This window comes from Dipteris shenzhenensis, chromosome 17 (genome assembly GCF_047967505.1).
Source record: "Dipteris shenzhenensis isolate YYH24624 ecotype China chromosome 17, Dip_SZ_1.0, whole genome shotgun sequence".
NCBI lineage: Eukaryota > Viridiplantae > Streptophyta > Polypodiopsida > Gleicheniales > Dipteridaceae > Dipteris > Dipteris shenzhenensis.
The window spans coordinates 40192373-40336551 of record NC_141612.1 but is presented as its reverse complement, the minus strand read 5'-3'; the positions used below and the strand labels follow the sequence as shown (position 1 = coordinate 40336551).

The following is a 144179-nucleotide window of genomic DNA, read 5'->3' as shown; positions in this document are numbered from 1 at the left end:
GCTTCATCTCTTGATGCGGGCATGGTATTTGGTGCAGGCAACATCTTTTGGAGCAACCTATGACAAAGACACTATCCAAATGATGATTCTTAAAACAAACAATATCCAAATAATGAGTCAATCAAATTAATGCAAGGGCTAACCTCATTAAGGCCGAGACACTTGTATCCGACCACCCATACTGTACTTGTAGATTCAAGATTGAGAGACAAGCACGTAGTTTAGACATCCTGGCACCCTCGTACAATTGTGTTGATTGCAACTCTCGCATTTTCACCTTAGACTCTGACATCACGTGTACGTGGGATGTAGTGCCCCTAAAAATGGAATCCATCATGTCGACCATACCCTCGTCGTCATCCGGGAGACTATAGTCTTGTTGAAAGTGAGAAGGTATATGTGTACCCTCATCACCCTCGTCATCCTATCATAAGCTCATTCGTGTAAATAGAAGATCTTCTAATTCCGGGTATACAATAAGATTGCGAACTTAAATAGCTTTGACTTACCGATGATCCATCAACATGTGCAACACCAACGGGGGGTACTGGTTCCGGCTCCTCCCCATACATCCGCAAGTGGCGCATGATAATACGACGTTGATGTCGTACTTCTCGCTTGTAATGAGTGCAATGACAATATAACCTCTCCGTAAGCCACTTCATGCTCCCGGGCATTGGCGCATCATCGGATGAGCTTCCACTCGTCCCTTCCATCTACACTTATAAAACCAAAACATAAGCATGAAGAGGAGATGTACACAATTATGAGCATAGCATGTTTAATTTGAGCTTCTCTTGAGGCTATATAAAAAGAATGATGTCGCTATATAGTAAGGATTGAAACAAAAAATCCTATATAGTAAGGCTATATAGTAAGAGGAGATATTGACAATTATAGGCATAGCATGTTTGAGCTTCACAAGAGGCCACACAAAAAAATAAACAGTAAGCGTCGCTATATAGCGACGCTCTGTTCCGTCGCTATATAGCGACGAAAAAGCGTCGCTATATAGCGACGCTGTGGGTTAAAACCCGAAACGTCAAAACGCACGGCGTTTTGCTCAAACCATTCCTAATCTCTCAAGTAAGCAACCCAAAATCTCCTCCCACCTATTTTCACTGACCTCCCATCTATTCCAAGCAACCTCCTACTCTATTTCCCACTCCTCACCCTTCTCCTACCTCTTGTACACCCTCTCTCTCCTTTTTCCCTCTTTGGTTTCCAGAAAGAAAGTTCTTCAAAAGGTGAGTTTGTTTCAACAATGTAGGTTGTTTGTTTGCTAGCTTTGGTTTTGTGAGTGTTTCTACTTGTATTGCTAAAGTTTTAAACTAGTTTTCATGCTTGATTAGAAAGGATTGAAACAAAAAACGAAATTATTTCAAGAAAGAAAGAAAGAAACTCACCTCTTCTTCCTGTATTTCTCTTCCTTCTCTTTCTCCTTGTCTCCTCAATCTCCTCCTTTCCTTGTCTCCTCAATCTTCTCTTTCCTTGTCTCCTTTCAAGAAGTTGCTTTTGTGATCTCCTCTTTCCACTAACATCTTATTTGAAAAAATGGGTTGTTTTCTCTCTTTTGTAGGGCCAGTCCACTACACCGAGCGGGACATACTCTCTCTTTTGTGGGGCCAGTCCACTACACCGAGCGGGACATACCTTTACAGGTAAGTGCTTCCTCTTCTTTCCATTTAATATTTTTGTTATTTGCATTGGCCTGCAGCTAGCGCCTTAAGCGCTAGCTGCAGTGATGGGCGTAGGAACCCTCTCTTCCCCCTTCTCTTTTTCTCATTTTTCCCCCTTCTCTTTTTTCCCTCTTCTCTTATTCTCTCTTTCCCCCTTCTCTCTTTCGCCCTCTCTCTTTTCCCTTCTCTCTTTCCTTTCCCCCTTATTCTCTATTTCCTTTCCCTCTTATTCTCTTATGCTTATGCTTCTCTCATTCCCCCTTCTCTATTTCCCCCTTCTCTATTTCGCATAAGCTCTTTTTCCGCATGAGCATAAGCTCCTTCTCTATTTCCGCATGAGCATAAGCATGACCTTATGCTTATGCTTAAGCATAAGCATGAGCATAAACTCATGCTTATGCTCATGCATGAGCATGAGCTTATGCGTAAGTTTGCGCATAAGCTTATGCGGAAATACAGAATGAGAGAAGCTTATGCTTCTCTCATTCTCTTTTTCCGCATAACCTCCTTCTCTTTTCCCGCATAAGCTCCTTCTCGATTTCTGCATGATCATAAGCTCCTTCTCTTTTTCCGCATGAGCATAAGCATGAGCTTATGCTCATGCATGAGCATGAGCTTATGCGTAAGTTTCCGCATAAGCTTATGCGAAAATAGAGAATGAGAGAAGCTTATGCTTCTCTCATTCTCTTTTTCCGCATAAGCTCCTTCTCTCTTTCCGCATAAGCTCCTTCTCTTTTCCCGCATAAGCTCCTTCTCTCTTTCCGCATGAGCATAAGCATGTTCTCTTTTTCCGCTCCTTCTCTCTTTCCGCATAAGCTTCTTCTCTATTTCCGCATGAGCATAAGCTCATTCTCTATTTCCGCATGAGCATAAGCATGTTCTCTTTTTCTGCATGAGCATAAGCTCATTCTCTATTTCCGCATGAGCTCCTTCTCTCTTTCCGCATAAGCTCCTTCTCTCTTTCCGCATGAGCATAAGCATGAGCTTATGCTTATGCTTATGCTTAAGCATAAGCATAAGCATAAGCTCATGCTTATGCTCATGCATGAGCATGAGCTTATGCGTAAGTTTCCGCATAAGCTTATGCGGAAATAGAGAATGAGAGAAGCTTATGCTTCTCTCATTCTCTTTTTTTGCATAAGCTCCTTCTCTCTTTCCACATAAGCTCCTTCTCTATTTCCGCATGAGCATAAGCATGAGCTTATGCTTATGCTTATGCTTAAGCATAAGCATAAGCATAAGCTCATGCATGAGCATGAGCTTATGCGCAAGTTTCCGCATAAGCTTATGCGGAAATAGAGAATGCGAGAAGCTTATGCTTCTCTCATTCTCTTTTTCCGCATAAGCTCCTTCTCTTTTTCCGCATAAGCTCCTTCTCTATTTCCGCATGAGCATAAGCTCATTCTCTATTTCCGCATGACCATAAGCATGAGCTTATGCTTATGCTTATGCTTAAGCATAAGCATAAGCATAAGCTCATGCTTATGCTCATGCATGAGCATGAGCTTATGCGCAAGTTTCCGCATAAGCTTATGCGGAAATAGAGAATGAGAGAAGCTTATGCTTCTCTCATTCTCTTTTTCCGCATAAGCTCCTTCTCTTTTTCCGCATAAGCTCCTTCTCTATTTCCGCATGAGCATAAGCTCATTCTCTATTTCCGCATGAGCACCTTCTCTCTTTCCGCATAAGCTCCTTCTCTCTTTCCGCATGAGCTTATGCGCAAGTTTCCGCATAAGCTTATGCGGAAATAGAGAATGAGAGAAGCTTATGCTTCTCTCATTCTCTTTTTCCGCATAAGCTCCTTCTCTATTTCCGCATGAGCATAAGCTCATTCTCTATTTCCGCATGAGCTCCTTCTCTCTTTCCGCATAAGCTCCTTCTCTCTTTCCGCATGAGCATAAGCTCATGCTTATGCTCATGCATGAGCATGAGCTTATGCGTAAGTTTCCGCATAAGCTTATGCAGAAATAGAGAATGCGAGAAGCTTATGCTTCTCTCATTCTCTTTTTCCGCATAAGCTCCTTCTCTCTTTCCACATAAGCTCCTTCTCTATTTCCGCATGAGCATAAGCATAAGCTCATGCTTATGCTCATGCATGAGCATGAGCTTATGCACAAGTTTCCGCATAAGCTTATGCGGAAATAGAGAATGCGAGAAGCTTATGCTTCTCTCATTCTCTTTTTCCGCATAAGCTCCTTCTCTTTTTCCGCATAAGCTCCTTCTCTATTTCCGCATGAGCATAAGCTCATTCTCTATTTCCGCATGACCATAAGCATGAGCTTATGCTTATGCTTATGCTTAAGCATAAGCATAAGCATAAGCTCATGCTTATGCTCATGCATGAGCATGAGCTTATGCGCAAGTTTCCGCATAAGCTTATGCGGAAATAGAGAATGAGAGAAGCTTATGCTTCTCTCATTCTCTTTTTCCGCATAAGCTCCTTCTCTCTTTCCGCATAAGCTCCTTCTCTTTTTCGCATGACCATAAGCATGAGCATATGCTTATGCTTATGCTTAAGCTTAAGCATAAGCATAAGCTCATGCTTATGCTCATGCATGAGCATGAGCTTATGCGCAAGTTTCCGCATAAGCTTATGCGAAAATAGAGAATGCGAGAAGCTTATGCTTCTCTCCTTCTCTTTTTCCACATAAGCTCCTTCTCTTTTTCCGCATAAGCTCCTTCTCTTTTTCCACATAAGCTCCTTCTCTATTTCCGCATGAGCATAAGCTCCTTCTCTTTTTCCGCATGAGCTCCTTCTCTCTTTCCGCATAAGCTCCTTCTCTATATCCGCATGAGCATAAGCATGAGCTTATGCTTATGCTTATGCTTAAGCATAAGCATAAGCATAAGCTCATGCTTATGCTCATGCATGAGCATGAGCTTATGCGTAAGTTTCCGCATATGCGTGAGCATATGCGGAAATAGAGAATGAGAGTTACTTATGCTTCTCTCATTCTCTATTTCCGCATATGCGGAAACATGAGCATAAGCTCATGCTCACCCATGAGCATAAGCATAAGCTCATGCGGAAAAAGAGAAGGAGCTTATGCGGAAATAGAGAATGAGTTTCCGCATAAGCTCCTTCTCTTTTTTTGCATAAGCTCCTTCTCTTTCTCTTTTGCGTGAGCATATGCGGAAATAGAGAATGAGAGAAGCTTATGCTTCTCTCATTCTCTATTTCCGCATATGCCAAAACATGAGCATAAGCTCATGCTCACCCATGAGCATAAGCATAAGCTCATGCGGAAAAAGAGAAGGAGCTTATGCGGAAATAGAGAATGAGTTTCCGCATAAGCTCTTTCTCTTTTTCCGCATAAGCTCTTTCTCTTTCTCTTTTGCGTGAGCATATGCGGAAACATGAGCATAAGCTCATGCTCACCCATGAGCATAAGCAGAAGCTCATGCGGAAAAAGAGAAGGATCTTATGCGGAAATAGAGAATGAGTTTCCGCATAAGCTCCTTCTCTTTTTCCGCATAAGCTCCTGCTCTTTCTCTTTTGCGTGAGCATATGCGGAAATAGAGAATGAGAGAAGCTTATGCTTCTCTCATTCTCTATTTCCGCATATGCCGAAACATGAGCATAAGCTCATGCTCACCCATGAGCATAAGCATAAAGCTCATGCGGAAAAAGAGAAGGAGCTTATGCGGAAATAGAGAATGAGTTTCCGCATAAGCTCTTTCTCTTTTTCCGCATAAGCTCTTTCTCTTTCTCTTTTGCGTGAGCATATGCCGAAATAGAGAATGAGAGAAGCTTATGCTTCTCTCATTCTCTATTTCCGCATATGCGGAAACATGAGCATAAGCTCATGCTCACCCATGAGCATAAGCATAAGCTCATGCGGAAAAAGAGAAGGAGCTTATGCGGAAATAGAGAATGAGTTTCCGCATAAGCTCCTTCTCTTTTTCCGCATAAGCTCCTGCTCTTTCTCTTTTGCGTGAGCATATGCGGAAATAGAGAATAAGAGAAGCTTATGCTTCTCTCATTATCTATTTCCGCATATGCCGAAACATGAGCATAAGCTCATGCTCACCCATGAGCATAAGCATAAGCTCATGCGGAAAAAGAGAAGGAGCTTATGCGGATATGCTCACGCAAAAGAGAAAGAGAAAGAGCTTATGCGGAAAAAGAGAAAGAGCTTATGCGGAAATAGAGAATGAGTTTCCGCATAAGCTCTTTCTCTTTTTCCGCATAAGCTCTTTCTCTTTCTCTTTTGCGTGAGCATATGCGGAAATAGAGAATGAGAGAAGCTTATGCTTCTCTCATTCTCTATTTCCGCATATGTAGAAACATGAGCATAAGCTCATGCTCACCCATGAGCATAAGCATAAGCTCATGCAGAAAAAGAGAAGGAGCTTATGCAGAAATAGAGAATGAGAGAAGCTTATGCTTCTCTCCTTCTCTTTTTCTGCATAAGCTCCTTCTCTTTTTCCGCATGAGCATAAGCATGCGGAAACTCATTCTCTATTTTATGCATAAGCTCCTTCTCTATTTCCGATGCCTATGCTTAAGCATAAGCTCAAGCTTATGCTCATGCATGTGCATGAGCTTATGCTTAAGTTTCCGCATAAGCTCATGCTTATGTGTGAGCTTATGCGGAAATAGAGAATGAGAGAAGCATAAGCTCATTCTCTATTTCTGCATAAGCTCATTCTCTATTTCCCACTCTATTTCCCCCTTCTCTCATTTCCCCCTTCTCTCTTTCTCTATTTTCCCTCATCTCTTTCCCCTTATCTATTTCCCCCTTCTCTCATTCTCTATTTCCTCATTCTCATTCTTTTCTTTCCTTTACATCTTCTTTCCCTCTTATCTTTCCCTCTTCTTTCCCTCTTTCCTTTCCCTCTTCTTTCCTTTCCCTCTTCTTTCTTCTTGCCTATGCCTATGCCTATGAGAATGCTCATGTTTGTTTTTTGTTTTCTGTTTTCGTGTTTGTGTCTATGTTAGACATGGGATTACATCGCTCATCGGACGAGTACGGACAGCCTCGCAGGAGGAGAGCTCACGATCTATATGCTCCAGAGGACTTTGATTCCTCTCAGGCAACTACCTGGTCCGACTCCTCTCGGTCCTAGCACTGTGACTACCCTTGGTCCGACCCCTCTTCCACGTAGCACTGCGACTACCCCTCAGGGGACTCCTTTGCTAGCCGCGCATGGCTTTGTCGGGACTCCCGACGAGTTTGTAGCGCAGATGAGCGATGAGGAGGCAGCGAGATTCTTCTCTCTGCTCTCTCAGAGGACCTCCGCAATTCCTTCCCCTACACCGACGGGTGGACGTACTGCCCAACCATCCCCTCGCGCCCCTTCGACCGCGGGATCATCACCTGCGCATGCCTCCCGCAAGGGAAGGAAGAGTAGGATGGGCGGCTCATGTTGTGCTGACTCAGGAGATGTAGACGAGTCAGCACACTCATGCTCCTTTAGGTCTCCACTTGGTCCGGAGACACAGTATCAGTCAGGTCCCTTTCCCTCTCCGCATCCCACAGCTACTCCTTGATCCGGATCCTCGATCCGGAAGCGGTTGCGTAGCTTCCACTCCTTCAGACTCTGCTACCGTCAGTCCCCCTTACTCATCAGGGGATCTCTCCTATCAAATCACATCTGCCGAAGAGATAATATAAGACAAAAAGGGCAAAGCAGTGATGGCCGCCATGAGGCAGTTGATGAGTCATCACTTCAAGAGCGGCATAAATATCGATTGGCAGTATCAAGATGTCCAAAAGAAGCAGGCGGTGATCGATGAGTTAAAACAAAGATATTCTAATCCGCCAAATGTGGAGTTTAATAACAATTATATGCTCGAGCGCATGGGTTTGGTCCTAAAGCATCGCAGATCAACCATGCGTACTTCCATTACAAAGGGGTTGGCTAAACCCAGCTGGGCAGACAAAGCTGATTGGAAGTACTTCAAGAAGCAACATAGGGACCATCCCGAAATGTTCGAGGGTCAGAGGAGGGCTGCGAAGAGACGGCTGGATGTCGTAGGTACTTCGCACTTTGGTGCAGGCGGACGGTATGCGTTCGAGGCAACCGTGGCCCAGTCTACTTCTTTCCATTTAATGTATTGTTCTATTTGTTTTACTTACATATTACATGCACTTTAGCTAACTCTAACTCTCGTAAATTGGATCCACAGCAAGCTGCGATGGGTCATCTTCCTACGGATGCAGAGGCGCGGCACGCATTTCGGATAGGAACAAAGCCATGGTTCATTGAGCAAGAGGCAATGGGAGCGACAGTCGATTGGGCTGAGGTGGCTGCTCGCACGGTATAAGTTTACTCCTACTTGTAATCTCACTTTTTAATTTAAGTTCCAATCTAATTTTTGATTTATATGGTTCACTCTTAGGGTCAAAGCTCAAGCGTCCCATCATCAGAGACGAGCGATCAACAGGGGCAAGGATCGGACGCAGGTGCCGAGGACGAGGGAGAAGACGCAGGTGTCGGGGACGAGGGAGAAGACGCAGGTGCCGAGGACCAAGGAACAGGCCAACAAGACGATTCGGATTCGGATTCGGATTAGTAGTGGTAGTAGCATTTTGTATATCCGCTCGTTAGAGCAATTTTGTATCGCCCTTTCACAGGGTAATTTTGTTACAAACACAGTTGTATATGTATATGCATTTCTTCCTCATCGTTCACAAGAACAATTTTGTATCACCCTGCAAGCAAGGGAAATTTTGTTATAAAAAACTTTCTTTTGTAATTACAAAAAAAAAAAAGGATTAGTGGGGCTAAACAGGGCCAAAAGGAAGCCCTGTTTAGCCCCACTAACCCTTTTTTTTTACTTCTATTAATCGTCGCTATATAGCGACGTTTACTAGTGTCGCTATATAGCGACGATTAACAGAGTCGCTATATAGCGACGTTTTCATCGTCGCTATATAGCGACGTTTGCATCGTCGCTATATAGCGATGATGAAAACGTCGCTATATAGCGACGGTTTATAGCGACGCTCCTTTTTCGACGATTTTAACGACTTTTATAGCGACCTTTGCGCCCGTGAAAAAAAAAATTTTTAATGTAAAAAGCGTCGGTATTTCCGTCGGAAAATGGCCTATGCCTTGTAGTGTTCTTCCAGACATTTGAAGTGGTCCTGTTTGGTTGAATGGATGCACAAATCATCCAAGAACACCTGTAAAAACTTATTCAAGAATGACTTGAAAGCTGTGAACATGACTCGCTGGAATGTGGCTGGGGCGTTACAAAGGCCGAATGGCATGACTCTATATGCAAAAATACCCCATTCTGCAGCAAATGCTGTTTTTGATTGGTCTTGAGGAGCAATTTGCACTTGGTTATAGCCACAAAGGTTTCAATAGCGATGTCTTGTCAAGTGTGGATGAGTTCATGCATATTAATAAACCTGGTGTCAATTTGTATTGATGGGGAAAAGAATCTACAGGCAGCAATTGTAAATGGGTGAAGGAGGGTGACAAAATCTCTATAAAAGGAGCCCTCCTCTCCCTTGTTCATCATCTCTTCCACCATTAGGCCCCATGTTGTTGTAGCTCTAGTCTCCTTAATCCTCTTCCATGAGCCTTCTCTCCCTCTTGTAGATATTCTCTTGTGTAGACCCTTAAGTCCATCTCTCTCTAGTTCATTCTCTCTCTATGAGTAGTCTTGGAGATTCTGCTCCCTCTTGTACATATGAAACCTCTTCTTCTCCCTTGTGTTTATAGTATTTTGAGTTGCATTAGAGTGGAGTCTCACTCTATTGGTAATGAAGGTCACTTCATGTTCTCTCTCTTGAGTGTCTCTTCCCTTTTTTCCATTGCTTTCTCTTCCAAAGTGCTCAGAAGTGTTGTCTATTCTACTACTCATTGCGCATAGATGGTTTATCTATTTCCCAAGCCACAAAGGGGGCTCTTTTTTCCATCCTAGGTGACCTCTATGGGACTTGGATCGCTGATGAATTCTAAGCATGGAGGTAGTATTCTCCCAAGTCGGCACCAGTAGAAGGAATACGTGTTTTTCATGACAGTTTGACCCCCTGTCAGTATTTTGCTCGTAACTTTTTGTTCGGTGGTCTGATTTGGACGAAACTTATATCAACATGAAGCTCTCTTCAAGGAGCATTGTGTTATGTCTTTAGTTGGATGTCAAACCAAAAATCTGTGACTCTCTGTGTGTGATTGTTTCTTTTTTTAGATAGTTTTTACCCCTGTTCCGTAAAGTGCCCATATCTTTTTGACTGCTTCTCTGTTTTTTATGAAACTTATGTTCGAGCGAAGCCCATTTCAAGATGCATCTCAATATGTGTTTGAATATTTGATTCATGTCTCTGCTGAAAGTTATGGGTCTCTGTGTCTTATGATATTTTGGAGAGTGTTTTGAGGTAATTGTAAAGGTATCTACTATGAAGGAGGTGCTATGTTTCCTCGGAACCTACTATCTGATCCAATCAGCCCCTTCAAACTCCTCGACATATATTAGTTCATGTCATGTTGAGCCTCTGCTGATCCTTTCCTTCTCCCTATGCTTGAGTACAACATCACTTGGGATGTTACCATTTTCATTCTCATCTAAGGGAGGATAGTATGGTGTGGTCTCTTGGTATAAAATCCTCTTTTTAATGTCCCCTTCCTAGTGATGAATATCTCTATCACTCAGTTTGAAAGTAGTAGGAAGTGAAGAGGTGCATGAAGTTTATTACCCCCAACTTCATGTCACAGATGGTATCAAGTGTTTCCTTGTCCATGAGTATGAGTTCCTAAATGTGTTAGAGGAAGCACATTCTAGGATAGCAAGTGGTCATGTTTACGGTGAAATCACTACCACAAGGTATAACACGTAGGCCTCTGGTGGCCTGCCCTTTTTATGGATGTGGTTGAATTTGTTAAATGTTGTGACCCCTATCAAAGTAGTGCAACTATAATGTAACAAAAGGACTATATTCCCCTTATTATTTTGCTTACCAATCAACCTTTTGAGAAATGCAAGGTATTGATTTTATTAATCCTATAAGTTCATGGGCCAAAGGTACACAAGTTTCATATATTATTGGCACAAGTAACTAGTTTACCAAATGGGCCAAAGCTAAAGTGACACGAACGGCTGATGCTAGAAAAATCAATAAATTCTTGTATGATAATGTTATATCCCACTTTGGGTGTCTTCTATAAATTGTTAGTGATTGTCGCAAGACTCACTTCATTAATGATACATAAAATCCTCATGATGAGTGAGTTCTTGATCATCCATAGGAGATCCATGCTTTACTATCCCAGAGTGAATGGCCAAGCCAAGTGCTCAAAAAAAATTCTATGCAAAACTATAATGTGCAAAGTGGAGGCCACTAGGAATGATTGGGAACATAAGCTCATCGTAACACTATGGGTCTACCATATAGTGTATAAAGTTGCATAAAATTGCACCCATTTAGACTTGCCTTTAGGACAGAGGTGGTGACGCACATGGTATTTCTACTATTGAGTCTAAGGATTGTAGTCAAAGAAAGGCTAATAGAGGAAGCACTATCAAAAAGCCTTATTGAGGTTCACCACCATCCTTCGCCCAAGAAATACGAGAGCTACAAGTACAAGATGCTATCCTCTATGCCCAACGTCACTTCAATCGAAAAGGATGCCCAGAGAATGGTAAAGTAGCAACCACAACTCTGGTCACCCCAAGAAATTCTCCCCCAAACCCATCCACTACTAGAAGAAAGCTGCACCGCTCGCCCGTGCCCTTGTCTCATCCACTGCCACACATGCCAACAGTTTGATCTACACCACCCGCTTGGGCAACCAAGGCAAGAAAGTTGCCTGGGTCCAAAAATCAACAATGCAAACCCTGAAAGCATTGAAGTCAAGACACTTACATGCATTCATCACTTTTTAAGTCTAGGCGAGTCCAAAGGTTAGGCATATCCTTACTAGGTACATGCATTAGTCCCTCACATTGCTCATTTTTTGTCCTAATGCATGTCACACCCTAGCGCAGAGACTAACACAATATTTCTCTTATGTTCATTGCCATCCTCATGGGATACCTTCCGTATAGCTGTCAGTAACTCTGCGCTTGGTGGAGTACTGAAATTTGATTATGTTGTGGGTAGCTTGTTGGCCGAGGAGATTAGACGAAAGTCTATGGATGGCAACAAGCAGGATGCAGCCTTAAATGTGCAAAGGGGCAGATCACAGTTCAGGGGGAAGTCCCAAGAAAGAGGGAAGTCTCGTAGCAAATCCAGGGCACGGGAAGTCTATGGATGGCAACAAGCAGGATGCAGCCTTAAATGTGCAAAGGGGCAGATCACAGTTCAAGGGGAAGTCCCAAGAAAGAGGGAAGTCTCGTAGCAAATCCAGGGCACGGAACATTGAGTGTTACCATTGTGGCAAGAAGGGCCATATGAAAAAGGATTGCTACAAGCTAAAAAGAGAGCAAAAGGATAAGAAAAAGAATGCAAATTGGGGTGCAAATCAAAAGGAAGAGAGTCCAAGGGAGGACAAAGGAAAAGTGAAGATCAAGGAGATCAATGCAGTCACACATGATAGTGACAATGACGTTCTCTTCATGTCTAGTTTATCTGCAGAGTTGCTTACCACTTCAGATGATGCATATTCCCAGGATTGGATTTTGGATTCTGGTGCTTGATTCCATGTTACTCCCCATAGGGAATGGTTCTCCACTTATGACAGTGGAAAGACAGGTTGTGTGCATCTTGGAAATGACTATGCATGTGACATAGTGGGAGTAGGTGACATAAAGTTTTCTTTTGCAAATGGGTCTGCATTTGTTTTGAAACATGTGAGACATGTGCCTAAGCTGACCAAGAGTCTTATTTCAGTGGGTCAGCTAGATGATGCTGGTTTTCACACCACTTTTGGCTTTCAGAGTTGGAAAATTCAGAAGGGCTCTATGCTTTTGGCCAGGGGTGCCAAGTGTGGGACTTTGTATCCCTTACATGTATCAGGGGTGTTTGATCATGTTGTTGCAATAACCGAGTAGCCAAGCACTTCTTTATGGCATTGCCGGTTGGGCCATATGAGCCAAAATGGGATGAAACTCTTATGCCGTTTGGGTTATGTACCGCATTTAAGTTTCTCTAATTTTGACTTTTGTGAGCACTATCTCTATGGGAGCAGACTAAATCAGCCCATAAAAGAAGGGGAAAGAAAGATTTTGAAAAGCTTGATTTGGTGCATTCAGACATATGTGGTCCCATGCCTACACGGTCGTGAGGCGGGGCTGAATACTATGTGACATTCATTGATGATGCAACTAGGAAAGTGCGGGCTTATGCTATAGCTCAGAAGAGTGATGTGTTCCAGGTATTTCAAAAATCGTTGGCCTTGGTTGAGAATCAGTCAGGTAGAACACTTAAATGCCTACGGACTAACAATGGTGGAGAGTATCTCTCTCATGACTTTTAGCATTTCTGTGATACACGTGGGATTAAGAGGGAGCTCACATCCCCTCGTACTCCAGAGCAAAATCCTGTTGCAGAAAAGATGAACCGTACCATTCAATAAAGGTTGCAATGCATGCTTTCCAATGCAAGTCTTTCTGGTGGTTTTTGGGCTGAGGCAATGAAGGCTGCAGTGCATGTGATCAATAGATCACCTAGTAAGAGTTTGGATGGTGGTATTCCTGAAGAGGCATGGAGTGGCAAGAAGCCCTCTTACTCTCATTTGCGTATATTTGGGTGTGAGGCATATGCACATGTGCCAAAAGAGCTTCGAAAGAAGCTAGATCCTAAGTCTAGGAAATGCATCTTTGTGGGTTATGGTGAAAGTGGAGAGATGGGCTATCGTCTCTGGGATCCAGAAGCAAAGAAGATCATACGCAGCCATGATGTGGTCTTTAATGAGAAGAAGATGCATAAGGCACCCATGAGAGATGTGGAAATGAGGAGAATCACTTTCCAGGATGTGAATCCACCTGCATATGTTGATAGACAGCAAGCTGTCCATGCACCAAATATGCAAGAAATGGTACCACCAAGTACTCCCACAGGTATACAATCAAGGGTAGATGATGGATCATCTATTGGTGGAAATGATGAGCCAAATGTGGCTGATATGCAAATGGGACAGCAAGCTGAAATGCCCTTGAGAAGATCATCTAGAGTGTCTAGACCGCCTCATAGGTTTGTTCCAGGGGTAGACTATGTGATTCTTACTGATTGCGGGGAGCCTTCTTGCTATGGAGAGGCTATGATGCATGAGGATCAATGCAAGTGGGAGTATGCTATGCAATCAGAGATGAGTTCACTTATGAAGAATAAGACTTGGGACTTGGTTTCTTTGCCACATGGAAAGAAAGCATTGCCATCTAAATGGGTCTACAAGATGAAGGTCACAGGTGATGATATGCCTAGGTACAAGGCCCATTTGGTCGCGAAAGGGTTCAAGCAAGAAAAGGGTGTGGACTTTGATGAGATATTCTCTCTGGTTGTGAAGATGACCACACTTAGATGCATGCTTGGACTAGTGGCGTCAGAGGATATGGAGCTTATGCAAATGGATGTCAAGACAGCTTTCTTGCATGGGGATTTGCATGAGGAAATTTACATGGTGCAGCCGGAAGGCTTTGAAGAAAAGGGCAAAGAGAATTCAGTTTGCAAGCTGAAGAAGAGTCTCTATGGTCTTAAGCAAGCACCTAGATAATGGTATCAGAAGTTTGATGCTTTCATTTGGTCCCAGGGCTTTAGAAGGAGTGAAATTGATCACTGCCTCTACACTAAAAGGGCTAAGGATAATAGCCTGATAATCCTGGCACTATATGTGGATGATATGCTATTGACTAGCAAGAATACTTATGAGCTAGATGCATTAAAGGCCAAGTTGCATGAGGCCTTTGATATGAAGGATTTGGGACTTGCAGGTCATATTCTTGGTATGCGCATCACGCGTGATCGGAGTAGGAAACTCCTTTGGCTTTCACAGAAGGAGTATGTTACAAAAGTATTGCAGCGTTTCAATATGGAGGGGGGGAAGGCATTGAGTACTCCATTGCCTCCATATGTGAAACTGAGTCATACAGATAGTCCCAAATCATATGAGGAGAGGGCCATGATGGCCAAGGTTCCTTATGCATCAGCAGTTGGGAGTCTTATGTATGCTATGATAGCTACTAGACCACACATTGCATTTGCAGTAGTGGGAGTTGTTAGCCGGTATATGGCTAATCCAGGAAAGAGGCATTGGGAGGTAGTTAAGTGCATCATGATGTACATGAAGGGTACCAAGGAGATGTGCATTTGCTTTGGTAAAGGAGACATGCTTGTACTTGGGTACACAGATTTAGACTATGCAGGGCATGTGGATAGTAGGAAATCCACTTCTGGTTATGTGTTCACCTTTGCAAGTGGTGTAGTGTCGTGGATGTCTCGCGCACAGAAGTGTGTTGCTTTGTCTACCACAGAGGCTGAGTATGTTGCAGCCACAGAGGGTTGCAAGGAGGCTATATGGCTTGATCGGCTAGTGGTAGATTTGGGAATTCATATAGGTGTACCGACATTGCATAGTGATTCCATGAGTGCTATTCAGCTAGCACGGAATCCGGTCTTTCATGCAAAGACCAAACACATTGAGATCAGGTACCATTTCATCAGGGAGGTACTTGAGGACAAGCGCATAGAGCTTGTCAAGGTTCATACAGATGATAACCCTGCAAATATGCTGACGAAGAGTCTACCTAGTCAGCGGTTTGAGTATTGTCGTGTATTGATGGGCATTGGATAGTATGCTCACTGGTTGTTCTCCCTTAAAGGCACATTGTCCTTTAAGTGGGAGGTTGTGGGGGTTAAAGGTCACTGTGCCTTTACCTCGGTTATGTACATTACTCAAACACATATATAAATGAATGAAAAAGAAGATTAGGGTGGTTTTGCACCAACCAAAACTTGTGTGGCTCTCTCTCTCTCTCTCTCTCTCTCTCTCTCCTTCTTCCGTTCTTGCTTCTGTTGAGAGCACTCTCACAACCACTGTCCAATAAAATCATCTACTTGTTGATTGAGTAAGCTCTTAAATTCTAGACTTCTATAGGATTTGGAAGCAGCACACATTTGATCCTTTGATCTTTAAAAGAATAACCTTTCCTGCTAACTCCATTCTCATCGAGAGCCTCGTGAATTCAGTTTACATCAACTTGGTTGTTTTCCACGAACTGTTGCACAACATTGCATTTAATGGTTTTAAACTTCTTTTCCTCAATCATCCCTTTCGCAATAGTAGTTGAAAATAGACCTTGCATTTGTTTTAAGGGAATAGCATTCAGATCAACATTTTACTTTTGGTGCTCCAAAACTTTCCAATCGGATGCATAAATAAGAGTTAACATAGGAAGATTTAACATAGCCACATTGCAAATAGCAAACACTTAAAAAAATCTTATCGTGCTTCTTGAACTCGATGCTTGCGCCCTCCACTTCCTACTTTCAATTCTACAACGTTGTGAAGTTTTCTTATTATAAGCCTATCTCCCAATGGGGTTGCTTTCTATCTTGCTTTACGTAACTTCTCTCTCATCTTTGTATGTTCTTAAATTTAATTCCGCAACTGCTCTTTGGATCTGGAGCTTCTGACTATCTGCTACATTTTTGTGTTCACCTCTTGCTCGTATAAAGACTTATACATGAGAGTGCTCTCAATGGAATCGGAACGGAAGAGGGAGAGAGAGAAACAGAGAGCCACACAAGTTTTTGGTGGGTGCAGAACACCCTAATCTTCTTTTTCATTCATTTATGTATGTGTTTGAGTATTGTACATAACCAAGGTAAAGGCACAGTGACCTTTAACCCCCACAAACTCCCACTTAAAGGACAATGTGCCTTTAAGGGAGAACAACCAGTGAGCACACTATATAATGCCCATCAATACATGACAATACTCAAACTGCTGACTAGGTAGACTCTTCGTCAGCATATCTGCAAGGTTATCATTTATATGAACCTTGACAAGCTCTATGCACTTGTCCTCAAGTACCTCCCTGATGAAATGGTACCTGACCTCAATGTGTTTAGTCTTTGCATGAAAGACCGGATTCCGTGCTAGCTGAATAGCACTCATGGAATCACTATGCAATGTCGGCACACCTATATGAATCCCCAAATCTCCCACTAGCCGATCAAGCCATATAGCCTCCTTGCAACCCTCTATAGCTGCAACATACTCAGCCTCTATGGTAGACAAAGCAATGCACTTTTGTGCGAGAGAAATCCACACCACTACACCACCTGCAAAGATGAACACATAACCAGAAGTGGATCTCCTACTATCCACATGCCCTACATAGTCTGAATCTATGTACCCAAGTACATGCACCCTTCATGTACCTCATGATGCACTTAACTGCCTCCCAATGCCTCTTTCCTGGATTAGCCATATACCGGCTAACAACTCCCACTGCAAATGCAATGTCTGGTCTAGTAGCTATCATAGCATACATAAGACTCCCAACCGCTGATGCATAAGGAACCTTGGCCATCATGGCCCTCTCCTCATCTGATTTGGGACTATCTGTATGACTTAGTTTCACATATGGAGGCAATGGAGTACTCATTGCCTTCCCCCCCTCCATATTGAAATGCTGCAATACTTTTGTAACATACTCCTTCTATGAAAGCCAAAGGAGTTTCCTACTCTGATCACGCATGATGCGCATACCAAGAATATGACCTGCAAGTCCCAAATCCTTCATATCAAAGGCCTCATGCAACTTGGCCTTTAATCTCGGGGGGGTCACTCATCATATGTAACCCTATCACGTGAGTTCAATAGAAGGATTTTTTTAATTTCCAAAATTAACATAAATAAATATACATAAGGGACTATTTAAAATAGTTTTGAAAAAAATTTACAGATTTGTATAGAAAAGGGGTACATTTTATTAATGAAAAATTTACAGATAAGGGATTTTAGAAATAGGCCTTGAACGCACGTGATATAGAGGGTTTATACATAGTGACCCCCCCAAGCCTTTAATGCATCTAGCTCATAAGTATTCTTGCTAGCCGATAGCATATCATACACATATAGTGCCAAGAGTATCAGGCTATTATCCTTAGCCCTTTTAGTGTAGAGGCAGTGATTAATTTCACTCCTTCTAAATCCCTGGGACCGAATGAAAGCATCAAACTTCTGATACCATTCTCTAGGAGCTTTCTTAAGACCATAGAGACTCTTCTTCAGCTTGGAGTCTTTGCCCTTTTCTTCAAAGCCTTTCGGTTGCACCATGTAAATTTCATCATGCAGATCCCCATGCAAGAAAGCTGTCTTGACATCCATCTGCATAAGCTCCATATCCTCTACTGCCACTAGTCAAGGCATGCATCTAAGTGTGGTCATCTTCACAACCGGAGAGAATATCTCATCAAAGTCCACACCCTTCTCTTGCTTGAACCCTTTAGCGATCAAACATGCCTTGTACCTAGGCACATCATCACCTGTGACCTTCATCTTGTAGACCCATTTACATGGTAATGCTTTCTTTCCATGTGGCAAAGAAACCAAGTCCTAAGTCTTATTCTTCATAAGTGAACTCATCTCTGATTGCATATAGCATACTCCCACTTGCGTTGATCCTCGCGCATCATAGCCTCTCTATAGCAAGAAGGCTCCCCGCAATCAGTAAGCATCACATAGTCTAGCCCTAGAACAAACCTATCATTCGGTCTAGACACTCTAGATTATCTTCTCAAGGACATTTCAGCTTGCTGTACCACCTGCATATCAGCCACATTTGGCTCATCATTTCCACCAATAGATGATCCATCACCTACCCTTGATTGTATACCTGTGGGAGTACTTGGTGGTACCATTTCTTGCACATTTGGTGCATGGACAGCTTGCTGTCTATCAACATATGCAGGTGGATTCACATCCTGGAAAGTGGTTCTCCTCATTTCCATATCCCTCATGGGTGCCTTATGCATCTTCTTCTCATTGAAGGCTACATCATGGCTGCATATGATCTTCTTTGCTTCTGGATCCTAGAGACAATAGTTCATCTCTCCACTTTCACCATAACCCAAAAAGATGCATTTCCTAGACTTAGGATCTAGCTTCTTTCGAAGCTCTCTTAGCACGTGTGCATATGCCTCACACCCAAATATACGCAAATGAGAGTAAGAGGGCTTCTTGCCACTCTATGCCTCTTCAGGAATACCACCATCCAAAGTTTTACTAGGTGATCTATTGATCACGTGCACTATAGTCTTCATTGCCTCAGCCCAAAAACCACTAGAAAGACTTGCATTGGAAAGCATGCATTGCAACCTTTCTTGAATGGTACGGTTCATCTTTTCTGCAATTGGATTTTTCTCTGAAGTACAAGGGGATGTGAGCTCCCTCTTAATCCCACGTGTTTCACAGAAATGCTAAAAGTCATGAGAGAGATACTCTCCACCATTGTTAGTCCGTAGGCATTTAAGTGTTCTACCTGACTGATTCTCAACCAAGGCCAACCAATTTTGAAATACCTGGAACACATCACTCTTCTGAGCTATAGCACAAGCCCACACTTTCCTAGTTGCATCATCAATGAATGTCACATAGTATTCAGCCCCGCCTCACGACCGTGTAGGCATGGGACCACATACGTCTGAATGCACCAAATCAAGCTTTTCAAAATCTTTCTTTCCCCTTCTTTTATGGGCTGATTTAGTCTGCTCCCATAGAGACAGTGCTCACAAAAGTCAAAATTAGAGAAACTTAAATGCGGTACATAACTCAAACGGCATAAGAGTTTCATCCCATTTTGGCTCATATGGCCCAACCGGCAATGCCATAAAGAAGTGCTTGGCTGCTCGGTTATTGCAACAACATGATCAAACACCCCTGATACATGTAAGGGATACAAAGTCCCACACTTGGCACCCTTGGCCAAAAGCATAGAGCCCTTCTGAATTTTCCAACTCTGAAAGCCAAAAGTGGTGTGAAAACCAGCATCATCTAGCTGACCCACTGAAATAGGACTCTTGGTCAACTTAGGAACATGTCTCACATGTTTCAAAACAAATGCAGACCCATTTGCAAAAGAAAACTTTATGTCACCTACTCCCACTATGTCACATGCATAGTCATTTCCAAGATGCACATAACCTATCTTTCCACTGTCATAAGTGGAGAACCATTCCCTATGGGGAGTAACATGGAATGAAGAGCGAGAATCCAAAATCCAATCCTCAGAATATGCATCATCTGAAATGGTAAGCAACTCTGCAGATAAACTAGACATGAAGAGAATGTTATTGTCACTATCATGTGTGACTGCATTGATCTATTCGATCTTCACTTTTCCTTTGTCCTCCCTTAGAGTCTCTTCCTTCTAATTTACACCCCAATTTGCATTCTTTTTCTTATCCTTTTGCTCTCTTTTAAGCTTGTAGCAACCTTTTTTCATGTGGCCCTTCTTGCCACAATAGTGACAATGTTCCGTGATCTGGACTTGCTACGAGACTTTCCTCTTTCTTGAAACTTCCCCCTGGACTGTGATCTGCCCCTTTGCACATTTAAGGCTGCATCCTGCTTGTTGCCTTCCATTGACGTTCGTCTAATCTCCTCGACCAACAAGCTACCAACCACATCATCAAAGTTCAATACTCCACCAGGTGCAGAGTTACTAATAGCAGTACGGAAAGTATCTCATCAGGCATGGTAATGAGCATAAGAGAAATATTGCCCTCATTTTCGCATCGAAATTCAACTTTTAAGCTTGAAGCTAACTGAAAATGATATTAAATTCATTCAAGTGCAAAGCTATAGATACTCCCTCCTTCATGTGCAGCACAAATAATCTCTTCATGAGATAGACTTTGTTTGAGGCAGTCTCTTTCTCATATGTAGCACATAGCTTTTTCCGTAAAGCTTCTGTAGTCTTTTCAGTGACTACTGTGAAATAAACTGTCTCGCCATGATGAAGTCTAATGGTAGACTTTGCCAATGCATCCAACTCATTCCATTCATCTATGGACATAGCTACAGGCTTAGCTGCAATCCCTTGCAAGGGTTTTATCTGCTTCTTTTGAATAAGCACATACCTTATCTGTTCTTTCCACAAAGAAAAGTTTGTCCCATCAAGCTTTTTAATGCTGAAAAACTCCTTTTCAGACATGGAAGAGGATGCCATGATGCAAATAAAGAAAAATCCCAAATGCTAGTTGCCTGCAAAAGGGAATCACACCAAATACCAAGTGCACCCAAATGTGTATGCCATAACAGAGTGAAATATCACCAAAACTCAAAGCTCAAAGCATTAAAAGATACAACTGACTCATGTGCATGTACTATGCATCCATATGAGCAAATCTGGCCCAAAAAGAAAATGCCAACTGCAATGGCAATCCAAAATGCCAATAAGTGCCAAATGGCTTAAGCATAAACACTGTCCATGGGCATATGCATCAACAATATCTCATCCAAGAGAGCATAACACTATCAGTGCATCAACTCCAATGTGTCAAAGCTGTCCCTCAAGATACAATAGCATCCATGTGCAAAGCATCCATAAAAATAGCATCCCACAAGGAAATCTAGGCCTATCAGCGCATCCAATAAGGATCGAAATGCATCCAACTGGCCTATAAAGCATCCACTGCAACTCAATGCACACCAGAATGAGTGCACATGGCTCAAACTGCAACCAGAGTGATCTGCATAAGGTATGCTCAAGAAATCATGGTCTCACGGCAATGACCGCTAGTGAAAATAGAACCTGAGATGCCTCAAAACATGGGTGCCATTGCATAGTCGGACTCAGCAAGACAATCTGCAAATATCTCTCTTCTGCTGGAACTCCAAAATCCCAACCAATGAGTGAGAAATGGGAATCAACACTTATCCACTACCATGTGGCATAAATCTAAGGTTTCAAAACCTTAGAATGAAAAATGCATAACAGAGAGACGAAATCAAATACACAGAGATCTATAACTCTGAAAATACTCCACCGAATCGTGCAAGAACTGATAGATAGGGGTTTTTAGGCATCCGAAATGCAATGGGACAAAAAGTTTTGGAAACCATGGTCCAATCACTGGGTCTAACACACGGACTGAAAAACGTTTTTGGAAACTGATCTATTTGTAAACTCCACTAGAGTGCGAATGATGAGAACATAGAAGTTTTAGGACCTCCTGAGTCCACCGAAACTGACAGATCTGCAAACGGTTGCTCCAAACTTGAGTTCCAACACCCGGGCAGAAAAATGTTGAAATTGACACAATGAGTCAAAAATCCAACGAAATGATCCCAAATTCAAGAATGAAGGTGTTTCCAAGCTCGTGAAGTGAAATGCTTTGAACAGATCAAATGCTACATCACACTCACTGGGAAAGGAAGTTACATGACTTTGGATTCCATATACTATCTTCTAATTGAGTATGCACCCTATACCCACCGCTACTCGGCTGATGGTCAATTTGCTCGGATCAATATAGAAAGTGAGATTTTGGTGTACATCATTGCTTTCCAAACATTGCCCATGATTACCAAAGCACATAATTTTTTGCAAGCCCACATATACAAGAATTAAGTGAGATGAGGAGAATGAGACAATATGTAAAATAGTTTTGCCAATATCAATTATGGGGCTACGGTTCAATCTCATCCTCAATGAGATCAACCCTTGCCAAACTATCTACTTCAAAATCCAAACAAGTGTTTAGATCTACAAATACATTCAACCCACTACTACTTGTGCCACTCATGTGCTCATCGAAATCAGCATCTCAAATGGTAGGCTCATCCTCACGGGTAATGGCCTCAATATCTGTATCTCCTATCTCATGATCATCCTCCTCTCTCGTATCACGATCATCATCACGTCCATGGCCATGATCATCCTCCATACGCTCCATATTAGTAAATGTACTATACATCACTTTGGAACGTGGCATAATAGGTATGACATGCCACCATCTATTATTATCCACCATTGGTTGATAGACAACCTAATTCAAACACATGTTAGATGGGCCCGTATTTTCTCAGGTTAGATGCACACGTAGACACGATAATTTACACGCAAATAGACGAGCTTTTAGATGTGCATTTAGACGCGCCCGTAATTCCTCTACTCAAGCAATGCCTATAGACGCGCCCGCTATTTTGCACATCTACCAAGCACTTCTATAGTTGCTTTGTGTTGTTGTGATACATGGCAACACCTGGCAAGAAGCATTGGGAAGCTGTGAAAGGTATCATGAGATATCTTAAGGGCACAATGCATGTGTGCATTTGCTTTGGGAAGAAAGACTTGGTTCTTCATGGGTTCACAGATTCAGATTTTACAGAATGTGTAGACCAAAGAAAGTCTACTACAAGATATGTTTTCACCTTAGGTGGTGGTGCTATTTCATGGATCTCTCGGTTACAGAAATGCATTGCTTTATCTACCACAGAGGCATCATATGTTGCAGACACAGAGGCATGCAAAGAATCCATATGGTTATCTCGTCTAGTGGGAGATATTGGTTTATCAAAAGAGGTTCCTATTTGGCATTGTGATAGTCAGAGTGCTAGTCAGCTAGCATGTAATCCTGTGTTTCATGCCAAAATGAAACACATCGAGGTGAAATATTATTTTATCAGAGAGGTGCTTGAGGATAAGCGTATTCAACTTGTTAAAGTGCACACTGATGACAATCCTGTAGATCTTTTAACCAAGAGTCTTAACGCGCAACACTTTGCACATTGCAGAGTACAGATGGGTGTTGGTTGAGTTTCTCATGATTGAGATTCTCTTGTATTTTGTGTATATGTTTTCTATGTACACTTCTTCCTCTTTTTGGGCACATTGCCTTTAAGTGGGAGATTGTTGGGGATAAAGGCATAATGTGCTATCCCTTGTATAAGTGGTACTTATAATGCCACATCATCACCTTATCTATTCTTTGTATAAAATGCAATAAGGGAAGTCACATCTTAGACTTTCGCTTCCCACAAACTTGTGTTCTCTCTTTTGCTCTCTCACGTTTCTCCATCTCCCTCTTGCTTTTGCTCCTTGCTCCCATCATAGAGGACATTGATTCCACTCAGCCGACTCCTCAGGGGCCTACCCCTATAACTACCCATGGGCTGACTCCTCTTGTGCCTAGCACTATGACTACCCCTCAAGGAACTACTTTGCTATCATCCCATGGCTTTGAGGGGAGTCCTGACAAGTTTGTCAGACGGATGAGTGATGCGGAGGCAGCGAGATTCTTCTCTTTGCTATCCGAAAGGACCTCAGATATTCCCTCTCCTACACCCCTCAGGGGTAGATCAGGACCATCGACGACTGGACCTACTCAATAGCCATCCCCTCTAGCCCCTTTGACCGAGGGATCATCACCTGGGCATACCCATCATAAGGGAAGGAAGAGTAGGAAGGGTTGAGGCTGTTGTGGTAACTTGGGGATGTAGACGAGTCAACACACTCACATCCCTACAGGTCTCCCCTTGGTCATGAGACCCAGTATTAGTCAAGTCCCTTGCCGTCTCCCACTCCCACTCCCTCTGCTACTCCTCACTTCATAAGTGCTCATAGTACCACCCCTCACTCTAGCTCTGCTACTACCATTCCCACTCCCCCTTTCTTGCCTGAGGACCTGTACTATGAAGTCACTAGGGGTGGAGAGATAATAGAAAATAAAAAGGGCTCAGAAGTGCTGGGGCCACTATGAGGCGGTTGATGAGCCACCGCTTCAAGAACGGCATAAATATTGACTGGTGGTACCAAGATGACAAAAATAAGAAGACAGTCATTGAGGAATTGAAAATACAATACCCTAACCCCCCAAATTGGGAGTTCAACGACAATTACATGCGAGAGCGTATGTGTGTTGTCTTGAAGCATCGTAGGTCAACCTTGCGAACTTCCATCGCAAAGGGGAAGACTAAACCCAGTTGGGTAGATAACGCTGCTTGAATTTTTGAAGGAGTACAAAGACCAACCCCAAACATTTGATAGTCAGAGAAGGGCTACAAGGAGATGGTTGGACACCATAGGTACTTCACACCTCAATAGTGGTGAAACGACCATGTTCGAGGCATGGGTGGTAAGTCTACTTCTTCTCATTTAATTTATTGTTCTATTTATTTTATTACATATTGCATGCACTTTATCTAACTTGTGTAATTTGGGTCCACAACAACCTGCGCGACTTGTCACCTTCCCACAAACAAAGAGACAAGACGTGTTTTCCGCATAGGAGCAAAATCATGGTTTATTGAGATGGAGGTGTAGGGAGAGATAGTCGATTGGGCTGAGGTGGCTGCTCGCTCAATATAAGTCTACTCCTACTTGTAATCTCACTTTTTAAATTGTTTTATTCTCTAAGTTGCAATCTAATTTCTAGTTAATATGATTTCACTCTTAGGGTGCAAGCTTGAACATCCCATCAATGAAGTCGAGCGGTGATGACGAGGAGACAAGCTGTCTTGAGGGATTTGGCTTAGATGGCTTCGATGAGGGCCAGGGATCAGGCGTAGCTCACGAGTCACACCATGACGACGATGATGATTCGGACAAGTAGTAGTATTAGTAGTAGCTTGTATATACTTCGGCATGTATATGCTTTTGTATGTCAGCTCAAGTTTGAGAGTGAGAAGAAGGAAGGAGGAAGGAGAGAAGGAGGAGGAGTGGGAGAAGGATGGGGAGAAGGAGGGAGTGGAGGAGGACGAGGAGTGGGGAGGAGGGAGCGAAGGAGAAAGCGAGAATAGCAAGAGGATTGTGGGAGGAGAAAGCAGGTCACGACATGAAGGAGAAAGCGGGAGCAAGAAGGAGAAAGCAAGTTAATTAAGCAATAGAGTAGCTTAATTGGCGGGAGTGTAGATAAGTTAATAGGCGAATGCGAGGGGGAGTGTAAATTAATTAATAGATAGGGAGTGTAAATGCAAATAGGGGCCCCTAATGTTCCCAAAATTAAAATTCTTATATTACTTGAGAAGTGGGAGTGTGAGTGGGGTAAAAAGGCCTTCTCCACTACCATCGACTTTTGAGCTAATTCTCGAACCTTCCCAATGGAGATGCCGGAAGGGTTACATTCCGTATAAGAACCACAGATGGCCATGATCTCGAGCATAAATTTGTGTTCCAGTCATGAAATGGTGAGGTAGTTGCAGGTAGAGATGGCGAGTATGAATGAATGATCAGTAGACACCAGTGGTTTTGGATGAGGGTGCTGGGGAGCTAGGAGCGTAGGCTGGAGAGGGAGTGACGGGGGTGGAGGAGCTGGCGGGAGCATAGTGAAAGAGCTGATCAAAGATGGAAGGAGAAGAAGACGTGGGAGGAGGAGGAGTTACAGTGGCTATGGCGGTGCTTTTATCAGTTGCTACTTTTTCACGATGGTTTCTTTGATGCAGCCATTGCTTGGCGATAGAAACTTGAGCAGTAGCAACCTGGGCTTGTGTTGCAAAACGTGTAATTGCTGGATCTACAGAAAACAACCATAAATGGAGCGGGTGCACAGCCAGGGACGGCACTGAGAGCCCACAAAAGGCATAGTGCTACGAGATGTTGGGAGCACGAAGGGGAGAGGCTGGCAGGAGGCTAGAGGGCGAAGGGCAAAGGTGAGTTCATTTTCTTAGGTGGGAGGAGCAACTCGAAAGCATCATGCAAATTTTCTTTGCAAAAGTAATGGATCCGAGTTCAAAATGATCATAAGGCTGGTAGGTACGAATTTTAAAAGTAGTAGTATGTATAGGTAGGGAGTGTAGATGAGAATGAGAGACCTGATATGCCTTGACATTGAAGAATGTAAAAGGGGGTTCATGAGGTGAACGAAAAAATTTGTATTGTTAATGAATCGAAGCCTTTAAAGCTCACGTCCGCCATAGCTAGTCAGCCATACCTGTCCAGGCATTGCTCTTCCTTGTATCACAATTCAATCATGACGAAGCCTCCCTCCTCCTCGTCCTTCCCCGAAACCATCTGCAACCTCGGCCCTCATCACTACCCCATCCCCTTCCCTCCTCCTCCTCCTCCTCCCCCCTTGCTTCGCCACCCGCACAACCTCTTCCTCCCTCCCTTCCCCCTCACCAACAGCCTTTCCACCACCTCCTCCCGTCGCAAAATCCAGATCCGTCGCATCGAGAACACCCCCAGCCGCCAAGTCACTTTCTCCAAGCGCCGTCGCGGTTTGCTCAAAAAAGCCCACGAACTCTCGGTTCTCTGCGACGCGGACGTTGCCCTCATCATCTTTTCGACTACTGGGAGAATTTACGAGTTTGCGAGCTCCAGGTATGAGGACATTTTTTCTCGCATCTTGTTGTTCCGTTAAGAATGAAAGGTCTTTGATAATTCGTGGAAACTTTAGATTACTTGAAAGATCGTAGCCCTTGAAGCTTATCCTCATGAAATCCGGAACTTTGAGCAGTTAACCCTGTGTATCTAGTCTCCTCATGGTGGCCACCTGCAAGTAGTCATTTTGAAGCTTCATCTGACAGTCAGATCCCTTAAATAATTGTACTGATACTTGGATAAGAAGCAACAGCGGCCCCATTTGCGTAGCGTGTCAGACTACCTGAGCCGCCTCTGCCTTTATACGAATAGATTATGAACGTATGAGCGTTGAGAACTCTTCTCGTGTAAAGATAAGCTCGGTGATCCCTGGAAAATATCTCAGAGCGAGGTGAGGAGCACAGTACATGTGATCAAGCAGCGCAGCTTTCCTCATCGCGAGAACTGTTCTTTCCCATAATTCACTACAACGAAAGTTGATGGCGATGCCTAGCATTACATTCAGAAATATAGTATAGTTTTCAGAGTACTGGAGAGAGCAGATTTTCGTAATTAAGCATTCTAATCACACATTCTTGCTAACAAAACAATGCGTATGGGCTCTTAATTGGTAACAAGTTTCCCTTGTGACTTGCCATTATGTACACCAGTCCCATGGTGATCTTTTGGGGCTAGGGCTATCCTTGCCCCATGGTTACTAAGCAAGTGAAGTAATTGCTCATTGAGTGTGGGCAACATTTGTTTCCTCTATGTATCATCGTATTAGGCACACCATTGAATTGCACTAACATCATGATTGTATGCTTCCATATAGACCTCTGAAGAGTGTTAGGCAATAGAAAGCAATGTGTGGAACTTGCTTTTCAATACTTGAGTCCAAGTTAATAATGGGCTTATTAGGTGATGGGATAGATGGTTCGCGTCCTAAAGTGGAAATTCTCTTTTTATTACAGTAGGATATTGGACTCTTTTTGGATGACCCCACATTACCCAAATGCTATGGAAAACTAATCTCACCCCTCACTTTTCCAATGGTGTTTCACCAAAGATGGGGTTGAAGGACCCTACGGGGACCAAATGTGGTAGAATGTTGAGCCACATCATCACCTTCAAGTATAAGAAAGGCTACTAAGGTAAGAACTTTTAAAGCATCTTATTAAAAAAAACATTAAGAGGTTTGAGTCCTTATCCATATAGCATGGGGCTCTAAAATTAGTATTGCAGTGACCGTAGAAATAATAAACATGCTGACAAAATGATGTAGCTTGGACTATCAAGAAATGGATGTATCTCAAGTTTAATAAGAACCTAGAACCTTGCATGCCCTAAAGGGTAGTCAAGCCTTTTGGCGGTGAGCCAATAGGAGGAATTCAAGAGAAGAAGGGTAGTTAAATATAAAGTCAAGAATGTACTATGATGAGCATTGGGATTTAGGGTTCTTCTCATCGGCATGAGGAGTGTGGTCATATGACAAGATCAACGTCCTTGCTCTATATTTATTCATGAGAAACAATAGATATCATGCAAACCTAATAGTGCACAAATCTCATCTAGTAAGAGACTCCTACATTATCTTGCCAAATAATCTCTATCTAATGTATGAACCAATATATCATTTATTAGTCTTAAAAGCATCACCTTGCATGTTCTTCAGATCAAACTAGGATTAGTACATAAGCATTATTTAGGATAGCACAAAGCTTAAAAGAGCTTTTTGATACTATGGTGCACAATGTAGTTGCTTCTTTTTACCAAGCAATTAGTGTAAGGATTAACTCATGGATCACAACTCTGTTAGCAATCATGGTAGAAATTGTTTAATTTGTGAATAAGTTGGGTATCTTGAATCAACATAAGTGTGATAGGTGAATTATTGGGTTATACGAAATGAGCCATCACGTGGGGAATAGGCCTTTGTATTTCCCAAAGGTGTGCAAAAGAATCGTGAGAAGGAAACACAAGACTAATGGTGTCATCACGTAGAGGACCATATTTTGATCGGTAGATGCATATTTACGTGTGAGTTATACTTGGCTTACAACCTTGCTCGGGGGGGTCACTCATCATATGTAACCCTATCACGTGAGTTCAACAGAAGGATATTTTTTATTCCTAAAATTTACAGAAATAAACATACATAAGGGAGTATTTAAAATAGTTTTGGAAAAAATTTACAGATTTGTATAGAAAAGGGGTACATTTTATTAATGAAAAAATTTACAGATAAGGGATTTTAAATATAGGCCTTGAACGCACGTGATATAGAGGGTTTATACATAGTGACCCCCCCGAGCAACCTTGAGATCCATTGCATGTGCATTTAGGGTATCAAACTATGGTCTACCACTTGTTGTATAATAAAATGGAAAAGTCAATTTCATGCTATTTTGTAACTTTTACAAATAATTTTATGGGGAGAGCCTTGAGTATCCTAAAGTGGCGTGTGGTTTCATAATCATTACATCTCTTTGTTTGGTTCCTTTCTTGTAGTGGCACCATGTGGAGGGCTCTATCGGTCCTAATTTAGGTCCTTGTAAGGACAAATATGACTAAATATTGTGGGATGGTTGAATATGTCCATGGAATTGAATAGTTTATTTACAAAGTTGTGAAACTATCAGCATGCATGTTTGGAATTGACTTATTTAGTCCATTATTACAAGGCATAGTCATGGCAAATAACATGAAGCAATGAGGATGTGGAGTTTTTGAAATTTATGTACTCATGTAGTTGTGTTATATCAATGTTGACCGATACAAAAAATTGGCCTATGTGTTTGCTAGTGGGATTCCGCGAAGGAATTTCAGAATTGTGTATTCTAGTGGATGTAGCAAAGGCTTGCAGCACCCACGAAGAAGTTGGGCTCGCACTATCGTATCTATTAGGGGAGCGTTGGCTCGCACTCCCCGGCAAGTTGAACGGTTGAATCATGTTGGCACACCATCGACTTTCCCTCGGCACTATTCCATGGGTTTGATTCCGGGATAGCCTTAAACTGCCATGAATATCCCCAACTTTAATAACCAACACCACAAGACATGCCTGGAAACAGAAGAATGATTACAGAGCAAATGGTGACAGTGTTAGCAGAAGTATTTACTGGTTCTCTAGGGAAATATGTTAGTTTAACAGAAACCACTAAGCTAAGGGGTTTCAAATGATTCTTCTTGGGAAATTGGATAATCTCCCACGCAACATTGATGAACCCAACACAAGGGATTGTAGAGCCAGTGAGGATTCGAGTTCTTAGGAAGAGCCATATGAGGCCTACAGCCCATGCACGAAAAATAATTAGGGTGACAATTGAGATATAATACAATGAAATTAAGTTATGTGGTGGATACAAGCATAGATTGATGCATAAATGACACGTGGTTAAGAGACTTGGGATCAATTTAATAAGCATATACAATCTATCCAGTAGTACATATAAAAATAGTGTGACTTTGGTTGGCATGTGTTGGAGGGATGCTACCTTAGTATGGGATATCTAATATTCTAAAATTTGTCTTGGATTCCGAGTGTTTGGCTATAGTAATACTACAAAATATATTATCTCCACACATTAACAATTATGGTGCCAAAACTACCAAAGAGTAGTGATTTCCAAATTCATGCAAGATCTTAAAATTTTAGTTGCAATCTACCATTCTACCAATTTAAATTGAATTATTTTCTTGCACCATCATTATGCAAGAAGCTACTTACTATATTGTGACATGATTTACGGTTTCGTATATTTGCAATGATAAGGTAAAAGTCCATAAAAGAAGAAACTTAGCCCATTCTTTTCAAATGTACCTCATTCTTTAAAAGGAGACACAAGGGTTTTCCATGCATGATGGCTATCCTTAATACATAGTTCGTGGAAGCAATTTGGAAGTTTCCAAAATCGCTTCCTATCTCAAGGACACCTCTCTCAAAGTTTGGATCATGTGATTCCTTTTTATTCTTTTTTATTTTTTATGAATATTCATGAAGTAGTGTATATGGATCATGCCATGTGGGAATCCCTTGGTGCACCACTAGAAAAACTTGGATAAAGTTAGCTTTTTCAAGGGGTAAAAACTTGCATAAAGTTAGCTTTTTCAAGGGGTAATATTTCACCCCTACTCACATATGGGTCCTACATTCTTTTGCCTTTATAAGAATTTAAAGTTTTGAATTGGAAACCCCTTCTATACGTATGAGTTTGCAAGATTGAAAACCCTTATGTCGAAAGCATATTTTTTAGTTATTTTTAGGTGCATTACTCGGCATGGGAATGGGATGCCTCCGTTGACTGCAAGGGCCCATAAACTATAATAACTAATTTGTACCAAATACGACCTTGAACATATCTTCTCCATTAATGTGCATTCTCCATGTGCACAGGAGGCTTAGCGATAAAGCTGCCTCCCTTATTTTCCTAGGTGATGGGTGCTGGGAACAAGGCATTTTTCATACATAATATTAAAATGAAATTGTGTCGACTTCACAAGCAGTTGTAGCTTGAATTAAGAGATTTTGGACTACTTTTTGATTAGCCTTCTCCTTGAGTGCTAGCCAGCTTCGTTGTGGCTGAGTCTACCCTTCACCTTCGAGGTGTCGATTGAAACTCAGTACAAATACTTTGTATAAATGGATGCTCAAGTATGTGTGGGTGTGTGGATTTGTATGTGCGAGCATATTTTTGTACTATGGTCTACATCTAGTCTACATCCAGTGTTGGACGTTGATGACGTTAGTGGGGATGTCATTGTAGCTAGTCCCTGCTATGCATGATGGAGTTTATGGTTTTCAATATTATGAGTGACTATCATGAGATTGAAACGACACTATGATGTGTTTTTTAGAGTACGAAAAATTCAATAAATCACACAAAATAAAAAGAACTAAATTCCAATTAGAACTTGGCATAAAAGTGACTCCAAAGTGAGGAGGAAACTCCTTCAAAATAGGAGTACAAGTAATAGTATCCTATCATCCTTTCTTTAAAGCTTTGAAATATCAATCTCAAGTGCAATTACAATACATAAAATACATCCATTTTTATAAACTTGTTGTTTCAATTATTAGCATTTTATAGTAGTCTTGATATATTAGCGAAATTGATTTACTGTAGTCATTTTCCCATTAAGCTTATATTTACAATACAATTTACAAAGAAACCACAAGTTGTGGAATAATAAGTGGCTATATTAGCAATATGAAACACCCTTATAGATCACTGCCTCACAAGTGAACCTCCACATGTAGAGGATAACGAGGAAGGGTGATCGATCCTTTTAGGACTTGTTGGTGAAATGAAATGATGGTCATATATGGGCTGAGATTGGTCCTATCTGCATGGTACTAAAGGATCTTGATTACTTTGTAAGAACCGAATTGACTCACGGACTTTATTTGAATAGAGGAAGCATGAAATCAATGGTGTTTCTTGTAAGTTGATGTGATACTAACGGGATCATGAAGAAAATATTAAAGACATTAAAGATATGACCGACCTTAACCTGTCTCGTTACTTATTGATATCTTGTAGGCGAAAGGTAGCACATTTATCTCATTGGAGAAAAATTGCTTAGATATATAGAACTGGTTGTAAATGGAGGATTTTAAGATGTTAGTCACTCTGATAGCGAAGCTGAGCGTCAACGATATTAATCTATTGGTATACTTGATTCATTATCGATAACTAGTTGGGATTCTACTATATTTGGTGAATATCCAATCTAACATTGCATTCGTTGTCAGATTACTCTATTAGTTTCCACCTTAACGAAAGGAGACACACGAAAAGGTCTCTTTGTACGCTTCCAATTTCTGAAAGGTGCCACCAAATATGAAATCACTTATTAAAGTACAAAAGGCTCACAAGTATTGTGTTTGAAATTGGGCCAGTGACATAGACACTCGGCCATCCACTTCTAAATATTTCTTCGTGTAATAAGTTTGGGCCATTTCATGGCCTCAACAAGAATCAAGCTAGTTGTCTTTGTCTTCGATGAAAGCAAAGTACTAATCAATATGCTAGATATCATGTGAGTTAATTTGTGGTTAGATCCTAGAAGACAAATAGGTTTCCAAAGTAATAAAGTTATGGAAATCCATTAAAACAACTAGAGTTGCATAGTGATCATAAAGAACCTATGTCCCATGCAAGGATGCAATACATCAAGGTTCAATGCCACCTCATGAATGAGTTGATTGGGGATAGGTTCGTAGTCTACTATCTGAAGAAAAAAACTATCTCTGATAGCTTCACTAAAGCTCTATCTAGAGATCAAATGGAGCATCTACTGTAACGCATGGGCATAGGATCATATTGAGTCATTGAAAAGGGGTGCTAGAGATTACTACCTCACATGTGAACTTCTAAATAAGAAGGATAACAAAATAGATGATAAATCCATTCGTTTTTCTTAGTAAAGCCAAATGATAAAGTTCGTATTTGGCCTTCCCACGAGTTTGCCACATCCAAACCTTGAAAAAGCCTCATTTTCCCATTTTACTTAGTCTTCATCTAAGCTTGGGATTGAAAGTTATGGCCTTGTTCTTGAAGGTACAGTTCAGTCCAAAATCAAGGAAGGATCTAAAAGGGAACCAAGATCTAAGATGTGGTTTAGTCAAGCTAGATCCTTCAGGCAAGATCTGGGAATCTAAAAAGTCACGAGTGCCCGAGTTCCAAAGTTTTATAGTCAACCGGTTTTGGAGCGGTTCTAAGATCCAATAAGTTATTTTAAGATTTTAGAGTATGGCATCATATGAAGATTATACTCACTCTTCTTGCCAAACTCAAACTACGAAAGGTATTCAATATTCTTAGGGAAGACAAATTATGAAGACATATTTATAATTCTTACTAAAGGAAAAGTACACATAATTCCTAGAAAGTTGGGTTTTGAAAAAGTAGGCATCTCAGATTGGATCTTTATGATAAGTAGATCTATAGACTGCTTAGAATGAGTTTTAGAAGATTTGGACCTGGATAATAGGTACCTTGATGATAAAATTTATGAGGAATCATGGCATTGATTCAAGGGTTGACTCATTGGTTGCAAATAGGAGAAATCACTTTGTGATTGCCATGAGATTTTGGGTTGATACTCAAGGGGGTCACTATGTATAAACCCTCTATACCATGTGCATTCAAGGCCTATTTCTAAAATCCCTTATCTGTAAATTTTTCATTAATAAAATGTAACCCTTTTCTATACAAATCTGTAAATTTTTCCCAAAACTATTTTAAATAGTCCCTTATGTATATTTATTTCTGTAAATTTTAGAAATAAAAAATATCCTTCTGTTGAACCCACGTGATAGGGTTACATATGATGAGTGACTCCCATGAGGGTCAATATGAGCATCATTTGTAAGATTTCTTTATAAATAAAGATTGAAAGCATGATTGGAGGTCAATGATATTGATCAATATAGCATTTATTAGGATTCTTGTTGATGTTGTTGAAAGCTTCTAGTATGAGAAGAGATGTAGTAGCATGTAAGGAGCCACAAGTGCGTTGTCCAAAAGCCAAAGCTTAGCAATGTATCATAATTGCAAGCCTAGGTCGAGAGGCAAGGAATAGGTTAGCGGTGAAACATAATCGCAAGTGAATGTCCATAGCCAAGGTATTAAGCCAAGCTTAGGACATATCTCATTAGTATGTAATGTTAAGTGAGAACGCAAGATCCCACTAAATCTCTTTGAGAAGGCATGCAAGGTCTACACTATTCCTTCGTAGTTACAACCGAAGTTCTTTTATATGCTTTGGTAGGGTCGATAGGATTGAAGCTCTTTAATATAATCAAGGAATGAAGTGGTGTGATTTTCGATTTTTAATTCCCATCATTTTGTCCATTTTGATACCAAGCTTGAAGAGACGCTTTCTAGGTTAAAGTCTCCTTAGTGAATAGTTTTCTATTGTGTAGTTGGGGCAACGTTTGGATCATTTTTTTCAAACATGGTACCTAAGCATATTGTGTTTTCTAGAATATCCATGGGTGATTTTAAAGAAATCTTAATAATTTGGAATGGATACACATAATTTCAAGACCCTAAGACATGTGAACAAATGCAATGAGCTAGCTAAATAAGTGAAAGCTATCGAATAACCAAAGAGAAGTGATAAAAGAATCAAATGTGGACACAAACAAAATAAAAGATAATTTCTAGTCAATGAAGATATACTCCAAAGACTTAAGCAATCAAGTCCATAAACTATTTCGAAGTTTCATAAATGCTTGGGAATACATTGACCTTAAGAATATAGGAACTATCAAAATCTATGATTGGGATGAAGATAAATATGTTTTGGACAAAAAATGATTATTTGGTACCAAGCACTTTTCAAAAGTGCTAACGGTAAATGTGAGTTGATGCTTAAACCTATGAAAGATCTTATATGAGTGTAACAAAAAAGAAACTAAACAATAACATTCATACAAAATATGGACTAAGTTTTAATCTAATCATTGATGGCTACACAAGGAAAAAATATATGTATGCGCCATGTGCAGTGAAGATGAACAAGTAAGAAGGTGGTTGTAACTAAGGTTTTCTGATAGGCCTTGTATTAATTTTAGCTGCTAAATTATCATTAATTTCTTGAGTGGGTGGTTTCCCATTCTTGACCAAGACCCCACAAAACCCTAAATACTCCTTCCTAGGAAACCGAAAAACCAACAAGGATTAGACCAACAACTAAAGGTTGAGTAAAGGTTACTGTAATTTTTTTAATGTTCAAAAGGTTGAGTAAAGGTGATATAAAGATATGAACAATAATGTGCAACATCAACTAGTATCTTTTAGAACTTCTTCTTCATCTCTCGGCTTGAAACTCCCACATAGCGACCACCTCATCCTCAAAAATCTCAATCAATTAGTAACTATAACACAATCAATCCTCTTGCCATGGCCTACAGATATCCTCAGTTTTTGCTCAAAACGAGTGTAAAAGTTTCCAAAGTGATAGAACAAGTCAAGACGTTCACAGTAACTTGTCCGCTTCTCCTGTCAACCGCAAACATATATTGAACAAATGCAGTGGTATAAAAGTAAGAAACAATTATAGTGCACTACTAGTGGGTCACAATATTGACAATGGCTATAGAAAGCAATGCGATGTCATTATATAAGTCTTCCTTGGGGATGATTCAAAGATGACAACATGAATACAACGGGCTAAAGATGGAAGATCAAGAATACAACAAGCTATTTATTAAAGAGTCATCGTTGCAAGGACATAACTATTTTTCCAACAAACTAGAAGTTGTGAAGGACACAGCCAAAGGGGATTCACATATGCACAACCAAAACAGTTGCTCCTAGGAAAGGTGAATTAGAAAACGGTACAAGGTCAAACTAGAGTACACACGGCATGGATTGAAGAAGTTGTTTACTACCATGCACAAGAGGTGTCTACTAGAGAAGCTCAGAGATATCTGTTTAATAACACACCAACACATAGAATGTGAAGTTAGGCGGGAACAATGAAGAAGGGCTAACCAAATCTAGCAAGCAATGCACGTTAAAAGCACTAACAACTATAAGAATAAATAGGAGTGCACAATGGGAAGGGTCCCCTCCCAAGAAGAGAACACTCCAAGGAAGGACGTAGAAGTAGGGGCACATAATCAACATATCCAAAAATGAGTAGCAAACTTGGTCAATACAAAATGTTGCGATGAATATTCATTATAGGATTTGGAATAGCACTCAATGTTTTTAGCGAGGCTTTTAAAAATTTTGTATTGGTTGAATTTGAAATTATGGACATGAGTGTAATTCCATTAGTAATGTCCATTACCTAGGTTGTCATTGATGGTTGTGTTGCATTTCATCTCGTCCACCTAGACTTTTTCCTATCTACTGATGATTTCCAAGATCCATACACCATTCCACCACAACTATTGAGGGGTGGTAAGGGACATTAGGCTTAATCACATATGTATGGGCATGATGACTGATTGGTGTGGGGTATCTTACTTCTAGGCTACATTGCTAGCAAATATTTGGAGGTTTTACAGTGCTCGAAGTGTATAAGATGATGTTAGGGTATGTATAAGAGTATGTCTATGTATAGGAGTAGATCAAGAGTAATGATATAGGGTATCTATAAGAGTTTGTCTATGAGTAAAGCTTTCCATGGGATGATGGGCAATTATCACTGTAGCAACTAGAGAAACCTTGTGTGTCCATGTCTCTTGATTGTACACTTGGAAGCATAAGATGCCTTTGTATTCTCCTACTAGTAGTATTTAACCTCGCTATAATAGTTGCAATATTAGTGAGATATAATTTATCCTACTTAAGTGTGGTGGTTTGAAGATATGTTAGCTCTCTTTGATCGACCATCACAAGTACTTGATTGAGTTCTGCAAGGGTATCGTATTCATATGCAATAAATAGTCAATCTTTTGTGTGTGCTCTTGTGTAGTCAACCTTTTGAATCATATAATCAATCCTTCTCTTTAATGTTAATGATGCAACGTATGTTTTTTCCATGCATTATTATGTTGGCCCAAATGCAAGATTCACACATGGTTTCAAAGTAGGATTTTGGCTCTAGAAATGCATACAAGCCTCTAGCTGCATGAAGCTTACTTTTTGAGACTTAATGGTTTCTTAAAGATGTTGGAAAGCAAGATACTTGTATTCAACATGGGGTCTTGGAATGTGATCAAAGTAGACACAAAAATTTGTGGGGATCTTTGATGAATTTGGCCATGGCATTGTCTACACACACCAAGCTTGATTAATAAAATATGATGTTGCATTACTATACTACAAGGCTTTGCTTAAGGAAACATGCACCAATTATGTTAATAGGCTAATGATTACATTTGTTAGCAACATAGTTAGTAGTGAATAAGCCGCTAAATTATATAGCATAACCCCTCCAATCGACCTAGAAATATGTAATTATACAATGTAGGTTCAAATGGAGGGGTTTTTCAATTCAAAAAAATTAGATAGATTTATAAAATGGTATTTACATATGGGGTTTTTTAATTGAACTTTGGAAAAACTCTGTAAGTTTGTATACAAAAGGGGTTTTTTTATTTAAGAAAAATTCACAAGTAAAGGGTTTTTAAAATATCCCTTGAATGCACATTGTATCTAGGGTTTTGTAATAGTGCACCCCTTGGGCTCCAATCAACAGTTTCAACTACACAACTATGAGTCTATAAAAAAAAGTAACCAGCCCATCTAATATAATTATCCATTCTTTTGCAAGTCTCTATGCATATTTTCATTCCAATTACTACTCAACTATGATCCTATTAGAAAATACAGCCAATTAATATAGTTATTTGTTCTTTTGCAAGCTATGTATTATTTCATTCCAATCGTGTGATCATCATTGTATATTTAACATGGCACAATCTCCTCTCATTTCATATGTCCACCCGAATGTAGAATCTACACATGGTATCAGAGAGGGATTTTGTCCTAGAAATGCACGAAGCCTATGGCTGTATGAAGATTATCTTTGAGAGTTTAATTTTCCCTTGAAGACATCACAAAGTAATATACATGCATTTAATGGCATAATACATGCTAAGACTATGCAAGGTCTTGGGATGTAATACATGGAGACATAGGAAGGTGAGGGAATCTATGACAAGTTTCACTATGGTGCTATCTACACATACTAGGCTTGATCAACAAACTCTAATGCTACATTATTGTACTTATTTCTCCGATTAAGGAGGCATGTTGAAATTCCATTACTAATTAGTCATCGCAATTTATCCTAAATTAATGTCATGTGACATGAATGAAGTGACACTAGGTCTCTCCGACTCCTCTCCGATCAACCATTGTAGCTACTTCATTGAGTTCTCTAAGTGTATCACCTTCATTTTTAATTTCTTTTTTTCACACACACTAGGTCCACCTAAATGGAAACTTCACACCATGAGGGCATTAATGGAAGAATAAAAATAGAAATACAAAATAGGTATTTTTTTGGGGGGGATAATAGCATATAAAAGGTACTCAACTTAGTCTACGACCTGAATCAATGGACACCAAAGTGAGCGTAAAATAAGCTTAGTGCTACAATGACCACGTCTAGCTCAATAAAATCACCTTGACCTAGCTTGTAGGCCGAGATCATATATGTGGAGGCTTTAACTCCAAGCCTCACTCTCTCCTACCTGGCATATGAAAAGCAACAATCTCCGAAGTGGTGTAGTGCCTAAAATGTCTTGATAGTGGTTCAATCTTCACTAAATTTGCCTTTCTTATAGCAAATGATGTTGACTCTATCCCTAAAGGCAGTGTGTTATTGGTTCCCTTTTACCTTTTCTAATGACCAAGTGAGCTTTAGATGTGTGACTTGGGAAACTAACATGGATATCTATTGATTGATGGTGGAAGGTGCAGCTAATAAAAGTTGATGGAATGAAAGAAAAATGTTTATCTTATTTTCTCATGAAAACTTATGGAGCCCATTTTCTTCTGTAAATACCTTTTCCATGTTGTGTGCAACTTCATGGTCTCCAAGGTGGTGGTTTCCTCAATATTACTTTGTTACATTCATAATGGATGTGATATAGGCATCTTTTTGATAAAATTTAAAGTATAAAATGTTTTATTATTGCTTTATAGATGAGGTAAATATCGTTGTACATGCCGAAGGTCAATATTTATACGTGCAGTAAGGTTTGTCTTTGTCTTAGTAAATTGAATGCTTAATTCCAAAAAGGTGCATTATACATAGATGTAAAAATCAATATCATACATGAGACTAGCACCATGCATAGCCACTAGGCATAGCAGAAGTGCCCCAAAATAGCTTGATCATATTGGTTTAATCATGAATAAAGTGGCTGTTGTGGCTAGATTATTGTAGGCAAGTGATATTGACCTTGTCCCAAAAGGCATTTTGGTATTAGTTTCCTTTTACTTTGGTTCATGACCAAGTGAGCTTTAACATTTTTAACTTGGGAGGCTATTGTTTAATTATGGAAAGTATGGCTAATAGAAATAAAGGGAATGCCAAATGTATGGGGTGATTGTAATTTGATGCAAGGGAAAAAGTTTACCTTATCTTCTCATGAAACCTTGAGAGATTTATTTTATATCATTCTATATTGTCCCTTCTATAAATGTTCTTTCCACATGGTAGGAAACTTGATGGCAGCCTCCAAGGTGGTATGTTCCTTAATATTACTCTATTATCTTCATCTTGATGGTGGTCTCCTCATTATTACTATATTATGTTCACGTAGGAAAGTTTGTAGGCATCCTTGTTGAGATTTGTAGTATAAAACCTTTTATTATTTCTTCATAGATAATGTTGAAAGTTGGTGTTAATGGTGAAGATCAATATTTTTACACGGAACAAGGTTTATCTTTATTCAAACAAAATGGGTGTTCTATTCTAAAGATGTGGATTTGACTTGACACGTGTTTGGCTTTCATTGGAAACCAAGAAACCAAGGCCAGATCATTGATTTACAACTACTCAATTTTATCTAGTCTTCTCTCAATAAAACGTATATTCAAATATTCACATGTATAATTATTGCTTTGATGGCAAACGACCTCAATTACCAAGATGAATTGGTGGAATGGACTTTGCTATAGGTACGAAAGCCTAATACACAAAGCTATCATGCTCTTTAAAATTTTATCTATTTCATTACAAAAGAGATCTTACATCTCAAAGCTTTACACACACACACACACACACACACACACACACATACACACATGCACGCACACATTTTTTTTGGGTGAAACTATGAACATCATATTATGAAACAATCATTTTACAAAATGGCAAGACTCAAGAAAAGACACACACACACACACACACACACACACACACACATGACTCTGCAAAAAAGGTTTTAGTCATTTAATACTTCCTTACGACAATTTCATTATTAGAAAATTCTGTTACAAGACCTTGTGTCTTGTCTTTCTACCATGCTAGGGCTTGGCTTTGGCATTGTTATTGGTTAAACAACTTTAATACCATTGCTTTGCACTCAGCTTTTATTGGCTCATTAAATCTCTAAGCTATTTTTGGTGGGCTCAAATTTCATCCTTGACTTTATGCTATCCATGTCCTTATAGCTTGATTTTCCATGTCTTTCTTGGTAAATCTATCATTGGTCTTGTTACTCCATGGGGAAAGTGGGGGCTTTTCACATCCAACCAATAGCTCCTTATTCCCTTTAAGCTCAACTATTTTTCATTTCATAACTTTTTAGGTTGTTTGCTTGTCTAAGATCAGTCATTCTGTTGATCATACTGTTATAATTCTATTTTCTACACCTATTATCGTAACTTTTTTTGTTTTGTAATTCTAGTTCTAATTACACTCGTGTTCTCCTTTGAGCTGAACGTTATCGTGAGAAGAATTGGCTCTGCCATTTTCTATCGTTACTACTTTGCTTATTTATTTATTGCACCTCCACTATCTTGTTTGATTGGATGATTTTTCCTCCTTTTTTTGGAAATCCCAAATCAAATTAATTAATAGATTCATATCCTTTGGTGTTTGGTCTGAGCTTCATTGTGTCTTGGATGCTTCAAATTATTTTTAGCAATATTGCAATTGTCCTATTATAAAAATCATGAGTATCCTCACCTTGCGGAACTAGTTGGATCCTTGTTTGATTTGCAGCTCGTCTATCTCTTGGTATGTCTTATCGAACACTTTGGTTAGCGATCTCAAAGGTGAGAATTTTCTTATACCTCTTTGCTTTGATAAAACCTCAATGTCCTTTTCTTCGTTCACTTGCACTTTTATGTGCTTCCAATCAAGCTTTTAGACAAATTTATTCTTTCACTTTTGCATCAAAATTTGCTTGCAAATTGGTGTTTTGTTCTAGTCTTTGCTTTCACTTTTTGTTGTGTATCCATGTATACAAAATGATAAGTTTCTTCTTCTTGAAGCTTCTGAGTAGAAGTTAAATGTACCTTTCAATTAAGGGATTCATATAGTAATTGGTTGTCTCTCAATAGAAAATTATGAGCCATTGCTTCTTTGGTCATCTTCCATATAAATGACTTTATATATTTAATATATCAATGCATTCTTAACTATGGCAGTGACCCGGCCAGGGGGGGGCTATATGTAAAAACCTCATATAGCAGGTGTGATCAAGGGGTATTAATAAAAACCCCTACCTAAGGATTTTATAACCTATATATACCCTTTCTATAAATTTTGAGATGATTAAACTATCACTTATGTATGAAAATCTCGGGGGGGTCACTATGTATAAACCCTCTATATCACGTGCGTTCAAGGCCTATATTTAAAATCCCTTATCTATAAATTTTTTCATTAATAAAATGTACCCCTTTTCTATACAAATCTGTAAATTTTTTCCAAAACTATTTTAAATAGTCCCTTATGTATATTTATTTATGTAAATTTTAGGAATAAAAAATATCCTTCTTTTGAACTCATGTGATAGGGTTACATATGATGAGTGACCCCCCCGAGATGAAAATATTCACTTTTCAAATTGAAAACCCCTTATGTATGTATATTTTCAGTAACTCCATAAAAATATAAGATCCCTTCTATTCATCACACGTGCTTTTCTTAGTGACCCCTCTCGGGGGAAGCCATCCATCTCGTGTGTGCTAGGTTGTCATGGATTAGTGTGAGAAGCCCCTTACATAGACCACCTATGGTTTACTCAATATCCATGTCTAAATTCTATTTAAATTTTTTGCTATTCATGGCTCTCATCCCAAGATGACAGGGATGAAGGGGTAAGTTTTGGTACTTGCTTAGGATTTTGGTTATTAATAATACAATTTAGTAATTATATGACCACGGATGTTATCTTTTATTTTTACAAATCCGTACTTTATTTAGATACTAGTGATATAACAACTCTTGTTGTTAGATAAATTAGTAGCAATTATTATAACAAAAAGGGATCCATTTCAATACTATTTTTTATGCTCTCACATGTTTCCAAGGAAAAAAAGTATTGGGGCTTTGGTTTCCATTGGTATCGTTGTGAAAAATATAATATCATTATTATTGTTAAAATATATATCAAAAAAGCGTAAAAATAATAGTCAGTAGCTCAAAAAGCATAATGATGTGATGCATGTACTATTTTTTTGGTAGATTGGGACCTACAAGGTCCCAATTGCCCCGAGTTTTGAGAATGGTAAATTACTTACATTCTTTATACAATATGTAGGAACTTCTGAATGGATTCATTTGGAATATCTTTTGAAAAACTCTCAAAATATTATAATTTTCTTGCTACTATATTGGACCCCTAGCTTTTTAAAAAGCCCCCAAATTTTTGAAATTATTACACATGCAATGTGCCTAGTTTGGGAAGGAATCATCCTTGTCATCATGATCATACATCCGTCTTTTCTTGCTCCAGTTCTTCCTCTTCTTAACTAAACTCTTTGTCTTCTTGCTATATTTGCTTCTTATTATCAAAGTAGGCTTGGATCAAACCTCTATCTTGAGTCTCTCTATGCTTGTCACTTAAATATGTATCCTCTTGCATCTCTTGTGTATCACTAATACGAGCTTAGTATTTGGATTTAGAACTATAAGTAAGGTTAAAGATTAAGATTCATGCTTTTGAGTACTTAGATCGATGAAAAGGTCTCTAGTATTATTGCACCTCTTCTCCATCCCATAGAAGAGCTCAACCATATCATTTTTTTATGCATAGCCATCCTCTGGAGCAGTTATCAAGTTGCTTCATTGGAACCAAAGTAACATGCTCAAAGAATGTGCCATACTTTTGAAAATTTGATTGCACTAATGTCTTTTACTATATGTTGATGTTTGATTCTTTTTCAGCTCTGTCTTATATGCCTTTCAACTATTAGAGTTAGACATTGAAGGGTTTTGGTCCATCGATTTTGGTTGTCTCCCAAATGGTCTCCTTTCTATGTTTAATTGTTTACATTATTTATTTAAAATTTAGTTACGACTAAAGGTCTTAGACTAGGGCACATGGAATTCGTTCCTCAACTAAGGTTTAAATATACACTTTTTATCTAGTACTTTATGCTTGCGAAAGGTAAGCATCTCTTCTTTAAATTTGGTTGTGAAGAGGGGGCACATGTGATTAAAGACCTCTTTCTACTTCTTATTCTATACCTTAAAATTGAACTTATGATGTAGGATTTTGGATGGGACTCACTGGCAGATGAAGCATGATACCACATCTTTTGCAGCCATGCCTCTCACATCACCCTACATAACATCACCTCACGACCTATCACTTAGTGAGGATGAGCTGTAGGCTTAGGGTGTCATGCAACGCCTCTTTATTCCCATCAATTACATCATAATTGAGAGAGATCCCTCCTCATTTTCTTGTTACTATTATTAATATAGCTGTTAGAGGGACTTTTACAGTCCTAAGGCAATTTGGCTCTACCTCCTCTAAAGGGTCTCTTGAAGCCCTTAATCGACTTGAATCCATCTAAAAATATCATTTATCTAAATATATATGCTAAGAAAAAATGGGATACATAATTAATGAAAAGCAAGACCTAAGCTCGATACTTCAAATATGGATAGTGTGAGGAGGGGGGGGGGGTGCGAGAGAGAGAGAGAGAGAGAGATGAAATTTTAATTAGGTGAAAAGGAATGAAAAAGATGATAGGTAGAGGGGAAAGAAACTCGGGAAGGAGGGAAAAGAAAAACAGAAGAGAAAAGAAAGAAAGGAAAATAAAGAGGAGGAAAAGGGGAGAGGGAGAGGAAGAGGAGACATCTAATTCAAGAGGGGGATAGGAGAAGGGAGGGAAGCAAGAAAGGAGGGGGACAGAGGAATGGGGAGGAAAAAGGGAGGTAGGGAGTAAGAGGGAGAGGAGGCATTTATAGGGGAAAAGAGGGAGGGATAGAGGGAAACTTAATAGAGAGGTAAAAAGGGACTCAAAATCAAAGGTGGAGAGTGAAAATTTAACCAAGGAGGGAAAATTAAAGGGAGCATAACAGAGAGGATAAATTTAGAGCGGGAAATGGATTAAGAGGAGGACGGAAAAAACTATGAGCGGAAAAGAGCAAGAGGAAAATTGAGAGAGAGAGAGAGAAGGGGAAAGGGAAAAGGAATGTCTGTTCAGAGTAGAAAAGGGGGGATCATAATATTTTCCTTGAAGCTGCAAGAACTCGTATTACGTCTCTAGCACTCTCGATGAACTTACGTATTGCCATTTCACACTATTACTTTGTTAAGACCAGAATACTAGGGATCACTAGTAGATGGCTGTCAATTAGTTTCCACTATCACTGCCATTAGCATAGTCTGGTGCCACGACTTTAAGCTGCATCTCCTTCTCTCTTCTATAATACTGCACTATCTCATGATGGTAGTTGTATTGAGTCCTCTGCAGAGTGCAACATCCTTGTGGAGTTGAAAGAATCATGAAAGCCTCCGTGACGTCAGTGAGGATGCCATAGTAGCTAGTCCTTGCTATGCGTAATGGAGTTTATGGTTTTCAATATTGTGAATGACTATCGTGAGGTTGAAACTACATTATGTTGTGTTTCTAGAGAATGAGTTTGGGAATGTTCCTGGATTTATCTAGCTATATGCTTCTGCCATATTAGCAGACATACAAATTTCACCTTGTGAAGTTTTCATCCAAGTTGCGGCCTACTGGTATTGCGATAATTCTTTCTATCTTAAATGGTGCATTGCCCTATCAACTAGATTTAGACGCTCATTTGGGAGAGAATAAAATGAAATCATTTAAACTTCACAAGTAGTTGTAGCTTGAATGAAGAGATTTTGGACGACTTCTTGATTAGCTTTCTCCTTTAGTGCTAGCCTTCGTCATGGCTGAGTCTGCCCTTCACCTCTGGAGTGCCAACAAAAATTCAGTAAGAAGACTTTGTATGCATGGATGCTCTAGTATGTGTGGATGTGTGGATTTGTATGTGTGAGAGCATATTTTTATACTATGGTCTACACCACACTATTTGGCGTTGATGATGTCAGTGGTGGGGATGTCATAGTAGGTAGCCCCTACTATGCGTGATCGAGTTTATGGTTTTAAATCTTATGAATGACTATTGTGAGATTGAAACTACACTATGTTATTTTTAGAGAATGAGTTTGGAAATGTTTTTGGATTCATCTAGGTACATGCTTCTACCGTATTAGCGGACATGCAAATTTCACCTTGTGAAGTTTTCGTGCAAGTTGCGGCCTATTGGTATTGCGATAATTCTTTCTATTTTAAATGGTGTGTTTCCCTATCAACTAGATTTAGATGCTCGTTTGGGAAAGACTAAAATAAAAAAGTTTAGACTTCACAAGCAGTTGTAGCTTGAATGAAGAGATTTTGGACTACTTTTTGACTAGCCTTCTCCTTTAGTACTAGCCTTCATTATGACTGATGAGTCTGCCCTTTGAAAGACAATTTGATGTAATGGGGTGTACCTAGAGGTACAAGGTTTGTGTGAGTTTGTGTGTCACCACATGGTGGTTAGTATGACCAGGTTAGGTGATAGAAGGTTCTAGTAGGTGTGATTAAGAGATACTGGGAGAAATTTGTGGATCTAGATGCTCTATTGAGCTCACATATGATGTCATACATGGAGTGTAACCAGTGCCTATATATTGGCCATCTCTCATATGAATAAACATGCTTTTTCTTCATCTTGTGTCCACACCATGTTTCCATTGATTCTCCAACATGTGGTATCAGAACCACCCTAGCTCCCTAGCAGCCTAGATTCCTTATTCCAAGATGATTCCATCATCTTCTCCAACCTTTCTCATTTTTGTCCCTTCTAGAAAATTTTTATGTGAGCTTGTTCTCCATCTATATGCCACCATTGCCCAAGCCCTTTGAGCTAGAGTTTCCTCTAGGATGGACGACCTTTCGGCTCCAGCCAATTAAAAGTTTATCGTCATTACTGCCCGTGTTACCACATTTACTTACCATCGATCTTTTTGAAAATGCGATGTCTGGCCTACATATCTTTCTAATTGCTTCTAACTAGAGCTGGAGGACGTCAAGAGGAACAACATATCCGAAGATGGACTTATTTGGTTGAGTGAGCACAGAGAAATTAATATTTTCATTGATGAAATTCCTCAGCTTGGCATGGACGACCTATCAAGGAATTTCATCAACCCTCTATTGTGTGAGTAGTAATATATATAAGCTTTAATTTGGTTTGACAAGCCCCTTATTTGGATCTATGGTTAGGGAGATATGAGTGCTCCAAGTTTGGAGCTTTTTTCCAACAGATTTTGAGAGATTTTGGAGTTTATGCTATTAGAGTTGTAACATTTGATGCTTATGAAAGTTTGGCATTTTGAAAAACTTTAGTATGGAAATATTTATACTTTTTCTTTGAGTTTCATATGTCATTTTGAAGTGGTATATGCTCTTTGCATATGAGCATTGTCTTGATAATATCCTTTATCATTGTACAAGAGTAGACATTGTCCTTGCAGTGACAAGTGGTAAGACCCTCTTCTCCATGAATATTTACCTTGAGTCACAACATGAACAAATGAACAAGAAGATTGGGCATTCTAGGGAAATTATGAAGAATCACAAGAAGAAAGATTGCTTGATGATCTACAAATTTGATGAAATTTAAGAAGGAAAAGTGAAGAAGAGCTACACCAAGAACCTCTCCAATGACAATGCACCTCACACTATGGTAGCTTGGAAGAGGAGTAAAAGAACAAGATATTTCATCAAGGGGGGATTGTTCCCCATATCAAAAATTTGGGTTCAACATCCTAGGGTACTCTGCCCTTGCTATATGCATAAAATGAATGAAATAAGTGTTTTGTGTATGTCAAATAATGGTACTCTGCCATGGATAGTCCATCCTTAAATGATTGTTAGTCTTATATGAGATATTTCCTTGTCAAACCTATGGGAATTTCTCATGCATAGTCATTGTCCATTCTTCTAGTTGTAAACCAAGAGTCTTAGGAGTGAGTCACAAGTTGGGGCCATGTGTGTTGCCACATGATGGTGGGCAAGCCATGAAGCATACCATGTACTATTGATGAGGGATGAGGTCATCAATTTATGGGAGGGAATGAAGGACAAATTGATGTAATGGGGTATACCTAGGGGTACAAGGTTTGTGTGAGTTTGTGTGTCACCACATGGTGGTTAGTGTGACCGGGTTAGGTGGTAGAAGGTTCTAGTAGGTGTGATTCAGAGATATTGGGAGAAATTTTTGGATCTAGATGCTCTACTGAGCTCACATATGATGTCATACATGGAGTGGAACCAGTGTCTATATATTGGCCATCTCTCATATGAATGAACATGCTTTTTCTTAATCTTGTGTCCACACCAGGTTTCCATTTATGCTCCAACACCCTTCACCTCCGAAATGCCAATAGAAACTCAATACGAAGACTTTGTATAAGTGGATGCTCTAGTATGTGTGGATGTGTGGATTTGTATGTGTGAGAGCATATTTTTATACTATGGTCTACACCCACTATTGGGCACTGGTGACATCAGTGGGGATGTCATAGTAGATAGTCCCTTCATGCGTGATGGAGTTTATGGTTTTCAAACTGCACTATGTTGTGTTTTTAGAGAATAAGTTTGGGAATGTTCCTGGATTTATCTAGGTTTATTGATGCTAACAATGGCAATTATCTTGATATTATATAATTTTTAAAACAAAATTTAAAATTGATGGAATTCATAGCTTAATGGAGAGGATATATGGACTCTAATACTCGAGTGTTCTTGCCATAATATTAATCCCATAAATATCATGTCCTTTGCAGACTTCCTATCCAACTTGATACGGTCACTCAACACATTTGAAAAGTCTAATAAAGTAAGGATTGTTGCGATAGACATTTCTTTAAAAAGGAGCAAATTAGAGGAGCAAACGGATCCTAATGCTTATGTAGTAAGGAGTCCATCCCATGAAGTATGAGAGCCATGCTTGGTTGTTTCTTGGCTTGAGGATTAAAGTTTTGGCCAAACAAATGAAAAATTGGGTCCTTTTCTACAAAACGTGTCAAAAAAGACCTTTCATGGGCTCAAATTAGAGGATAAAGTAGATTTTTAAATTTCCTTACCACAAGATCCATCTCATCACTTATAATGGTCTTTCTAATTATAACCTTTTGAATTATAATTCTCAATTGTTGCTCAACTTGAGGCCTTTTTCTAATGGCATTTTGTACTCATTTCCCAATTCAAGAACCTTTATCTCCATCTTAGTAAATTAAGTGAAAACCGCCTCTAAAATACATAAAAAATGAAGCCCATATACATATATTTCTATACATAGAGAACAAATGTAAGAGGAGTGAGGCGAACAAATGCAAGAGGAGTGAGGTATTGGGTTATATAGTGACATGACTAATGGCTAACTGGGGACTAAATGGTCATTATTTTCCTTATTGCATGCTCCTTACATTGTGCGATAAGTTGTTTGTTAAAATTTTAATCTGTAAGTTTGGATATATTCTAGTTTTAAGAAGGTATATTTTCCTGTCACTTTAGTGGACTTACAATTTCTATAAGGATTTTTTTTCAAGTGGTGGCCATCTACTGTGCTTCAATGATTTATCTTTTGATGGTGTGTATGCCTTAGCAGCTACATTATAAGTCTTGTTCTATTTTTAAAAAATTTAACTTGTAAGATTGGATATATTCTAGTCATATGAAAGTTAGTTTATATGTTTGTTGATGCTTGAGTAAAAAATGTTACTTTGTTGTTTTCTATATCTAAAATAGTATTAATGAGTTTTCTATATAGTGTTTGAAATTCAAATGATGATTATTTTAGATTTTTTAATATCATGATGGCGTTTGGCATATGGGATTTGTGCATGCATACCTCTAATGGGCATTATTTTCCTTATTGCATGCTCCTTACATTGTGCGATAAGTTGTTTGTTAGAATTTTAATTTGTAAGTTTGGATATATTCTAGTTTTATAAAGGTATATTTTCCTGTCACTTTAGTGGCCTTACAAGTTCTATAAGGATTTTTTTCCAAGTGGTAGCCATCTACTGTGCTTCAGTGATTTATCTTTTGAGGGTGTGTATGCCTTAGCAGCTACATTATACTTGTTCTATTTTTAAAAAATTTAACTTGTAAGATTGGATATATTCTAGTCATATGAAAGTTAGCTTTTATGTTTGTTGATGCTTGAGTAAAAAATGTTACTTTGTTGTTTTCTATATCTAAAATAGTATCAATGAGTTTTCTATATAGTATTCGAAATTCAAATGACGATTATTTTAGATTGTTCTGTATCGGGATGGTGTTTGGCATATGGGATTTGTGCATGCATACCTCTATGTTTGGAAGGTTCATAAACATTCATAAAGATTGCCTAGCTTAAATATAAGATCATCGCCTCAATCATCCATATTTAAATATAAAAACACACACACACACACACACACACACACATGCACACATGAATGCACATACACGCATGTACGCATTGGAACATGTAGAGGGGCTAGAATCCCCATTATCCTTGCACATGAGATGTGGCAATGTCAAAGGTGTTAATCACACACATAAGTGGGGAGATTATATTACAAGGCATATAATGCTAATAATCGGAGAGGCCTCATATACGCATGCGACTGAGGACCTTCACAATTGTTGCTAGGTACTCATAATGATGGCACATGGCTATGATATATACTCGGCATGTTTCTAAGATGGTATGATAGCAAGCATGTAGCTATGTGCCGTTGCTCGAGCAACAGGTTGGATATACCCCCAACCTGTTGCTCGAGCAATAGGTTGGGGGTATACCCAACCTTGCGTCTAAATACGCGTCTAATTCCCAGTGTAAACGTGCTAATAAATGCGGTAATACACACGCAAATAGATGCATTGATAAACGCAATGTTAGACGGGCCCGTATTTTCTCAGTGTAGATGCGTAAATAGATGTGTTAATACACGCGCAAATAGACGAGCTATTAGACGCGCTATTGGACGCGCCCATGATTTCTTTATTCAAGCAATCCCTATAGACACGCCTACTATTTTGCGCATCTATCAAGCGTGTCTATAGTTGCTTTGTGTTGTTGTGTTGGATATATCCCCCAACCTGTTGCTTGAGCAACAGGTTGGGGGATATATCCAACCTGTTGCACAAATCAAGAATTTTCCTTATTTGTGCAACAATTTGATATACAATTGGGGAATATATCCAACCTATTGCATAACTCAATAATTTTCTTGATTTTCTCCCACAGACAAAATGCATCCACCTAAGGTTTGAGGAAAGGTTTGGATCCAACCTCCTTGGTGCAGGTCAGAAAGAGTATTGAAAAATGATAAGATGGATAAAATTTCCTTCATCCTTGCACTGACTATAGCAAAACAATTACCTTAATCCCACATAGAAGCACTAAATAAAATTGGACTCCAAGGCATATAATGCCCAAGCATAGGGGAGGCCTTATATGCTTGTGGATGCTTGTTGGGGAATGACCTTTCCAAAGGTGGCTAGATGGTGGGTTGACAGCCTAACATGCAGCTGTTTTGATTGATTGGCTAAGTGGTATAACAATGGAATGTGGACTTGCACACAGGCTTGTGCACATGTTCATGCATGCACATACAAACATGATGTGAAAATCTCCTTAAGCCAATTTGATAAGAAAATGCTCTCAACGTAAAGAAATCATCCCATTATACTCTTGATGTACCTCTAATAATCTTGGATCTCAGTCATAATCACAATCACAATCACTAAACCATAATCACAATATAATTAGATTCTAATTCTCTCATGCACAAATCTCTTGCTACGCCCCTTGCAAGTCTATTGAAATTTAGTTTTGGATGCCCATATTGAGTTGTCATGACATATGTATGTGGAAATTGCAAGGAGAGCTTTTTCAAAATCGGTGTCTCTTTTAATACAAAATTTTACTATTTCAAAATAGGCTACTTTTTATAAAAAAGCCAAGCTTGCTTTTTTTGGAAGTCTCTTAAAAAGAAAAAAGATTTCCATCCCTTTTGAAATCCCATAACTTGGAGTCAAACTTACAAGAGTCTCAACGAATGACTTTGCACTAGATTTTTGTGCTCTACAAATCTTGTCCTCATGTTTTAGCAAAATTCATTAATATGAATCTAAAAAATATGTCACAATTCTTAGAATTAGAAAATCCATACCAAAAAAGCACCAAAAAATGGCATGTGACAGCTACTCTACAGATACCACTGTAACCTTACTCTGATACCACTGTAGGGTAGTTACCACATGGCAGCCTACCATTGGATACACTGAGTACAAGGGGGTCCCATGCCCTCGCCTCCTAGCCACGCATTGCCTCCTTCATCCCCGAGCAAAAGGTCGATGGGACTAAAGGAGGGTCCATCTATTAGCTTATATATACCAAGGATCATGTATTTATCCCATGCTAATGGGATTGCTTCCCTTATAATCCATCCATGTGTGAACCGTGCATCAAGTGCCTCATTAACCTAGCACCCATGAGGGGGTTTGGACCACACATTGGCCTTTATTTCCAAACCCCCCCCCCATGGTCCAAACACTATGAGTAAGCAAGTATTCAGATGCCTCACATTTGACCCCCCTACACAAGGTCATCCCATCACACATGGAATGCAAGGACCCTTAAAAATCTGGCGATTGACAAGCTTGCAACACATGCGGATTGCACATGCCATCACCCCTGTGTTAGTTGCCTTGAAAATTGTGTCGAATACCACCGCTTATTTTGAACACATGTCTGGACAGAGAGCGACAACCGCCCACCACTTGTAGAAAAAGCCCAACATGGGTCGTCACTCCCATGTGTGCAAAGTTATTGTTCAGTTGTCGCACCAAAACTTTTTTTAATCATTAAGTATACACAGTTGTGTGTCGTTGCCACAATCCATAGGCCATGCACCTGCTTTGATACCACTGTAGGGTAGTTGTCACATGGCAGCGTCTTTCAGCCTCGAGCAAAAGGCCGGTCAGTAGACTGAAGGAGGGTCCATCTATTAGCTTAAAAATACCAAGGATCATGTATTCATCCCATGCTTATGGGATTTCTTCCCTTATAATCTGTCCATGTGTCAACCGTGCATCAAGTGCCTCATTAGCCTAGCATCCCACGAGGGGGTTTGGACCATACATTGGCCTTTATTTTCAATATAAAAACATGAATGAGCCTAAGTAAGGTGCACTATCTTACCATTTGGATCTTGGTTGGCTATCTTGAGAAATGTGCTAAAGAAGACTCTCCTATAGTTTTTTCCATCACAATCAACCTCACAAGCTTGTTTTGAAGCATGGGTACACAAATTATCTAAAGAAGAGCTATTTTAAAATTGGAATCTCTTTTATTGTGGTAATTTTTTTTTCAAAATAGTCTGTTACTTGCAACATATAAAGCTGATGTTTTCCTATTAGTAGTCCTTTTTTTTAAATTTTTATTAGAGATTCTTGCTGCCTTAAAAAATGCTTAACTCCTAAATGGAGTCAAATTCTCATAAAATAATGGTTCAAAAAGCAAGGCCACGTCTATTAAGAAAAATTCACTCTTTTGGGCCTCAAAATTTTGTCATAATCCTCGAAAGTGAGTTCTATGCCGAAAAAAGTAATCCAAAATCTCGTTTTAAATATTTGCATCCTTCAAACAATATATTCATGAAAAAATCAAAAAATCAAATTTGCAACCTCCAAGAGATCAATGACCCTCCCAAATAGACATTTTGCTAAGAAGTGAGGTCTTCATATGCATAGCTACCTTGAAGTATGTCTAGAAAGTATACTTTCAATCACAAAATATGAAAAATTAATTTAAAAACCTACGAACACACACACACATGCACACACACACATGCACACACACGCATGCGTGTACACGTGCGTACCCACGCTTATGTACATATGGGGCATGCATACACATGCATGCACTCCCAGATGGATGCACTCACACATGCATATACTCACGCATGCATTCATGCACGTGTGTGCACCCGCACACACAAACATGTATTGTGTTTTGGGGGGGTTGTTTCCCTAAGCATACTCACACGGATACATGCATATACATATATTCTAATATGTGTCATTTAAAACAAAACATAGTAATATGTGGTAATGTAGTGTCTATATCAAATAATATAAATTATATTATACTTTCAAATATATATATAGAAAAGTAAATATAAATATAAGAATGCATGTTTGTGCACACATGTGTGTGTGTGTGTGTGAGTCAATAGTGTTGGTGCTACATGAGGAGGTTGTAGATGGCGTAAAAGTGGAGCCTAGAGGGTAAAGGAGAGGAGTGGGGATTTCATTAACATTTTCACATTTATGTTAATGTGTCATTTATAAACATCATATTTAATCCTAAATAGTGCATACTGCCATGGTATCAATAATAAAAAAGGAAAACCAATGAACTGGATAATATTACTCCCAATAGTGGACTATTACCAATGGTAATAGGCCTATTATTGATTATAAAAGACATGATATTTATAGAATTAGTGGACCTATTACTATTGGTTCCATATTATCAACAATAATAAACTTATTACTAATAATAATCGGCCTATTATAGATGGTATTAGGCCTACTACCTGTGATAAAAAGCCTATTATTGGAGGTAGTAGGTCTATTTCCAGAGGTAATATATGGCCACTATCAACAATAAAATTCTTTTTTTTATATACAAAATGCTTGTTAAAGCTATAAGTGCTTTTCTTTCAGCAAGATTGTAGTCTATTTAGCAATTGTTTCTTCTAAGAGAGGAAGAGAGTGTTCAATGTTCTTGTGGAAGTGTTTTAGTTCTACAACACAAGCAAATGTAGTGATTGTGAACATAGAGTTATGGGCTAGGTTACCAACATTTTTTTCTTTAAAGGTTAGATTGGTTTCTTTTGGCAAGATTGTGGTCTATAGCTCGTGTGTAGCATGGGTTAAGATGGAGCATAATTGAATTGCAAGAATCTAGGAGAGTATGATTGAAAGAGAGACAGTGTTCATTCTGGTTGACTACTCTATTTATATTGCATGTTGATATAAGGGTTCGCCACAACTACAAGCCGATAATGGGTGTAAGCATGATTGAGTGGAGCAAAAAGCAGTGTCCATGGACACTGCTATGAGGGACTAATTTAGGGTGCCCAAAGCATAGGTGGATAAATATATTGTGCTTTTAATCCTTCTTATATTTAAAAAGCAATAGAAGCACTATTCTTTTTGCCAATGGAATTTCTAAAAGCAATATTAGGGGTGATTTTTTACTACTAGCAAAGCAGTAAAAGCATACCAACCAATCATGCTTAAAGCCTAATGTTGTGCTTGCAAAAATGGCCAACTTCTCTTATATCTTGCATGTTGGACTAATGGCCAACTACCGCATCTTGCATGTTAGGATAAGGCTTTATCATAACTACAAGGCAATAAATGTGATTATGAACATGGAGTGATGGGTGAGGTGATGCAACGGTCTATGCTATGGATCTGATATTTATGGTGAGCTCTATGAGTAAGGTAGTAACAATATCTTGAGAGGTTGGACTGTAACTTTTGTATGGTCATTATGATTGTGTGTGTGTGTGTGTGTGAACGTCCGTGTGTTCATGTGCATGCACATGTGCCTATGTGCATCTCCATCTACCTTGTAACTTCAGCTTGTGCAAGTTACTCACATGTACCACATAGAAACTTGTTCTTTTTCAAAATGTCGCATTTAGTCAATCAGTATATCATATTGAACCATCATGTAAAATGTTGAACATTTCACAAATTTAGACATTATATTCATGCAACTGTGCAATGCTTAGCTGCATGTCATGTTTGAATATTGCAAAGATCCAAAATGTGTAATGTTTATTTGAATGTTTCTTTGTATGATACATGGATTGTACTACAATTGAATTATATAATATATAAAAATGCATGAATAATATATTATGCCTCACTGAATAATGTGTTATGCCTCATTGAATGATTTATGATACAAATGAGCAAATTTCAATCTTGGTGTGTTTTGTGGAATGATAGATAGACATGAATGCTTTTATACATAGTTATCAATCATAGAGAAATCAATTGATTCATAAGGTAATGTCTATAGACTATATTCTTTAAGCCATTTTGCTTGCATTTTACATTTCATACAATAGTGGCCATCTAGATATAGTCCATAAGCCCCAACCATATATATTCACATGTTGTGGAGAATTAAACATTTGGATACTATATTAGACACCCAAAAGCTTATGCAACTCATTAACACCCTCAAGGATTAGTAGCAGCACTTTTATGACTAGCGGTAAAAATTGGCCTACTACTAGTGGCAGTAAGCCTATTACCAGCGACAATCCATATTCTATTGGTGGTAATTAGCCTATTATTAGTGGTAGGGCCACAGCTACTCGTGGTAGTTGGATCATTATTGGTGGTAACCGATCTGCTTTCAGGTAATTATAATCAAAAGGTTTTCATGCATGATTGTGTTCATCATTATGTGAGGATTCTCAAATCATGAAAAAGGGGCACGTGATTACATGAATATTAAATCCATGGAGAGGAGCAAGAGAGTTGAGGGTGTTGGTTGTGGTGTGAGGTGTGCCAAATGTGATAGTAGAAGTGAGTTATGCGAAGGAGGACGAAGAGTGGATGTGTAGAGTAGGGAAAAGGTTTAAAAGAATGTTGTAGAGGAAGGGAAGAGGGGGAAGGAGGTGATGGCTATAAAACGTATAATACGCCACATTGTGTCAATAGATAAAGCTGACATGATTATATACTAGGTAGGGTGGACAGTTTGGCATGAGATGGTGTAGACCTAATAAAATAAATAAAAAATTGAAATTTGAAATGAACACAAAAATGTTGGTGCTTTGGGTGTCCGTTCTTGTTTTATGAGTGAAATAGAGATGCTTTACAAACCCCATCTTTTATGACATTTGTATAGTATGATTGCATAAAGGTGCTCACATACTCAAACCATATATTGTATCTACACTTAGTGCTTTAAGGATTCCATATTTGTAGAAAATGAGCAACCTTAAATGACAACACTAGTACAACTATATGGCTGTATGAGACTCAGATAACACTAGGTGACCTTGCTAGCTTTTTGGTCTGCTAGTCTTTTACAATGAGTGGACCTTGTGAGCCCATATTAAAGGCTGTCCAATTCCACATTGGTTAAAGTTTTGATATGAAAATGCATTAATTTTATTCCAAGATCACTAATGTCACATCAACTCGTATAAATTTTGTAACATGAACTTTGACATTTGGATCGGAGCTAAAAATGTATTGGATTTAAAATATAATGTGCGTTTTAACATATGGATCGTAACAAAAGTACTTTTATTTAAAATTTCAATGTCTTCATTGTGTCATATAGTTGTATCTCTTGTATTAATGAATCTCAAGAATCCGACATACATTAGTCTACTCAAAATCCTTCTGCACACATCATTTTTGTAACTTTAATTTCTTAACAAAGCCATATGAGGTAAGATGAGTTTGTGCCTTTATCTTTAGAAGAGAGAGAGAGAGAGAGAGAGAGAGAGAGAGAGAGAGAGAGAGAGAGAGAGAGATTCCATATCTAATCTATGATGTGTTTTGCCCATAGCATGAGAAAGACAATTGAAAGATATCAAAGGGTTGGACTAGGACTTCAAGATAATGGAATTGCAACACAGGACCATGAGGTAAGCATAACTCATATTTTGAAGGTTTTAATTTAAAATAGAGATTACATATGCAGTGGTATTTGTGTTTCTATTTTTGCTAGACAACACAAATTTGATTGTACTATAGACAAAGACTAGAAGAGCTATACATAGCTTATATTGTGGTGAGCATTTATCTGTGCAATTAGAGTGGAAACAAAAAGTTACACATTTTTCTTTGAAACAATATACCTAGATTATACATAAAGTGAAATATGTTATGTGAATTAGACTCTCATATATGCATTTTAATTGTCAATGTAGGAATCAAGACAACTTCTAGGCCAAGTCTACTACCAAGATCATCTTCATTAAAGCATATACAACCAATGATGCTTCATCTAGAACTCACCACCCAACCATAGAGTAATTCCCTCACCCGTGAGCATCAAGAGTTATAGGAAAGATACACAGCCCAATCCTATGTCACTATACCTTTGTATCCCATGAGGGACATATCTACCTAGCTTGTCAGGTACAACCTTGCCTCTTAGGAATCATTCTCTCGGCATTGATCAAGTCTCCTATACAAAGATTCCTATGCCAATATATAGACATAGTCTATAGCCATAATTAGCATACACATCCCAAATTCTTCTAGGCCTCCATCCAACTCATCCTACATCCACTAAGGTCTCCCTTGACCCATATGTGACTCACTAGCTAGCTTGAGTTATTCTTTCTAAATTCATGTGTTCATATCCTTAGAAATAAAGTTAGAAAAGCTTTTTTTTAAGTCAACAACCCTCTCTTATGTTAAATCTTTATCTTGTCTATCTGCTTTGTAACTTTTAATTTATTTTCATCTTTTATCTAGAACCTTTTCTAATTCATGTAGAACATAAGGCAAATCCTCCAACTCTATTCGTTTCTAGGAGATACTCTCTAGACTATTATCTTCTAATTTCTCCTTGAGTCTCACATGGAAAATTGGATAAACCTTGATGCGTGATATTGGAAGGGAGGTCCTAATTATAATCTGCACCATTGATTACCTATGCAAAATCTTTGGATGGTTCCAATTCCTAAAAGTCTTAGAATTTTTCAAATTCTAAGATCATGGTTATGAGTACTTTTTATGGAATCTTTACCTTGTACTAACAATTCTTGCATATATGACAATAAATCTTTAGCTATTTTTTATATTCAGATTCTTAAGGCCTAATGCAATCAATGATCTAGGATGGTGTTCATACATAGGCATATATGGACTAGAACTTATAGCCGAACGCTTAGTATTATCATAGGTGAATTCCATCATTGGAAGATACCTCTCCTAGTATGATGATTTTTGAGAGACATGCTCTAAACATGTCCTCCATAGCTTGATTCATCCTCTATTTGCCCATTAGATTGAGAATGACCAGCCAAGCTAACGTAGGGGACGAGCATTTTTTGAGCGAAATCTTCCGAGCATCCGAGCGAAGGAAAAAAAAAGCTTCCAACTATGCAAAAATATGACAAAATTGGATAAAAAGAAAACATAGTTTCACTTAGAAATATGAAAAGTATTATAGGAATGCCTTTTTTATACACAAATATTTATGTGAATCTTTGGGAATGGTGAGAACATAATGGGATGGCTTTTGAAGAAACCCACATGTAGAGTAGACTTCTCTATGAAAATTCCCTTATGATTCTTCTTACAACTTTTTACTTAATAGGGGGTGACATTGAGAAACCTCTCTCAACCTATCTTCATGAAAGGGTTTCTCCAAACAAAACTCATTGAAGCAAGCCATCAAGGTAGTTTCGCCAGCGAAACCCCTTTAAACAAGATCTTTCGAGGTAGTTTCGCTGGCGAAACTACCTTGGACAGCACTTTTAAAAGTGACATAACTTTCACATCCAATGTCCAAATATAGTCATTCAGCCACTCAAATTGATCGGAAAACCCCATTTGAGCACATCTATGGGGTTATATTTTGGAAAACCTTGCATATATAGTATTAAATATTACATGTATTTTATGAAAGTGATATATAAGCCCAAGTTAATACTTATTTATAGTAATTCAAACTTCTGTAGAAACATGTCCATAAATATCTTGTTATTAATACTATAAAAAACACTTGAAAGATATTGCCATATGATATAAATGTGTTTAATAAGTAATTATTTATGTATAATATTATTATATTGAGAGTTATTATGAGGGACGTTTCTTAAATGAATTATTTTTCAATACTATTTTAAGGTAATAACAAGGGTACAAAGGGATGTCTATGAATAAGAAGATTTATGTTATGTAAAAATAAATGAGTGACTAGTCTGTATAATTTTATTATAAAGGGATCTAGTTCTAATGAAAATAAAAGTGTAAAAACCATGTTTCCTAAAGAAATACTATTTTTAAAATCTCTTAAAAAATACGCTCGTATAAACCTGCTCATAGGTTTTTGCTCGTAAAATTGACGCATCCGCTAACGTAATTTTTGATTTCTTGAAAATTGCTTGTTAAAAGTGTCTAATAAACTTTGAGTCTCGAGCATTGACTATGTGAGAAGGCAGACCATAGAGTTTAACACTAGTTTTGTAGAAGAACAGAAAAATAACCTAGGATAATTTTATGTCCTATTATTCTAAGGCATTGATATGGGTATCAAGGGTTTTGATTATTGACCATAATAGCTTATGTGCTGAAATTTTTTTTAAATCGTTATGGATTGAAACTCAATTTCACTTTTATGAACAATAAAAAGTGGCAGGATGCCTCCTAGGCCATTTCTATTCGACGACACCTAGTTAAGCCTTGCTCTTTGGAGGACGTGCCTATCTCCCGATATAGACTAGTGCATGCTGATGTGGAAGATACTGGCTGGCTGCTTGGCAGATCTGGAGGGCTAGATGCATAGAGGCCATTCATGGATCTCAGGTCCACCCTTCTCATACCTTGGCCAGTATTTGGGCTGATACCATTCACACTCTAATGGCCAGTTGGGCGAGTATGCAAAGGTCCTCCAGGGCAGCCTCTTCTAGGAGGGTTATATCCCTTATGGAATGGAGGGGCACCCTTTCACAACAAGACAAAGCACCCATAGACGCGCACACAGACGCGTTTCATGAACTAAATAAAAACTTACGGGCGCGTCTATTTGTGCGTCAGGAGACCCGCATCTAATTGCGCGTCTATATATCAGACTTATGCGCGTATAGACGCGCACATACACGCGTAAATAGACGCGCTTATAAACGTATTCATAGACGCACGTATAGACGCAAGTCGAACAGACAGAGGCGAATATAAACGCATTTTTAAACGCACTGATAGACGCGCCCTTTTTTTTATTATAAATTTTACAGAATACTGTGTATGTTGTGTGTGCTATATAGTTACAAGAATCCCATATCCACATTCTGTAATTCAATTCTTACAGCTAACCGCATTTTAATTACAATTCCAAATAAAATATTACAACTCCAAAACGTAATAAAATTGAAAGCTCAAAAAGTGCTTGTATATACATATAGCACGAAGCTAAGCCATGTCATGTGGCTCCAAGTATAAAAAATAAGGAAGCTAAGCCATGTCATGTGGCTTCAAGTACAAAAAATAAGAGGAGTCTATATACAAGAGGCACGAAGCCAAGCCAATGGCTTTAAGTACAAAAAAGAATAGTAAGCACTGCTTCTACGACTAATCCTCGCTGCCTTCCACGCTCCCTTCTGCGCTCCCTTCTGCACCTCCTTCCTCGTCTTCCTCGTCGTCTTGTGCAGGGGCTTGTAAATAAGGGACAACATATATCAATGTATGAAAAATCAAATCTTTACTTATAATTTTGGCATTATTTAATTACTTTCAAATACCTGGGGGCCTGTCCAGTAGCTCGGGTATACTGCTCCTCAGTAATCAACCCGTCATCATAGAAGTGCCTCCATGTATCTCCTCTGCGATGGTGGCGGTGGTAGGCTGTCTCCACTGGAGTAGGGTATCTGCCCACGATCTCAAGCTGCATGACCGCGATACACTTTGTGGAGGGATTAGTACAAAGAAACAACCAACCTCCTAATAAACTACATAAGCAATATAATTTGAGATCGATACTTACAAATTGGGCCTCCCATGATTCAACACCCCCTGCTCCAAAATGCGCGCTCCAATATTCCTCCATCTGGATCCTCCGTGCCTCCACGTGCTGCAGACTGGGCTCCTCCCTCGCTGACTTCATTGCCTTCTTCCACTCACGCTTCTGAGCGGTGTGGGGCGGGCCCCTTGGAGGTTGACCTGCCTCAAGTCTGGCAAGCTCTGCTAGTGCCTGCCTCTTAAGGAAAGATCTTTTATTGCTAAGTATCGTAACAATCTTTGACTTTTCCTATTTATATGTGAACTGGCGATTGGGGGGGTTAGGATACCTAGAGCGAACAGTAGCGAGGGTCTCATCAGCCAACCTCTTTGGGTGGTCTTTAGAGTAGATAAAGCAATCTCTGTAATTGTTAGCAATTACAGAGCACATGAAGGCCATGATGTCCTTCCCCCGCACATCCATCAAGATGCCTCCTGTCTGAGTGATGTCATAATAAATCGTACCATCACCTAGAGACGTCTAAATCATCTGAATCATCATCCTCCTCACCGCCACATGGCCCAAAGCACTGTGCCATGCATCCGCCATCGCTCTTCCTGCTATTATGCCTGCCACCCTGTCGTGACGAGCTCGTACGCTGGGGACTGCACGGGACTACGCTGACCACTCGTAGCTGGAGAACCGAGTCTCGACGGTTGGGGAGTACGTCGATGGCTCGCCGAGGCAGAAGGACCTCCTGACGGCATGGGGGAAGGGGCATAAGACGGGATGGCAGAAGAGACATAAGACGGCATGGGGGAAGGGGCATAAGACGGTACGGGGGAAGGGGCATAAGACGGCTGTGCGGACTCCGCTGGGGTGATCTCAGGCGGTGTGGGGTGGCTCGGAGTCTGTAGTGCCGACTCCTGGGGAGTGTTAAGGGTACCCGTCATGTACCCGTATAACTCCGCAGGATTACTTTGGGAGCTGAGAAAAAAGGGGAAAAAAAAGGAAAAAAAAAAAAAAGAGACTCTGTCAGAGCACGTCTATAGACCCGTCTAATCTTCACGTCTATAAATGCATCTAACAGAGCGTTTAACAATTCAAGTAAAAGCGCGTCTAACAATCCGTTCATCAATCCGTCTAACAGTGCGTTAACAAGCGCATCTACCAGCGCGTCTAACAGTCCATCCAAACATCCGTCTAACAGTGCGTCTAAAAGCGCGTCTAACAATTCGTTTAAAACTCCTTTTAATAGAGCGTCTGTGTGAGCGTCTACATACGCGTCTGTGTGTATCTGTAACAAGCCAGACGCGCATATAGACACGCCTATAGACGTGCGTTTAGATGCGTCCTCAGATGCCTCTATACACGCGCTCCGACAATCGAGAATACTAAAAAGACGAAAAGGACGTTTCGTCCGACAAAAGAACGTGTCGCTCATATCTAGATGCTGCGTTTCGTGGATGCGAGAAAGTACAAAACTAGAAAGAGCAAGCAAGAACAACTTCAAAAGGACTTACTTGGAAAAAGGTATGGAAGGATCTTTCTTTTCCAAACTTGTTTCTTCTCCTTGTTCGTACTCCTCCTCTTCTTTAGGCTTGGAAGCAAGTGTAGGTACGGTCCCTTTGTCTTGAGTGAAAGCTTGGAACTGTGTATGGGAGGCTCTCTCTTAAGCTTCGAATCTATAGAACTGCTAATAAAGAAGGAAGAAAGCCGCTCGCAAAGTTTAAGTAGTCAAAAGAAAAGCAAAGCGAGCGGTGCGTCGAAAAGCAGGTTTAAAAGTCGCGTCTATTAGCGCGTCTATAGTCGCGTCTGAATACACAGAGTAGATGCGTCTATAGTCGCGTCTATTAGCGCGTCTACAGGCGCGTTTAAATACACAGAGTAGACGTGCGTTTAAACGTGCAATTAGACGCGACATTAGCCGCGATGATATACGTGGCGATAGACGCAACACAGAGTTTTTAAGTTAAGCATTTGAAGAAGAGCAAATTTAGTGGGTTGTTTGTTTGTAGAATGTCTCCATCTTCAACAAGCAGCTCCAGTGAGGATGAATCCCTCCGTATCCACCATCGCGAAATGTGGTTGGAGCAAAAAATCAAATCTCTGTGTGATCGATGTCGAGGAAACATGTATCGTGCACGCAGGATTACGCTCAATCATATCTCAAAGTATGGAGAATGGGATGTGACCGTAAACAGGGTAAGGGTTTGTAAGTTAAGATTGATTGAGATACCTATGGGTGTTCATATGTTTGAGTTATAATGATCCCATTTTAATTTGATACAGGATGTAGTGCCACACCCGCACATGTTACCCTATGCCCGTCGTGAGAAGGCGAAGTGTTGGCGATATGAGGTGGGATCTTCAGAAGGGATCGTTACGGATGCATGGAGTGATGGTGATAGTAGCCCTCCACCATTACCTCATGAAGCCGTGGAGGAGGAGGTGTTTGATGATATGGTGTGGGATTTATATGTCCATCAAGGGAGGGATAATAGCATGGAGCAGGATGATCTTTTTACCGCAGCATCGACTCCACTGTTTGAGGGGTGCACATTCTCTGTTCTACGTGCCTCCCTTGAGTTACTAAACTTGCAAACCATCTATGGATGGAGCAATGCAAGTTTGAATGCATTACTCAAGTAAGCTTTAAAGTCGATTTTGCAAACATGGTGAATTATGCTAGTGGGTCAATTACTCGAATGCTTTTCCTCATTTATGGTCTTCACGTGCAGGCTATTGTGTAAAATACTTCCAAGGGAGAATAAATTACCGACCTCAAGAGATATGGCAAGGCAACATGTGACCTCTCTGGGAGGATTAGATTACAAGCACATCCATGCATGTGTCAACGATTGCGTTTTGTTTCGTGGACTACATAAGGATGCAAGAGAGTGTCCTACTTGTGGAGAGGCAAGATATAGAGCAGATCTCAAAACCTTGGACGTGCCTCGTAAGGTATTGCGACATTTTTCCATAATCCCTCGCATCCAACATATGTTCAAGTGCAAATCTATTGCAGAGCTCATGTCATGGCATTCCTCCCATCGATCAACCGATGGCAAGTGGAGAACTCCCGCGGACTCTCCTGCGTGGAAGCATATTGAAGACACATGGCCAAGCTTCAAGGAAGAACCTAGGAGCTTGAGACTTGGATTGGGTATGGACGGTGTGAACCCATTTAGTCTCAAAAGCACGTCTTACAGTGTATGGCCAGTGGTATTGGTGAATTACAATCTTCCACCCTCTATGGCTATTAAGAAAGGACATGTCATGCTATCCCTTCTAATTCCAGGGAAACATAAAGTCAAAAACCCTGATGTTTATTTGGAGCCTTTGATTGATGAGCTAGAGATACTTTGGAGAGGTATCGAGGTGCATGATGTGAGCAGGCCTCCCTCGTCACGAGACTTCAACTGCAAAGCAGTCTTGATGTGGACGATGCATGACTTCCCAGGCTATGGCGAGTATTCAGGTAAGCATTGCATTTTTTAATTATGAATAGGCAAGGACGTGGCACCCTAAACCCACCTTCCACTCTTAATTGCATCTATTGTTTCAGGTCTCACTACATCGGGTTACCATGCATGTCTTGTTTGTGGTCCTTCGCTAGTTGCCTCACAGGCAGACGCATTGAATAAGGTCATCTATGAGAATCACCATCGATTTCTCCCACCTGATCATCCTAGATATGTTGCCCCTTGGAATGAATTCCTCCCACAATCACTCACTGCGGGAGATTGGATGAGAATTTGGGACGGTTCCACGACTCCTCCACCACTTGGCATGAGCCGGTAAGGATTTGTAACTATTAGCTGGAAGTAAAGATTGGCTATATTGGTTGAAAGTGAAGATTGCATGCTAACACTTTATTTTGTTTGGATACTCTATCTTTTATCATTTACCATATTGGTCCCACCTCAAGATCAATCACCTGCTCGATCCCATGCATATCTTCAAGAATGTGGCATCTACCATTTGGGAGCATTTGAATGGGACACGAGATTCGGCAGACATAAGGGAGGATCTACGTACCACAGGGAGGATGCGTGAAGCTTGGCCTCAAGAGAGACCAAATGGGCATGTTTTTTTACCTCGTGCACCGTGGATGTTATCAAAGCTAGAGATGGCGACGGTGAAGCGCGCTATTACTACAATTTGTACTCCCACTGGATGCATGAGGTGTTTGAAGGGAGCCTTTACAAAGAGCAAGAAAAGAGGTGTAGAGCAATTATATGGCTTGAAATCTCATGATTGGCATAAGATGCTCCAAGTAAGTATTTTATATGCATAATATCTTTTTCCTTTCAAATTTGTGAGTGAATAGCTATAAGCAACTAATTAACCACCTCCTCGCGGGTTCAGTTCATACTACCTACTAGCATTTCACATAGTACATCAAAGGACGTGAAAGATTGTATTTACAAGATGGGCGAGCTTGTGAGGTATGTGAGCTCAAAGGAAATAAATCCCACCACGCTTGAGAATGCTCGAGTTATATCAGTGGAGGCGGTTTGTTTAGTGGAGGAGACATTTCCACGTTCTATTCTCACAAGTCAACTACATCTCATAGTACGTTTGGTGGATGAGATTGTTATATGCAGTACTATACATGCACGATGGTTGTTCTTCCTCGAGCGCTTCATGAAGACGTTGAAGGGCTTCGTGAGACAAAATGCAAGACCCGAAGGTAGCATGGCCGAGGGTTGGTTGGTACAAGAGTCACTTGTATATATTTCTGAGTTTCTTGTTGATGTGGATAGCTCTCTCCTACGACTATGGAGAGATGATGAAGACCTAAGGATGACCTCTATTGTGCCTCAAGGAAAAGGACGCAACAAAGTAATAGACACGGAGTTGCGTAATAGTATCAACCTCTTTTGCATGCTTAATAGTGATGTGATGAAAAGATGGGTGACAAGATACGAGGATGCAAAGGCAAGAAGACAAGAAGAAAGGGCCCTCTTTCGTACACACCACGGATCTCGTGTGCCATACCCTCAGCGTCTAAGAGCACTTCCAAAGGATATTCATGTGGATTGGCTACTTGATGAAATGGAGAAAGCAGATCAGAAAGACGAGGGGATGCATATCACAATGGAAGAATGGGAGTATGCTAGAGGGGATGCATGAGCAAGATCGGTATATAGAATGTTATGCATAAGTTAGGAGGTTTTTATAATTTAGATTGCTTATTTAATTGATTTTTTCTTGGTGTAGTGCACTATGTTCAATGCTATATGGTGTGAGGGCAAGCATTTTCGAACACAACGGATTGATGATAAGAGAAACACACAAGATTGCGGCGTCATTGCTAGCTTTGAGGGAGCCAATGGAGCCATGGATGATTATTGTGGCATAATCCAAGATATCATTATGCTTGACTTTCGACGCTTCTTTGTGTATGTTTTGGATGTAAAGTGGTTTAAGGACGTGGTGGAAAGAGGCCCTAATGCAACAATCAAACGCCATGCAAGTGGCTTTGTAACTATTGACTCGACAAAGTTTTGGCAAAGTAGGAAGGACACACTAATACTACCGCAACAATGTGAATAGGTACTGTGCACACACATAAAAATACTCGCTTTTAAATATTTGATGCAAGAAAAGTAACATGATTGTATTTGTGTTTGAATTAGGTTGTCTATCAACCAATGGTGGATAATAATAGGTGGTGGCATGTCATACCTATTATGCCACGTTTCAAAGTGATGTATAGTACATTTACTAATATGGAGCGTATGGAGGATGATCATGGCCATGGACGTGATGATGATCGTGATACAAGAGAGGAGGATGATCATGAGATAGGAGATATAGATATTGAGGCCGGCATTACCCGTGAGGACGAGCCTACCATTGGAGATCTTGATTTCGATGAGCACATGAGTGGCACAAGTAGTAGTGGGTTAAATGTATTTGTAGATCTAAACACTTGTTTGGATTTTGAAGTAGATAGTTTGGCAAGGGTTGATCTCATTGGGGATGAGATTGAACCGTAGCCCCACAATTGATATTGGTAAAACTATTTTACATGTTGTCTCATTCTCCTCATTTCCCTTAATTCTTGTATATGTGGGCTTGCAAAAAATTATGTGCTTTGGTAATCATGGGCAATGTTTGGAAAGCAATGATGTACACCAAAATCTCACTTTCTGTATTCTCTGGAGCGCGTCTATTTACGCGTCTAAATGCGCGTCTGATTCTCAGTGTAAACACGCAAATAAACGCGCAAATACACGCGCAAATAGACGCGCTAATAAACGGGATGTTAGACGGGCCCGTATTTTCTCAAGTCTAACGCGCAAATAAACGCGGTGATTCACACGTAAATAGACGAGCGTTTAGCCGCGCCTATAGACGCGTCCGTAATTTCTCTACTAGAGCAACGCCTATAGACGCGCCCGCTATTTTGCGCGTCTACCAAGCGCGTCTATAGTTGCTTTGTGTTGTTGTGTTTTTTTCTCACAGCCTACCTCAATCTTGGTTTCTCTTCAGCTCTTTTTGAGTTTTGCTTACTCTTCTAGAGTGTTTTTTCTCATGTCCAGCATGATCTATTTCCGTATTGAGCTTGCTCTCGCGGGTTTTTTTCATACTTAATAGAAGTCTCTTTCATGGAAAAAGGAAGTTTTACTCGAGCAAATCATAGGTCCTTTGTATACTGCACTAGTGTTGTCGATATTCATATAAGATCTTTAAATCTTAAAAGCAATTTTCTTGTAAATATTTACTAGAAGCAAAGATCTTCTAGATGTAATGCTGAAGCTGATTTGATAGAGCTTCATGTCCTAGGATCGTTGTGAGTTTTACTCTCTCTCTTCAAAACACACACACGTGCACACACACAGAAGGATTTTGAATGCATGCATGTATGCACATAGACAACTACCTTTGCTTGCAATGAAGTTTCTAGGATGTTGTGGTAGAATAACATTATGTAAGTTCTTTTTGGTTTCATTCAATAATGCATTTATGACTATAAATTATGATTACGGAATACAATGTATCTTTGTATCATGTGAGGGTCTATACTATTGTCCCATGTGTTTCTTGCTGTGAGGCTAGTTTTAAAATTCTCTCTCTCTCTCTCTCTCTCTCTCTCACACACACACACACACATACACACACGATGGATGCACATGCGCATGCATATACATGCTTCCATGGATAAACTGGAGACATTATTCCGAAGCCATACTTCCTTGAAGCAAGAATGGAAGAATAAGAAGTGGTGGCATTTGTTGAAGCCGCCATATAAATCACCAGAGGGGTACAGGGTGGAATGGAACCTGGCTTATCCTCAGTTTTAGCACTTTTAGTTGTGTTCATTCGATAGTATCTAAACTTGAATTTCCACAACACGAAATTCAATCGCCACTGTTAACTCTATTCCAACTTCTGTCCTATGATCCAATTCGTCAAATCGAAAAGGGAGGTTTTTCGAGTTACTCTTATTCCTTTTTTCTTATCAAGACTCAATTCTTCCTCCTCATTATTCCTGGTGATTCGTAGCCAGTTCAATACTAGGACCTCAAGAAAGCGTACACTTTTCAAGGAATCTTTGATAGTACCAAAGGATGCCTCCAATAGTACCAAATGATTTCTTTAAAAACACACGAAGGTGTCAAAAATATGCATTCTCAACTGGACGCTGATCTGGGTCGAACCATCTCATTGATAAGAGATCTAAAGCTCTCGGAAACACGTCAAAATGTGTTAGCACGTTTTTTTGCAACGGGTAGCTTTGAAGTATGACATTGAGAACACCTTGTAAGATTAGCCGCAATTATGAAATAAAAACAACACCCTGTCTGAACTATGATCAAATTAAAGAGAGGACGACCTATGCCGTATTCCATTGTTTGAAGGAAAATATTATTGATGTTCTTATGTCCTTGAATTAACAATCTGTCACCCATATCTTTAACATGCATTGTAATTACTATTGCATGTCTTAACATCAATGTCTCTTTCAAATGAAGTTAAATCCAGGCCCTGGTAAGTCTCTTTAACTACTCTTGGTTTTGCAGTACTGGAGACGTGAGGCTGCCAGAATGAAGGAGCAGCTGGCTTTCATGCAAAGCAGAGAAAGGTAGGTGCTGAGGTTTTTTCATTCTTGTTCAATATGTATTACCTTCATGTTGTATTACTTAAATTAGCAATGCTGCAGACACTTGAAGGGCGAAAGTCTCGGAGGATTGCTAGTGGAGGACTTAGAGAAGCTGGAAATCCAATTGAGCACAGGACTAGACCGAGTTCGGGCAAGGAAGGTAGAGCTCCAGTTCGCAAATTTGTACGAAGCATCCAAACTTTAGAAAATCTTACAGCATCTCTATCATTCATGTCAAACTGCTGGCTAGACTACACGAGTTTCTTAAAAGGGTGGGTGATTCTTAAAAGGATGGGTGATTCCACTCGATTGCAAACGACAATCTACACGGCATCTTTTGATTTCTTTGTCACTTGTTTGAACCCGTTGGTGGTGATTTCTTCAGGAACATCTGCTGTTTCAAGCAAATGAGATGCTGAGAGCTAAGGTACGGCATTAATCTACTGTGGGTGGCATTTGACTTTCGAGCTTGAGAAGCGTTTTTGTTTTCTAAAGATGAATTTTCTGGATGAGCTTTAAGATTTCAGACATACATTCGATGCAAGGAAGCACTGTAATGGCAGTAAGCTGTGAAGATGCGCATGACACGACCCTTCAGCTTGGGTCTAATTTCGTAGGTTTATCTCATTCCCCTCCTCTTTTGCTGCTTTACTTTGGGTGGCTTTGGTCTTTCTTAATTCCACTCTCCAAGTTTGATACCTTCACCTGCTTGTCTCTTAGGTTAAAGCTCCCAGTCTGCAATAGCTGATTGTTCTCATCTGTGGCAATTGCCTCTCTAGCTACTCAAACAGCCTTGAGTAGGGAGATGGAAAATACCCTTCTGTTGAAAATAAAGCACAGAAGTGTTGATTCTTTTTCAATGGAAAGATTGAAAATTGCCTCCATAGCTACTTAAACAGCTTTGAGTAGGGAGATGAAAAAACCCCTTCTGTTGTAAATAAAGCACAGAACTGTCTCTTCTTTTTCAATAGAAAGATTTGGGTGGACTATGGCTATGATCCGTATTGAAATTACAAATCTTTATCAGTACTTATCCACGATGGTTTTGTGGTGGATGCACAACATTGATGTTATTTTGAAGGTCAATTTCTTAGACGTCCTTTCCCCCTTACCTGCCCCACATGCACACATACACCTGGCATTAAAGCTTATAATAAATTTGGGTATGGCATTAAAGCTTATAATAAATTTGGGTATCTAGAAAACTTTCAAAAAGTGCTTACACATTATGCAGTGCTTTGTCGGCGATTGAATTGTTTGAAAGAGGTACTAGTAGATAAAGAGTTTGTATCTCTTTTCTAGGTAGCATAGATCTTCATTGGGAATTGCTAGCATGCTGTGCGATTCTTTGTTACATAGGAATAGCACTTTAGACATTCATTAAAGCATTTGTTAATAGCAAAATGTGAGTGAAAAAATAATCATAGTACCAACATCCCTTCAACAAATTCCTTATTACTTCATTTATGCTCATATTATCCTTACATGGTATGTTACATAAATGTTAATATTTTGTAAGAAGGCTATACTACATGGTGGTAACACACCTTAATTACATTTATTTTAAGTTTACAAGTTACAAAAACACATGAAAATACATTAATATGTACATCTATATTTTGAAAATGTTTAGATTGAAAATTTATGATATAGTTTCATTTTGAAAATGTTTACGAGGGCTCAGTTTTGATAGTGTAATGAGTCTATATTGTTTAGAAATTTACAACTTCACTATTGCCATGGCCATGATTCAAAGATTGAGATTTTTTATTTTTTGCGTAGAAAATTCACAAGCCCAAATTCCAATACAAGATTTGCTAACTTGGCTTAACCTGACGTAGACTAGCCTAACCTAACCTAACTCGATGATTCAAAGATTGAGATTTTTTATTTTTTGCGTAGAAAATTCACAAGCCCAAATTCCAATACAAGATTTGCTAACTTGGCTTAACTTGACGTAGACTAGCCTAACTCGATGTAACCTAGCCTTGGACAATTCTTGAATTAACATGAGGCATTTTTGGAGTTTGGAAACTACAAGTACAAAAACACACATTACTTATTGTGAGCTGACTCTTTAGTCTTTTCTTACATCCTCTTGGCTCACACTTTGATAGACTCTAAAATAGTTTTGACTCTTTAGTCTTTTCTTACATCCTCTTGGAGATGCTCACACTTTGATAGACTCTAAAATAGTTTTATATTCGTGTACATGCACTGTGAGTACGACACGATCACCATGCTAGTATGCAAACGAGGAGTATATCTATAAATTATTATATGGGTTGTGACTACATCCACTTAATAAAATGATAACTTGCCATCTTGTGTCAATTGTACATCCTCTATCAATTGTGTCAATTTTTTGTCACTACCATGCAATTGCCATGTTTACACGGGTCGTCCTACACATTCAGTCATTCCCTTGGAAACATGAATGAGAAAATGTGTTGGTGGACATTCCTTTTCCCATGTGCATAGATACACATTGTTCAACAGGTGTAGTTAGTAGCCATGTGAGGTTGTACATGCAAGAAAGTGCACGATGGGAAAGAACGATGATAAAAATTTAATATCAATAGCGACCAAAGTGACTACTTTGGCATTGTTACTAGGGAGATTGGCATTTAAGAAGTGAATGTAGCTCATGTAAAGGGAAAAAACCCAAAGCAAACCTTGATTGATAACTACTAGCATTTAAGGAGAGTTAAAAATGCTTTCAAACTTAGCCATGCTTGCTTATATTCTCGCATTGTTTAGCCATAATCTTATTAACATATACTCTTGTTAGGATATTTGTTTTAATTAATTATTTTAGGCCAAGATGTGGGCATACAATCAAAGAGCTTAGAATTTTGAGCACTTCCCAACAAAGAAGGTTGGTATCCCCCCCCCCTCCAAAAAAAAGAAAAGAAAAGAGTTATCCTCGATTCAATCCTTATCAAACCCATAAAAAGATGTTGGTTCATCCTCTATAGCTTGAGGCCAAGTTGGGTCCTCTTCGAACATCTTGTGTTGCAGTAGAGACTTCCTTAACCGTGCCATTCGCAACGCTCTCATCCACCTTATCCGGGGTGGGAGGGGGCCTTGTTGCTCCCTTTGGCACTTGATGATTGGGGTGAATGGCGTCCATATTCTTAAGAGTCTTAAGTCGTTGCTCAAATCTTTCTTGGAAATCCTAGACTAACCATTGTGTCTCAACCAGGCATTACTTCTCGGTGGTCGGGTTGGGGTATTCATTTTGGCCCATTAGGCTTGGATCTCGTCTTTACAGTTGTCTCGCTGGTCTTACCACTTACCTCGAACCATGGTTCGGTGGGTTTCCTATTTGGTCGGCCAGGTCTTGTTGATGCCAAGGTGGATATTATTGCGCTCTCTGCCTTTTTGAATAATAACTCATTCTGAACCATGGATGATTTTTTCAAATTAGTTTCGTTGAGAAGCTAAACTTTAATGTTGGTATCGAAAGTTTGTATGCCCTAATAAAAGCAAACATTTGAAATATTTGCCAAGATTTGAAACTTTTATGCAAAAAAATTCAAACTTTCACAAAATTTTATATTTTTCACTTCAAAATTCAAAAGAAAATATATATAATCATAAGGCATTCTACCAATATGAAGAAACTAAAAAAACAAGCTCGATAAACTTTCACCAAGATTTTATATTAATATAGAAGCATAGCTTTGATAAAAACATCCATGGTCTGAACCTTCCCCCACTTTAATTCCAAACCTGCCCTTAGACTAGGAGATGGCCATCCTTTACCTATTGGCTTGCTTAGAGAGCTCCCTACTCATGGCTTTGGCCTGGGCCCTCATAATCACGTGCAATGATACTGAGGATACTTTGCCCCTTTCAATACTTAATAAGTTAATACTGGCTTTTTGGTCAGCATCCAGCCTAGGAGTCCTTCTCATAGGGTGATCTTTCTAGAGATGATCCACCCCACAACCTGAGCACCATGGAGTATTCAAATTGGTGGCCGTCGGCCCCTGTATGGGTTGATCATCCTTGTATGGGTAGTCCCTAAGCAAGTGAGGCCCTTGACATTTATAATAGGCTTTAGCCTAGTTAGCAATGGTTTTGTATGGACACTCACTAGCGTGGTGCAGACCCCTGTAAGTATAACATTGCATGGCTGGCCTATGATTTATGGCATTCGTGTCCCTAGCTCGCTGCATTGTAGTAGTTGTTTGATACAATGGAATGTATTGGTCGTCTTGCATCACATAATGACTAATCTGACTGGTTTAATATATAGGACTCTCGTAGGGAGATGACTCAAGTGCTGGTAAGATGTAGTCAAGGTCCTCCTACTCGCTTGGTGGCTCCTCAATGATTACTTGGTTTATGGGAGTGATTTGGGGAGGTGGGGGTTGTGGTCCTAGAATTGGTGGCAACAATGGAAAATTTTGAGCTCACATTGGTACTGGGGAGCTCCTTGTAAGGTTAACTGGCCTTGATTATAAAGATTAGGTGGTGCCATTAAGGACAGTGGTTGCCCTCGTTAGTACATGGGTGGGGGCATTGGCTTAGGGTAACAGCATTGTGAAGTTTCATTATTTTCCCACTTAGCACAGTGAGCATAGTATGGTGACGGCCTTGCTCTTAGGCAAGGTCACTCATTTTTCGGATGGTTTCCTATGCACATCCCGCACCACACATTGTCTCGTCGTGGAAGCAAGTTCAGATTACTCGAGCCTTCCACATCCCACCCTTGAGCATGGCAAAAAACACTTTATGGATGGAAATGGTAGTTTCTGTTGTTCCTACACCAAAACCGCATTTACCTCCATCCAAACTGGCCTATATTCCACTAACAACACCTCGAGATAAGCTAGAAGCATTGTGCAATGGGTAGATTAATAGAAAGCTTGTGCATTCTGGAAGCATACCTTGAACTCCTCCGCAACAATTTTGAACTAGTCGGAGTAGGGACCCAAATACTCAATCAAAGTTGAGGCATCGAGTGGGGAAACTCTTGGTTATAGTGCATGATAGATCGATGCTCGGTATTATATGTTGCATACTAATTAGCTTTCTTGATCTTCACCTTCTTTTTAAACTGGTCTTCAACCCAATAATAGAAAGAGAGGTCCACTAGTAGATATTCTAAGGGGATGACTCAGGCTAGCAGTTCAGACATCACCAAGAACCAGGTTGGGACCCTTCCCAGTTGAGCACCTGCTTGGTGTTCTCTGGCTCATCCAGCATCAATATGGCACGAGTAATCCATGCTTTTTGAGTGCAATATGCCCAGGTGGTTCTTGGAGTTGGGGTGCCCCCAGTATTTGATCTGGAGGTACGAGTAGTCCTAGCCTGATTGGGCACTATAGAAGGGGTACTCGAGGTTAATCCTCCCTAACCTACATAGTCATCCTCATTGTTGGAGTCTCCTCTTGGCCTCTTGTTGTTGGGATGCTCATCACGTGGCACCCAGAATATCCTCTCATGTGTGAATCCAGTCTTCATAGTCCTAGTTCAGTTGTCAAAGCTCCACGATCGTAGTTTAGAGCCATGTAATCTTGGTAGAAGTGCCTGTCAGTGCTTGGGTGGCCCGTGGTCTCACTCCCTAAGCTGCTCAATTCTTTGCCTAGCCTCGATGAGTAGATATTTTAACTACAATGCCAGCCTACTCTACCTTCTACTATTCATGGCTCTCAGTCAAATCCTAAAATAGCACCCTCAACTCATCATGTTCCATCTGTAGGCGGGTCAAGGCAGCCGGTTGAGCGGGTGGCATACTCCCTTTATGCAATGCACACATATTGGGGAGGTACCCAATACCTAGCTAGATTGATAAAGAGTGCCCAAGGCACCACTGGCTTCATGCAAAATTTGGGGCTGAGTCTTAACATAATGGTCCACTAAGGGAAGGGAGTCGTGCATAAAAAATAAGTCAAGTTGATGCCCTAGCACTCAGGATTACCTAACAGAGGAAAGACAAGTTTTGTGGCCACAATTCATCAACCCATCTGTGGGTTGATCTTCAGGTTAAGGAAGCTGGGTGCTTATGGGCTCCTCGCCAAAAGACATGGGTGGATGTTAGAGGTGGACACGGATGCTTGGCCAAGGGAGATCGAACCAGTTTTACAAGAGAAACATGGGTGGGATTAGAGATTTTAGTTCTAATAATGGGGTCGATGAAATTTGTAGTGGTAGCAATACCTATACTAGTAGTTACCATTTGATATGCCCCATTGTCAATAAGAATAATAATAGTATCAATACTAAAGCTTGGGACAAAACAAAAAGGCTCTAAAACTAGAGGGACATGTTCAACGATGATAGTAGAGGACTCGTAGAGGAAGGATGGCCAGCGAAAAGAGGTGTGGTGGGATTGGCAAAGACTGTGACTTGAAGATAATAGCATTGACATTGGCAAAGTCAGAAGTGGATATGGTTGTCTTATCAGCCTCTCTATAGCAAGCATCTCCTAGCTCTTTAGGCCAGTCTGATGCACAATGGTAGACCTCTTCACACACTTGGATTACACACTGGTTACTTGACTCTTTCGACTTCTACACCCATAGTAACTCCGAGTCCTTTCGCTGGGGGTCCTCTTCATCCTGGTCTTTGTGCTCTATACATCTTCGTGCCTCTATCATGTCCTGGCAAAGCAAACCTACATCATGAGCTTGACAAGTACCTTAAAGGAGCAGGAAAAAAAATAGCTAGGGAGATTAATATTCACCATCTCTACCGACTCCAATGTAATACACCCACCACCAAAGCATGTCCTCCTTATAGCTATTTTCCTCCTCCTTCTCCGAGTCTATTTCTGCGAGGATGCCATCCAACATCGTTTTCAAATAGAAAAAACTCATTCCAAAGTTATTTGGGTATGCCATATATTCGTTGTAGGTGGATCGGCAGCAGGTGGATCGGGGTATAGAGTTTGGATTGGTGTATGGAGTTTTGGGGCTAGATTTCATAATGGGCTCTTACTTGTGTCTGCACTGCACTTAAATAGGGAGAGAGTCCATTGAGCCCGACCTTCTCAATCTTTAGTCTCATGTTAGTTTTGCAATCAAAATATTTGAGTTCATTGAGCCTGAACTTCTCATTCTTCAGTCTCAAAGGGCACTCTCTCTATATAAGAGGCCTATCATGTATTGTTGAGTAGAAGAAATGCACATTCACTCAAGATTCTGTTTATGAGTCCAAGCTAATCTATCTTGGAACCTAATTGACTTGAGGTACATGTCATGAGCACTCTCTTCATCATGTCTCCACATAGGTTCCATCCACCTTAGAACGCTCCATCGATCCTGAGGCACGCATGTTTTCTCATGGTATTAGAGCTTAGGTCTAGTCTCCTAGTAGATTTGTTGTAGGCACACCTTCTAGATTAGTTTTAGAGAGATTTTTGCAATATTGCCTTACAAGTTTGTGAGTTCAAGATAGAGAGAGAGAGACCTTGTGACATATAAGTGAGAGTTACAACAAACTACACATGACACTCCTTTCCCTTCTTTAATCCTATTGAATGAATTTGGTTCTAATAAAAACCAAGCTAACCTTTGAAGTTTACCAATGATTGCATCAAGATCAAAGAGAGAGATAGACATAGAAAATGCTCATCAATAAACTATAGAATCCTCTTACTACTCACCCTTGTGTTCTGAAGTTTAAATATCAATATACAGCTCTAGCCATGCCATATGGCTTTAAAGATTACATCCATGTTTTTGTGGATCCATAAAAACAAATGTGTCTAGTGTAATCAAGGATATCCACCACAAGGAGAGATGTGGATTAGAGGATCCCATGATTTTTCAGAGAGAATGAGTACATCTCATGTCGTGCAACTTGGTCCAAGATTTTTCAGAGAGAATGAGTACATCTCATGTGGATTAGAGGATCCCATGAATGAGTACATCTCATGTCGTGCAACTTGGTCCAAGATTTTGTCTGTAAATGGAATTGGAAATGGATCAGTCACCGTTTGCGCATCAATAATTTGATAATCAACACAAACTTAGAGCTTGCCATTTTTCTTTGGTAACACAATTATTGGAGATATGCCAATTACTCCAATCAATGGCATAAATAAACCCTATCTAAATCAACTTCTCCAGTTTAACTTTGACCTATTTGGAATAGTTTGAATTCATTCGGTACCGTTGTTGTCGAATGGGATTGGCATCTTGACCTAGGGGTATCAAGTACTAACAGAGCACTCCATGTAGGTCTATATAACTCCATGCAAACACATCCATATATTGTAGAAATAAATCCTTAACTGCTTGGACCTTATCACTGAGTAGCTTTGCACTTACAATCACTATCCAAGGATTTTCCTTCCTAGATCTGGGCTCTTGTGTTGGTTCTAGGATTAATGCTCTAAACCAAGTCAAGTAACAATGAATAGCTACTTGGCAAGTTCTATTTCACCAACTACATCCTCAATGAAGTTTCTTGGATAGGATTTGAATTAGTGTAAAATTTGAATCTTAGCGTCACCCATTTGGATAGTCATCAAATCAAAACCCCAATTGTGCAACCCAACAAGATTGGGTACATTTTTTCTTCCTAATAGGCTTACTGTGTAATGAATTCCACCAATTGTCATAGCTACATCTTATAGCATATCTTTTGGCTCAACTAGTTGTTGATCTACCATCCGAATTATTAATGGTGATGGTTTTAAGTGCTTAAACTTGAGCTAGCTGCTGGCAACAACCTCCAAAATTATGTTAATTCCAGATCCTCCATCTATAATGACACTAGAGACACTTTGATTATGAATCTTCATTGAGATGACTTGGTACTAGTCATCTACCCCTGGGGTATCAATAACTTGGCTGTTTTGTATGTAGCTTGGAGTTACTACAAAAAAAACTCATGGTAGCATAGGGTAGTCTCAATAGCTGGACTGAATTCCATGTCATAGAAAATTTCCCAAGTAAGGACTTGTCATTTGGTGGCGTGCTAAGTTGGTTGATCAAGGGCGACATCCTTAAGAAAAAATCTTGTATAGGCTCGCCTTCCTTCTATTTGAGCTCCCTAAATTTAGTGCAGACATCTTCTTTGTTGATTTCCTATCTAAAGCACTTTAAAAAGGCTCCAATCATATGCTTCCAGTCCAAAAAATAACCAATTGGAAACTAATTATACCACCTCTAAGCAATTTTTACCAAGGTGTAGGGGAATTAATTCATATACTCTTCCTTAGACTGTACCGTTAATGAAATATACTTAAAAGAAACTTAGTCAGTGACTATACGGATCTTCTTCATTTGTTCCCTGGTAGCTCTAAAGTTTTACCTCAATTGGTGTAGTCACCTTGGGCTTTATGACCACTAGCTCTGGATCTGGATCTAATTCCTTAGGAGGCTCTTCATTTTTCTTGTACTATTGATAAGGTGGACCTTCATGTTGAGTATGAACCTGTCCATAGAGAGGTGGAAACAAATATTTGGTTTGAACTCTATTGTATCTGGAGCTTGATCTTTTTTTAGAAGTGGTTTTTTGGCTCTACTTTGGATGTAGGCGTGTTTAAACTCATTCCAGGGAGGTAAGGGGGGGGTAGCACCCCCCCTAGGATTGTTGGTTCTAAGGGTGGTGGGCAACATCCATTAGGACCCCCTTACTGGGGGTTTAGGGGCAGTGTCCCAAAAGCTAAAATACATGAAAATTGGTCCATGAGTTGTGTGGTCAAAATTGTAAGATAAGGATGTAGCCCACACTGTATGAACCACATAAATTGGTGTCTCTTCTCCTCTTCCATTCTGTGTGAACCACGTATATTGGTATCTATGTCTGTCTTCCATTCTGTGCATTTTCTGCATTGTGTATTTTATGCATTTGACTTCTCACATTGTTGCTCCATTATCATGTTGCTCCTCACAATTGGTATCTGTATGAAAAACCATCAACTTCTAACGAGGCTTATTCTAGATCTTGCTACCCTTTGTGGCCTTGGTGTAGGTATTCCTCCCTCCTAGCTACCTAAGTAGAAAAATTTGAATTCGTGATTCAAAAAATACAGGAAAATCAGATGACTGATTCGATAGGCGAATAAATAGGGCAAAAGAACATTGACCCATGACATTTTTTTCATAAATTGACCCGTCATCCAAATGTATTCGTATGAATAAGTATTCTGACAAATACTTTTATTAGTATGAATAAACACGTATTAGTTTGAATAGGTTATTCTATTCTTCTATTTAAGCTAGGTGCATACCATTTTTGTGTATCTCATGCTTGGTTCTCTAGTGGGCCAGTAGAAGAGATCAAAGAAGGAAGGAAGACCCTCTAAGGTTGCAAAAGCAATCTGGAAGGTTTGAATCAAAATGGATTTGGTTTTGTATGTGGGAGTTCAAGGGTGTCTTTGATGAGTGCCTAAGATTTCTTTTGTGAGTTTGTTTACTTGTTAAGGGCCTTAGGTCTCCTATATTAGTTGGGATTATGGGCCCCTTTGAATTTTTGTTGTGGGTTTGCTTGTCTTATTTTGGTGTTTGTTGTTTTAGTCTTTTTACACTACAAGGCATAGGCCATTTTCCGACGGAAATACCGACGCTTTTTACATTAAAATTTTTTTTTTTTTCACGGGCGCAAAGGTCGCTATAAAAGTCGTTAAAATCGTCGAAAAAGGAGCGTCGCTATAAACCATTGCTATATAGCGACGCTGTTAATCGTCGCTATATAGCGACGTTTGTCATTGTCGCTATATAGCGACACTATTAATCGTCACTATATAGCGACACTGGTAAACGTCGCTATATAGCGACGATTAACAGAAGTTAAAAAAAAGGGTTAGTGGGGCTAAACAGGGCTTCCTTTTGGCCCTGTTTAGCCCCACTAATTCTTTTTTTTTTTTTGTAATTACAAAAGAAAGTTTTTTATAACAAAATTTCCCTTGCTTGCAGGGTGATACAAAATTGTTCTTGTGAACGACGAGGAAGAAATGCATATACATATACAACTGTGTTTGTAACAAAATTACCCTGTGAAAGGGCGATACAAAATTGCTCAAACGAGCGGATATACAAAATGCTACTACCACTACTCATCCAAATCCGAATCCGAATCGTCTTGTTGGCCTGTTCCTTGGTCCTCGACACCTGCGTCTTCTCCCTCGTCCCCGACACCTGCGTCTTCTCCCTCGTCCTCGGCACCTGCGTCCGATCCTTGCCCCTGTTGATCGCTCGTCTCTGATGATGGGACGCTTGAGCTTTGACCCTAAGAGTGAGCCATATAAATCAAAAATTAGATTGGAACTTAAATTAAAAAGTGAGATTACAAGTAGGAGTAAACTTATACCGTGCGAGCAGCCACCTCAGCCCAATCGACTGTCGCTCCCATTGCCTCTTGCTCAATGAACCACGGCTTTGTTCCTATCCAAAATGCACGCCGCGTCTCTGCATCCGTAGGAAGACGACCCATCGCAGCTTGCTGTGGATCCAATTTATGAGAGTTAGAGTTAGCTAAAGTGCATGTAATATGTAAGTAAAACAAATAGAACAATACATTAAATGGGAAGAAGTAGACTTACCACGGTTGCCTCGAACACATACCGTCCGCCTGCACCAAAGTGCGAAGTACCTACGATGTCTAGCCGTCTCTTCACTGTAAAGAATGAGGGAGAGAGATAGGAGACTCAAGTTCAGCTTTCTTCACAACACACAAAAGAGAGAGGACACAAGGTTGGAGGGTGAAGCCTTTCTTCACTTTTGCACACAACCAACAATACAATAGAAGAGGGAAATACCCTATATGTCAAAACCTAGAATCCGTGGTTCATATGTGAACCCAAACCAAAAACATACGTGGTAGTCTAACTACACCACGAGTACAACTAACATAGGCGGTGACATAAATGATAGTCATCCAGGAGATATGTCGGGGATAGAGCTTGATATCTCAACACTCCCCCTCAAGCTCAAATCCATCTCACGTACACCAAGCAAGCTCCTAAATCTGCGAAGCTTCTCGGTACCCAATGCCTTCGTAAAGATATCAGCCACCTGCTCCTCAGTGCTGACATAGACAAGATCAATCTCACCAGCTAGAACCTTCTCTCTCACAAAGTGATAATGCACCTCAATGTGCTTCGTTCTAGCATGATAAACTGGGTTATTAGCAAGCATGATGCTGCTAATGTTGTCACAATGAATGACAACTGCTGCATGAACTGACTGTCCCATATCTGCAAGTAGCTTCCGTAACCAAGCTACCTCACATGCAGCCATTGCTGCACCCCTGTACTCAGCCTCTGTGCTCGACAAGGCAACTGTTGGCTGCTTCTTGCTGCTCCAACTGATGGCACCACTTCCAAGGGAAAACATAAAACCACTAGTAGATCTCCTGTCTGAGACACTACCAGCCCAGTCAGCATCTGTGTATCCATGTACCTGTAATGCACACCCAGCTTCATAAAACAGTCCATAATGCAATGTGGACTTCACATACCGCAGTATGCGCCTAGCCGCATCCAAATGTGGCTTCCTCGGTGCCTGCATAAACTGACTCACCAGCCCCACAGCATAGCTCAAATCTGGTCTGGTTATAGTCATGTAAATCAAGCTACCTACTATGCGCCTGTACATAGTAATATCTTCAAGAAGCTCACCTGACTCTGCATTGAGCTTCACATTCTGCTCCAATGGAACAGAGATAGGCTTACAGCCTGTCATCCCATATTTGGACAGCATGTCCAAACCGTATTGCCTTTGCAACAGCCATATCCCACTCGGGGATCTAATAACCTCAATGCCCAAGAAGTAACGCAGCTCTCCCAAATCCTTCATCTCAAATTTCTGCTTCAACAGCAGCTTCACTTCATTAATGTCTGCATCACTATCACCTGTAATAATCAAGTCATCAACATAGATGACTATAAGCACAATCCCTCTGTTTGTCCTTTTCACATAAAGTGAAAAATCTGAATTGGAAATCTGAAATCCAATAGTGACAAGATATTGCCCTATCTTGTCTGACCATGCCCTCGGCGCCTGTTTTAAGCCATACAAGGCTTTGCGCAACCTGCATACAAAATCGGGGTGTGCTTTATCCTCATAACCTTCTGGCTGTATCATATAAACCTCTTCCTGCAAGTCACCATGCAAGAAGGCATTTTTCACATCCATCTGATGCAAAGACCATCCCTTTGCAGCAGCCATAGCAATTACTGCTCTCACGGTTGCCATCCTTGCAACTGGGCTGAAAGTTTCCTCATAGTCAATTCCATATGTCTGTGCAAAGCCTTTGGCAACCAATCTTGCCTTGTACCTGCTAACAGACCCATCAGCATTGTGCTTTACTTTGTAAACCCACTTGCAGCCAATAGCCTTCTTATCATGAGGCAAAGGCATCAAATCCCAAGTGTGGTTTGCATCCAAGGCAGCCATCTCTTCATCCATAGCTGCTTCCCAATTTTTATGCCCTGCTGCATCCTCAAAACATGTGGGCTCTGGCTCCTCTAGAACCTTGACCATATAAGCATAGTGATGTGCTGTATACCCATCATATCTCAGCCTGTCAACTGGATACTTAATACGAGTGGACCTCCGTACAACTGGATCAGTTGCAGGAGTCTTTAAATCATGCCTGCTTTTCCTTGCACCAGGTGTAACGACAGAAGGAATCCCAAGTTCCTCATCAAGGCTCATTTCAGAGCCACTTGACTCTCCATCAACATGAGAGCTACCAGCAGACACATCAAACACTGGAGCATGGTCCACTTTTTCTTTTCCCTTATGTGATACCTGCACAACACTATCAGGACTGCCATGTGACAATTCACTAGATCTCAATCTCCCTGTCCATGCATTAGATCCACTAGTAGAGGACTCTCTGGGTCCACTCAAGGCTTGAGATTGCTGCTCTGCATTTATTGCAGCATTCCCATTTCCTGCATCTGCATCTCCTACCATAACAGTTGGTGCATACCAGCTGCTCATTTCATCAAAAACAACATCTCTGCTCACTTGCATTTTGCGGGTGGAAGGGTTATAACAGCGATACCCTTTCTGGTGTTGAGCATATCCAATAAAGATGCATTTTTCTGCCTTTGGATCCAGCTTTGTTCTCTTCTCATCAGGAACATGAACATAAGCTATGCAACCAAATACCTTCAAGTGAGAAATATCTGGTTTTTGACCTGTATACATTTCTTCAGGCGTCATGCCATGGACAGCTGCAGTGGGGGTTCTGTTCATAATATAAACAGCAGTTGCTACTGCTTCAGCCCAAAAATAATCAGGCATGTTTTTCTCATTTAGGATCGCCCGTCCTACTTCTGCAATATGCCTGTTCTTCCTTTCTGCAACCCCATTCTGCTGAGGGGTAGACCTGCATGAGTGCTTCCTTTGAATTCCTTGTTCTTTCAGATATTCACAAAATTCTTCTGAAAAGTACTCTCCCCCTCCATCAGATCTTAGCACTTTAATATGCACACCTTTCTCTTTTTCAACCATGGCCTTAAAAGCCTTGAAATGGCTGAACACTTCACTTTTGTGCTTCATAAAATAAATCCACACCTTCCTAGTGTAGTCATCAATAAACATCACATAATAATGGCATCCACCAATAGAAGCAGCTTTGGTTGTCCAAACATCTGAATGGATCACTTCCAAAGGTCTTCTGCTCACCTTAGCATTTTTGGGAAATGCATGTCTGGCCTGCTTACCCATTTGGCATGCTTCACATACCTTTTGCATTCCCTCAACTCTGAATTTAGGCAAACCTGCAACAATGTTTTTCGTTTGCATAGATTTCAGCCTTTGTATATTCACGTGCCCAATGCGCTTGTGCCATATCTCAATATCTGCAATGACACCTCTCCCATGCGCAAACATAGCAGCTTTCACCTCAGGCATATCAACATCCAAGGTGAACATTCTTCCATTTTTGTTGCCTTTCGCAACCAAGCGGCATTTATTTTTCAAGTCCTCAACAAAGCATCCATCAGGATTAAATCTAACCTGCAGACCTTGCTCAACCATCTGGCCAACTGAAACCAGGTTCTTAGTGATTTTCTCGGGGGGGTCACTCATCATATGTAACCCTATCACGTGAGTTCAACAGAAGGATTTTTTTAATTTCCAAAATTTACAGAAATAAATATACATAAGGGACTATGTAAAATAGTTTTGAAAAAAATTTACAGATTTGTATAGAAAAGGGGTACATTTTATTAATGAAAAATTTACAGATAAGGGATTTTAGAAATAGGCCTTGAACGCACGTGATATAGAGGGTTTATACATAGTGACCCCCCCGAGGTGATTTTTGGAACATGAAGTACATCTGCCAAGTACTTTGTTTTGCCATCCTGCATAGCCAATGGCACTTTACCAACCTGCATAATTGGGTGCGTAGTATCATCACCTGTTTCAACATAACCTGGCTTATCCAAATTTCTGACATCATGAAACCACTCACCATGACTGGTCATGTGGTTAGAGGCACCTGAATCAACATACCAAACATCATTGCAAGCTGCAGCATCTCCTGACATGGAGTTAACCATATGCTGCATCACAAAAAGGTGCTCATTTCTGTCGTCACCATGCCCACTTGATGATGCATAGTTGCTTTGCTGCAACTTTCCACTTTTGATGTCATTCTGCTTTTTATAGCATGTATTCTCCTTGTGTCCAGGCTTTCCACAATAATAGCATTCTATGCTGCTATTTACTTGCTGGTTCCTTTGCCATGAGCCACGGCCTCTTTGGCTCCCCCTGCCTCTAGAACTACCACGTCCTCCTCCATAGGACTGGTTTTCCTGTTGTTGTTGTTGGTTTTGATTTCCTGCACGGCCACCAGAACGGCCTCTTCCTCTACCCCTGCCTCTACCTGTATTCGAGTAGAAAGCAGTCTCTTGAGAAGTTGAGGTGGCTGAACCACCATTCCTTTGCTCTTCACTCAGCAAGAGAGCAATAAGTTCCTGAAAATCAGGAAATGTTTCACGGACTCCAATGGATGTCCGAAACTGTGCATAATCTTTCCCAAGACCATTCAAGGTCACGGACACTAAGTCCTCATCATCAACAAGTGCTCCAATGGAGGCAAGAGAATCTGCAAGGCCTTTCACCTTCAAGGAATACTCATTTATATTCAGATTTTTCCTTTGCACATTGTGCAACTCCTGCTTTAGCTGCATCTTTCGTGCTTTGGTATTTGTGCTATACAGCTTCACCAATGTATCCCATGCCTCCTTAGGCGTCTCTAGATCCTGTATATGCACAATCATAGAATCTGAAATGCTAACGGACAGCCAATACAGGCATTTTCTGGCTTTTTCATGCCATTCTTTAAAGGCCTTCAATTCAGCAGGAGTGGGAGCAGCACCCAAAACTGGTTCTGCAGTTTCACCACTGATGTAATCCCAAACTCCCTTTCCCATAAAGAAGTTTGTCATCCTGAACTTCCATGCTTGGAAGTTGTTCTTGTCAAGCTTCTCACTGACAATGGTAGACAGATTCTCAGACATTTTACAAATCACGAATTGCAACAGCAACCTGTAAACACAGCAAATGCCTCAGAAGGGCAAATAGCAAAACTTCTGCAAAGAGCCTCACAGGGGCAGATCTGCAACACTGACGAAAGTGGTATTTCACCACACAGTCACTTCCTCGTGACGATTTTGCATCAACAGGCAACAGGCATGAATCTGCAACTCCCAATATCTCTGCACATAGGCATACGATGCAATTTCTGTGGCACCTTTCCACCGACTAGCCGCGCGGTGGTCGCACAGCAAAAACAAGGTCTTTTCCTGAGTGCCTGCGAAGAACTTCCGCCTTCAAAACGGGCCCCGAAACGGCCCCGAAACACCGCGAAGGGCCTCTCAATCTGAAGCAGTGCACTCCTGCACTTCTGGCTGTGCTACCTGCAGAGATTTGCTCCCAAACTCGAAATAGGAAAGCTACACTGGTCCTCTTACCAGGACACCACAAACTTGGCTAGCTTTCTTGAGCTCCTTACCACGAACAAGGCTCTGATACCATGTAAAGAATGAGGGAGAGAGATAGGAGACTCAAGTTCAGCTTTCTTCACAACACACAAAAGAGAGAGGACACAAGGTTGGAGGGTGAAGCCTTTCTTCACTTTTGCACACAACCAACAATACAATAGAAGAGGGAAATACCCTATATGTCAAAACCTAGAATCCGTGGTTCATATGTGAACCCAAACCAAAAACATACGTGGTAGTCTAACTACACCACGAGTACAACTAACATAGGCGGTGACATAAATGATAGTCATCCAGGAGATATGTCAGGGATAGAGCTTGATATCTCAACATTCACAGCCCTCCTCTGACCCTCGAACATTTCGGGATGGTCCCTATGTTGCTTCTTGAAGTACTTCCAATCAGCTTTGTCTGCCCAGCTGGGTTTAGCCAACCCCTTTGTAATTGAAGTACGCAAGGTTGATCTGCGATGCTTTAGGACCAAACCCATGTGCTTGATTATATAATTGTTATTAAACTCCACATTTGGCGGATTAGGATATCTTTGTTTTAACTCATCGATCACTGCCTGCTTCTTTTGGGCATCTTGATACCGCCAATCGATATTTATGCCGCTCTTGAAGTGATGACTCATCAACCTCCTCATGATGGCCATCACTGCTTTGCCCTATTTGTCTTCTATTATCTCTCCGGCAAATGTGATTTGATAGGAGAGATCCCTTGATGAGTAAGGGGGATTGACGGTAGCAGAGTCTAAAGGAGTGGAAGCTGCGCGACCGCTTCTGGATCGAGGAGTAGCTGTGGGAGTAGGAGAGGGAAAGGGACCTGACTGATACTGTGTCTCCGGACCAAGTGGAGACCTAAAGGAGCATGAGTGTGCTGACTCGTCTACATCTCCTGAGTCAGCACAACATGAGCTGCCCATCCTACTCTTCCTTCCCTTGCGGGAGGCATGCGCAGGTGATGATCCCGCGGTCGAAGGGGCGCGAGGGGATGGCTGGGCAGTACGTCCACTCGTCGGTGTAGGGGAAGGAATTGCGGAGGTCCTCTGAGAGAGCAGAGAGAAAAATCTCGCTACCTCCTCATCGCTCATCTGCGCTACAAACTCGTCAGGAGTCCCGACAAAGCCATGCGCGGCTAGCAAAGGAGTCCCCTGAGGGGTAGTCGCAGTGCTACGTGGAAGAGGGGTCGGACCAGGGGTAGTCACAGTACTAGGACCGAGAGGAGTCGAACCAGGGGTAGTCCTCGGGGTAGTCGCCTGAGAGGAATCAAAGTCCTCTGGAGCATATAGATCGTGAGCTCTCCTCCTGCGAGGCTGTCCGTACTCATCGGATGAGCGACGTGATCCCATGTCTACCATAGATACAAACACGAAAACAGAAAACAAAAAACAAACATGAGCATTCTCATAGGCATAGGCATAGGCAAGAAGAAAGAAGAGGGAAAGGAAAGAAGAGGGAAAGGAAAGAGGGAAAGAAGAGGGAAAGATAAGAGGGAAAGAAGATGTAAAGGAAAGAAAAGAATGAGAATGAGGAAATAGAGAATGAGAGAAGGGGGAAACAGAGAAGGGGAAAGAGATGAGGGAAAATAGAGAAGGAGAGAAGGGGGAAATGAGAGAAGGGGGAAATAGAATGGGAAATAGAGAATGAGCTTATGCAGAAATAGAGAATGAGCTTATGCTTCTCTCATTCTCTATTTCCGCATAAGCTCACGCATAAGAGAAGGGGGAAAGAGAGAATAAGAGAAGAGGGAAAAAAGAGAAGGGGGAAAAATGAGAAAAAGAGAAGGGGGAAGACGGAAAGAGAGATAGGGGAAGAGAGGGTTCCTACGCCCATCACTGCAGCTAGCGCTTAAGGCGCTAGCTGCAGGCCAATGCAAATAACAAAAATATTAAATGGAAAGAAGAGGAAGCACTTACCTGTAAAAGTATGTCCCGCTCGGTGTAGTGGACTGGCCCCACAAAAGAGAGAGTATGTCCCGCTCGGTGTAGTGGACTGGCCCTACAAAAGAGAGAAAACAACCCATTTTTTCAAATAAGATGTTAGTGGAAAAAGGAGATCACAAAAGCAACTTCTTGAAAGGAGACAAGGAAAGAGAAGATTGAGGAGACAAGGAAAGGATGAGATTCAGGAGACAAGGAGAAAGAGAAGGAAAGAAATACAGGAAGAAGAGGTGAGTTTTCTTTCTTTCTTTCTTGAAATTTCGTTTTTTGTTTCAATCCTTTCAAATCAAGCATGAAAACTAGTTTACAACTTTAGCAATACAAGTAGAAACACTCACAAAACCAAAGCTAACAAACAAACAACCTACATTGTTGAAACAAACTCACCTCTTGAAGAACTTTCTTTCTGGAAACCAAAGAGGGAAAAAGGAGAGAGAGGGAGTACAAGAGGTAGGAGAAGGGTGAGGAGTGGGAAATAGAGTGGGAGGTTGCTTGGAATAGATGGGAGGTCGTTGAAAATAGGTGGGAGGAGATTTTGGGTTGCTTACTTGAGAGATTAGGAATGGCTTGAGCAAAACGCCGCGTGTTTCGCGGTGTTTCGGGTTTTAACCCACAGCGTCGCTATATAGCGACGCTGTTTCATCGCTATATAGCGACGTTTTTAATTTAAAGCGTCGCTATATAGCGACGTTTTAAATTAAAAACGTCGCTATATAGCGACGGAATAGAGCGTCGCTATATAGCGACGCTTACTGTTTATTTTTTTGTATGGCCTCTTGTGAAGCTCAAACATGCTATGCTTATAATTGTCAATATCTCCTCTTACTATATAGCCTTACTATATAGGATTTTTTGTTTCAATCCTTACTATATAGCGACGTCATTCTTTTTATATGGCCTCAAGAGAAGCTCAAATTAAACATGCTATGCTCATAATTGTCAATATCTCCTCTTCATGCTTATGTTGTGGTTTTATAAGTGTAGATGGAAGGGACGAGTGGAAGCTCATCCGATGATGCGCCAACGCCCGGGAGCACGAAGTGGCTTACAGAGAGGTTATATTGTCATTGCACTCATTGCAAGCGAGAAGTATGACATCAACATCGTATTATCATGCGCCACTTGCGGATGTATGGGGAGGAGTCGGAACCAGTACCCCCCGTTGGTGTTGCACATGTTGATGGATCATCGGTAAGTCAAAGCTATTTAAGTTCGCAATCTTATTGTATACCCGGAAATAGAAGATCTTCTATTTACACGAATGAGCTTATGACAGGATGAGGAGGGTGACGAGGGTACACATATACCTTCTCACTTTCAACAAGACTATAGTCTCCCGGATGACGACGAGGGTATGGTCGACATGATGGATTCCATTTTTAGGGGCACTACATCCCACGTACACGTGATGTCAGAGTCTGAGGTGAAAATGCGAGAGTTGCAATCAACACGATTGTACGAGGGTGCTAGGATGTCTAAACTACGTGCTTGTCTCTCAATCTTGAATCTACAAGTACAGTATGGGTGGTCGGATACAAGTGTCTCGGCCTTAATGAGGTTAGCCCTTGCATTAATTTGACTCATTATTTGGATATTGTTTGTTTTGAGAATCATCATTTGGATAGTGTCTTTGTCATAGGTTGCTCCAAAAGATGTTGCCTGCACCAAATACCATGCCCGCATCAAGAGATGAAGCAAAGAAGATGCTAACAATGGTGGGTATGGATTATGATACCATCCATGCTTGCCATAATGATTGTATTCTCTTTCGTCGTGAGCATGGAGATTTGGCTAGTTGTCCAAAGTGTGGGGAACAACGATATAGAGATGACTTGCAGGGTGAGAGGATACCGGTAAAGGTCTTAAGACACTTTCCCATCATTGCAAGAATACAACACATGTTTCGATGCAAATCCATAGCGGAGTTGATGATATGGCATGCATCTCATCGGTCCACTGATCACACATTGAGGATTCCCGTAGATTGTGCAGCTTGGAAGCACATAGATAATCAGTGGCCGGACTTTGCGAGAGAGCCACGCAACTTACATATTGGGTTAGCCATGGACAGCGTGAATCCTTTCGGGTTACGCTCGACATCTTGGTCGACATGGCCCATAGTCGTGGCGAATTACAATATCCCACCATGGCTAACAATAAAAAAGGGACACCTCATGCTTGCACTACTTGTGCCAGGAAAGTACAAGGCAAAAAACATGGACGTGTACATGGCACCTTTGATAGAGGAGTTACAGATATTATGGGGAGGAGTGCAGGTCTTTGATATTTCCAGAGCTCCTAGGCATACCAATGATATTTTGGTCAGGGGTATCTTGATGTGGACCATGCATGACTACCCAGGATATGGAGAGTGCGCAGGTACCTGGTTATGTCTTTACATGTACAATGAGGGATTATGCTTTTTTTACTCTCTTTTGCACGCATGTCTTGTACTAACATATTCATGCACGCGTGCAGGACTTGTTACAAGTGGGTACCATGCTTGTCCTGTTTGTGGACTCGCTCTGAAATCGCTTGCACGCTACTCCAAACATATGAGGAAAAATGTTTATGAAGGTCATGCTCGATACCTTCCGCTCGACCATCTCGCACGTGGAGGTCAGCTTGATCCACCACCATCATATTTGAAAGCAAGTGATTGGATTCAAGCTTGGAGGGAGAATGGAGAGGAACCTCCTCCTGGTATGAAGAGGCTATCGATCTTTCACGAGCTTCCTTATTGGGGTCAGTTACAAATCAATCATCTCTTGGATCCCATGCATATCTTTAAGAATGTGGGGGCTACCATTTGGGCACACTTGGTTGGTTCCAAGGACTCGAGAGGAGTGCGAGAAGACTTGCGTGCTATGAATAGGATGTCTCATTTGTGGCCCCAAGTGCATGCTTCAGGAAAAGTTGTCCTCCCGAAAGCAACGTGGATCCTCTCTACGAGGGAGGAGGCAGCGATCAAGGCAGACATTGCCTCTTTTCAAACACCGACAGGGTACATGCGTTGCTTGAAAGGAGCATTTTCAAAGGACAATAAGCTTAGTGGCCTCAAGTCCCATGATTGGCACAAGGTCTTACAGGTATTCTAAGTAGAATTAGTGTACTGATAATAGTGATGCATTAGCGGAATTATTATTATGTTATATTGTTGACATGATTTCATTGTTGCTTTGATAGTTCATCCTTCCAATTACAATAAAAGGGTGCTTACAAGAAGATGTTAGAAATGCTATATTCAAGATATGTGCTATTGTGAGGTATGCTTACTATCAATTCGCATTATGTATTTTCTTCATGGACATGTGAAATAGGTGGATATCTCAAATATCTTACATATGCATGGACATGTGAAATAGGTGGATATCTCAAAAAGAGATCTCTATATCGAGCATCGAGAAGGCTAGGGTGGAATCCATCAAAGCCGTATGCTTGCTTGAGAAGCACTTTCCCTCAAGCATTATGACAACTCAAGTCCACTTGCTTGTGCACATAGTTGATGAGGTGGCTATAGCAGGTACCGTTCATAATCGATGGATGTTTTTTCTCGAGCGGTTTATGAAAACTTTAAAGGGGTTTGTAAGACAAAGAGCAAGACCAGAAGCAAGCATGGTAGAGGGATGGCTTGTGCAAGAGTCATTAGTATATATCACAGAGTTTCTTGCATCCACGGATCCTGATATGCCACAAGCTTGGCACAACAAGGATGATGATCGCATCATTGGCGAGGTCCCCCAAGGAAAAGGGATTGAAAGAAAGATGAGCGAAGAGAAAATGGAGAAATTCAATAAGTTTTGTATCCTCAATAGCCCTGAGATGCAGAAGTGGATTGAGAGATATGAAGTGGCCAAAGCAGAAAGAATAAATGCAAGGACGAGATTCAGAGTAATGTACAGGCGATCACAACCATATCCACGAGATCTGGCTCTTCTCCCTACTCACATGTCACTTGATTGGCTACAACTAGCTGTACGTAAAGCCGAACATGATGGAGAGACAATAAACGAGCGCGAGCGGGAGTTATCATCTGGATGTATGGTGCATGTAAGTTTCTTATCTCTTGACGTAATTAAGTAATTATTTGTGGCAATATATGCTATAAAATAGGTGCATCTTCATTGTTTTAATGATGCTCTTTTACAGTACAAAAAGTACAGTGCATTATGGTCATATGGACGACATTTTTGCGTGGAACGCATCGATTCAAAGAGAGTCACGTATGATTGTGGAGTCATGGCTAACTTCACACAAGATAGCTGAGCAAGTGCTTCGGATACCAATCTTCTCTCCTCACAGTAGTTGGATTATTGTGGGACCATACGCGACATCTATGAAATTGATTTCAGACGATTTACTATTTTCATTCTTGATGTAAAATGGTTTAGAACTACTTACAACGGTCCCCATGCGACAGTGAGAAAAGGTAGTAGCGGTCTCTTTGCAATAGACTCCACCAAACATTGGACCGATGAAAGTGATACTTTTGTTCTTCCCGAGCACTGTGAGCAGGTGCATACTAATGATTTAATTAGTCGAAGCTTTCGTTTTTTAAGTCCATTGATATATATATAATTGACGACATTTGGCACGTGATTTTTCATCTTCAATATAGGTGGTTTTTCATCCGGATCGTTCTGATCCAAGATGGTGGTACGTGATCCAAGTTGCACCACGAAATAAGAAGATTTTTGAAGATCGAGATGTGGATATGGAGATGCCACTACCAATGCCGGATCCAATTGATGAATCTAGCGAAGAAGATGTAGATCACCATATGAGGCAAGAGGAAGATGCGCATAATGACATCGCACGGGAGGAGGATGGAGATCATGATATTGACGAGGAAGACAACAATCATCAAGATCAATCACCACACTTAAGCTTTATTGAAGAAGATGATCAAATACTTTTAGGTGAACGTACGATACTAGAGTACGATGATGATATAGGAGATCAACTCGGTATAGAGTTGGAGATAGACTTGCTTGGCGCCTTAGACTTGGCTCAAGATGAAACAGTTGATGTAAATGCTCTTATTTGATTTTTCTCATCTCAAACTTGGACATGAATATATGAGCTTCAAAGGCTTGATGTACATGCTCTCATTTTTTAATTCTCTATGAGCTCAAACATGTATGAAAATTTAAAAAATTTTGTCATTGGAAAAAAATAATTTTTAAGGCCTTTAAAAAAAAAAAAACCTCTCTGTAAAACGTCGCTATAATATTTTGTCTCAGTGTCGCTATATAGCGACTTTTACTAACGTCGCTATATAGCGACTTTTAGCAAAAGTCGCTATATAGCGACGATTTACGAAACCCCATTTTTATACCGACGATTAATGCTAAGCGGGCGCTAATCGTCGGTACGTAAATGTCGCAATAGGATGCGTGTGTAGTAGTGTTACTTGGTGAGAGTGTCAAGGGTTTTCCTTTGAAAGTGAATTATAATTGTTAATCCTTTGTTTGAATTAACTTTGTTACTTCTTTGTTTGAATTAATTAAAATTTTTAGCATTCTTATAATTTCCTTTTGAATGAATATTGAATATTCTTTCAAATAGAATGTGAATGAATGATTTCCATTTACATTCACTCATTCTTACACTTTCTTTTGAAAGAATACTTTATATTTGTTTAGGAGAATCTGAATGCATGATTTGTGCTTACATTAACTCATTCTTACACTTTCTTTTGAAAGAATACTTTATATTCTTTCAAAGAATGTGAATGAATGATTTGCACTTACATTCACTCATCCTTACACTTTCTTTTAAAAGAATACTTTATATTCTTTCAGAGAATGTGAATGAATGGTTTCCATTTACATTCAATAATTCTTACACTTTCTTTTGAAAGAATACTTTACATTCTTTTAGGAGAATGTGAATGAATTATTTTCACTTACATTCACTCATTCTTACACTTCCTTTTGAATGAATATTGAATATTCTTTCAATAGAATGTTAATGAATGATTTCCATTTACATTCACGCATTCTTACACTTTCTTTTGAAAGAATACTTTATATTCTTTTAGGAGAATGTGCATGAAAGATTTGAATTTACACTCACTTATTCTTACACTTTCTTTTGAATGAATATTTAATATTCTTTCATTAGAATGTGAATGAATAATTCATATTTTACATTCACTCATTTTTACACTTTCTTTTAAAGGAATACGTTATATTCTTTTAGGAGAATGTTAATGAATGCTTTGCATTTACAATCACTTATTCTTACACATTCTTTTGAATTACAATCACTTATTCGGTGTGCACATTCCTCTCCAGAATAGAGGCGAGGATGCGCATCTGCACGTCGGCAGCATTGTGGGTGAGGTTCTCAATGAGGTCCAGAGTTTCCTGTGTTTGTCATTCTGGCAGATGAAGGAGGAGGGCAGAATGGGAGGCATGATGGGAGCAAAGAAGGCTAGCGAGCAATGGGATGGGAAATCCAGGAGGAGGCGATTGTGGAGCGAGCTAGAGATGCACGAAATGGAGGCTGGGCTGATGAGGAGGAAGGAGAAGATCGGCCGATGGGCGTTGAGAGTAGGCGTGTTGAGAGCACGGGTGACAAGTTATGGCACTCCTCACACGTTGCCTTGCGGGACCTCGTGACCAAATTCCAAACTTTGTTATCGGCACTCAGCAAATCGGCTGAGCTGGCAAGAGCAACAGGGGGGGATTGGCCCTTGCTGAGTGCCCCCCTTGACCGCGACAAGTCAGGCCATGGCCTGCAACTACCCTCATTCGTTGTCTTTGGAAGGCCGATTTGTCAAACTCTTCTTCCATGATTTCTTATCACATACAATTCGGAATATTTCAATACAAAATTTACCAACCTCTGATATATCATTTGAAACAAGGTAAAAGAGCTGCAAATAGAAATAGTTGTGTTCATTGTCATTAACAATTTCAAACTAAGCTAGTCCCTATCTTCTACAAAGATGTTGAATAATACAAGATGCCTTGTATTATTCAAGATCTCTCTAGAAGATAGGGACTAGCTCGATTGGAAAATCTCATTTTCTTTGGTTTTAGTCAGGAACCTCTTCCTCCATATGTGTCCTTGTATTATTTCAAGATCTCTGTGTATTTGTTGGAAAATGAAACACCATCTTTTTTACTTGTTCTTCTCATCTCCAACCCATATTCATCCAACAATCGACTTTTATGTAGTGATTCATAAAGACAAAAACGAAAAAGGAGACGGTGATCGGTTTGGTTGAACGTGTTGGGAAAAAGAATGACAATGATCATGTGTTCACTGATCCCTCCCTCCCTCTCTCACTCCTCATCATTTGCAGCTCCCTTTATCCATCCCTCATAGTTCACTCCTGCCCTCCCTCCCTCACATCAACCAAGTGAACACACTAAAAAGAACTAAAACCACAAGATAAGACCTAACTGGACTGATAAGGACTAACCATGGGTATGAACCATGGTCTGGACTACTACTGAGTCAGACTACTAACACACCAATCATAGTGCTGATAGGCTAGCATGATATATGAGATTACTTGCCAAGTGGACACTACTCTTGCGTGTGCTAAAGGAATACATTACAATAAATATTTCATTGAAAGCAATAAATGTTCATCCAAACACACTTTTAAGAATACAAGATTGTAGATACATCCATTCAATGACAAGTACAATAGTATTTATCTTTCATCCATTCATTCACATTCTCTTAAAAGAATGTCTTTTTCCTTCTAGTATGCAATAGACTATGTGTTAGAGGCTGCTTGCCCTCCTGGTGTTCTTCCTCATACCTGGGTGTTCCTGCTTCCGCTACGCTATCTTCTTTGACACAACATTGACGGTCTCATTAGCCAACCTTTTTGGATACTCTTTGTATGGAATAAAGCAATCTCTATAGTTGTTAGCAAATACAGACTGCATGAAGGCCATGATGTCTAAAGTTGTGTGTGGCAAGATTTGGTTACATGTGATGGGATACAAAAAGTGCATGCCTCGATCTCTTTCTTGCAGAGTAAACATTGTGTAGGACACAAATTTACAAATTATGGGGGGTGCTACTCGCATCAACAAGCAACATTTTTTAGGGATTGGCAATGATGTTGAAGCTTGCATGTGCCCTCTGTTTAATGTTATTCCTTTGTGCAAATCATATTTAGAAAAGTGAAAAGAATGGTTAAACCAACTCTGATAAGGAATGTAGGAAGTTATAATGTTGGCATTGAGGTCAACAAGACAATTGAAGGAGAAGAGATGGAAGAGACATCAAATGTAAGAGACACCTCAGCACGTAATGGGAATGCACATTTGCAAACAAACAGATCACAGGCGATTCCTCAGCAGGTAATGGGAGTGTAGATTTACAAACAAATGGATTGCATGTTAGTTTTGATGCAATAAATCCCAGTCAAGTAAGAAAAACAAAAAGACTCTGAAGAGATCAATCATTAATAGAGGATGGGTTTCTTTGAAAAGAAGTGCACGAAGAGCACTCGAGATGGATGGAAGCATTTGTAAAAAATGGCATACTATTCAATGTCATGAGAGACGAGACGCTCCGTGATGCCTTGAAGTCATGTGCTAGATCTTGATTTGTTATGCCAGAATATAAAAAAGCGAGAACATATCATCTTGCTAGACATAAAAATATTGTGGTAGATTGTCTAAAGAAAAAAATATTGAATTGTATTTCTAAATACGTGTGCACTCTTAATTTTGATGGATGGACTAGTAAGTAGGCCAGACCATTGATAAATGTAATGTGCATTACTACCAAGGGAGCAATGTTCTTGGAGAGTATTGACACCTCTCTAAAAGAAAACATTGTAGCATATATTTTTAAAATGTATGAAAGAGCAATTCGTAGAATTGGTGGCATTGAGAATGTTACTGCATTGCTACCAAATAATGCATCAAACTACAAGACTGTGGGTGAGATGATAACGGCAAAGTATCCCACGATTACATGGGTGCCTTGTGGTGCTCATACTCTAAACTTGTTGTTGAAATATATTGGACAATTTCCATTTGTGCAACCAGTGCTCAATACTTACATGCAGTATTTAGAGCACACTTAGTGAAGGCGCTATGAAAATTTTATCAAACCAGATTTGCCACATCTTTTCTTGTGCTTGCCCTATTGTTGGAAGTGTGTTAGGATTTAATCAAGACTGTTGTTGATAGATGATGGATGAACTGGCTTGAGAAGAAGTGCCAATACACAATGCCAGGTAATAGATGTGCACATCTTCTACAATCATCTACATTTTGGAGAAATGTAGAAAAAAGCAAAGAAGGTGTTGAGCCATTTGTGCTGAAGATGGTTGACACGGATTCCTTTCTTATGGGTAAAGTATATTGGAAGATGGCCAAAGCAATATGGAAAGTTATAGAATCTATGTGCTTTGTAGCTAAGGAAAAGCAACAGATCTCTCTTTTGCCTGATAAGAGATGGAAGCAAATGCACACCCCTTTGCATGGAGCTGTTTTTGCAGTACATCCACAATACCAAATGCATGCTCAATTACAAAATCTAGAAGTCATTAATAATTTTCAGGAGATTTGTTGAAACTTGCTTCCAAGTGAGCAAGGCGAGTTGGCCTATCAACAACGAATGAAGTATACAAATTGTGAAGGTTCTTTTAGCAATCCTTGGAATCTTTTTATGGTACTCTTTGTTGCTCTTGGGGTAGCAATGTCAAGTTTTCTCTATGTTACCTAAGTGCAATGAATGGTTGTCGCTATCCATCTTGCCCATGGGTGGAGGCTAACAAGCTTGGTAGTTGGGTAGAGGTTCAAGTTCTAGTAACTCATTTTCTTTAGGTTACTTGAGTGTGATGAATGGTTGTCACTATCTAGATTGCTTGCGGATGTGGTGGAGTACTCAACTCCTTTGTGAGGAAAAAGGAAATGGTGCCCACATCTGTTGAGGTGACATAGGGTAGAGAATTGATCTCCATGGGGAATCAAGATATATGCACAACTCCTTCCAATTCTCCATATCATAGAACACATCTAGGTGGCTAATGCTCATATGTAACCTAATATTCTTTTCATGTTCCCTTATACTACACATTTTGAATTTTTATGCCACTAGTTGAGTGGTACCCTACAAACAAGTTGTAGGAGGGGTCCAAATTAAGTGAGACTCCATGAGGGTGGTGGCTAGCAATTTCTCAAGCTATCCAATTAGGTTGGAGAAATAGTTTGATAGGGATGTCTTGGTGGGATTGGGCAATGTGGCAATATTAGATTATACTAGTCTAGCACTTGGTACCTATAGAACACAAACTCGACCATTGGGAGGTTTCCCAATAAATTAAGGTCGACACTTGATTAGAGCTTTCTCAATGCCCTTGGGAGCCTATGGCCGCATTAGGTCCCTTAGAGTCCTAACAATGACAATGGAGTTTGGTGGGATGCTCATCATTGGGAAGGAAAAGAGGTTAGCACAGACTCTAGATAAGAAGAATGTAATTTCCATATTCTTTTATCCTCCAAATGTCTCATTTTAATTCTCCTTGGTCCACTTGCTGAGTGGTCCCCTACATACAAATTGCAAATAAAATTTAAATTGAGTGAGATTCCATGAGGATGTTGGCTAGCAATTTCTCAAGCTATCGGAGTAGCTTGGTGAAGTAGTTTGATAGGGATGTCTTAGTAGGCTTGGGCAATGTGAAAACATTAGATTGGATGGTCTACCACTCATCCTTGTACTTGGACCTCTTCCATTGTGAAATGGAGCATTTTTTGTTAAAATATTTAGCCATTTTGTCATATAAGATGATGTTGGGCAAGGGGGTTGACTTGATTTTAAGTGCATCAATCCTTTGGTTTGGGATGCTATGGTGCAATTGGGTGTAGTATGTACTTGCTTTGTGCCAAATATTCAAAATTTATTGTGCTTGGATTTCTTTGTGTTGGATCTTAGAGAGGGGCAATACTTTGGGTAGGGACATTCTCAACTAGTGGGAGTCTCTATACCTCCCGTGTTAGTTTTCAAATTAGTTTTATAGGTCGTAGAGATCCTCTTCTAGCTCAGTCTCATCATTCTTAATCTTTCCCTCATACTACTTAGCTTTGATATCATTGAAGTAGGCTATCTGCGAGGGCACCAATGTTGAGGGATGTAGTTCAACACGTTCACTTATTAATTGGACTCTGTGGTGATGTCCTTCCAAATTTATTGCATTAGGACACTTCCTCTCAAAGAATTAACATAAGTCATGGATGTCTTTTGTAAGTTATTTTGATGTCACACTGAGCTAGAGCTCAGTTGGGGACTTGACATCACTTACTACTCAACTATCTATTGGGGATATATATATATATATATATATATATTGTTGGGGTGGATCTTGTCCAATTTTTAATTTGAATCATGGGTAGGGTGTCTTTACAGAAGTGCTATTGTCTTTAGAGGTCTCTTGCTATTGAATTCAAGGTGGATTTTGGTTCTTTAGTGCTTGCTCCACTTGAGGCTGCTTACCCGTGACCAATCTATCTCGTGCTCAATTGGGCTATCCTTTCTACTCCCATCTTCTTGGAACTCCTTGTCTTTTAGGCTAAAGGCTAGGTGGATGAATATGGAATGGGGACAAGTGGCTAATGTACCTATTGGTCCACAAGCTTTTATTGTATGATCCAAAGCTGTGTGCCAAGATTAGAGTGAGTTTAGCACTTTGCACACTCTTTGATCCGTGTCAAAAAGTTGAACTAAAAGTGTATCACTTAATCAACAATGCATCCATATCTTGCAATAATTTTATTGGTCATAAGGACCATTGCTCTTCTTTAATGGAGAATGGATAGATTGCCTCATTCAACATGCAGTTTAGGACAATAAATGATTTTCAAGATGGAATAAATGATTGCATTGGCTACAAGAGGGGTAGGATGCTTATTCTCTATGTAGGGAAGTTGAAACACTTCCTCGACAAAACCCTTTCTTGGCAACACTTTCCTGTTTTGAATGATAATGGAAGGGTATTTCTTATCATAGAGATATGAATCAATGCCTCACAAAATAATTGCATTGGGCTAGGAGAGTGGTAGGATGCTTCTTCTCTATGTCAGGAATTTGAAACACTTCCTCAACAAAATCCTTGGTCAAAATAACTTTTCTCTTTTGAATGAGGATGGAGGGGTAATTTGTTATCATAGAGATATAAATGAAGACACTATTCAAAATTTTGGACTTTTTCTCTTCATTTGAACTCTTTTTTTGAGCAAATTTCCTCCACTCAATATCACTTGGTGAACTTTGAAATAGGGTTTTTTGGAGCAATAAATGGGTCACTTTGAGAGAAATATAGCCTAGTAAAGCTAAAAATTCCCCAAAGTTGTAAGTGGTGAGCTCCACTCAATACATTATTATGGGTAAATTTTCAACAAAATGGTCACCTCCACTCAAATATAGGCTAACAGGTGGTGTATAGATACTGTTAGATATCAATGCTCCACTCTCGTGTAACTACGCGGGAACCAGATAACTCTACTTGTAAGCCCCCAATATGAGGAGAAGGCATTTGAGTAGCTCGGTTATTTGGTAGGTCCTGCTTTGGACACCAGATGGGAGCCATGTGTGGCCTGATGGCTGAACGGCTTCAGATAGAGTTGGCACACCGCCAACTAGGCTATATGCAAGTGCGGGAAGGCATCCCTTGACTAGCCGCACTGAGGGTAGATGGAGCATTTCCCGAGGCAGCCACTCTCGGGTTGCGGGGCCCGTTTGGAGCCTCAGATGATCCCGGATGGCTCTGGGCCGAACGGACTCCGTAGGTTAGTTGCTATGTTTTGCGCACTAGTTCTATTGTATGGTCAGTGGCCTATTTCGGGACCGACCCCCAGTCGATCGTTTTGGGCGGACTGGGTCGGTCACCCAATTGAGCCTAACTGACTACGACTGGTGGCTATATAAGAGCAAGCCCGTGAAGCCCATTTCATCACTGGCTACAGCAACCCTGATTCCTTAGCATCCAGCCTCCGTCTTCTACTATTTCCAGCACGCCATCGAAGCTTCTTTCACAGGAGCGCACGGTTGGGAGGTAGCGCCATCTATTGTATCAGTTCTACAGTAATCTAATTTTTTATTCTCCATACTATCTTGTTTTCTCTCTTGCGTACGAGATCGTGTTATCTGTTGAGCACAGACGTTGTATTATTTTCTTACAGATACACCATTTGATTGGAAAGAGTTTGTTGAATTCCACACATAGGTGGTGTATAGATACACCATTTGATGCATAAAATATTGTGGATGTACATAGGTTCTATGCCACATAATATATACCATTTGTTTGAAACAAGGCATACAATATGTTATCCTATGCCATGTTTCCAATTGCGGGGAGCCAAAGGTTAGGAGGTGAAGGGGGAGAGGCTATGAAAGAGGGGGAGGGAGGGAGTAGGGGGGAGGGGAGAAGGAGGGGGGGAGGACGGGAGGGAGGGACAGGAGGAAAAGGCAGTGGAGCAGGGGAGGAGGGGAGGGGGGAAGGAGGAGGGCAAGGGGGGAAAGGGGGGGGAGGTTGTGGATGGAGGGAGAGGGGCTGGAGGAGGGGGGAGGAGCGGAGGACAGGAGGGGGGCAGGGGGAATCTCTTCCCCCCCCCCCCAAACCTATTGCATACACAACACGTTGGGAGAAGGGGGGGACACTTTTTGTAGAAATCAAGAAAATTTGATGATTTGTGCAATAGGTTGGATGCACCCCGTACCTTTTGCACATGCAACAAGTTGGGGGTGCACACAACTTGTTGCGCAAATCACTGAAATTTATTAATTTATGCAATCGGTTTATATGCACTCGTAACCTATTGCACATGCAACAAGTTGGTGGGGGTTCACACAACTTATTGCACAAATTGGAATCTAGGATTTAGGATATATAGTCTATAGTTTAGGGTTTAAGGTTTAAGGCCTAGGTTCTATATTTTAGGGTCTAGGATGTAGGAGCAAGCATCTAGGGTCACAAGTCTTGGGTTTAGGGTTTAGAATTTAGGGTTTGGTATTTAGGGCTTATAGGTTAGTGTATAAGGTTAAGAGTTTAGATTATGGAATCTACTCTAATGTCTAAGGTTTAAAATTTAGGTTAAGAGTTTAGATTCTAGAATCTACTCTAGTGTCTAGGGTTTAAAATTTAGGGTCTAAGATTTAGGGTTTAGGGTCTAGGATCTAGGGTTTAGGGTTTAGGGTTTAGGGCTTAAGATTTATAAGTTAGTGTATAAGGCTAATTTTTTAGAGTTTAAAATCTAGGGTTTAGGGTCTAAGGTCTAGGGTTTAGGGCCTAGGATCCATAATTCAGGGTTTAGGGTTTATATGTTTGTGTATAAAGTTAAGAGTCTAGAATCTAGGGTCTAGAGTCTAGGGTCTAGGGTTTAGGGTTTAGGGTTTAGGGCATAGATTAGTGTATAAGGTTAAGAGTCTAGAGTCTAGAATCTAGGGTTTAAGTTTTGGGTTTAGAGCCTAAGGTCTAGGATTTAGGGTTTAGGGCCTAGGACCTAGGGTCTAGGATTTAGGGTTCAAGGTTTAGGGCTTATAGGTTAGTGTATAAGGTTAAGAGTTTAGAGTCTAGGGTCTACGGTCTAGGGTCTAGAGTCTAGGTTTTAGGTTCTAGGGTTTAAGGTCTAGCGTCTAGGGTCTAGGGTCTAAAGTATAGGGCCTAGGGTATAGGGTGTAGGCCTAAGGTTTAGGACCTTGGGCATAGGGTTTAGTGAAACATTTGTAAAATGCCTTCCAAAATATATAATTGATATTTGATGGGGAGGACACTTTGCACAAGCCTTAAACCATCACACATAAGTATTGAAAAATATGCATCATACATAAGTGTTAAAAAATATGCATCAGTGGGACTTTGGCCTATACACTTGTCTCTGATATGTATGACACTTTGCACAAGTCTTAAACTAAGTGAATTTAAGGCCTTTGCAAAGTGTCATACATATCAGGGACAAGCGTGTAGGCCAAAATCCCACTGATGCATTTTTTTCAACACTTATGTATGATGCATATTTTTCAATACTTATGTGTGATGCATGATAAGAAACAAGGAAATATGCATTTCAGACCATGCAAATGATATCTGATCGATATGATACTTTACACAGGCCTTAAGCTAAGTGAGTTTAGAGATTTTGCAAAGGATCATAACCATTAGAGCCAAGCATATACGCTAGAAGCACAATGAAGCATATTTTTCAACACCCAAGTATGATGCATGGTAAGAAACAAGGACTCAATAAAATGCATTCCAAACCGTGCAAATGATATTTGATGGTTATGATACTTTGTAAAGGATTTAAAATGACTTATTTTAAGGTATAAACAAAGTATCACAGCCATTGAAGAGAAACACATAGGCTAGAAGCACACCGATGTAACATTTTCAATTCTCATGCATGATGCATGATACGAAACAAGAAAATACTATGTAAATGATATTTAATGGAATGATACTTTGTACAGGCCTTAAACTAAAAAACTCAAAGACCTCTACAAAGTATCATACCCATCAGAGATACATAAGACAAAAGCACACCAATATGTATTTTCTAAAACCGAGCTTGCGAATTCATTCACTAATTTCTAAATTTAAAGTTTTTGATTTTGTACATACTCCTTAGTTTATAATTCACTAATATTCTTCAATTATTTATGAAAGATTTTTTCATTCTCATTTTTTTAATTATTAAAAAAATACATATTATATTATTAATTTTCAAATAACTTAAGTTATAATTTATTATAATTTACATGTTTTTAAACATTGGTATCTTGAAAAGTTTCCAAAAGTGCAAACCAAACCAATCTTCTTCACAAGGTTGTGACTGTAATAAAATTAAAATTACTTTTTAGAATAAAATAGACCTAAATTATAATATTAAAAAAATCAATATATTAAACAAAACAAATTTACTTTTTCATTAAATATAATTTCATAAATATTTAAAACTAAATGTAAATATAAATAGCGGAGTCGGCAGTCCTTGATAAGACTCCTTCATTGCTGTGTTTAGCAATCTCTAACAGACAAGTCTTCTTAGGAATAAGGGCCTCACTAGTAAGATCACGAGAACCATAGGTGATGATCGCTCATCTATCTTGTTACCTTTGAGCCATGGTCATCCTAACATGATGGGATACCCTCCTTAATTCTCCATCTTCAACATTATAAATCTTATGGTGAAGTAGGATCCACTCATCTTTATGCAAATATCTCTTAACTCACCCACGGTATGACCACAACCTGTGATTTGCCTTCTGTCTTTTTAATGGCAAGGGTTTCAAGCGCCTCAACTTGAGCCTCTTTTGAACTTCATCGAAAATGAGGTTGACACTTCAGTTGCCATTGACTAGATTCAAATCCTTCACCATGTGGTATTGGACCTTAACATCATCACAGACACTTATTCGTCCAAAACTGCCATTAAATCAATTTGATGTTTGATGCCAGGGCTATGGCTATAGGGTTATTGCTCCATCACCAAACTTTGGGAAACATTTTGTTCAATGGGGACTGAGTTACATTAGCTAGCCTATTAGAAATCACATCTATCTCACAAAACTTCTCCTAGGCTATGCTGATTTGCACTTGCTCCACCATCCTTCCAACCTCTTCAACTGTAGCCTTGCGGTCCCTCTTATGTATTCATTCCACTCCACGTCTTGACTCATCAATTTCAACTACCTTCCTGCTAGTTGTGATGACTCATCAACTAAATATGCCTATTGTGATGTTCTCTTAGGCTTAAGAAGTGGAACTAGGCCAATGCTTGAGTGCTCTTTCCGCTCTCTATCTGTTGAGGTATAAGTAAATAGATTGATTTCTTGCATTGGAAGAGCTCATTGAGCCTCACTTTCTCCTATGTGTGTTGTGGAATCACAATTGTTTGTCGATGCTACTCCAACACAAGTTCACTTTTTTGGGCATATGAAATCGGGTCTTAGCATGGGAAGGTGACACAAAAAGCACTGTCCAAGACATTTGCTGCTTTTAGTGATACACCTATTTCAAACCTTAAAAAATTATTGCAATTATAAAATGTGCTTTTTGACTCTTCCAATATTGTAAGTTCATTAAAGAACATTGATATTTAAAAAAATTCGTATATTAAGATACATAATTTGTGCTATAAGTAATGTGCTATGTGCTTTTGTAAAGCACAAAAAGCATGTCACCTAACCATGCTTAGATCCAATCATAATCGCTTGTTGGTATTGCTTTGGAAAAATCTCAAGTTTGAGCACTGTGCTAGAGTGCTATTTCATTCCATTGGCAAAGACCGACAATCTCCGAACTAAAGGGAAATCTAAAATGGAGGGTTGCTCCAATCTCACAGATATCGAGCAAGAGGCCAACAAGTCACTTGCCTGACCAACTTCTATTATAGAACATTTCTGAAAATATATAAGCTTTAAGTTCAAAAAGATTTTTTCTCCCTAGAGTGTTTGGTTGCTTTATGTATAATCACAAATTATTTAAGGGTTTAATGTGAATGAAAAACGAAATTTAACATTAGAAATGAAAGTATACCATGTCTATTCTAAAAATTTCAAGTATAAACATTTTTCAAAATATAGTTGTCCATATTGTCCTATTTTCGTGTGCTTTTTTTTGAACGTGTAAACTTATCAAAATAAAATTAATTAAGCCTTGCCAATATCATGTACTATGGTCTTCTTACAAAAACATAAAATTTATGTGACATACCATGTAAGAGGTCGAATTAAATTCAAACTAGGAATCTAATAATAAGAATAAATATGTTAAAGGACAATCGAAGTTGTTACAATGGTATTATTTATTTATTTTTTAGGGCAAAGTTAGTATTATTTTTTGCCTGCCCTCAATGGGTAGGCCATAGTAAACACAGGGCGGATCTACAAAACGAAAAACTAATTATACACAAATATTTGCAGCTCTATTTGCAATTGGCTGGAACTAGTAGTTGCTGATTGGCAGGAGCTTTTGTGATTGGGCTAAAGTTCCACTTTCTATTTGTTTCCTTTAAGTCCTACTTGCTATTTGTGATTGGCTAAAGTTCCACTTTCTATTTGTTTCCTTAAGTCCTACCTCTTGCTATTTGTACACCATCTTTTTCTCCCCCCCCCTTCTCTCTCTCTCTCTCTCTCTCTCTCTCTCTCTCTCCTTTTCTGCTTTTTCTTCTTCTTCTTCTCTCCTTCTTCTTCTTCTTCTTCTTCTGTCTTAGCTTCCAATTTGCTCCCATTTCTGTGCACCATCTCAGGCAGGCCACCTCAATGAAATTCACCTTGTTTAACTCACATTTGGTTATTAATAGTGCTTTGATAAATGTGAAAAATGCTACTCCTCCTAGCAAAAAAAGAATCTCACAACATCCTAGCAAATTCCAAATAAAGATCTATTAAAGGACAAAGGGTTATGCTACCTTGAAAAGATGATATAGGTTCTTTATCTACTAATCTCTCTCGTAAATTCCCTCTGGAAAAATATGAACCAAAGTTTAGTTAAGGCAAAGAACCTTTAAAGAAAATTAAAAAACAAAAAATTTGGGGGCGAATTGACATATAAGCTATGGGAGGGAGCATGTGCTTAGGCTAGATAGAAGCATTGGCTGAATCTTATTCTTCCAAATGTACCATGAAGGCATTCATTTGGTAGTGACATCACACAGTTTTCAAACAATTCAATCTCCAACAAAGCACTACATAACGTGTGCGCACTTTTTACAAGTTCTCTACCTAAATTTACTATAAAGTTTCATACTAGGTCTGTGTCCATGTGGGGCTAGGCAAGGGGGGAAGGACGTCTGAGAAATCCCCATTGGCTCAAAATTGCAAAGACCTTCAAATTAGCATCAGAGCAGTGTTGTGCATCCACCACTAAACCCCAAATTTGGGACTTAAAACCCATGGTGGAAATGGAGTGAAACAGATCTGTAATTTCAATATGGATCATGACCATAGTCTACCCAAATCTTTCCATTGAAAAAGAATAACACATTTGTGCTATATTCACAAGAGAAGGGTATTCTCCAGCTCCATACTCAAAGCTGTTGGAGGAAATTGTCACAGAATCTAAGAACAATCAGCTAGAGAAGACTGGGATCTTCAACCTAAGAGCCAAGCAATTGAAGACTGGTATAAAACTTGGAGAGTGGAATTAAGCAAAACCAGAGGCACTAAAGGAAAGCAGCAAAAGAGGGAGGAGAAGGAGATTAACCCAGGAAATTAGAGCCAAGCTGAAGGGTTGTTTCGGTTATGCTTGATTCCACCGAGGCCCCTCGTTTTAAGGTATCCTTTACTCTACCTGTATCCTCAGCATCTTGACAGCTTACTGCCATTGCAGTGTTTCCTTGCATCATATGTATGTCGGACAGCTTCAAGCTCATGCAGAAAACACATATTGATTCTTTAGAACACAAGAAAAGCTTCTCAAACTCGCAAAGAAAACGCCACCCACAGCAGATTTATTTCTTACCTTAGCTCTCAGCATCTCATTTGCCTGAATCAGCAGATTTTCCTGAAAAAATCGTTTCCAAGGAGTTCAAGCGAGTGACAAAGAAATCAAAACATGCGTGTAGATTGTCATTTGTAGATTGTCATTTGAATTAAGTGGAATCACCCACCCTTTTACGAAGCTCGTGGGTTTGTTCCAGCAGCGATTCAATCTAGCCAGCAGTTTTAACATGAATGATGGCGGAAATCTAGCTGCATTCTATAAGATTTAAGAGATGCAGCTGTATTAAGATGATTATAAAGTTTGGATGTTTCGTGTAATTGCGAACTGGAGCTCTACCTTCCTTGCCCGAACTCGGTTTATTCCTGTGCTCAATTGGATTTCCAGTTTCTGTAAGTCCTCCACTAGCAATCCTCCCAGACTTTCGCCCTTAAAGTGTCTGCAGCATTGATAATTCAAATAACACACCATGAAGGCAATACATGTTAAATAACCATGAAAATTCAACATCAGCACCTATCCCACACCTTTCTCTGCTTTGCATGAAAGCCACCTGCTCCTTCATTCTGGCAACCTCACGTCTCCAGTGCTGCAAAACGAATAGTAGTAAGAGCCTCACCAGAGGCCTCCGATTTTGAAAGAGACATTGTTGTTAAGCTTAGCATGCAAAGCCAACCCTAGTAGTAGCATGTTAAAATCTTGGGATGAGATGAGTGACGCAGATTGTTAAATCAAGGACAGAAGAACATCAATAATATTTTTCCTGCAAACAATGGAATACGGCATACCTCCTCGTTTCTTTAATTTGATCATAGTTCAGACGGGTGTTGTGTTTACGTCATAGTACTTTCTAGATTCAACCATACCACTTGCAATTACGGGTGTTGTGTTTACATCCTGAAAGCTCTCTGTAGATTCAGCCATACCACTTTTGCAACCTGGCATTTTGAGAAAAGATGACTAATAGCTTTAATAGCAACTGAACGTGGCGGACATATCTGGAACCACTTCATCAAATCAGCCTACCATGTACCGACAACCAGTTATGTAACACTTTCCATAGCATACCTGTGCTTTCCCTAGTTATGATAAACCAAGTTCTCGCAAACTATCCACTATGCCTCTACCCGTCCTCAAAAACCATTTGTCGTTCAGAGAAGCTAAGAGCAACCTTCCAGCCAGCAGATGCCTATGTGCATCTTGGGAAGTAACTTTTCTCACTGGATGATCCTCAGCCTCAAAGAATAAAAGCACCCTCAGCAGCAATTAGTTTCGGCCGCATTTAGCTTAAATTGGGCGTGCATTGACTCCGGTGATTTCCTGTCCGCCACTCTATAGCCCCACGGCTACTCCCAATTCGCCACGCTCTTCTTTTAGAGACTCGTTCCCCTTGACTTATCCACCCTGGACCATGGCATGCCCTCAATAGTGACTGCTCATCTCCACCACCTTGAGACTTGAACCACCCCTTAGCCCATCTCTTCCCTTCCAAGCTATCAAATTTTCTTGAGATAATCTTCGAACATGTAATTTTTCAGTGGAAACTGGATTGTATCATACCAGCACAACGTGCCCAATGTGGTCACCTTCACCTCTGACTATACCTCTGCGTTATGACGACCCAAGGTACTTAACACCCGAACATTCTAGGCAATACTTTTAAACTGGATATCTAGTACAGCAATCCTTGGAGTCCTTTGATGTCCCCTAGGAAATTGAGAGGGAAAGTCCCATCGGATGTTTAGACCATTCCTTTGGGCAATAGAAGAAAGTGGGAAAAGAGCATCATACCATGAATACAAGAGGAACAAGAGGTCTCCTAATTCAATAACCTACACTCATCTATACTTCAATTTTACACTCCTTGGAATAGACTTGTATAACGTTTGATGTGTTTTCTGATAGCCTTAGTTATCTTATCAATGAGATGATTCGAATTCATATCAATATCTAGATGGAAGATGTACTTTTGTTTGTGGAAACTCAACAATTTAGCCTTTCCTTTTTCTTGGAATGAGAGCTCAAGGACCTCCTTCATAAGTTTGTATAGAGAACAACTTCGCCTCTAGTTCATCCTATGTTGCCATTTTTAGCACCTATCTTAATACGTAGCATGATACTGAAATACATGTTGGGCGACCCTTATTAATCCTTATCTGTACGTTCATTTGTGGAAACTCAAGTTCAATTTAGCCTTTCCTTTCTCTTGGAATGAGAGCTCAAGAACCTTCTTCAGAAGTTTGAGTGGAGGACCACTTCCCCTATAGTCCATCCTGTATTGCCATCAACCCTTTTGGTGATTAATACATCAGCGAGTGTTCCATGTATCCCAATCGTCTTCCCTAAATGTCAACTCCTCTTAAAGATTTGATTGTTCCATTTATTGTTTAAGGAAATAGGAATTCAAAATAGCATCCCAAGTTTATCCATAAAAGGATATAAAAAATAAAGGTGTTGGTTTTCTAATACATATATCAAAATTTAGAGAAGACGTCAGGAGAGACATCCAATAATTTTACATGGATGAGTTATGGAAGCAAATGGAAAATTGCATATTAAACTTGTAAAGAAACTCGTGCGTATTTACAATGTAGTCACCAATATACGAATACAACAACAAGCTTCAGAAGTTTAATCATATGAATTAAATCCATATTTCAAGGACCCAAATGATAGGCAAGTACCTCCATGCTTTCTTGTGAAGAAAGTATGAGAAGGCTTGCAAGAGCTCCACATACACACACAAACACATGCATATGCATATGCATGTACATGTGGATGCGCATGCATCATGTGTGTGTGTGTGTGTGTGTGTGTGTGTGTGTGTGTGTGAGAGAGAGAGAGAGAGAGAGAGAGAGTGAGTGAGAGAGAGAATCTTAAAACAATCCCCACGGGAAAAAACGCATGGGACAATAGTATAGATCCTCACATGATACAAAGGTCGTTTGTATTCCTCCATAATCATACTCTAATTCAATGTTGGATAAAACAATATTAAAAACGGATCTATTTAGAAAAGCAAAGGTAGTTATATGTGTGCATACATACATGCATTCGACATCCTCTATATGTGTGCATGTGTATATGTGCATGCACACGAGTAAGAGCGAGAGAGAGAGAGAGAGAGAGAGAGAGAGAGAGAGAGAGAGAGAGATCAGAGAACAAGAAGCTTTATGAATTAGTTTTGGAACTACATCGAGAAGATCTTTACTTCTAAAACTTTTGTACAAGAAAATAACTTTTAGATTTGAAGATCGTATATGATGTCATGACAATTCAAGTGCAAATACAAAGAGCCTATTATTTGGTCAAGTAAAATGTATTATTTGGTCAAGTAAAATGTTTATTTGATGAAAATAAAACTGTATACCTAGGACTATATATAGTCCTAGGTATACAGTTTTATTTTCATCAAATAAACATTTTACTTGACCAAATAATAGGCTCTTTGTATTTGCACTTGAATTGTCATGACATCATATACGATCTTCAAATCTAAAAGTTATTTTCTTGTACAAAAGTTTTAGAAGTAAAGATCTTCTCGATGTAGTTCCAAAACTCAAGATCATGCTCAGACTCACCCTTTAAAAATACAACATGTAGTCTTGGGAGGTTGAATTCAAGATCATGCTCAGACTCACCCTTTGAAAATACAACATATAGTCTTGGGAGGTTCACTATATGTAAGTCCTATGTATCATGTGCATTCAAGGCCTAATTTAAAAGTCCCTTACTAGTGAATTTTGCATGAATAAAACACACCCTTTTCTAGTTAATTTGTGAATACCACCTTTAAATATTACCCTTCTAAATGTAAAAAATGTGCCTAAAAAAATAATTTAAATTTCCCTTGTCTTGAATCCAAGTGCTATGCTTACATATTTTATGCATGCCCCCCCCCACCCCCCTTTTGAGCAAACAAGATAGTCTCAATCTCATGATAGTAACTCACAAGGTTGAAAATTGTAAACTCTATCGTGCATAGAAGGGACTAGCTAGTAGCTACTATGGCATCCCTCATATGTCATCAGCACCAAATGGTGTATGTAGACCAAAGCATAAACAAGTGCTCTCATACATAGTGCATATCTACACACCCATGCACACTTGAGCATCCAGTAGTTTTTGTCAGCACTCCGAAGGTAAAGAGAGCCTAGACTCCCAATCATGATAAAGGCTATTACTATGTGGTTAAATTTCAACAATGCCATATCAATAAGATAGAATGCTTTAACATTGGAGACATGTTGCCTCCTTTTTAGATTCCCAATGCTTAATGGGAAAGTATATCTATGTATTTTATTGTACAAGTTAAGGATATAATGCAGCCAAAAATGCCATATATCTAGGAGATGTATCTTCTAATTGTCAAGCCTATTATAGTACTAAGCACTCAGCTATAAGGTTTAGTCCATTTGTGCTTATCTATGGATACCATCCTAGATCATTGATTGCCTTGGGCCTTAAGAAGTTGAAGATACAAATAGCTAAAGATTTATTAACAAATATGCAAGAATTATAGATACAAGACTTTTAAATTAGGCCTTCAACACACGTTTTTAGAGGGTTCACACATAGTGAACTCCCCGAGGGAGGAGAAACTAGAAGTAGAGACAATTTAGATAGTCTCTCATAAATAACTAACACAATTTGACACATGTTCTACATGAATCTGAAAATGTTCTAGACAAAATACAAAAGTAACATAGGAACTATATTGGATGGAAAGATGGACTAGATGAAGATTCAACTTAAGAGAGAGGGTTCTTATGTAAAGAAAATAATTCCTAGATTTATTTTTTAGGACATAATATATGAAGGGGGAAATAATGTTATATCCCTAGCTAACCAAGCTAGCTAGTGACTCATGTACGGATCGAGGGAGACCCTAGTGGATGGAGTCAAATTTAGAATGAGTAATCCTAACTAGAGTGTTATAATTGGATGGAGTCCTAGATGGGAATGAGGCCTGTATGCTAATTATGGCCTTAAATTATGGCTATGTATTATTACTAAGAGGGTGATCAATACCTAGAGAATGATTTGTAGTGAAGGACTAAAGGAATGGGACGTACTTATTAATTATAGCTTCAGACTATGGCTATATAATGACAAGAAATCTCAAGATTTGAGAGACTGATTAGAACCTAGACAATGAATCCTACTAGAGGCAAGGTTATATGATAGGCTAGGTTAATACATCCCTCATAGGTTGGACTTCTATGATATGGGATAGAAGGCAACCCTCGCGTTGTTGCGGCAAAACACCATACATGATACATGTGTTGTTGCTATGTAAAAAGACATGGATATATGAAACACCATTGATTCTAAATACTTCAACTTGCCAATTAATATATTTATTTGCATCATATCAATCTAGAAAAGGGAATTTACTACATGCGTTGTTATGGATGTAAAAGACGGTGATGTATAAAAGACCATTGATTTTAAACACTATAACTTACTAACTAACATGATTATTTGCATGATACCAATTGTAGAAAGCAAAGATCGCTCATAGTTTCCATATTTCTATGGAGATCTAAGTTAGGAATAAGGGGAGATTTGGTCCATATCACATAGCTTTTGACTTGAAATCTTTTTTTATTTTAGGGTTTTCATATTTCTATAGAGATCATTATGATGTACTGCATATCACATAGCTTTAGAATTGGAATGTTTTGTTATGATAGGGTAAAAGTTTTTTTCATTTGTAGAGCTTCTTTTAAATATATATTTCCTTATAGTTTCCACATCCCTTCATTCATATTTTTTTGCATGCACACCCTTATTTTACTTGTCAAAACCTTATGTTAAGGGGAGCATAATAGTTTGATCAAGGCCTTACAAACATTTATATTACAAAGACTAGCTAACAAATGTTTTCCAATCCATCCCATTTGGACATTTGGGTAGATAGTTTCCTTGGTAGCTCAGTTTCCTTGGTAGCTCTCAATTCTTAGCGTATCAGCCATGTGCTGCGTATTTCCCTTCACACGATTCGACTCCAGGGCCCATGGTCTTTCCCCTTCTTGCGTACCATCTTCTAGTCACTCTCCAAAAGGATGGAGATCAACAACTTAGGGGAATGGTAGCTTGGCATGAAACATTGGCACATAGGCCCAAGCAATGTGAAAACCTTGTAACTACTGGCCGAGTGTGGCAATCTAGTGTTTGTGAACTATAGAAACTCAAATGTCAACAAGGAGACGGTATGGGAGAGCTTTGATTATCCATCACACATTGATAACTGGCCAACAATTGAATCTTCATGTCACTATGCTCGCTGCTACAGCTGTCCATGTTCCCTACAAATCTGGAGGCATCTACATCATGGCAGTTTCCAACTACTCCAATTACTTGCTTCTTTATACTTAATTTCACCAACCATCCGGTCCAGAAATATATTGTAGATCAAGACAATATTGAGGTCCCCTCAAAATGCCTCCACTAACAATGTTCTGGAAGCCCATAAAGTTGTTGGAAATGACATCATTGGCCAAGGCATGCATGTCAAAGAAGAAATCAAATGGATCTTCATCACAATAGATCAATCCTCAGTGCAATGGTCAATCCTAATGCAATAGATCAATCCATCTATTCAAATCCATTGATTCACCAGCTTCCAAGAAGTGCTTGAGCGAGGGGTTAACCATGTCCAAAATCTTCACAAGAACAATGTATGATTGTTTGTCTTTGCTCATGCGTGTGGTGATAGAGGGAACAAAATTAAAGGAAGGATAGCCTTTGAAGGGCCATTATATTCACCCATGGCTGTGAGACCTTCCATCCCCTCCTTGCTCTCAAAGCTACATCTTGTCTTTCTACCACCTCCCCAGTTTAAGCCTACCTCTTGTGTTTCCACTTCCTCCCCTTTCAAAGACTCCACGGAGCTCCTTCTTTATGACACTTGGCAAGCTCTTCCACTCTAAGCTGCCACATGTCCTCATTTTTTTTCCATGTTGTCCATGGTTAATAGGTTACAGATACAAGGGTCTACCAGCCTAGGATCACATCATGTAGCTTTTCTATAGCCTCTAATGCTAGTGGATTACTCTAAGGTAAGGTAGTGAGTTCTAGATGAATCATTATTGGTTCTATCCTTAGTTCACCAAATTTGGTGACGATGATCTTCATAGTAGACTTCGATTAAGAGTTGTCTTGATTCCTATATTGACAATTCAAATTCATATATGGAAGTCTAATAGACATATGTTTTACTTTATGAATAATCGATTAAATGGAATGCATAATTTTTAACTTCCAATAATCACATGGATAGATGTGAGTTGCCACAAATAACCTATATATAGCTCTTCTAGTATTTGTCTAAAATGTAATAAAATTTTGTGTTGTCTAGAAAAAAGAGAAACATAAATAGCACAATGTATGTGTAACCTTTATTTTGAGTTAAGGTCTACAAAATATGAGTGATGCTTACCTCATGCTCCCGTATTGCAATTCCATGATCTTGAAGTCCTAGTCCAACCTTGTTATATCTTTCAATTATCTTTCTCATGCTATGGATGAAAAACATCATACATTAGACATGGAATCTCTCTCTCTCTCTCTCTCTCTCTCTCTCTCTCTCTCTCTTTCTCTCTCTCTCAATAGAATAGCACAAACCTCATCTCATCTCATCTCATCTCATTAAGCAAGGAATATGTGTAGAAGGATTTCGAGTAGACTAATGTGTATAGGACTCAAGTACCCATTAAAAAGATATATGACTATGACATATTGAAGACATTGAAACTTTAAATGTGCATTTTCATTTCAAGCCATATGTTAAAACGTGTGTAGGACTCAAGTATCCCCCAATAATACAAGAGATATGACTATGTGACACATTGAATCTTTAAACGATTGCATTTTCTTTAGAATCCATATGTTAAAAATCACATCATATTTAAAATCTAATCATACTAAGTTTAGCTCCTAAATTTCTAGATCTAAATGTCAAAATTTCATGTTGCAATATTTTTCCATTAATTAGGATCAATCATGATTCATGATGTTAGATTACTCTTCGTAGAATAAATCTAAAGTAAGAAATGCATTTTCATATTTCAAATTCAACCAATGTGGAGCTAAACAATCGCCATGGGCACACAAGGCTCCACTCGTCGCAAAAGATTATTAAACCAAACAACTAGCAAGATTATCCAACTAGTACATCTTCTTATATATGGGGGAGCCAAGGTCCCGTTAATGGATATTATATGTCTATTGATCCTAAATTGTTCATCACCATGTGTCTCCCATGTGTCAACCTTGTATGACCTTCCTCTTTGCCATGCTACCTCTTTGCCATGCTACAATGTTATGCACATAGATTGTGTTTCTTTTATCATCAATCATAAACTATCACAACTTCTTGCTCTATGCCCCTAGCTAGGTCAAGAAGTTGTAGCACCTAACACATATGAGTGTGTCTAATTCTATGTGCAACTCTTGTTGGAAGTACTCTGATGTGTCCATCATATTAATTGGTGTCCATTAATGTATGGCTACATATAGACCTACAGAATCTTCCCAAAAGGCTTTTACAACCCACTGCAAATCACTCTATTGTAGACAACTACATGCTTGCACTAATATCATCTTAGAAATTTGATGAGTATATATCACAAGCCATGCGCCATAATTATGAATTACCTTGCAACCATTGTGAAGGTCGTCATCCCCCAAAAGGCATGCATGAGTATATGAGGCCTCTCCTATACTTGGGCATTATATACTTTGTATCCAATCTACCCACTTATGTGTGGGATTAACCCCTTTGGACTTGGCCCATGGCATGTGTACTATAGTATAAGGGGGATCTTAGATCCTCTGATCTTCCATTTCGTACATGTGCTTTTGTCATGCACGCGCTCGCGCGGTGTGTGTGTGTGTGTGCGCGCATGCACTTTCTATTGATATATGGATGATTTAGGATGTTCTCTTTTATTTATTTAGATAAGTTTCATGAACATTTATGAACCCTCCAAAGATAAAGGTGTATACATCATAAATGCCATATACTAAATGTCATCATGAGAAAGAAGAATATAAATTTTGAATAATATTACAAAACTAATGGCCATTTAAATTCAAATTTATAGTCTTATATAGAAACTATCATGGATGCTATTTTAAATATAGATAACAACAAGATAACATTTTTACAAAAACATGTTAACAAACATCCTATCCAAAAATGTAAGGAGCATGTATGTAGTAAGAAAAATAATGCCTACTTAAACTTTCCAAATTGTTGATCAATCATGTCATTGCATAACCTGGATACCTTGTCCTCACTTCTCTTAGGATTGTCAGTATATAGAAGTATATGTATATGGATCTCTTTTTTATGCATTTTAGAGCCATATTTGCCAAAATGGAGAAATAAAGGTTCTTGAGTTGGAAAATGAGTACAAAATGCATTAGACGGATGCCTCAAGTTGAGAAACAAGCGATAAGGCCATTATAAGCGTGATGATACCAATTGGGAAGGCCGGTATGATTAATGGGATGGAGCTTGTCATAAGGACGTTCAGGAATCTTCTTGGTCCTCTAATTCCACCATGGATAGTCCTTTGTCACACATTTTACAGCAAAGGAGCAAAATTTTCTTTTGTTTGGCCAAAACTTCCTCAAGCCAAGCAATGAGGATGCATAGTTCTCATACTTCATGGGATCCCAGGGCTCCTGACTACACAAGCTTTAGAATTCAATTTCTCCTCTAATTTGGCCCTTTTTTAGAGGAGAAATTAGAGGCAAGTAAAGGTACTTAAGTTAGACAGCAAATGTGCAAGGCCATGGAGTTTTATGCAAATAAAATTATGCTAAGATCATACAAATATTAGGATCCATCTGGTCTCTCAATTATCCATGGATGCCATAAATTTTTAAGTTATTTTAAAAAATCTAGAATGTGAAGATAAATGCCATTAATAGCATCAACGAATTGATTAATGGATGCATAGGTTGACAACTACTTCAACATTGACAAAAGCAAACTCAAAACCCGCATTAATTTTCTCTCCCACTTTTTGCATTCATTTCACTAGATCTTTCAAGAACCTTCCACCCCAACCCTTATAACCCACATCCTTGTTCTCTTTCTCCTACACACTCTAAGCAGTCAACCCTCTAGAAAGTATAAAACATGTGTGAGCAAGCACACCTTTAAATTACTTGTATATTTAAAATTGTACATTATTTGTATAATTGCTTTTTCCTAATCTATACATATACTTGTTATAATTTTAAAATTTAAAATCCATTTCATACATGTACATGCTATAATTACAATAGGTAACTATTTTCTATAATCCTGCTATCTATAAATGGCCTCTATGTCCCCTAAATTAATGTATTCCCTTCTATTAATGAACCTACTATGTCATATGTTATACAAAGTAACCGCTAAGTGTACAGACCCTCAAAGGCTTGCAAGCTCTAAGGCTCAATATATTGTTTTTAAAAAATCCCCCTTAAAAAGGAGCACATAAGTGGGCTACCCTACCATCCTCACCCTTGAGAAGTGATAGCTTGAAGTGGGTTGCCGTGCTCTAAACTTGGTAGAGAAAATTAGCCATAGTTTGTAAAATACTTATTTTGATGCATGTAACTTTATGAAAGGATGAAAAAACATGGTAATTATATAAATAATGTGATTTGATATGTTACATGACTTCCTTTGTATTTTTCAATCAAAAGATATAGGCTATCAAAGTTTGGTTGTTTTAAAGATCAACATAGATTTTTCAAAAAAATTTGCATACAAATTTGTCTCAAGCATTTGCCTTTAAAAATTGAATAGCATTTTGTCCAAAATATTTGCCTTTCAAAAATAACATTGTGGAGACCTCTACTAAGATTTTCAGAAATAAAGTATGCTTTATTTTTTTTCTCTCTTTTTCCCTCTTTCTCTTCTCATCTCTCTTCTAAGTTTCCCGTCTCTACCTCTTTTCCTTCTAATTTTGCTCTCTCCCACTTCCTTTCACAGTCTCCCATTTCAGGGATGCTTTTACAATCTCGGTAAAGTTTAGTACTTTTTTATTTTTTTTCTTTTGAATTTTAAAGGAAAAAATGTAAATCCTAGCGAAACTTTAAATTTTTTTGCATAAAAGTTTCAAATCCTGGCAAATGTTTCAAACATGTATTTTTATTAGGGCATACAAACTGTCGATGCCAATATTAAATTTTAGCTTCTTAATGAAACTAACTTGAAAAAATCATCCATCTTTCACACTCTCATCCCTCTTCTAAGTTTCCTTTCTCTCCCACTTCCTTTCACACTCTTATTTCCCCTTGGTATTTTAAAATATGGTCTTTCCTCTCCCAATGTTTTTAAAATGCACATTCCCCATAGCCCTTTATTGCTTTCTCTCTCCCCCCTTCTTCTTCCTCCTCTTTCTCCATCTGTCTTCTTCTCCCTTTTTCAAGGTGTTTTAAAATGTGAGTACCCCTCTCTGTTTTTAGAAATGCCCCTTTTCTAAAACCCTCTCTTTCTCTCTTCTTGACCCTCTCAATTTCATTATATTCGTATCTCCATCCCTTCCTCTTGAACCTCCTACCAATTGAATTCTCTCTCCCTTTCCACATCCCTCTCTTAATTTTTTTCTTCCTCCCACCTTTTCCCTCTCAATATTTGCTCTCCGTCTTGCATTTCATTTGCCACTCTAAAATTTTGCTCTCACTTCTATTCACCCCCCCCTTCCCCCACCTCTTCTTGAATCTCTCAATTTCCTTCATTTCTTCTCTTTGTCCATGCACCTTTCCTCTTCTCAATTAAAGTTCCATTCTCGCTCCCCCTTCCCTCTCTCCAATTCCCTCTTGCTCCCACTTTTCCCTCTCAATTTTTCACTGCCTCTCTCAATCCATTTTTCTCACCCTTTCCTCTTGTCAAATTTTCCCCTTCCCTCTCTCAATTTCCCTCTTGCTCCCAACTTTCCCCTCTCAATTTAACCCCTTCCTTTCTCAATCCATTTTTCCTTCTCATTAGGGGAGAAATGGGTGTATGGGGGGTTGTGCCAAAGGGTGTGCAAGTGGGATGCCAAGGGGTGTGCAATTATGGTATGTTTCTCCCTATATAGGCAAGTTTACATGCAATGCAATAAGGAATCGATTATCCATCTATTTGTGTCTCATGTTCCTTTGCTAGCACATTGAGAGTTTCTGTGTTTTCACCCGCACGGGCCTTTGGCCCTTACACATTGGCGAACACGATATCCTTGAGTCATCAACTGAATCTCTTTCCCACAAAGGCTAGAGCGAGGCGATCATGAATACACTGAGAGCGGCCTATACACGTTTGTGCAGGCTATATGAGGGCGCACAAATCAATTTGAAAGTGGCAAGGTGGAAAGCCCAACGTCCAACGGTCACAGTTTGAGTGGGCTCTCCATTGAGAGAAATGCAATGTTGGTTCGCAGAGTAGACGAACCAAGTGAAGGGCATGAATAGAGACAATTCTTGGTTTTTAACGCATCAAGACTGATGAGAAAAGATTTTGGGAGATGTGATCTAGAAATCGATACACAGATAGAGAAACTGTACTCCAATCGAAAGGTTTCTAGAGTGCTTGCTGACTTAAATGTTCTCGTGATGATCCAACGCCTACATGTGTCTAGATTGCGGAGGAAAACAATAACTCGCACACATTTGCGGAGTTGCTTTTGTGGTGCAATTCTTGGAGGATGCTTTGCGGTGGCAAAGTTGTTCTTGAGTGCAAGATGGAGGACCAGGGTGGATGATCACTTAGCTTGGCACACAAAACAACCATGGTTGTAGATTGCAAAGTTGTAGTTTCAAGTCTGCAGATTGATGTGGCTATGGTAAATGAGGAGCCTTCTTACCAGCGATCACAACCATAGTGGTAGAAGACCTGGTGCGGGGTCTTGCTGCGGACAAAGTGGATGCCGACATTGTTGCAGAGTTTGGTGGTGTAGAGAGCCGGGATTACGATCTTGCCATGTGTGGGATGGTTTGACACATTCTTAAAGAAACATGTAACTTTATTGTTTGTACCCTAGTCAATTAAGTGCATGATAAATTGTACTTTTATGGTCTTCTCCAATGAAAACTCCAAGAGTCTAATGAATCCCAATGCGGGTGGAGTAACATCCCATATCAAATATCTGGTTCATTGAGGCATGATGAAATTTTTGCGGAGAAGGTTGTGGTAGTTGTGGATTGTTGAAGTTGATTTGGGTACTATCATACAAAGATAAGGCAAAGGCTCCATTCATGTATTAGTTTGAAGCTTCTTCAAGAGGCACTCCATGCCTACCATGTGGCATTGTATGAACAAATTTTAATCACTCATGCACTCATAGGTTCTCTACCTCAGTTATGCCCAAAATGATTGTACTCCTTTGCACCTGCACATATGGCATCTAACTTCTACTCATGCGCATTGTGGATTTGCACAGTACACTGTGAGTGCCATGTGTATGGGGGGTGGTGCCAAAGGGTGTGCATGTGGGATGCCAAGGGGTTTGTGATTTTGGCACAAAGGGGTGTGTTTCTCCCTATATAGACGGGTTTACATGCAATGAAATAAGGAATCAGTTTTCCTTCTATTTGTGTCTCATGTGCCTTTCCTAGCACATTGAGAGTTTCTGTGTTTTCAACATGTAGGGACCTTTGTCCCCTAGATGGGGTCCCAAAAGGCCTTGTAAGGAATGAAAGTGAACCCACTATGGTCACCCATGGGGCAAGGGCCCACATGGATGTCTTTATTTTGAAATTGGGCAACCTTGGCCTTTTGATGGAGGTGGAGAATCAAAGGCCTAGAGGTTAGGCTGAAATTGGTGGATGGTGGATGCACTTTGATGGGCTCCAAATGGTGGAATTTGACTTTAGGAAACCCTCATTCAGGCAAAAAAGGCACCTTTCAACATGGACCCTTGATTTAAATATAAGATCAACGGTTGAGATGGAGGCACATATTGGAGGATGGAGATCAATCTTGCAAGGTGAAGGGCCTGGATTGAAGTGCCATTTTGGACAGCTAGGATTGAAGGGGCTAATCTATTGGATCCACTATTGTATCCATGGCTCGGATTTGAAGCACCTTTAGCATTCATCTGGTCTCTTGGATCTACAATCAAATCTATGGTGGCCTAGATTGAAGTGCATTTTTCTCTCATCTCTTTCCTTAGATCTTTGTGTTGATCAAGAGTGGAATTTGATCCCTCTCTCCTTTTATGATATCCCTTAGATCTACCGCTTGATCTAATGGCTGGGAGTGCTCTACCTCGAATTCGAATGTATCCCTTGTATTGGAGATTAGATCAAGGGTTAGGAGTGCAGATCATGGGTCTAAACTATGGATCAAAAGTCTCCTCATCCTTTTAAAAGACTTTGTAAACTTCAACATGGCACCTCAAAGCCCTCTCATTCGTACACCTCAAATTGCTCTCAAATCCCTTGAAATTAGAAAACACTAATTCGAGGTCTTTTGAGACCCATTTCTCCCCTATGAAAGGTTCCCCCTCTTTGATAATCCATTTAACTTTCCTTGGTTGAAATTTTATCACCCTCTTTGATTTCGTCTCCCATTTCTCCTCTCTATTTAGAGTCCTCTATTTTTTTTAATCCCTCCCTCTTTTATCCATAAATGCCCTCTCTCTTTCTTCCCATATGATTCCCCTTTTCCCCTCTCTTTCTAAAGTTCTGTTGATTCCTTCAACTTACCTTGGAAAAATTTGATCTCTCTCTCTCTCTTTGATTTTGTTTTCCTTTTTTCCTCTCTATTAAGGTTTCCTATGTCTTTATTTATCCCTCTCTCTTTTACCCTTAAATATCCCCTCTCTCTCTTTCCCTATGTTTCTTCTTTTTTCCTCTAGATCCCCCCCACCCTGTTCCCTCTCTCATTTTAAATTTCCCTCCCTATTTTTTTTCCCCTTCTACTTCCCCTCTTCCTCTTCCTTTCCCTCTCCAAGTTACCCCTCTTCACCTCCTCTGTTTTCCCCTTTCTTGCTCCCCCATTATATCTCTCTCTTTCCTCCTCCCTCTAAGTTTCCCCTCTTTTGGTCCTCTTTCTCGTTACTTTTTCCCTTTCAATTAAATTTCCCTTTCCCTCTCCCTTTGTCATTTCCTTTTTCCCTATCCCTTCCCTTCCTCTCAAATTCAATTTCCCTCGCCTTTTCCTTTCGCTTTTCTCACACTAAAATTTCATTTCCAAACCCCTACCCTTGTCACCCCCTAAATGTTTCCTCTCCTATGCTGCTTCTGTTTCACCTCCTAATTAATCCACTTTCCTCTCTCTCTCCCTCTCCCTCTCCCTATCTAATTTTCTCTCATATCTTCTTTTCTTTTTTTGCTTCTCAAGTACATATTTCGTTCCTCGCACTTTCTCCTTCTATGTTTCTTCTCTCCCCTTTACTCGGGGGTTCACCCAAAAATATGTAAGTATACATTGTAGGTTTAAATCGAGGGATTTTTAAATTTAAATATTTTAGGTAAATTTATAAAAAATATTTACATATGGGGTTTTTTAACTGATCTTTAAAACTAAATATAATTTTGTATAAAAAAGGGGTATTTTTATCCAAGAAAAAATCATTGGTAAGGGATTTTTCAAAATACCCCTTGAACGCACATCGTGCCTGGGGTTTCTTAATAGTGCACCCCTCGAGACCCTTTCCTTATCTATATCTTCCTTTTCTGCCTCTTTCTCTGTACGGTCCTTTTCTTCCTCTCCCTCTCTGTTCTTCTCCCTCTCCCTCACTCTGTTTCTCCAACCATTTCTTTATGTGTAATGGTGTGGTTTTGTCATTCTTTAGCTCCTTCATTGTCAAAGTCCATTCCACAATGGCATTAGCTATCATTTGTTCATTCTCATCCTAGGCATAATATTATGTGCATGAAACCTTTTTATTGTAGCATAGTTGTGCATGCTTTCCTACCCATTCTTCCTTGCCATTGTACATCTAATTATCAAGAAGGGCACAATATTCATGTGTGTGTGTGTGTGTGTATGTGTGTGTGTGTGTGTGTGTGTGTGTGTGTGTTTTCATATATTTATATTTATATATATATATATTGCCCCTTCATAGAAGAGGATTTGATAGCTAGGGAAAGAAATTGAAGTCAAAGAGGAGAGTCTCTCTCTCTCTCTCTCTCTCTCTTACATATCTATCCAATATATCTATCTATCTAAATATACACATACTCAAGCGTAGGGCTTAAATTTTGTAGATTTTGTGTCTCACTTTTTCTTAGTAGATATATTTAGGTGAATGGTGTCATCCGATGGATTCAAGTCAATTGAGGACTACAAAAAACTCTTTAAATAAGGTAGATCCACATCATCTTAGGACTCCAAAATGCCCTCTTATAGCTGTATTGATGATAGTCAGAAGAAGACCAAGAGTTCTCTCTCAGTAATTTATAACACACAGGGGAGGATCTACCAAGAGATGGAGACAAGAGGAGACACCCTAGGCTTCTAGTGCATTCTTACCAAGTGAAAGGTGAGGTGAGGTGAGGGGAATGGTTGCAAGAGATGTCATTGTGAGGGCCATGCTTCATATTTCAATGAGCTATCCACAAACCTACATCATAAGGTCATAAGAATGTAGAAAGATAGTCTTCAATCACGTTTATTCCCTCTTCACGATTAAATTTAAATGTGGTGATAAGACTTTGTAACCAAAAAGTATATAATACATTTTAACCTTACTTGAAGAAGAAATTCCATGTTCCCAATTCAAGGGCTTTAGTCAATAGGAATTGTTGAATGCATGCTGTAAATAATTAAACATAGAAACGAGGCCATCTAGGAGATAACAAAAACAGGTGGGTGAAAGCCCTTCCAAATGGAGCTCTAGTGATTGAACGGTGTTAAGAAGAAAGATAGTCTTCAATCACATTTATTCCCTCTTCAAAATTAAATTTTAAATATGTGGTGATAAGACTTTGTAACCAAAAAGTATAAAAAAAGGGATACATTTTAACCTTACTTGAAGAAGAAATTCCATGTAACCAGTCCAAGGCCTTTAGGCAATAGGAATTCTTGAATGCATGCTGTAAATAATTAAACATAGAAGCGAGGCCATCTAGGAGACAACAAAAACGGGTGTGGGTCAAAGCCCTTCCAAATGCAGCTCTAGTGATTGAACGGTGTTAAGAAGAAACTAAAAATGAACCCAAATATCAATATAGAGGAAAAGGTAGTAGTGCCATCAAGGCTACAAAAGTTTGACACATTCTACTTTGGTTCTTGAATTCATGCTTATTTCATAAGCTCTTTTGTTGCCTACATGTTCAGGCTGTGTTAAATCCTTATACGCATATGCATGTCCTTTTAATTGATTATGTTTTTTAAATCATGTTATTAATGTATAAAGAGAAAGCAAAGATGAACCAAGACTTCACAGCTCAAGAATATGACTATGCATATAATAATGGTGCGGCTAAGCTATTCTGTTGGTTGCAGAAGAGGAAGAACAATGCTAGAGATTAATTTTTGATTGATCCAAGTACTCAAAATTAAGGTGTAAGCTTATTTATAGCCTCTAAATATGCACGCTAAGCTTGGTATTGTTATTACACAACAGATGCAAGGGGATGCATATTTGATTGATTTGCACCCAAGGTGACTTTGATAATAATAAGAAAATACAATAGATGGACAAAGTCAACATGATTTGCTACATGTATGGTCATGGCCCAAAGCGACCACTTTAGTGAAGATTGCACCACTATCAAGCCATTTCAGGCGCCCTCTAGCTATGCCTTGTGAGCTGTGCATGGTGCCAATGTTGTGTATGAGTTGGCATTTACACTTGAGAAACAACAAAGGTTATTGCTTTTAGCATGCCCAGTGGGGGTGGGAGAGCGATGAAACTCTGTAGATTTCTTAGAGTCTTGGACTTAGCCTTCACATAAATGATCTCAACCTACAAGGTGGATCAAGTTCATTTCATTGAGCTCGACATGTTCATTAAAGCAGTAAGCTTATTCTAGGCTCATTTAGCATCAAAGTTTGTTGACCAAGTCTAGTGAGTGTAGACAATGCCATGGCAAAACTTGTCATAGATTCCCTTAGCTTCTCATGTTGACAATGTTCTCTCTCTGGAATGCATGTAAAAGAATACATTGTTTCAAGGATCAATTATATGATTCCAAGGATTGACTACACATGAGAACAGAGCAACATTGACAATTTATTGTAGATGGAGGCGATCTACTTATAGAACTCAATCAAGTACTTATCTTGCATGCACGCACACAGGGGGGGGGGGGGGGGGGGGGTCACTCATAAACATGTAACCTAGCATGTTAGTACAAGGAAGTGTGTTCTTTTAATGAGGATGCTTACATGGTATAAGGAAACTTATAAAGTAACAAATTAGTATAATTTATATGTGTAGATTTATGGAGGAGTGTCTAAGTTTTAAGATTGAAAAATGTATGCATGCAAGAAGGGACTAATCAATTACATGAGAAAATATAAAAATGTACAAAAAAGGGGTATTTTTAGTACATGCTTGCTCGCAAGTGCTATATGGGTTTTATGAAGAGTGCCCCTCCCGCCCCGCCCCCCCATTGTACTTACAATGGTGTATCACAGAGAACTAGCATCTCTTCACATCACCACATTTATATAGGATAAACTATATGTCGCTTTACATTTTTCTTCCCCATTATCCCATGGCAAGCTTTCCCCATAGACACACTCTTGTACATACTCTCATATCATGACAGTTCATGATATGAGACACATGATGATACAGTTAGGGTCATGTAGAGCCTCTAATTATATGTTGGTGACACATGCTACATATTAGGATTTGGTAGTGTCCAACAACGTCTAGTAGGACACCTATATAACGAGCTAGCAAGGTATTATTCAATCATCGTACACACAAGGATGCGATGAAGCCTATTATTCCTTGGCAAGTCAGCAACTGAAGTGGAAAGGTGTATGGACATCTGTAGATAATAAAAAGTCAAGGTTATTAAAGTCAAGGTGGACATGATGAAACGCAACGCAATCATCGATGACAACCCATGAATGGCCAAGATTACTAATGGAATTCTAGCACTCATGTCAATAATTTTGAAGTCAACCACTATAACGCTTATAGTGCACCATATTTTGCGGTGACCAAGTTTGGCATACAAGTAGCGAATTCACCGACTCCTTTTTGGATATTCAGCTACGTCCTTCGATGAAGTGTTCTTTTCTGAGTATTTATTGTCGTGGTTGTAATGATTTTAGCGGGCGCTGCTTGGCTAGCCCTTCTCTCCAATTCATATTCTCTGTGTATGCATCTTTGGTGTGTTATTGAAGAGATCTAAAAATGCTTCCTCTTTCAGCTTCTCTGGCTTGTGCTGCTAGAACACATACTCGCATTACTTTCTCCTTCTTTCATCTGTGCTGTCTACTCTTTGACATTAGTCGTGAGCACCTTTTTCTAATCCACCTTTCCACCCTTAGCTACCCTAATTGAGTGTTCTGGGTGCGCATATGTATATCCCATTCAGCTGCATACTTCACAACGTACAATAATCGTATGTCTCTTCTAGTTTTGTTGCCATAATAGCTCCGTCCTTGCAACAAAATAAATAGCTTGTCATACTCTTGATCTGCCTTCTCCAGCCCGTTCTATGCAACTTTGTTTTCAGTGGTCTTGCTCAGTTTCTTTCCTCGACTGTAAATGAATGGTCTCAGGGAGTGTATGTGCTGAATGTCTCTCCAGTATATGCTTTTTTTTAAATTGCATCTTTGAACTATCACCAACGAAGTGTTATCAAGACATCGTGTTGCTTTCTCTAGCGTTGTCAAGATTGTGACCCACTAATGGTGCGCTACAGCTGTTTCTTGCTTTTGGACCACTCCATTTGTTTAGTATGCTTTCTGCAGGAGGATTGACTGTGTGAAAGATACTAATTGATTGAAATTTTTTAGGATGAGGGATCGAGATTTTGTATGTGGTAGCTACGTGGGCGTTTCAAGACTGCTGACTTGAACAAGTTGATTTTATCACCGTTACTTAACCTGTAGTTGGTGGTCTAATCCTTGTTGGTTGTTTGTTCCCATAGGAAGGACTATTGAGGGTTTTGGGGGTGTGCCTTGGTCAAGAACGGAATCTGTACGCTCAAGAAATTTATGATAATTTAGCAGCAAAAATTAATACAGGGCCTATGAGTACATCTTGTTACTTGTAGTTAAAATCACCTTCTTACTTGTTCATCTTTAATGATAATTTAGCGGCAAAAATTAATACACGGCCTAATCAGTACATCTTGTTGCTTGTAGTTGAAATCACCTTCTTACTTGTTCATTTTCATTATGCATGGTGCAACATGTTTTGATATTTTTGCCTTGTATAACCATCCATGATCAATTTAAAGATTAACCCATATTGTCTTTGACCATTTTTGTTAAACTCCTGTTCTATTACACTCACATTATAATATCATTCATAGGTTTGAGCATATGACATTTACCATTAGCATTTTCGAAAAGTGATTGGTATTGTAAAAGCATTTTTTATTCAAAACTTATTTTTCTTCATCCCATTCTTCAGTTTTGTTGAATTCTTGTTTTATTACACTCACATAATAACTTTCATAGCTTTGAGCATTTGACATTTACCATTAGCACTTTTGAAAAAGTGTTTGGTACTATCTAATCATTTATGGTTGAAAACTTTTTTACCTTCATTCCATTCTTGGGTTTTGATAGTTCACCCTTCAAACCGTTTAAAGATACTATATAATTTATCATCATCATAGTTTAAGATATAGTATGTTTCGGTCCATATAGGCAGCCATGTTTCAGCTTTAAGTTGTGCAGCACCACTAACATACCTTTTGTAAAACTTCTCCTTTCAATATGTTAGTTATGACATGCACACACACACACACACACACACATATGTATTCCTTAATTCTAGACCAAATTTTGTAACCATGAAAAGCCAACTATAATAAGAATTTAAATGCCACGTTACGATTTTGTAAGCCACGTGGTAGGTCCACAAGGCTACTTAAAGCTTATTGTCCTATAGTGGGTGCATGATCAGTGGTCCAAGGGTGATGTCCTGGACAAAGTGCTATTAGTGACTACTATTATAGAGATTAAGGATAGATACAACATAAGTTGACATAAATGCATGTTATTTTTTGGAATATCATACCGATTTGGTCCAACATGCACATTTGGGTTTTGCAAATTGAGAATTCAAGGTCAATAATAGTGCTCAGCTCTTTAAGGCTATTAGAGTACTATATTAGTGAAAAAGGTTGTCCTTCTTAATATGTACCTATCCCCTAGAGGACCCCTCGAGGTAGAGGTAATCATTTTGAAATTTGCTCATTATGTTCATTAAGATAGATGTGAAAACAATTGCATTGGCTTTCTCGTTGCATTTCGAACGACATTGTATATCGGCTTTTAAATACGCAAATAGGAACCCCTTGCCAATTGATCTATGACCATAATAGAGGATATTTTTATACAAAAATGAGTTTTCTCATGTCTAGAGGACCCTTATGTTATTCCACTTTGTTAGATAGTTTGTTGTGAAAACATTGTTACATCAGTTTTGCTCTAGATGAGTTGGTATCTTGAGAGGCCCCATTTTGAAATCCTTTCAATGGATAGATGCTTTAAGTAATATTTGATCTATATGCCCACCCTTTGACAAACATCACATATGTGGTATTGGTTTTTCACATCTAGTGAACATTGTGCTCCACCACATAACTCCTTGCAAGAACTTTCTGTTGGAGCATCAATGGAAGCATGGTGTGGACACAAGATGAAGAAAAAGCATCTCTATTCATATGAGAGATGGCCAATATATAGGCACTGGTTACACTCCATGTATGACATCATAGGTGAGCTTAGTAGAGCATCTAGATCCACAATGGTAACACACAAACCTTGTACCCCTAGGTACACCCCATTACATCAATTTGTCCTTCATTCCCCCACACAAATTGATGACCTCATCTCTCAGTAGTAGTACATGGGATGCTCCATGGCTTGCCCACCATCATGTGGCAATACACATGGCCCCAACATGTGACTCACTCTTAGGACTCTTGGTTTACAACTGGAGGATTGGACAATGACTATGTGCGGAAATACCTATGGATCCAACAAGGTAAAACCTCAAACAAAGGACTAACAATCATTTAAGGATGGACTATCCATGGCAGAGAACCATTATTAGCCACACAAACCCTAAACTTAATGTCCAATGTCTTCATTAATATATTGAAGTTGAAAGGTATCCCTTTGGGATGCCTCTCTTGTCCTTTTCAATAGAATCTGGAGTATCAAACTTGATCATCATCATGTCTTCAGCATGTCCTTTGATCGCCAGACCTTCTGATGTATTGTCCTTCATAATCTTCTTGTCATGCATCCAAGAACATATCTCCATAAAAGAATCACTAGCTAGTATAGCTAGTATATCACCATTGAGGCACAGAATGTCTTCTTAATCTTCAGATCTATGCTCATCAAATCACTATTCAAGTGAAGCACATAACCTTTCACCATTACATCCACTTTAGGCAAAGCCAAGGCAGAGAACCTATGAAGAGCATCCATCATAAGATATATTGCATAGACCATTAAGTCATCTTGATTGGCAGTTGAAGCTTCCATGGCGATATCAACAACGGATTTCATATATCCAACCACAATGACTCGCTTTCCACTTAGTTAGCTATCTTGCAGCTTCATTATCCAGCATCGAGTATTCCATTGAATGTAGCACGGTTCCAGAAAAAATCTCAGGTCCTCTACCAGATGGATACGTGGGTATGATGGGGCAATCTCCGAAACGACCAACGCATATGACTAGTAAATCAAAATGAAGCCACTCTTCTTCAATATCCGTTTGAAATTGTCCTCCTGACTGCTTCTGCACATGCAATTGCCAAACCTTACCACCACCATTCTCTTTTTCTTCACGTGCGAAAGCTGTACCATTGTTCCCCCATAAACCGGTAAAGCCCGTATTGCCTGCGAACATTGATCTGATTTCCATAACCTTGTAGTTGAACCAAATTCGCTCCTTTAACTGAAATCTCTCTGCAGAGCCTTCCAAGTATTCTATGACTTGTTCATTCGGAGGATTTAAAGGAGTGCCCGCAAGCCAAGGGAAGTCTAAAAATCGGCTCGACTGCACCTTCGTGGTGGCACAAGTGTACTGCCAGACGCCACCAATACAATCCCGGGCTTCCAAGACTGTGGGCTTGATTCCATGTTGCATGAGGTGCTTGCAAGCAGCAAGGCCAATCATTCCTGCCTCGACGATGCACACTTTTCGATCGAATAGCGGCACTCGATCCTCCATTGTGATATCTAAGCGAGGGAGTGAGGAATCAAATTGTAGGCGCTGCAATGCGAGCTAGTAGAAATGAGCAGAGGGACAAATGCGAGATGTCTAGCAACTACGTGATTTCTCACCCCAGCCGCTCTAGCTATATAGTGTTGCAAAGACTACCGGAGGGTGCAACGGCTAGTGAAGATGAGGAAGAAGGTGAGTTTGGTAGGGATGATGCCACATGGCACCACAACCTAGCTAGGATTCCCAGGCTATGTACTACATGTGGGAGCATCAATGAAAGCATCTCTATTCATATGAGAGGTGGCTAATATATAGGCACTGGTTACACTCCATGTATGACATCCTACGTGAGCTCAGTAGAGAATCTAGATCCATAATCATCTCCATGAATCTCTCAATCACACCTACTAGAACCTTCTACCACCTAACTTGGTCATTCTAACCACCATGTGGTGACACACAAACCTTGTACCCCTAGGTACATCCCATTACATCAATTTGTCCTTCACTTTCATGTTGTGATTTTAGTTGAATGTCTTTCAACTACATCTCTATGCTTTATGCAGCAAAGGACTAAATTTACTATTTTTTATATAAGAATAAGATTTATGTGCCTCCAAGATTTTAGAGTATTTATTTGTTATTGTGTTGCTTAGAAAAGGTCCCATGGATCATACTAACAGCTTTGGATGTTTGCCATTATAGATCTCTAACTAAGAGAGAATTGCCTCTAGAGTACATTGCCTTGTTTTATAAAAATCCACTTCATTATATGAACTCAGAGTGTGGATTACTTCAAAGAAAATTAATGACATCGTATTAGTATTAGAGACATAGTTAACTAGCTGCAAAAAAAGTTAATGAATCATGAACAATATTAAAATGTTCTAAGAAGACGTGTCAAAAAAATATCCATCTTTCATAGCATATAAAGAGCATCTCTTTCATATGTTAGATGTTAGCATTTTATTGGGGTAGGCATAGATGATTGGAGATTTAAATTTGCTCTAGATTAAATTGGAATTGACTGAATAGCCATTCCCAAAGCATCTGCATGGAAGTGAAATATAATGATCAACTTTGGCTATCATAGGATCATTGATTCAATTGAAATCTCTTTGATAACTTTCACAGCTTTGGTCTTTTCTTTGCTTTGTTTAAATTTTATACCACCATCATGTGCATAGTTCTTTTTGACTTTGTGATAAAATATGGTAAACTTGATGCAAAAAGACAAATTTGTTTTCTATGTTTCAATTCTCGTATCTTTTAACTCAATTTTATTTTTTCCATTTCTTCCATTATTTTCTTTTGAGAAATTGTAAAGACTAAGGGCATTTAAAACATCCACTCTCATGGGTTAGGCATAATCCATGTCTCCTTGCAAAAAGTGAGGCCTTATGAACTTGATCTTGGAGAAGCTTCTCTCATGTTGTATTTGAAAAACTATTTATTAGTATGGCTAAAGATCCTTAAATATTTTCCTAAAATTTCTCCTTCATGAATATAATTAAAAGGAATTTTGTCCATTGCATGATCCAAGTGGCATTACTATCAATAAAGGAAATGGAAATGCAACCTTAATAACTTATTCATTCAATTTTATATGATCTCGGCAAGATTTGATTGTAGGTAGTATATTCATCCTTGAATGAACACATTATACACTAATTTACCAGCTAACCTAGGATGTTATTAGTGAAAGAAAATGGAAATATGTCCTTGATAGTTTATTCATTCAATGTTTTTAATAGCTATACTCTCTTATTTGTAGTTTTTCTTAGGCATTATGGCAATCAAAAACCACTAATTACTTCTATCTACCGTAAATACAAATGTTGTTCAAAAGGTAATGAAAATGGAGAGGAATGATCCCTAAAAATTTGCTAATTCAATTTTCTAGAATCCACACTCTTGCTTCAAGTCAATTATTTCTAATTATAACCTTGGAAACAACTAAGCAATTTTATCTAGAAAGAGTGGCAGCTAATTGACTTCTTATTTGCCCAACTTCCCTTAGTTTAAATTTTTTAGATATCTCTATTACTTCATCAGTTTTGCATCAAATTTTGTGTTGGCATAGTTCTAGAGGTGCTTTCTTGAGATCAGTGTACTCTAGACATTGATGAATTCTTGTAATATAAGTTTATAAACTTGATTGATGAATTCTTTGAGTATCTCTTTATTAATTTAAATTATGTTTTATTTTTTCTTGTGCCGACATTTGATTGTCTTATCACTTGGCCTGATGCTATTTGATGGCTTTCACTTATTTAACAAACTTGTTGCAATAGCTCATATGTCTTAGGGTCTACAAATTATGTGCATCTACACCAACCATTGTTGTTTCATGTGCTTTAAAATCTCCCAGCTGCACAATAGAAAAATATTGATTGAGGGGAATTGGATCTAGAAAGCCTCTCTTCAAGCATACACTAGTATCAAAACGAAAAAAATAATGCACACCTAATAAATTCATTGATCAAGCATCACACCACTTCATCTCTTAGTCACACCAAGCTATTAAGAAGCTTCAATTCTATCGACTTGTCAGAGTATACAATAGCATTTCGGTTGTAACTATGAAGGAAAGGTATAGATCTTGTGTGAGCTTCAGTGGGATCTTGTATGCTCACTTAACTTTGCAACTCCATGAGCTAATTCAACTTTGGGTTTGAAGCCCATCTTAACACCTTGCTATGGACATCCACTTGCGACTATGTTATACTGCTCCTAACCTAGGCTCTAACCTAGGCTTGCAACTATCCTATATTGTTAAGATCTGTTCTTTGCGAGACGACATACTTGTGACTTCTTACATGCCACTACATCTCTTCTCTACATGCCACTACATCTCTTCTCTGACCAAAATATCTCAATAACACTAAAAATAATCCTAATAAATGTATCTTTATCAACAACATTGACCTCTAGTTGTCCATTACGAATTCGAGTCTCATTCTTAATGGACATCTTGCAAATGGCCCATTGTATAAGTCCCTACTCTCATTCCAATCATAGACAGATTCCTCCTAATTTCCAACCATATGATTCAACCCTCTAATCAATGCCATGATTCTTCATCAAATTCGACCTGAAGTTTATATGTCATCTAGGTTTGACTCTTCCAAAACCCATTCCAAGTAGACTGTAGGTTCACCTGTCATTCACAGACCAGATCCAATTTGAGATGCCTACTCTTTCAAAACCCATTCTAGGAGTGCTGCATACTTTGCCTCAGTAAGAAGGCTAAATGTGTCTTCATCATTCTGCTTCACTAAGAATATTGAATACCTCATTGTAATTTGGCTTCAATGAGAAGAATCAATATAATCCTTGTACTTTACGTTGGTGCAAAGGATGAATATGAACTTTATCATTTGTCTTCATTGAGAAAACTAAATGGAAACTACAACCAGTTTTCTTATCGTAATCATTTGGAGGTTCACATGTGAGCAACAACCATTGCCAATGATTCAATGGGAAGTGTCTCATGAGATGCTCCATATGACTCTAAAGATGTTGGCGATATTTTTCTTCATCAAATAGTTGATTAACTCTACAAACCCATCATTGATCAACTCATTGATGAAGTTATAATGACCTTGTATTTTGGTTGTTTTAATAGATCTCCATTACTTTATCACGTTGCAAGACCTATATATCCAACCACAAAGACTCACATGATGCCATGCATGTGGATTTGTACTTTTCTTTTGTTTGAAGACAAAGACATACTGGGTTGATTCTTGTTGAGCCATCAAAAGGAGCACATTGATACCATGAAGCAACATCTACAAGTGGATCAGTGAGTGTCTTTGGCCCACTGCAAAACACAATACGCGTGGAAGTCAATTCCACTTTAATAGGTGACTCTATATTTGATCATACCTTTTAAATACAAAGCACACAAAAATAGACCTTCCATTGTGTCTCCTTTCAAATACCAAAGCACACAAAAATAGACCTTCCATTGTGTCTCCTAGAGTGAAGATCCCAATTAGCAGAGTAGTCTGGCAACGAATCATGCAATGTCAAATTGGATATTTACCCTGATATAGTAGAACCCCAACTAGTTGTTGATAATGGATCTAGTCTAACCACTGAGAAATATATTTGATGCTCAGCTTCACCATTGTACTGACTGTTGCCTTTCAATCCTCCATCTGGAATTGCACCTATATCTCCAAACCATTTTTATCCTGTAAGATGATGTGATGCTCTGCTCCTAGCAGATTTTGATGCCAATAAAGTAATGAGATAGATTAAGTTTGGTCATCATCGAAGAGTTTCCAAGTCTTCAATATTTTACTCATGATCTCCTTTATGATTTCATCAACTAATAGAATCACCATTGATTTCATGTTTTCTTATGAATGGAGGTACAAGTTTTCATATCATGAAATCTATATCAAATTTATTCTTTCAAAGTTATAGTATCGATCCTTTGGTTCTATGTTAGTCAGACCAATTTCAGCCCATTTATGACATTCATAAGTCAATTTCACTAAGAAGACCGAATAGGATATGTCGCTTGCCTCATTATCCACTACATCTAGGGGTTCACATATGAGGCAATAATCAATACTAGGGTGTATCATATAGCTGTTATAGCCACTTTCTATACCACAACTTGTGGTCTCTTTGTAAAGTGTATTGTAAATATAACCTTTATGGAAAAAGTACTTAAATACATGGACTTTTAGCTAGAAAGCCTTTGGAATACATTGAAGCTAGTACAAAAAGAATTGATGTGTCAACAAGTTTATGATATAGAAGCATTTTATCCATTGTTAAGATTGATATTTTCAAATGTTTTTAAAAAAGGTCAATAGAACACCATTACTTGTGCTTCTATTTTGGGAGTGGTTTCCTCCTCAGTTTGAAGTGACTTTTATTGTAAGTTTCAATTGGAATTTAGCTCACACTGCATTTGTAAATTCTTTATATTTTGTGTGATTCATTGAATGTTGTGTGATATTTTATGTAATTCTCTGTCTTTAACCATCTGTTTTTACAATGTAGTCTTGCACCCTCATGTACTGCCCCACCTTCCATTCCCCCCTTTAATACTTTGTATTAAAATTCCATTTTTCCCTTCTGCCCATCATCCTAGGAAAATAAGCAAGCAAGCTTGTAAAGAAAGGGTTTTCCAATTCTCAAAGCTAGAAAAATTAAATTCTTATAAGGGGAAAAGAATGTAGGACCCATAAATGAGTAGGGATTTAAATATTATCTCTTGAACGCAAATTCTATGCAAATTTTCCTAGTGAGTTTGCTGCATGGACTCCATAAACATTGCTTCTTCATTGCTTCATGAGCACTCCTGGAAATTAAAAGGAATCGCATGATGCAAGCTTTGAGATAGGTATCCTTGATTGGAATCATGAAAGTTCCAAAATCTCTACCACAAACTATGTACCAAGGATAGCCATCATGCAATGAAAGCCATTGTCTATCCTTTTAAAAAATCAAGTACATTATATTTCTGTGAAAAGAGAGGGCTAAGTTCCTTCTATTGTGGACTTCCGCCTTATCATTGAAAAAATGTGAAACAATAAATCGAGTCACATTATATAATTAGATTCGGGTATAATAATGGTGAAAGAAAGTTGCTTAATTTTAGTAGAATGGTGGATTGTTAAGATATACCCACAAGTTGGCAATCACTACTCCTTAGTAGTTTACTTCTTTAGCACCATAATTATTAATGTGTTAAGAGAAGCACCACATTTATAGTATTAAATGCCTTACTCAATTACTATATAGCCAAGTACTTGCAATCCAATATTAATGTTAGAATATAGATACACTTTGGTGATGGAGCTCCAACACATGCCAACTTAATTTATGCTAATATCAAAGGACTTGATAATTCAAGGTGATTTTTGCATGCAATATTGGATGTAGACTATATGCTTATCAAATTGATCCATAATCTCTTAACCATGTGTCATTTATGTATCAACTATGGTACATCCCTCAGAGATATGTAAGCATAGCATGTGAGACGTTCAACATACGAGGTTTGTCAAATATATATTTTCACATTTTTTAACATATAGAAGGGGTATCACTTAAAGGGGATATTCATGGATTGAATGCAAAAAGGGTGTGCTTTATGCATAGAAAATTCATAAATAAGGGACTTTTAAATTAGGCATTAAATGCATGTGATATAGAGGATTTACATATAATGGACCCCCCGAGTGTACCAATCTTTGATTTTATCGACCACATGTCTCTTTCATGGCATTATGCCTCAATTTTGCACTAATTACTATTCATGAATTTAGGTTAGGGGTGGGGGGAAGAACAAATCCCCCAATATATCCATTAGGAAACCCATTGGTCAATTTTTCGTACCAGTCAACCTTTTACATAATACAACTCCATGGGTACCTAAATTATAAAGTAACCAATCCAAATGGATCTTAAGGTTGTGAGCCAAGTGCTAATCATGTGTCATATGCATCGACTAGCCAAAATATGGCCATCTACATGACACCATTAGATTAGATGGAGATTCTTTTCCAAGATGATGGAGAAATCTCTTACTAGATCATTTTTAAAAAAATTATAAGTCTACATGATATCTATTGTTTCTCACAAAACAAATACAAAGCAAGGAAATTGATCTTATAAGATGATCATGAGAAGAACCCTAAATCCTGGTGCTTATTATATTGTAGTGCATAAAACATCTCCTCAACGTCAGCACAAATCACCAAAGAACCAATTAGTGTGTGCCTTTCCTATAGTCCAAATCTTCCTTTCTTCTTTTGGGCTGAAAATCACTTACTTTCACAACTTCCCTATCCACAAATGTGGTCTGCTTGTTCTTCTTCTTGATCGAAGCACTTGGCTGCACCTCAATATCCCTACGACTTATGGTGAAGAGAGTTTAGCTATCTGGGGGCCATCTTTGTTGCTTTAGTGTCATTTAAAAGTAGCCCTTTTTCACGACCCACATGTTAAGCCCTTCTATTCTCTAGAAATTAGCCCAAAGAACTTCCAACCACTCTCTTTTTTATCTTTAACCTTGATTGTCTTCTTCTCTTGAATTCCTCCCATTGGCTCACAACCAAAAGGTTTGATTACACTTTAGGCGATAAAAAGTTATAGACTCTTATTAAACTTGAGATACAATCATTTTTAGACCGTCCAAGCTACTTCATTATTTTGTTGTCATGTTGTTTTTTGTAAGGCCACTACAGTACTAATTTTAGAGCCCTACGTTATATGGACAAGAACACAAACTAATTTTAGAGCCCTACGTTATATGGACAAGAACACAAACTGCTTTTAAAAAAAATAATTTAAGATGCAATAAATCCCTTACCTTATTAGCCTTAGTGCATACTTGAAGGTGGTGATCTAGCTCAACATTTGACCACATCTACTCCCCATAGGGTCCTTCAACCCCATCTTTGGTAAAATCTTATTGAAAAAGTGAGAAACTTTTCCATAAAGAGGGGGTCACCAAAGAAGATCAATCATCTTACGTTGATACCCTAGCTATAGGAAAACTTCTAGTGTAGAGTGCAAACCCTTGATCCCGTTATGGCACTAAGCCCACTACCAGCTGAGACTCAAGTACCTACAAGCAAGGTCCACACCGCTTTCTATTGGGGCTAGGATAGCCCCAAAAGATCGGGAGGTGGACGTGGAGGTGGAAAAGTATTGCACGCTTGTGTTTTCCAAAGATGTGTGATTAGAATGCTTAGATACCAAAATCCGCTATATTTCTTAACATGCAGTCCTGAAAAGCTGTGCTGCTGCTAGATCACATGCACTGCCCTTGTCACCTCGCTTTGAGATTTTTCGAGGGATCACTAGAGAGGCCCGAGGTCAAATTTACACGAGAAGAGTTCTCAACGCTCATACTTTCATAATCATACCCAAGTCTGATAGCTAGCCAAACAGCTGTGGCTCCTTATGCAAGTATCAGTTGTCACCTATGGACGAATTGTTTTTGTGAGATGAAACAGTTCAAAATGACTACTGTCAGGTGGCCATGAGGAGAAACATAGGGCTAACTGCTCAAAAGGTCTGAATTTCAAGAGGGTTAGCTTGCCGGGCTTCGCTCTTTCAAGTTATCTAATGGTTCAAGGAATCAAAGACCAAAATCGTGTGCTTTCATTCTTAACAAAACAATAAGATGCAGGTTCTGACCTCATACCTGGAGCTCGCAAACTCGTAAAGTCTTCCAGTAGTCGAAAAGATGATGACGCCAACTTCAGCATCGCAGAGAACGGACAGCTCGTGGGCCTTTTTCAGCAACCCGCTTCTGCGCTTGGAGAAGGTGACTTGCCTGCTGGGCGTGTTCTCTATTCTCCTGATCTGTATTTTGCCACGAGCGATGGGGAAACCCTTCTTGATGGAGTGCTGAGTGCCGGGGGTCGTTTCTGTGTGGTGCAAAGGAGGAGGTGGGTCGTGGGGAGGCGCTGGGGATATGGGGGGGGAGGGAGCTTGGACAAAGCGAGGGAGGAGGTTGGACATGGAGGGGGAGGAGGGGGTCTCTGTCATGGGATTGTGGTACGTAAGGAGGAAGAGCATGAGGGGGGTGGTTGTCTCGGGCAGGTACTACGGCTGGCTATGGCGGAGTTGAGCTGTAAAGCCTGGCGATGGCGCAATACAGCCTTTTAGTTGCCTCTCGTGTGTTGATTCTTTTCATGACTTCAGGGAAGTCATGACATCCCGGAAATGCTCCCTCCACCCATTTAGCTAACAGCTAAATTGTGAGCATATTTAGGGCACCACCATGTATGTGGAAAAAAAATACAATTAGCACTCTCCGCCCCGAGTGCTCATCCTTTGAATAACCTACGTTTTGAGAATCTGTATGTAATCTATTGAATTATTAATGTTCTCCAATGTTTACTTGAGCAATGTATCTGTTTAAGGATAGTACTTTACAGCAATAGTACGATTCGTTTTACTATAGCACTAGTTGGTTGCAGCTCGGAGGTTGGTTGTAGACTAAGATATTAACTGCCATCATCACGGCAGTTTGCTTATATTATTACAAGATCAATGGCATACAATTCATTTATTTAGGATTTGTGGTCACCAGCCCGATGGTTGAAATCTGACAATAGATAAAGAGAACCAACCTAAAGGGGATTATTTTAGTATAGCACTTTGCAATCATTTTAGGATAGCATGGCGATAGTGTAGGATAAGTGGTCACCAGCATAGTGGTTGGTTGGAGACTAGGATATTAACTGTCACCAGTGCGGTATATGAATGGCATAAAATTCATTCATTTAGGATTTGTGGATTAGTAATGGGATTTACTAAAACAAGCATGGTGGTTGTTTAGGATATACTAAAAACAAGCGTGGGATTTATCATTTGGGATTTACAAAAAAATTTACAAAAATAAGCATGGTGGTTACTGTGGGATTTACTAAAAGAAGCATAGTCTCAAATACATTTTTCATTTTCTAGGATAAGTGGAATACTATTTCCTACTTTACTAGTATTTTAGTCCTTATTGGCAATAAATCCTAAATGAAGTCAAAAGTATTCCGAGCCACTATGGTGGTTGGTGGCCCGGTGGTGTCGTCCAGATAATCATTTAAACACGATTTAAGGCACATGTTGTACATTCTACTCTGAATTGGATGTGGAGTTGTTCAAAGAACAATGCATTGATGATATCATCAACAAAATCCATATTTGCCTAGCCAATGCCCTCTTGATTGGGTAACCCCTCCTCGATGAGTGTGGACACCACCTTGATGGGACAAGTTGATGTACTGGGGTCAATACCAGGGATTACAAGGCATGTGGTTGTGAATGTGATCACATGAATGAGTGTGTGAACACATGTGTGTGTGTAAGTGTGCCTGAGTTAGGTGTGACTGATGATGTGTCAATTAGTAGGTGTGATGAGTGAATCTAGGAGTGTGGTGTGTGATTGAGAGATTCATGGAGATAATTGTGGATCTAGATGTTCACTATTGAGCTCACGTATGATGTCATCTATGGATGTACCCAGTGTCTATATAATAACACTCTCTCAATCAATAAACAAGCTTCATTGTTCATATTTCTATATGGAGATGACTATATGTTGAGCTATAAAGTAATACCTTATTTCTTCGAGTGCTCTGACCTGACTTTGATGTCAAAAAGGATTGTAAGTGATAATCTTGGTTGGGCTATGATCAGAATGATATATTGTACCAAGATGAAGTATGGACTCTTCAAGAAGAATCACACGAAGACCTTCATCTACATCGATCCAAGGACTTCATCAGCAAACAACAATCAATGTGGATTTTATGGGAAGATCAGAAGATTTCTATCTACAAAAGAACTAGAGAAGGTTACTACTCCCACTGCTCTCATTCAAGTCAACCTTGATAAGGTTGATGACACATTTGTCTTTTGAGATGTTTTGTGTGCTGAGTCAATAAGGCTTCTCTACCCTAGGATGTCCCCCTCAAATGGATGTTGTTATTATTATGTGAGTTTTACCTTGTTAGACCCATGGGAATTTTCCATGCATAGTCATTGTCCAATCCTCCAATTGTAAACCAAGACCAAAGTCAGAGTGAGATCATGTTGGCATGAAGATGCGGTATGACGGGACAAATTGGTGTACTGGGTTCAATACCAAGGATTACAAGGCATGTGGTTGTGAGAGTGACCACATGCGTGAGTGTGTGAACACATGTGTGTGTATAATTGTGCATGAGTTAGGTGTGACTTATGATGTGTCAGTTATAGTAGGTGTGAATGAGTGAATCTAGGAATGTGGTGTGTGATTGAGAGATTCATGGAGATGATTATGGATCTAGATGCTCACTATTGAGCTCACATATGATGTCATCTATGGATGTACCCAGTGTCTATATAAGGACACTCTCAATGAATAAACAAGCTTCATTGTTCATCTTGTTGCCTCTATCTTTGTCACCATGGTACTCTAACACACCCCTTGTCCCATTCAATTTTGAAAGGAAATTTTGTGAAAATTTTGTATATGTACCTCTTGACTAGTCTCCATTGGCCCCAATTGTTTAGAGAGGATTGGCATTGTACAATATTTCTCAATGTAAATTCATTCTTTACACTTCTCTATGTATCTTGCTTTATTTTTTCATTTCATATTTCTCAATGTAAGTGAAGTTGTTAAGATATATATAAAAATATATATATACATATAATAATATATGTATATATATATATATCCAATATTAAAATATTTCTGAAGTGATTGAAGTGATTTTTGCTTAGCTATGTGACTAGATAGTGTCCTTTGGACATGCCAAAGACCATAAAGTGAGACAAATGATTTTGATTGAACTGAGTTGAAGGTTTGAAATAAAGTGGTTAGATAATGCTAATGAGAGAGAAAGAGATGATGCTATGATGACAATAGCATTTTGTACGCTAGGAGAACGCTCTGAGTTTGGATAGTGTCCTTTGATAGGCCAAGGACTGAAATGTCAAACGAAAGATTATGAATATCCACATATATCTATATGTATGTATATGTCCAATATTTTAGATATTTCCAAAGTGATCAAAGTAATGTTGTACAAAGCTTCAAAGTGATTGAAGTGATGTTGTAGAAAGATAGCTGAAAGCTGCATGCTGTTCAATACAAACTAGTGATGGAACAATGAAGGAACATGGATGGAAAGCCATGGTAGCAACAACATTTCTTCAGCCTATTGTCTTGCAGAAGACGAAGCCATTTTGCAATGGATCCCTGGGCAACCCGAGATTGTCGTACATGAGATTAATTGATTGGAGAAGGAACTTAGTGTTCCACAACATCGACCCAAGATTTTCATTCGAAAGATGGATCAATTGCAAGAGGAACTATGGGAAGACTTCAATATTATAAGGACCCACAGTTTGTGAAGTACGTTAAAACAGGGAGTCATAAAAAATGACAACAAAATCATGCAAACAACACAACTCCTTTTTGGGGGGAAAAAAAAAAAACAAGTGTCTTTCCAAACTATAGAGATAAAAGACAATTTTATGTCAAACATCTTTTAAAAGTAGCTACTTCTTACATCTTACATCTTACTTACATCTTACTCTAAAACCTAAAAAACGTCCAATATTATGAATTGGAAAGAGTATTATAACCTATAATTTAAAAAACATGATAAATTACAAAGGAGAAGTAACTATTCTATTCAACTAGGAAAGTCCTTGGACTTTTTGCTTTAATTTATCAATTATTTTTTAGTACTTAATTGTCCAAAATTTTATAACTCAAAACCATACTCAAGAATGTCTACAACTTGCAATTTAAACATTTCTACACATTAATGAATTCCACTTCTCTTTTATTTATTTTCTTTTTAAGCATCTTTAAATCAACTTGCTCTTGAACACTTTTGTTAAAAGAGTTTTATACCAATTACTGCCATAGAAGTAACAACATTGCCCTCAAGTATAAGTTTTGTACCAATATAGGTTTCCAAACTCCATGTTGTATGTAATGTGCTATCCATCAATGTATAGGAATGCATTGTCTTTAAAAAAATATATCTTTTTATACAATTTTAATCCAATGCTTGAATTTTAGAATATTTCAATATTAGCATAGGTAGTTCTATGGAGTTCATGGCCATAGAAGAGGTTTATATTGAATGTAAAGATGAGGTTTAAATATTAACTAAAGACGTTTATCATCTTTTATTATTTAGATCAAATAGTTAAATTTCGATCTAAATAGTAATGATTTTAAGTTTATCAATTTTCTTTATTTCAATCCAAGCTGTTGTGATGTGAACTTCGATTCTGGAATTCGAAATTGGGTGATAGATTGAAATTTCCATCGAGGGACTGAAATTTTTATCCAAAAAAAGGAAAAAACAAAGAGTTCCAAAATGTCTTTCATCCAATGAAACTTTGAGTGCCAAAATTTCACGCCGATGGGAAAATCCAAGTGGATTCTGAAATCC

General features: G+C 39.3%; 3 protein-coding genes across 6 annotated transcripts; 1 reads left to right on the top strand and 2 right to left on the bottom strand.

Moving 5' to 3' along the window:
- Window positions 1-26427: 26427 nt before the first annotated feature.
- Window positions 26428-70753, top strand: LOC147892111 (MADS-box transcription factor 23-like). Of its 2 annotated transcripts, none has more exons than XM_087388734.1 (7): window positions 26428-26844; window positions 57400-57478; window positions 69540-69601; window positions 69680-69779; window positions 70005-70046; window positions 70140-70232; window positions 70340-70753. In XM_087388734.1, the coding sequence occupies exons 1-7, from the start codon at window positions 26495-26497 to the stop codon at window positions 70361-70363; spliced, it is 750 nt and encodes a 249-aa protein (XP_087244860.1). In that variant the 5' UTR covers window positions 26428-26494; the 3' UTR covers window positions 70364-70753. The 2 variants fall into 2 exon arrangements, with proteins under 2 accessions (XP_087244860.1, XP_087244861.1); XM_087388735.1 differs by having other exon boundaries at window positions 26429-26844; window positions 70140-70236.
- Window positions 70754-107102: 36349 nt separating this feature from the next.
- On the bottom strand, window positions 107103-139945 carry LOC147892109 (MADS-box transcription factor 23-like). 3 transcript variants are annotated; one of them, XM_087388188.1, is made up of 7 exons: window positions 139421-139945; window positions 115362-115440; window positions 108445-108506; window positions 108257-108356; window positions 108087-108128; window positions 107939-107980; window positions 107103-107837 (listed from the first exon to the last, which is right to left on the bottom strand). In XM_087388188.1, exons 1-7 carry the CDS (start codon window positions 139795-139797, stop codon window positions 107676-107678), a joined length of 864 nt encoding a protein of 287 aa, XP_087244314.1. In that variant the 5' UTR covers window positions 139798-139945; the 3' UTR covers window positions 107103-107675. The 3 variants fall into 3 exon arrangements, with proteins under 3 accessions (XP_087244314.1, XP_087244315.1, XP_087244316.1); XM_087388190.1 differs by having other exon boundaries at window positions 107707-107837; window positions 108087-108175; XM_087388189.1 differs by lacking the exon at window positions 108087-108128 and having other exon boundaries at window positions 107107-107837.
- LOC147892110 (putative flavin-containing monooxygenase 1) lies at window positions 130347-131244 on the bottom strand. The gene is given in 2 exon segments (XM_087387958.1): window positions 130347-130601; window positions 130603-131244. Coding segments are annotated over 2 exon segments (897 nt in total).
- Window positions 139946-144179: the final 4234 nt, after the last annotated feature.

Excerpts from the sequence above, each read along its gene's own strand:
- LOC147892111 (XM_087388734.1), top strand. The coding sequence starts at position 26,495 with ATGACGAAGCCTCCCTCCTCCTCGTCCTTCCCCGAAACCATCTGCAAC. Across the intron at positions 26,845-57,399 it reads TACGAGTTTGCGAGCTCCAG|CATGAGAAAGACAATTGAAA; the intron begins GTATGAGGACAT and ends TTTTGCCCATAG. Across the intron at positions 69,602-69,679 it reads TTCATGCAAAGCAGAGAAAG|ACACTTGAAGGGCGAAAGTC; the intron begins GTAGGTGCTGAG and ends GCAATGCTGCAG.
- LOC147892109 (XM_087388188.1), bottom strand. The coding sequence starts at position 139,797 with ATGCTCTTCCTCCTTACGTACCACAATCCCATGACAGAGACCCCCTCC. Across the intron at positions 108,507-115,361 it reads TTGCAATACGGGAGCATGAG|CACTGGAGACGTGAGGTTGC; the intron begins GTAAGCATCACT and ends TTCGTTTTGCAG. Across the intron at positions 108,129-108,256 it reads ACCGAGTTCGGGCAAGGAAG|ATTGAATCGCTGCTGGAACA; the intron begins GTAGAGCTCCAG and ends ACTGCTGGCTAG.